General features: G+C 39.3%; 2 protein-coding genes across 2 annotated transcripts; one reads left to right on the top strand and one right to left on the bottom strand.

Annotated features, from left to right (window-relative positions):
- Positions 1-39,579: 39,579 nt before the first annotated feature.
- On the bottom strand, positions 39,580-112,121 carry LOC128046875 (probable mitochondrial glutathione transporter SLC25A40). Its single transcript, XM_052639065.1, has 12 exons — positions 112,068-112,121; positions 71,461-71,529; positions 70,023-70,143; positions 68,345-68,404; positions 66,472-66,578; positions 50,896-50,963; positions 48,853-48,977; positions 48,060-48,233; positions 46,067-46,176; positions 42,339-42,420; positions 40,032-40,112; positions 39,580-39,692 (listed from the first exon to the last, which is right to left on the bottom strand). The coding sequence occupies exons 3-12, from the start codon at positions 70,117-70,119 to the stop codon at positions 39,580-39,582; spliced, it is 1,017 nt and encodes a 338-aa protein (XP_052495025.1). The 5' UTR covers positions 70,120-70,143; positions 71,461-71,529; positions 112,068-112,121.
- A 602-nt stretch (positions 112,122-112,723) lies between these two features.
- DBF4 (DBF4 zinc finger) lies at positions 112,724-138,117 on the top strand. Its single transcript, XM_052639132.1, has 12 exons — positions 112,724-112,769; positions 113,900-114,072; positions 121,515-121,694; positions 123,955-124,005; positions 124,479-124,548; positions 124,759-124,835; positions 127,313-127,349; positions 128,191-128,236; positions 132,357-132,485; positions 132,939-133,053; positions 134,901-135,025; positions 137,139-138,117. Exons 1-12 carry the CDS (start codon positions 112,724-112,726, stop codon positions 138,115-138,117), a joined length of 2,028 nt encoding a protein of 675 aa, XP_052495092.1.
- The last annotated feature ends 6,062 nt before the right edge of the window (positions 138,118-144,179 follow it).

Raw genomic sequence — 144,179 nt, 5'->3', positions numbered from 1 at the left:
ACGTCACAAATAAATATGAAGTTTTGTACTTTTTCAAATTTGTCCTCATTCTCAGATACTTGTTTGTATCAGTGCTCACTTTGAGCTCATTCCTTCTAGCCTGAGATGAAGAGACATGCCTTTCCCTATGGGAGAACGTTTTCTCCTTTTAAAAAGTTTTATTTTGATTTTTCATCCATGTAGAAAGGTGGAATAGAAAGCGCTTACTCATATAACCATTGTCTATGACTAGTAGTTGTTAACATTTTTTACATACATTTCACCTGGAATTAGAGATTCATGATATTTTCTTGTACCTCCATTTCTGTCTCTTAAAAATTTTCCTATCAAAGATTTTCCTCTAAAACATAATACAGTGATTATCTTTAACAAAGTGAATGTTAATTTCTCAGTATCATCTAATAGTTAATATTTGAACTTTCACAATTAGCTCCCCTAAGTGTCTCTTATAATTGATTTGTTCTGTTTTCTTCTTTTTTAAAATAACATTGACATGTTGAAAATATGATTCCAATTTTCCTATAGAATGAATGCTTCACCCTCTGGACAATTTTTATTACTTTGTTCTGGTGTCATTTAACTTATTATTCCACATCTTGCTTTTCTTATATGCTAAAAAAAGTAAAAGTCTTTTAGTTATCTCCGACTCTGTTGTAAGCTCATAGACTGTAGCCCACCAGGCTCTTCTATCCATGGGATTTCTCAGGCAAGAATGCTGGAGTAGGTTGCCATTTCCTTCTCCAGAGGATCTTCCTGACCCAGGGATCAAACCCAGGTCTCCTGAAGCGTAACCAGATTCTTTACCATCTGAGCCACCAGAGAAGCCCTATGTACTGAGAATTAAGTCTAAAGATTTTAATACATGGCTGTTAAATATTTATGGTAAGAAAATTGCGTAGGGAATGCTATGTACTTCATGTCTCATCACGCCTGGAAATATCAAATGTCAATATATTCTACTTTTTTATGATACTGAGTTTGATTGCTTGGTAAAGGTGATGACAGATTGGATTCCTCCATTGTGGAAGGAGCTCTACCCCCTTGAAGATATGAGGAGTCTTGGGGCATCAGGAAATATCTTGTCTCTCCTAATAGTTATCATACCTGCTGATGATCCCTCACTCCAGGTTCTCAAAATAGCTATTTCTCTTACTTTCTCGGACACTGTTGCATCTCAGTTTCCCTCCTGTATTTTCACCAATGCTCTCTTTGACTCATTTACCTACAAACATGTAGAAAATTTCTTTAAGAAGTTATCCCTTGGCATTACAACCATCTCTAGTAACCATCATCTCTCTTGCTTTTGTCCTAAGGTCATAAAAGAATGGTCCACATGCCATCTACATTACTTGGTCTCCAAATTATTCTTAATCACACTCATTATTTCTTGCTAGACTACGGGACCACCAGGGAAGTCCTCCTCCTTGCTTTTCAACCCGTGGTAAGCTTTTGAATCTGGGAGGAAGCATCACCTTCTTTATGAAGCTTTTCTACAAAGGACAGAATGACCGATTCACTCAAGTTTGTGTCTTCTCTACTGTGTATACCATGCTGTCAAAGCATGCAGAATGTATATTGAATATCCTTTTTTTTTTTCATTTGAATTGTATTTTCGTCCTCTGTTGCCCCTTTCTCCTGCCTTCAATCTTCCCCAGCATCAGGGTCTTTTCAAATGAGTCAGCTCTTCACATCAGGTGGCCAAAGTACTGGAGTTTCAGCCTCAGCCTCAGTCCTTCCAATGAACACTTGGGACTGATCTCCTTTTGGATGGACTGGTTGGATCCCCTTGCAGTCCAAGGGACTCTCAAGAGTCTTCTCCAACACCACAGTTCAAAAACATCAATTCTTCGGCGCTCAGCTTTCTTTATAGTCCAACTCTCACATCCATACATGACCACTGGAAAAACCATAGCCTTGACTAGATGGGCCTTAGTCGGCAAAGTAATGTCTCTGCTTTTTAATATGCTCTCTAGGTTAGTCATAACTTTCCTTCAAAGGCGTAAACATCTTTTAACTTCATGCTGCAATCTCCATCTGCAGTGATTTTGGAGCCCAAAAAAATAAAGTCAGCCACTGTTTCCACATCTATTTGCCATGAAGTGATGGGACTGGATGCCATGATCTTAATTTTCTGAATGTTGAGCTTTAAGTCAATTTTTTCACTCTGCTCTTTCACCTTCATCAAGAGGCTCTTTAGTTCTTCTTCACTTTCTGCCATAAGGGTGGTGTCATCTGCCTATCTGAGGTCGTTGATAATTCTCCCAGCAACCTTGATTCCAGCTTGTGCTTCCTCCAGCCCAGTGTTTCTCATGATGTACTCTGCATAGGAGTTAAATAAGCAGGGTGACAATATACAGCCTTGACGTACTCCTTTTTCTATTTGGAACCAGTCTGTTCCATGTCCAGTTCCAACTGTTGCTTCCTGACCTGCTTACAGATTTCCCAAGAGACAGGTCAGATTATGTGGTATTCCCGTCTTTTCAGAATTTTCCACAGTTTATTGTGATCCACACAGTCAAAGGCTTTGGCATAGTCAATAAAGCAGAAATAGATGTTTTTCTGGAACTCTCTTGCTTTTTCGATGATCCAGCAGATATTGGCAATTTGATCCCTGGTTCCTCTGCCTTTTCTAAATCTAGCTTAAACATCTGGAAGCTCACATTTCACATACTGCTGAAGCCTGACTTGGAGAATTTTGAGCATTACTTTACTAGCGTGTGAGATGAGTGCAATTGTGTGGTAGTTTGAGCATTCTTTGGCATAGAGTTCCTGATAAGCTATGAACGGAGGTTTGTGACACTGTACAGGAGACAGGAATCAAGACCATCCACAAGAAAAATAAATGCAAAAGAGCAAAATGGCTGTCTGAGGAGGCCTTACAAATAGCTGTGAAAAGAAGAGAAGCAAAAAGCAAAGGATAAAAGCAAAGATATACCCATTTGAACGCAGAGTTCCAAAGAATAGCAAGGAGAGATAAGAAAGCCTTCCTCAGTGGTTAGTGCAAAGAAATAGAGGGAAACAATAGACTGGGAAAGACTAGAGCTCTCTTCAAGAAAATTAGAGATACCATTTAGTAAATATTTATATTCATGGCCCACTTACTTTTATTCCAGCCAGTGATTAGTTAGTACTTTGGGAGTGGTGATGAGGGAAATCTTGTATATCAATTATCTTTTCTTCCTCTATTGAGGAATTCGATACTTTTCCACGTTATAGCTTTTAATAGAAGGTAAATCCGCCTGCCAGTGCAGGAGATGTGAGTTCGACCCCTGGGTCAGGAAGATCCTCCCGAATGGGAGAAGTATTAATCGCTTCCCAAGTGGGCCTGTCACAGCCCCAAGCCCACTCCCCTTACTGTGTCCTCTTCTCATCAGGTTTGCATCTCAAGAGCTCACTCTTTTGTTCTTGTGGTTTGTCTGTAATTAAAGAGTTTATGCAGATCTGCTCTGGTCTTTGGGAAGCATGTATCTAACTCATTGCTTTCCCTTTCCTTCTCACTGTGGAGGCCTAATTGGTTTCCCAGGTGGTTCAGTGGTAAAGGATCCGCCTGCTGCTGCAGGAGATGTAGGTTCGATTCCTCTGTTGGGAGGATCCCCTGTAGAAAGAAATGGCCACCCACTCCCGCATTCTTGCTTAAAGAATTCCATGGACAGAGGAGCCTGGTGGGCTGGGGTTGCAAAGAGTCAAACATGACTGAGAATGCACACAGGCATGGAGGCCTAATTACATTAATACCAGTTAACATTTATGCTAGTGCTGTTAGGCAGCAGATATTTGACCCAAGCCACTTTCTGAAAGCACCAAAACATGTTTCCTCAATGGTGTCCTCAGAGGGACCTTTGGCAATCATGGTGTTTTAACCAAGAAAAATCTTGACCTGAAAAGTGGCTTCCACTCTTGGAAATCAGAGTCACAAATACTATATTTCTTACATTGAGCCATTATAGATCTCTTTAATGTTCCAGAATGTCCTGTGCATCTCATGAAGCCCTCGTATGTAAGAGAAGAAGGAAGATGAAATCAGGTGCGTTCAGGGTGGTAGGGCTGTAAATTGGTACGGCCGTGGAAAACAGTATAGAGGTTCCTCAAAAATGTAAAAGCACAACCACACTTCTACTCTTGGGTATAGATACAAAGAAAATGAAAACATTAATTTAAAAAGCTCTCTGCACCCAAGTTCTAAATAACGTTATTTACAATTGCCAAGATGTGGAACCAACTTAATTGTCCATCGACACATGGGTGAAAACGATGTGGTATACACACACACATACATACAGTGGAATACTATTCAGCCATAGAAAGAATGAAGTTATGCCTTTTGCAACAACATGAGTGGACCCAGAGTGTATTATGCTTCGTGAAATAAACCAGAGAAAGACCAACACTGTATGTTATCATATGTGTAATCTAAAAAATAAAATAAATGAATATAATAAAACAGAAACAGACTCACAAATACAGAGATCAAGAGTATTATCTGTGAGGAAAGGGAAGATAGGAGGGGCAAGATAGGGGTAGGGATTAAGAGGTATAAACCAACTGTATAAAATAAATAAGCTACAGGATGTATTGTACAGCATAAGGAATATAGCCATTATTTTATAATAAGTTTAGAGTATAATCCATTAAATTATTGAGTACCTATTGTACACCTGAAGCTAATATATTGTAAATCAACTATAGTTTAATTTTTTATAAAGTGGATAGACTGAGTCCAATATAAAGAATGTCAAAACTCAAAAAAAAAAGAAGCAAATGCCTTGCTTCTCTTAGGTTATTAGGCCAAGGTGGTTGCAATAGTAGTCTACAGCTAACAATTTAGATTTTGGATACATTTGGAAAGTAGAGTTAACCATGCATGACATCGTGCTAATTATTCCTATTGTCTGTATTTTCTCCTTTTTTAGTTTCGCTATTCAAATTGGCTCGATAGGTTGTGTATGGTGCTGGGGACTTTGGCTGCCATCATCCACGGAGCTGGACTCCCCCTCATGATGCTGGTGTTTGGAGACATGATGGATAGCTTTGCAGGTTTTGGAAATTTCGGAAACATAACTTTTTCAAACATGACTAATGAAAGTAAGTGTTGTTTGTGGTACTGATTGTTTTGAAAGCTTGATGAAAAATCATTCATTGACTCACAGTGAAGTTTGTGGAGTCCTCACCAAGTATGCATGAGTGTGTTTAGTGCTGTGGGAGATGGAAGGGTCTGGCTATAGTTCATATCTGTAATGAATTTGAGAAGATGATATTCACAATCATTAGAACATACAGTGAAAGTGCTGGTAGAGATAGATAGGAAAAGAGAGCACTCTATGAAGGCAGAAATATCCCAGGCAGTTTCAGGAAAAGGTATTGGAACCTAATCTGGTATTTGAATTTTTTTTTTTTTTTTTTTTTTTGGTATTTGAATATTAAGCATGGATTAGTTACGCAGTTCCTTGACATATTGATTATGGGTACAAGAGACAGGAATCCAAGATGATTCTAAAGTTTTTAGTCTGAGAAACAGCATAAGCTGGATGCAGTTACTATCAACTGAGATGAGGAAGATAGAGGGAGATCAGTTTTGGCAGTAAATACCAGAAATTTAATTTTGGGCATCATCACAGGTTGGGCTTTTTGAAAACATGGAAATGGAGAAATGGGGACAAGAGGAGCTGTGTGTGTGTTTAGGATGGGAGAATGACAGCTTGTTTGTATGCTGATAGAAATTATCCAAGATAGAAGAGAAAGCGATGCTTTGGAAGAGATGGAGAGATTCGTTTGAGTGCTGTCCTTGAGAAAGGAAGGAAAGTTATGCTTACTTGCTTGAAGTACAGGCATGAATAGTTCACCAACAATAATGGGTGAGAAGACAGAGTATTTGAATGTTAGTGCTCAAAGGTTGGAATACTTGGACATGAGGATTTGTAGAACTTGTCTTCTCAGTCAAATAGGAAGCAAGACATTTGGCTGATCAATAAAGGAAACCTAAATTAAGTTCTAGGAATTCCCTGGCCATCTAGTGGTTAGGACTCCACACTCTCTCTGCTGAGGGCCCAGATTTAATCCTTGGTCAGGGAACTAAAAAAATCTCCTAAATTGCATGGCATTGCCAAAAAAAAAAAAAAAAACTAAAACAAGTTTCTTAGCAGAGTGAGAAAGTGAGTGGACTGACTAGGGTGTCACACACTTTCACATCCTTGAACTTGACTGAGGAGAAACTGGCTCATAACTGTGAGCTCCCAAGTCACCTCTGGTCAAGTGTACATTGATTTCGACTAAACTGCACAAAGACTTACAGCCTGGTGCAAGTCATGGAAACCTTGAAGAGGCCTGTTTGTACACTCCAGGATTTAGTGACAGATTTTGCAGGACCTTTAAGTCTCTGATGATTGCTATGAATCCCTTCCCCCAGAAATATGCACGTAGATATGCATGCGATTTGGGGGTCTTTATGGATCCTCTGATACCTGTCTGTGGATCCTAGGAACTGTTTTTGTGTGTGTGATCCTGAAGAGCACATTCTTTACCCTGCGGCAGGACTGCTTCAAATTATGTGAATGCCAGTAATGAGTTGGGCTAGAGAATCTTACTGTGTATCTGAGCTCTGTAAAATTCTCATGTGTTTGTTAAGCCCCTTCAAACGGACCAGCCAAAAGATGTTGCACCACCTTTGAACTGGTACCTTTCCTTCATACCAATCACCAAAAGGAAATGTTTAGCTTTGTTTTTAACCAATGTGTTCATTGGTTCCCGTGCATGCTGTAATTTAGCAATATTCTTTGTTCATTGGTTCCCATGCATGCTGTAATTTAGCAATATTCTTTGGAGTTGTTACCACCTTACAATGCAAGGATCCTTCAGTGCTCTGTGGTAGCTCAGCCGACTTTATATGTACATCTGGGACCCCTATTGATCTTACTCATTTTTTAATTCAGTCCAGACACACACTGATCTAACTGTGGGAGGTGTTCCACAAGCCACGCTGTGCACCTGCATGCACTCCATGGAGGGCCGGTGCTGAACCCAGCTGTGCTAGTCAGGAAATACTGGGCTGTTAACGCACCTGCTGAAGGTTGGCCCAGTCTGGGAAGAGTGGACTATCACATGGCTCCCTGCAGCTGGCAGAGCTGAGCTCACATGGGCCACAGTAAACTCACCTTGAGCTGTGTGAATTGGTCTTTTGCAAATTTTATTTTTTAAAATGTTTTTGTGTGAGTTTATTTTTTCTAATGTTTAAAGGTTATTTTCCATTTCCAGTTATTATGAAATACTGACTGTAGTCCTGGTGCTGTACAGTACATCCCTCGTAGCCCGTCGTACACCCGGCAGTTTTGTACCTTCCCCTCCAAGCCCTCTGCTGCCCCTCCCCTGCTCTCCCCCTCTCCCCTGCTGACCACTAGTTTGTTCTTTGTGTTTGTGAGTCTGCGTCTCTTTCATTATGTTCACTAGTTTGCTGGGCTTTTTTTTTAGATTCCACATATAATTGATAATATTATACAGAATTTGTCTTTGTTTTTGACTTATTTCACTTAGCATAATGCCGTACAAGTTCACACCTGTTGTTACCAGTGACAAAATTTTGTTCTCTTTTGTGGCTCAGTAGTAATCTATTGTATATGTATATATACACCACGTCTTCTTTATCCATTTTTCTGTCAGTGGACACTTAGGTTGCTTCCATATCTTGGGCAGCTGCAAATAATGCTGCTGTGAGCATTGGGATGTGTGTTCAACTGGTCTTTTTTTTAAAACTGCATTAACATTTGCATACATTTTATCTCGATCACTGAAAAATTACTTGGCCCTTACTTTCATAAGAAAATAATCGATCTCTTTAAGTAGGAGTGCTAACCATTACTGTGTCTTGGCTTTGCCTGGTCCATATTTACATGTGAGATGGACAGTAACCTGACTTGTTCCCTAGTAGCATATATAAGTTCTCAAAATGGTCCAGCTGTGGAGACTTGCTCCTCCTCGGCATGCATCTTCGTAGATGTTCAGATCACAGAGTTTCCACCTGGGGATGTAGTTCATGTTGCATTCCTTGCCAGCCCTTCCCGTTCAGCTCCCTCTTCCAGTCTTGGGGAAATTTAGAGGAATATTTGGACGTTTTGTCTCTGTCTCTGCTACCTTCTTAAGAGATACTGTATCCAGTAGTTAAAGGGCTGGCTGTGGAGCATAGGACTGCCTGGCTCTGAAACTCCACCTTTGCCACTTTTTGGTTAAGACGATTGGGGGATTATTTTCATACTTTAATTTCCTCATCTTTGGAACAGTTAGATAGCAGTAGAACCTACTTCATAGAATGACTGTGAGAATTAAATGGATTCCTCATTTAAGGTTCACAGAGGAGGGTTTAGTCATGAAAAAGTGCTCAATAATTGTTAATATTTGTTATAATTATCAACAAGAAGCTCATGTTTCCATGTTTCTCACAAATGAACCTTTATAACTTGCAATGATACGGTTCCTTATCTCATTTCATCTTTTCAGAACTCTGTGATACTAACTCAGTTTTTAGAGTTGTTGAAAGGCATACTGCAAGTCACTCAGTACCTGTTATAAATGTGAAGCCGTCCTTTTCAGATGCATTTCCTTAGTAACTATGGACTGCTAGCCATGCCTTTCAGGGAAGGCAAGGGCCTCAAACTATGGCCCGTGGGCCATATCTGGCCTATTGCCTCTTTTTACGCCATCTGTGAGCTTAGAATGATTTTTGCATTTGTAAATCACTGGGAAAAAATGAAAGAAAAATATTTTTTGACACATTATAAAATAATTTGAAGCTGAAATTTCATTATCCACACATAAAGTTCTAGTGGAACACAGACATGCCCGCTTGTTGGCATAGTATCTATGGCTGCTTTCATGGAAGCCACAGACATTACTATGCTATTTATGGCTACTCCCTTTAGGGGACTTTAGGATGGAGGTCAGAAATGAGGCACTCTGTGCTCTGGAGAACTGCCAGAACAGGTCTTCAGATAGATGTTTCCAGGATTTGATCCTAGGAGCCCAGTTCTTGCATCTCCTCAGATCTAGAGAAACACTTATTTCCTTCATGGTGACATTAGTTTCTCTTGACTAGCAGAAAACCTTTGCAAAGGTAAGTGCTTGATTGTGTGAACTCCCCCTTTACCAAAATTGAATATATACTGTCCTTCCCTTGCCACTTCTTTGGAGCAGTTTCTCAGAGCTATCTGAGGTGCTGTCTCCCAGACTATAGCCCTCATTTTGCCTAAAATAAAACTTAGCTCACAACTCTCTCGTGCATTTTTTAAAAACTTAAAATATGTCTAATTATTCTAGAATAGTAGTAGTAGTATAGAATAGTCAGATTTTTTTTTTTGTTACTATGGGGGAGATGCTTTTTTAAAAAGTAGGTTATTTACAATGTAAACTCTATAATATTATAAAAGCAGCAAAAAATGAAAATAGATAATACCTGACCCACTCTAGGTGCTTAAGAAGTGAGATGAATAAATGAGAGACCAAATTACAAAATTTTATAGGTAAAAAAGAGCCCAGAGAATCATCTGGCCCAAACCCATAATTTTATGGATGTAGAAACCAGTGCTCAGGAAGCTGAGCCCACATGCCCAGAATGGAATTGCTTGCTAGTGGGCATTGCTGAATTCCTGGGCCAGGAATCCTGCCTTTTATTCTGGTATTTCCCCCACTCTATTGGTGGTTTCAAATTGTGCCTAAAATTGAAGCAAACGCTTCAAACCCAACTTTTCATTTGGTCTTTTCTCTCCCTACGATGCCACCCTGTGGACTTACATATTAGTGTATCAGGCAGGGCAGCCCCTAGGTACCGCTCTCCAGGCCAGGAGTGACTGTGGCTCCCAGAGTCACCTCGGTTACCTGCAATGATCCCAGCCACCCTGAGTGGCAGGCAAGTGCCAGAGGGGAGTGATCATCTAAGCAGAAGGTCCAAGTTGCTCTTGCTTGTGTCTGATGGAGCTTCCTGCACAAGATGACGGGAAAAATTGAGTCATAGCATTCTTGAGCTAGAACGGCCCTGACAGGCCATTGAAGGCAGTGATTTCCTCATGTCTGTGATCAGAGAATCCTCCTGTGTGAATGATGTCTGTCATAGAGGCTGCCTGGGGAAAGCAGCTCACAGAGAGGCTTCCTTGGTTGAGAGTGGTGGAGGGAGGACCTCTGCTAATTGTCTCTCCAACCACCTGGCAGCAGTGCTGAAGTCGCTGCATATGTTGCCGCCACATGTGTCTTTGCTCAGCCTGTGCCGAGTCATCCATTTTCTTCCCAATTCCTCTCTGTGCTTCCACTCACCCCTGCCCACTAGTATCCAGTTCTCCACACACTCTCAGGAGGAGCTTTTAAAAATTTTTTGAAAAAAATGTGTTCGGCCGTTCTGGATTTTAGTTGCAACATGCTGACTCTTTAGTTGCTGCGTGTGAGAAGTAGTTCCTTGACCAGGGATTGAACCCAGGCTTCCTGCATTGGGATTGCTGAGTCCTAGCCACTGTACCACCAGGGAAGTCCCTAAGAATGAGCTTTTACAAACATATGACGGTCACATCTATGCTCGATGGTTTTCCATAGCCTGGAATAAATACGTCTTCCATTGGCCTACCTGGCCCACCTGATCTGGCCCCCTCCTGCCTCCTCGGTCCCATTGCTCATTGCTTTCTGAGTACAACCCACCCACTGTTCCATGAATACTCTCATTTCCTCCCTGGCTAGGGGCCATGTAGAACCTGCCCCAGCTTCTCATCATTCATTTCTCTCTCAGAAAGACCTTTGTCCCCAGTCTACTCCAAAGTTACTGTAGCATCACTGCTTTATTTCCCTTTTATGAGTTATTACACTTATCTTGTTGATTTATTGATTTACTTGTTTATTCAGCTCAGTTCAGTCACACAGTCGTGTCTGACTCTTTGCGACCCCGTGGTCTATAGACTGCCAGTCTCCTCTTTCCATGGAATTCTCCAGACCAGAATACTGGAGTGGGTAGCCGTTCCCTTCTCCAGGGGATCTTCCCAACCCAGGGATCAAACACAGGTCTCCCATATTGCAGACATATTGTTCACTAACTGAGCCACTGGGGAGGCCCCATGTACACATGTACTGACATGGAAAATTGGCCACTGAATGTGAACTGTGATTCTGTCTTTTAAAATAAGCATGTACATGTATACTTGCATATAGAAAATGAAATCTGAAAAAAAATTTACACCAGAATATGAACAGTGGCTAGTGCAAGCACGCACGTGTGTGTGTGTGGAGGGAGGTGTTAGAGTTTAAATGTACCTTGTCCTAAAATGTTAACATCTGCTAATACTGCATAATGAGCTCACTGGTGTTTATTACTTTCTTCTTTGTATCTTACATTTTTAAAATAAAAACTGAAGAAATGTGGTGTTCAGTTTGAAATACTAAATGGTTTAGGGTCAAGTCTGCACTGATATTTATCAGGACAAAGCCCACAGAAAAGATTTTTCTCCATGTCATCTTGGAGTGGTATTTCATAAAACATTTTAATCCAGGGACACTAGTATCTCAACTGACAGATTCCTTCTTAATCAATGCAGCTTTCTTCTAGCAAATAAGCTTCACTGAATTTAGTGTGTGTGTGGTTGCACACAGCCAGTACTAAAGGATTTGCACAGATGCTTATAGATAATTGCAGTTAAATTAGTTCGACCTGTTTTTGTGTAAGTTGTTAAGTGACACCAGTTTGATTCATTTTGACATGCTTATCTTTTTGAAATTCCCTCATTAGTCTGTGTTGGGTCTTAGTTGCGGCATGTGGGACTTTTGGGGGCACGTGTGCTTCTCCTCTCGGGCGCGTGGGCTTCTCCTGTCGGGGCAAGTGGGCTTCTCCTGTTGGGGCGCGTGGGCTTGTCCTGTCGGGGCGCGTGGGCTTCTCCAGTCGGGGCGGCTGGGCTTCTCCTGTCGGGGCGCGTGCGCTTCTCCTGTCGGGGCGCGTGCGCTTCTCCTGTCGGGGCGCGTGCGCTTCTCCTGTCAGGGCGGCTGGGCTTCTCCTGTCGGGGCGCGTTGGCTTCCCCGGTCGGGGCGCGTGCGCTTCTCCTGTCGGGGCGGCTGGGCTTCTCCTGTCGGGGCGCGTGGGCTTCTCCTGTCGGGGGCGCGTGCGCTTCTCCGGTTGGGGCGTGCATGCTCCAGGGCGTGAGGGCTTAGTTGTCATGCACAGCATATGGGATCTTATTTCCTTGACCAGGGATTGAACCAACGTCCCCTGCATTGGAAGGCAGATTATTAATACTGGACTGTGGAGGAAGTTCTATTTATATGCATATTTTTAATGGAAAGTAAAGAAACATAACAGTGTATGTTTGTTTTGCGGTCAACTAGGTACTATAGACAGAACAGAGTATGGCAAGAAGCTGGAGAAGGAAATGACCATGTAAGTAGACATTTTTCTGCTATCGCTAAGCCTTTCTGTCTTAATCCAGTTGTAATATGGTTAAAAATTTTGCACTATTATAATAAAGATTCAAAGTTTTTAGGGGAGCAACATCATTGTTAGTTTTTTAGGAGGATACAATGTAGGTTTTTTCCTTAAAGAAAAGAATTTGCTGCATAAAACACTCTAAAGGGAAGGCTGAGCCCGGATCAGACTGATGTATGCATTGGTAAATATAGAATATCATCTGCTGGGAAATTAGAGGGGTTCAAAGTGAGCTTGTTTAAAATGCAGTTAAGGATCACATTATTTGCAATGGCTTTGTATTATTAGTTTGCTTCTTGGTTGGCTTTAGTCATGATATAATGAGATCAGTTAAAGAGGATTTTTTTAAATATAGCATCTTATTCTGAGCAATGAAACAGTGCATTCCAGAATAAATATAGTCCTTTTAACCTTAACTCACTTTGGAAGCTTTCATTAATGATTTACTTACCTTGAAGTTTGCTCTCAGAACAGCTTATAAAACATGTCCAAAGGCATGAGTTAGTGATTCAGAAGAAAATGATTGCACATTATCCTGTAAGTACTCTAGTAGGTTTGAAGAAAATGGGCATATTTGACCATATTTTGAAAGTTGAGAAGCAAACACTTCCAGATACTCTTATGGAGAGGCACTTTTTTAGTATTGATGAAAAACAGTGTCTTATAATCATCTTCAAAGTGAAAGTTTCTCAGTCATGTCCAACTCTTTGTGATCCCATGGACTGTAACCTGCCAGGCTCCTGTGTCCATTGAATTCTCCAGGCCAGAACACTGGAGTGGGTAGCTGTTAGCTTCTCCAGGAAATCTTCACAACCCAGGGATCGAACCCAGATCTCCCGCGTAGCAGGTGGATTCTTTACCATTTGAACCGCCGGGACAGCCCATAATCATCTTAGAAATGCTTAAATACAGGTATTTTTTTTCTGAGTTAACGTAGACTGGTGGCTTACAATACATTAGCTCATTTTCAAAGCACACGTTCCACTTGTTAAATGAGGCTTCTTTTTAGCTATCTCTTGTTGTATCATTAACACTTGGATAATAAATATTGAGTTATCTATTAACTAAAATTTAGTATTCTAATTCTAGCTTCCCTGATAAATACATTGTGCATTACCAGGTATGACTTGGGGAAGATACATTTACATTAGGCTGTGAGCATCAACATCAGCAGCTATCTGATTGTTACATCACCATTTTTATAGTTTTTGCATGATTCATACAAGTTGTTGGTTTGAGGGTGGCAAGTTGTGAACTTTTAAAAGTGGGAATATTGGAATCCTGTATTTTGTTTTTGAATGTTTGTTTTTACCTAAAAAGTAATTGCTTGGTGAGGCACATGAGTTGTTCGCTTTTTTCTGTATGAAGACTCAGATAAGGAAATACAAATTTGGCATTTCTAGTTGATCAAGGGTCTGGTTTTAGAAGATGCTCATTCTTTTTACCATTAGAATTTAAACTGGGGGGGCCTGCTACTTGATTCATTAAGCATTTCAGGGTAACTCATGATGGCCAGTTGGGCAGATGGTATAAAAACATTTTTTATTCTCAGTTGTCTGGCAGATTAATAACCCAAAAGGTCAGGTGACCATCTCCATCTCTTGGTTTCACTTTCTGGCAAGTTCTGTCCCTTCTTTCCATTCCCCAGTGTGCAGAAACCATCCCAAGTGTTCATCAGCTGATATAGGGATAATCCAGGTGTGCAGGATGACACTGGTAGACCTCACCTAATGCTGTGATGCTTTTAGGCACCACTCACATCTTTCACAATAACTGGCATTCTCTACATGCTAATTGGGTGCCAGGCACAGACGCAAGTGTTTTTATATATTACTGTGTTACAGTTCTTTTTCTTGGCCATGTTATGAGGCATACGAGATCTTAGTTCCCCAGTCAGGGATTGAACCCATGCCCTTGGCAATGAAAGCCCGGAATCTTAACTGCTGGACCGCCAGGGAAGTCCCACTGTGTTACAGTTCTTATGTTCATTTTGCCAGTTAGAAAACTGGGACTTCAAAAGGTGAAGTCAGCCTGTATAGCAGTTAAGAGCTGGGATTTGAGCCAAAACAGAAAGCACGCTCTTCAGCATGACATTCTACCACAGTGGCCGGGGTTGGATGCTGACCATCAGCGCTGCTTTGAAGGAGGGCAAGGTTGCCAGATGACTGAAAAGGGCAGGGCAGGTGGTCTGCTGGGGACAGTGCATTGATGAGAAAGTGGCGTGTGTGCAGCTTTCTTGTTGTTTTCCAGGTACACCTACTATTACTCTGGAATTGGTGCTGGCGTGCTTATTGCCGCTTACATCCAGGTCTCGTTCTGGTGTCTGGCCGCTGGAAGACAAGTACACAGAATCAGAAAACAGTTTTTCCATGCCATCATGCAACAGGAGATAGGCTGGTTTGACGTGCATGACGTTGGAGAACTTAACACCGGCCTCACAGAGTAAGTACCTGGGTGTGTGTTGAACTCTGACGTGTGCTTCTTATTCTTTTAAAATGGAAGTGAGGTCAGAAAATCTGAAAGTAATTCTGAAACTAAATTCCTTCTGAGTCTTGATCGTGCCTCATGCGTCTTTTGTTCCCAGAACCCTGGCAGGGCATGAAGAGGTCCCGCATGACTGGTAGTGAATGAGGGGTTGGACTTGCCAGACCCAAGACATCCTGTGGGAGTGAGCATTAGGGCGGCGACATGAAACTTGCTGGGGACGTTCCTGAGCAAAATCCTAGATGTAAACTGATTTACCCCCCACTGAGACAAACAAACACTCAACTAGAATCAGGAGAAAAGTTCTGGTGTTCATAATCCTGATGTTTATTTCTAACACTGTTCTTTCAGTGACGTCTCCAAAATTAATGAAGGAATTGGTGACAAAATCGGAATGTTCTTTCAGGCAATGGCGACATTCTTCACCGGTTTTATAATAGGATTTACAAAAGGTTGGAAGCTCACCCTTGTGATTCTGGCCATCAGTCCTGTTCTTGGCCTGTCAGCTGCTATCTGGGCAAAGGTAGGTGTGAAGCCTGTGAATCCAGGCTATTAAACTTCTCCACCCTCAAAAAACACCCCACAACTCCTCCAGTAGAGGCTGTTTTTGTCACATGGTGACCTCGACACTGACGATGACGTTAAATCTTCTGTTCAATCTTGGTGTTAAATCTTCTGTTCACAGTCAGTGGGAATAGGCAGATGTGAGCTCACTGAGTTGTCCCCACATAGACTCTGTGCTGTTATTGGGGGAGGGGAAAGATGGAGCTCTCCCATCTCCTTCTCTGCCTTCATGCAGAAGGCATGCTCGCCTCTCCGAGAGCTGTGTCCCCGGTAGACAGTTCCACGTTCACAAGTAGAGCTTCAAGTTCAGTGACTAACACGTAAGTCCCATTCAGTCACCATTATTGATGTCAGTGTTTTTGTAGATTTTATTTATTTTGTTGGCAGAACAGTTTTGTCAGCATTATAAATGGCTCTGTGTTTATACATACTTAAGTCCATTGGTGTGAAGACAGTTTTTTAAAAAGAGGTTTTTTCTAGCCCCTTATGCATGTACATGTGAGGTCTGTGGTTCCCTCTCTGTCACGAAAGCAAAGCAATGCAAATGGCCCTCCCCACCTCTGCAGGGAGGCCTTCCTCTTGAGACTGGGTGTGGTGTTCATTCTAAATTGATTTCCTGTAAGTATAGGTGGCTGTGGAGAGATTGGCCTGGTATGTAGTTTCTTAGAGAAAAAGAGAAATGAGAGACAGCGCTACACATTCACATGGCAAAAGGATGTGAAATAACGGAGGGCCAAGCAAACCCAAGCCTAACACAAAACAAATCAGGCTGTATTAAGAAATTAAAAAAATTTAACCCTGTAGGATGGATATTGTTTTGCTATTATAAACAGTAACTGCCATTTTTTAAAATATCTACTGTGTCAGGCAAATATGTATTTTTTTCTCTTTTTAAAAAAATTTGTTGAAATGCAGTTAGTTTACAGTGTTGTGTTAATTTCTGCTGCTCAGCAAAGTAATGCAGATATACATATATATACATTATTTTTCATATTCTTTTCCATTATGGTTTATCACAGGTTATTGAATACCATTTCCTGTCCTATGCAATAGGACCTTGTTACCCAGATTCCACTGTTTTTAGGTTAAAAAATCCCAGGGAATTTCAGAGTATAAAATAACAACTTATCTTAATCTTCCCCCCAAATTAGTAAATGTTAGTTACACTTTTTGCAATATTTAGCTCTTATATTTTCTACATGTGAAGTAGAAGTTTATAGAATATTACAGAATATTTTCCCCCTCATTCCATCATATTATCTTCTTCTTCAAAGGCATGAAATACATGTTCTTGTAAAGTTTAGACATCATCTCATTTAACAGAAGAAGAAATTGAAGTTCTGAGAATTCTTATTAATTTATTGTTCAGACTAACGCAATGTTTGAATGGTATTGTTGGTGGCTAAACTGCATCTCTGTTGAAATATTTGGCAAAAGCCTTTGTGTTAATTGATTTTTCTGTTTACTAGCATGTTAGGCAAGGCAGGTGGCAGATTCTTCATATCAGTATTTGCTGAAAAACTGTTCTAAAATATATTGATGTTTGTTCTGGTTAAGTTAGGGGGGAAAGCAGTAAGTTAATCTTTTAATAATTAATTGTGCATTCCTTCAGATACTATTTAATATTTTCTTTAAAAAATTTTTTTAATATAAGTTAATTTATTTTAATTGGAGGGTAATTACTTTACAATATTGTATTGGTTTTGTCATACATTGACATGGATCTGCCACTGGTGTACATGTGTTCCCTATCCTGAACCCCCCCTCCCACCTCCCTCCCCATACCATCCCTCTGGGTCATCCCAGTGCACCAGCCCCGAGCTCCCTGTATTATACATCGAACCTGGACTGGCGATTCATTTCACATATGATAATATACATGTTTCAGTGCCATTCTTCCAAATCATCCCACCCTCGCCCTCTCCCACAGAGTCCAAAAGACTTGTATACATCTGTGTCTCTTTTGCTGTCTCACATACAGGGTTATCGTTACCATCTTTCTAAATTCCATATATATGCATTAGTATACTGTATTGGTGTTTTTCTTTCTGGCTTACTTCACTCTGTATAATAGGTTCCAGTTTCATCCACCTCATTAGAACTGATTCAAATGTATTCTTTTTAATAGCTGAGTAATACTCCATTGTGTATATATACCACAGCTTTCTTATCCATTCATCTGCTGTTGGACATCTAGGTTAATTGTCTGGTTGTCAGTCTTATTAAAAAAGAAATGAGGCCCAGTGGAGGAAGCTGCTTTGTCCCTGTGATTCTGACGCAGGATACAGCATGCTTGGAGCTGGTGCACAGTGGTGACCCAGAGAGATGTTATGGGGAGGGAGGTAGGAGGGGGGTTCATGTTTGGGAACGCATATACACCCGTGCTGGATTCATGTCAATGTATGGCAAAACCTATACAGTATTGTAAAGTAAAATAAAGTAAAAATTAAAAAAAAAATCAAAATAGAAGAAACAATAAATAAATAATTAATAAATAAATAAAATTAAAAAAAAAAAGAAACTGAAATTTTCATTTGAATTTGCAAGTTTAACCTTAAATATAAATGTAATCTTTTCCACTCTCTTAATTTTTTTTGCTGCTGTTCTGATTGAGGTTCAGGATAAAACTGCATTTTACTAGGAGTTAGGCATTCGGGCTTCTCTGGTGGCTCAGATGGTAAAGAATCTACCTGCAAAGAGGGAGTTCTGGGTTCGATCCCTAGGTTGGGAAGATCCCCTGGAGTAGGGCATGGAGTAACCCACTCTGGTATTCTTGCCTGGAGAATCCCCATGGACAGAGAAGCCTGGCAGTCTACAGTCCATAGGGTTGCAAAGTTGGACACGACTGAGTGGCTAAGCACAGCACAACACAGAAAGGCATTCTTCTGTTGAAAAATCACTGAAAACAGATCTAGGCTACTTAGGATATTACTGTGAAATTCCTGGAATTTTCACTGAAGCTTAGAGACAATAAAATTATGTTTCATTAATATGAGAAACTTTTTAATTGAGGTGCAGTGAATATATTATATTACATGAGTTTCAAATGTACTATGAAAAGCCTTTAAAACTTTCCTCAGTTTCACATGGAGAAGGAAATGGCAACCCACTCCAGTATTATTGCCTGGAGAATCCTGTGGACAGAGGAGCCTGGTGGGCTGCCATCTATGGGGTCGCACAGAGTTGGACACGACTGAAGCGACTTAGCAGCAGCACTAGCAGTTTCACGTAAATGTTTGGTGGAGACAACATTGCATGTTGACTTGCTCCTATGCTTGAGCTGTGGCCCAGAAACTCAAGTGCTCTATCTCCCTTCCCCTCCAGCCACTAAGGTGAACCTTAGAGACACTGGTCTCTTTTGTGCCAGTTTTAGGGGCCCTTCCCACCTGCTCTGGACTTTACCTGCCCGCCTTGTTTCGTTCCAAGCTCCACCTGGCTTCCCACCCTTTGCCTCTCTCAACACTCTTGCTTGCCCTCTGTGTTTAATGATGGAATTTGATCTCCCAGACTGAACTTCTGGAAATCCCTGAGAGCAGTTGGCACACTGCCCCCCACCACCCCCCACTTTGTGCTTTAGCCTCAGGGTGCCCCTGCATGGTGGCTCCCTCTGACTCAGCCTCCACTCTCAAGGACCCCACTCTGTCCAGCCTGACTCATCACCCATTCTCTTGATTCTGTTCCTTCCTTTGTCCCCCAAAGGGAGTGGGGTGGGGAAATGGGCAGAGATAAGGGTTAAAAAGATGAGAGAGATGTGAGGGACAAAGGGAAAAGTATAGAAATGGAAAACTAAGAGACGGGAGATGTAGTCTGGAAGGCAGAGGACGAAAGAAGAACAGAGAGAGAGGCATAGTTTCAGTCAATCAGAAATGGGGAGAGAAAGTGGGAATTTGGAGAGAACTAAAAAAGGTGGTGAAGGACAAAGGGTTTTGGAGTATTATGACACTGATCGCTGGTTAGTTCTTGGGTGTTGTGCACTTTACTGGTATAACTACTTCCCTCTATAAGTGATAAGTGGAAGTTGCTCAGTCATGTCTGACTCTTTGTGACACCACGGGCTATTCAGTCCATGGAATTCTCCAGACCAGAATACTGGAATGGGTAGCCTTGCCCTTCTCCAGGGATCTTCCCAACCCAGGGATCAAACCAAGGTCTCCCACATTGCAGGCAGATTCTTTACCAGCTGAGCCAGCAGGGAAGCCCTCTATAGACGGTACTACATCCAAGATAGTTGGTGTGGCCACCAGGCCTTTTAGGCCTCTCTCTAATATCGTCTTCCATGCTCTGTACTGTGTGCTTAGAAATTCCACCACGTGGAATTCCCTGAGGACTCAAGGCAATGGCACCCCACTCCAGTACTCTTGCCTGGAAAATCCCATGGATGGAGGAGCCTGGTGGGCTGCAGTCCATGGGGTCGCTAGGAGTTGGACACGACTGAGCTACTTCACTTTCACTTTTCACTTTCATGCATTGGAGAAGGAAATGGCAACCCACTCCAGTGTTCTTGCCTGGAGAATCCCAGCGACAGGGGAGCCTGATGGGCTGCCGTCTGTGAACTACTATGAAACTACTCATGTAGTTTCCATTCACCCTGCTGTTTTAACCCCCCACTTTCTCCACTTTCTCTGCACTCCCCAGTTCTTCTTCACTAATTCCCCCTTGTCCTTCAAGATTCTACAATGAGTATCATCTCCATAAGCAAGACTTCCCTAAAGCACACACCCAGGCACTCCTTACGGAGAAGGCAATGGCACCCCACTCCAGTACTCTTGCCTGGAAACTCCCATGGACGGAGGAGCCTGGAAGGCTGCAGTCCATGGGGTCGCTAAGAGTCAGGCATAACTGAGCGATTTCACTTTCACTTTTCACTTTCCTGCATTGGAGAAGGAAATGGCAACCCACTCCAGTATTCTTGCCTGGAGAATCCCAGGGATGGAGGAGCCTAGTGGGCTGCCATCTATGGGGTCCCACAGAGTCGGACGCGACTGAAGCGACTTAGCAGCAGCAGCAGCAGCAGGCACTCCTTAAGTTTCTTGCCCTTCACTATTGATCTGTCTTCCAAAAGCTAACTTAAGCCTCTTAAAGGGACCTTATCCTCAAAACCCAGAATATCTGTTCCTTCTCCACTCTTTATAATTCTCCCTCTGAAATATTCTGAATGTCTTTTTAAAGGATGTATTGTGTCTGTGTGTGTAAATGACATCAACCCCTAGCTGTTTCTACTTCACTACCTCAGGAGCTCTGGAAGATCAAACAGTGTTTCTTAATGAAACCAATCTTAGTCCCTTCTGATTATATTGTAATCACTTATCCAAATAAGACACTGATTCAATGAAATTAGGATTTTTTCCACACAGATACAAAATAAATAGAATCTCAAAATTACTGTGTCAATGATTTGAATTGAAATTCTCTTTCTTCCCTAATACATTTATTTGGAACGGTTACAAAAGTACTGACCTTAAAGAAAAATCCAAAGAACATACATTGTGAAAAAAGAGAAAGTCTGTTTACAAGCTAAGTATTCTTCCCTTCTCTTTCCTCCTTTTTTTAGTTTCGATACTCTGATTGGCAGGATAAGTTATTTATGTCTTTTGGCACTATCATGGCCATAACTCATGGATCAGGTCTGCCCCTCATGATGATAGTGTTTGGAGAAATGACTGACAGATTTGTTAATACTGGAGGAAATTCCTCCCTTCCAGGTAAGTGTTTCTTTAATTGAGATATGTAGATGTATAGATGTATTCATTTATTTAATTGAGTAAAAATTAGAAATTGATTTTTCTACTCATCATCTGCTTGCTTCATGGTCTGGACATCTGGGTAGCTTCAGATATCACAGAAGGAGTTTTAAAATTCTCAGTAAAATTCCTCAAATAATCAGTTAAATTTCAACAAATAAGTGTATGCTTTTGGGCTTTAAGTATAGAACAAGGAAATTTCCGGAAAGCTTTGAGTTTCAATAAAGTAAGGAAGTCAGTCTGCTTGAGGATGGTGGACCCATAGCAGAGCATGTCTGCACAGTGTCCATTCAGTTAATGACTATTGATGAGCTCGCTTCAAGATGCAGCAGTTGGCATGGCAGTACTTCTGAGCCGTCCTCAGCTTGCAGGTCTGTTTCTGATGTTTTCTTCTTCCCCTCCCTCTCCCCCTCTCTCCTATCCTTCTTGCTAAAATTACACCTGCTTTCTGTCTCTAATATTTGGATCAACAAGGTTGACTGTTCCTTAACAGAGCACTTTACTAAAGAGTGAATGGATCCAGTATGAGAATGATGTGCTTTGAAACTCACCCAAAGGACTAAAATTACTGAAGTGCCAAAGGAGTCACATAAGTTAATGCCATCTATATGAGGAGCTATGTCAGCAGCATTGGAGTGAGGTTCCGATGGATAAAGTTATTTTCATATTAGACAGACTTAACACAGAAAGGAAGATAGGCCACACTTTCTAAGCACGACGGCTCAGTTCCTCCCTAGAGACCTGCGGGCTCTAGCTGGAGACCGAGTGGAGCCCTGCTGCTCAGATGGGGGATGTGCAGGAGACGGCTAATAAAGGGGAGGCAGCTTCCCCAGTAGAGGCACCTGAGAGGCAGTAGACTGTATTTAGATGACACTCAGGAAGTTTCCAGTGTTCACTGCTGAGAGCTACATATTTGGTTAGCATTGTAGGGCTTAGCTGTAATTACCTAAGAACATGATTGCTTGATTTATGCAATAGGATCTCTTTACATGAATATTGATGAATATTAATACCTTTTAGATGTCTAGTAGAAGCATCCTTTAAATAGTTAAAGCACACTCCTACAAAAAGAGTTTATTTATTCTCTAGTACTACTGTCTCTGAGAAGAACCTCTTTGTAACAAAAATAACAGAAATCTTTCATAGTGTGTATCACGTGCTAGGTCTTATTCTCAGTGACACATGAAGACAGCTGAGGCTTAGAGAGAATAAATAACCTCCCAAAATTACACAGTGTTAGGGCAGAATTCAGACTCAGGCCTTTCTACCGCCCATACCATGCTCATGACTGTACACATTCCACTGCCAATGTAGGTAGCTGTACATTCTCCTTTAAAAGTTGTGTCTGGGAAAGTTTTAACTGGGTTAGTTGTATTTGACCAGTGGCCAAACCTTTAACACAAATATTGTAAAGAGTAAGATAGGATAGTTTTAAAAGTCTTCAAGGAAACTGGGAATTTTTAATTTACTTTTCTTTTACTTCCAAGATTTATAGATGTATAATACACACACACAGAACAGGAGGATGCCCATATTAGAATATATCAATCAAAACTGGCTTCAATTTAGGATTTTAAAAACTCAGATGGATAAACAAAAGTTGTTACATACATACAATGGAGTGTTAAAAAGCCTTAAAAAGAAAGGAAATTTTGACACCTGATGTAACAAGGATGAATCTTGAGGACATTACACTAAGTGAAAGAAGACAAATATCATATTATTCTGCTTATAGGAGGTATCTAGAGTAGCCAAATTCATAGAAACAGAAAAGAAGATAGTGGTAGCTGGACTGGAGGATAAAGAAATGGGGGGTTGTTTAATGGGCAGAGTTTCAGTTGGGGAAGCTGAAAAGTTCTGGAGATTGATATCACCATAGTGTAAATATATTTAGCACTACTTAACTATACACTTAAAATGGTTAAGACTATAATGCATATCTTATCACAGTTAATTTTTTTTTTAATTGGATGCAATGTACTTATCCCAGGCAAGTTGACATTTGGCCCAGTTTTATTAGTCCCGTTTTTGTTTTTACTAACACCAGAGTAATTCACAGCTTCCTTATTTGGAGCAGTCTGCTTATTTTTAATGTGTTTCTAATTATGCAATTGAATTGCTTTGAAGCTGGAATGGCAGACAGGTGCCACGTACTGTGCCCAGGGCCAAGTTCAAGGTCTTTCTGGGGAATGGCACGAGCAAGTCACTTGCAGACCTGTGACTGCTGGAGTGATACACTCACCAAAGTTGCCAGCTTAGTTTCGGTGACCTCCAAATTAAATGACACTTGGTTCTCTGCAGCCACGTTTGTCATTAGGCAACTTGTCTTGGAGGATTTGGAATGAGAAGTCCCTCAAATGTTATTAATGCCAGTGTCCACTCTTTAGGTTTGTACAAATAATATTCCCATGGCTCTTTGGAGAAAACAAATTGTTACATTTCATGCTCACTCTGAATCCAGAGAGCTCCTTGATATGTTTAGGTTTGTAGAGTTTAGCCAAAGTCATGGGGGTTGAGAGATGGCAGAGTCCTCAGTGTCCATAGCTGAGCTCACTAGCTCGTCTCACCAAGATGATGTTTGTTTAGAGTCTATTCTTTAGAATTGTTGGATTCTTGGACAGCAAGACTCAATGGGAGCCAAATGAGACGAGAATGTTAGAAGAAAAAAAAAGGTTCAAATTACAAGAGGGTCTGACAGTGAGTTATTGTGAACAGAGTCCATCCTTGTCAACAGAATAAAGTCTCCGTGACAAGGTTGTTCCCTCACAATGACTCAGCTGTGCAGAAACTATGCATAAAACATTCCACATCCAAACCTTAAGAATGGAGTCCTAGGAGACAGGGTTTCTACCGAGTATTAGGAACTTGATATTTCATGCCAAGTCTGTGTGGCTGTAATAATGTAGGAGGTTGTGTGGAGAAACTGATACACCCTGCGTGCCCTTGCGTTGCCACATAGATGAAAGGAAAAGACATTTTTGAGCCCCAGGTACCTTGATTTATTACCCATATGCTAAAACTGCCTGGCCATCCAGCAATTCTGCCTTGTGCTAAGTGTTTCCATGTAATATTAATAAAAGTAGTCCTGGACTGAATCAAGGGAGGCAGGCATTGATTTACTTTGAGACTCAAAGTGACAGCTCTCCTTATTTAGTGTCTCTTTGAGTGTTCCTTAAGGTATATTTTTATTACTGAGGCCTGTACCTGAATTTGGGGCAAATTACTTAACCTCTATAATCCCTACTGTTATCACCTTTGAAAGGTAGGCTTGCTGATAGAATTAAATGAGATGACTTATGTCAAGTGTCTGGAACATAAATATTGAGGGGAAACTAGCTGTAAGAACTTGGAAATGCAACAACCACTCTTAGACTCTGTTTCCTCACCTATAAAATGTATAAATGTATGGAGTATATGTGGGCTCTCTAAAATGAAAAGGCAGCTTTAGAATTTCCCACATTTTTGATATGGGAGGCATTTAGGCAGAATAGAGAAGTTCTCCATCCTGGTATATTAAAGTCAATTGGAAGCAATTTTTAGATTATGATCTAGACTCAGCTAGAGGTTCTGATTCAGCTGGTCTTGGATGGAGCCTCAGTTCAGTTGCTCAGTCGTATCTGACTCTGCGACCCCATGGACCGCAGCACACCAGACTTCCCTGTCTATCCCCAACTCCTGGAGTGTACTCAAACTCACGACCATCAAGCCAGTGATGCCATCCAACCATCTCATCTTCTGTTGTCCCCATTGGACAACTATATTTTTTTCCACCCACCCCACATGATTCTAACAGGCAGAGAGTGCTGCAAACCACTCAACCAGATAACTGCTTGAAGACTGTTTATGAGGCTGAAGCCTAACGCGTAGCGTCTGGGAAGACCAGGTAGCAGCCTCCTCCAGATTAAATCCTGTGAGATTTCCAGATCTAGCATTCCAGATTTCATCGCATGACTCTTGAAGGAGCACATTCATACACACGTGTCACACCTTGGTCCTCTGGCAGCAGAAACTTGGTTTCCTAGGGGCTGTAGGGCTTCTAGGGTTACTCACCCAGGATTAGATTGCCATTCTTGGCCTGGGACTCTGAGAAAGGAGCAGGTCAAGTTTGTAATGGTCGTAGATTTTTATTTCCTAGGAGGGAAGATCAATTTGAGTTATAATATTGGTGATGGAGGCGAGCAAAAGTCATTTTAAGATTTCAGCTGCTTTCTAAGTTCAGGGGGGAATAGCCCTGTACGCATAATCTGCAGGTTTCCTGTGGTTTTGAACAATGATTTCTGCACATACCTCAGCTTGCATGTAGCTTGCCTGCCTCTCATTCCAAACACACTTCCAGCGTAGCTGTCGAGGGTGCCAGATTTATGAACTCAGGAAGCAAATGAGCACACAGAACTGAATGGATGAGAACCGAAGCAAAATAGAGTCTGCTTCGTCAAGGACCTAGCAGCTGATAAAGAGCTAGACTAATAAGCAGAAACAGTTCGCCATGAACATCTATAGAAAGAACAGTCCTGCGGGAGAAATCAAGCCGCCATCGGGGCTACGGGCCTGGTAATTGATCCTGACGGTAGGTTAAGTTTAAAATAAATTTCTACCTCACCTCCCTTTGGTAACACAGCACCCAGAAAATGTGACCTCAGGGCTGTCTGCACGTGATAAAGGAACAGAGCCTGGTCTCTCTCCTGGCATCGTGGCAGGGGTGTTTTCCCGACAGTGCCGTGGTAGCATTTTATCCTGTCACGCTGTGAATGCGGTCGGTGTGGGCTGGTTTCTTTTTATTTTTCACTTTGTGCTTGTTAAGTGAAAATAAGTCATTACCACATGAATCAATCAGTGTGTAGTGTCGGGTGCTGTATGAGAGTGTTAGGACTCTCAGCCTACTTACTGTAGTAACTGAGTGACTTTGGCTAAGTTACTTTATATCCCTGTGCTTCAGTTTCCTCATCTGTAAAATAGGAATTTATGATATAGCCCTACCTGTATCGTCCTATCTATGGAATTCTGAAAATTAAACCATGTAATATAGTATTCAGAACAGTGCCCAGCATATAATAAATGCTCACTGGATCCTAGCTGTTACAAAAACATGTGAACCAGAAAAGGCACAGTGACACTTTTATCAAAATTAGTTCAAAGTAAAAGACCATTTCCTTCCAGTTAATACTGCTTTAAAAATGCCAGTTTACAGGACTGCTAATAACCAAGACAAGGAATGCAGGACCCTGACGGATCACCATGATCCACTGACTTGTCTTTGAGCAACTCAGTGACCTTTCTTGTCTTTTTCTCCCTTTGCCATGAATGTAATTCAGACTTTCATTATTTATGTTGTGAGGAAGCATGTAAGGGAAACACACACATATAGTAACGTAGAATCAAAAGAAGCAAGTATCTGTAAAGTGCTTTGCACCACTAAGAAAAAAGTGCCTGTTAAATCCTGTGTTTCTATGTGGACCATTTCTTTTTTCTTCCTCTGCCTTCTGTATGCCCTTCATCAGCTCCTCTCTGCTGCTCTAGGAAGCTGTGTTGCTAAAGGCCCAAGGCCTCTGGTAGGGGGGCAGTACCTGGGGCGGGGGTCTTTACTTCCGCAACTGGACCCTCGATGCACCTAAACCGTAGGGCCCTTTACATGGGCCAGATGATAAGAGTGACTTGAGAGTGACAGGGAAAGAGAAAAAAGATTTTAAAAACCCAGCAGTGCCTTTCAAAAATGTCTTATTTTAATTTGTTTTTATTTAGTGAATTTTTCACTGGCAATGCTAAATCCAGGCAGAATTCTGGAAGAAATGACTAGGTAATTGGCTAATACTGTATATATCATATGTACTTCTTCATACTGTGCTTTTAAAAAACATTCTTTTTGAAAATAATTTCAATCTTATGTAGAGCTATAAGCGTGTACAAAGAATCCCTGTATACTCTAGCTTTTGCTAGACTCTTTATCCTATTGTTTCCATTTGTACCCCTCCCCTGCCATTTAAAGTAAGTTGCACAGGGGACTTCCCGGGTGGTCCAGTGGTTAAGACTCTGTCCTCCTAATGTGGGAGGCCTGGGTTTGACCCCTGGTCAAGGAAATAGATCCCAGGGCAGCCAAATGAATAAATATTTTTTAAAAAAGTAAGTTGCCCAGAGCATGGTCCTTTACTTATAAATACTTGATTGGTTCCAAGAACAGGGCATTCTCTTCATAACCACAGTACAGCTATCAACCTCAGTACATTTCATATTGATACAATACTTTGGTCTACCATCTGAATTCCAGTTTGGTCTGTTGATCTAATAATGTCATTTATGGCATTTTTTTCCCCTTTCTTCACCTTCTTAATAGAAATCCCAAAGCCTGTCACATAACATTTGTGTTTACTTATCAATTAATGTTGCCGACTTAAATGAGTACTGTGTGTTGCCATCGTGGCCTGAAAGGAAAATATATTTCAGAGTAATGAAATTGAATTTATATTTCTAAAGATACTAACTTCCCTCCAATTTAGTTAAGACTACACTCTGAGTTGATTTGAATTCATAACATTTTAGCATTGTTTTTAAAAATTCTTTCCACTTCTGCCAATCAGGAAGAGGGCCTTTTGTTCTTTGTGTAAACAGTATGGGAAAAACTTACACCAAGAGCCATTTTGCATGTTCAGCCTATTTATTCCTGTATTTGCAATGTGGTGAAGCTTTTCAGAACAGTGAGATATGCAAGTTTAGAATGTGAATCATGGAAGAGTCAAATTGTGTCTACAGATTATCAATATAAGTTTAAAAATGATTCATGAACACCACTGTATGTTTGCAGTTGACCACACAACTTTATTTTACCTTTGGCTGATAATTCAAGTGGATAGATTGGCCACTGTTCTATTATAATGTAAGATAAGAGAAAAAAAAATTGTATGTTATAATGTCCTACATGGTCTTTGTGATCTGTCAGTAAATTTATTACTTTCCAATTCTGAATATTTCTCTTCCAAACATACAGACTCTATTTAAAAGAAACTTTTGAATTGTTTTCCAGATATGCATATTATTATTCAGGATTAGGTCCTGGAGTTCTTGTTCCTGCCTATATACAGGTTTCATTTTGAACTTTAGCAGCTGGCTGACAGATAAAGAAAATTAGGCAAGAGTTTTTTCATGCTATTCTATGACAGGAAATAGGCTGGTCTGACATCAGTGACATCACTGAACTCAATACATGGCTAACAGAGTAAGTATATTCTTACCTACACATCCATAAAGAAATTAACTACTAGCTATAGATGATGCTGTGAAAGTGCTGCACTCAATATGCCAGCAAATGTGGAAAACTCAGCAGTGGCCACAGGACTGGAAAACGTCAGTTTTCATTCCAATCCCAAAGAAAGGCAATGCCAAAGAATGCTCAAACTACCACACAATTGCACTCATCTCACACGCTAGTAAAGTAAAAATTCTCCAAGCCAGGCTTCAGCAATACGTGAACCGTGAACTTCCAGATGTTCAAGCTCGTTTTAGAAAAGACATAGGAACCAGAGATCAAATTGCCAACATCCACTGAATCATTGAAAAAGCAAGAGAGTTCCAGAAAAACATCTATTTCTGCTTTATTGACTATGCCAAAGCCTTTGACTGTGTGGATCACAATAAACTGTGGAAAATTCTGAAAGAGATGGGAATACCAGACCACCTGACCTGCCTCTTGAGAAATCTGTATGCAGGTCAGGAAGCAACAGTTAGAACTGGACATGGAACAACATACTGGTTCCAAATAGGAAAAGGAGTACGTCAAGGCTGTATATTGTCACCCTGCTTATTTAACTTCTATGCAGAGTACATCATGAGAAACGCTGGGCTGGATGAAACACAAGTTGGAATCAAGATTGCCAGGAGAAATATCAATAACCTCAGATATGCAGATGACACCACCCCTATGGCAGAAAGTGAAGAGGAACTCAAAAGCCTCTTGATGAAAGTGAAAGAGGAGAGTGAAAAAGTTGGCTTAAAGCTCAACATTCAGAAAACGAAGATCATGGCATCTGGTCCCATCACTTCATGGGAAATAGATGGGGAAACAGTGGAAACAGTGTCAGACTTTATTTTTGGGGCTCCAAAATCACTGCAGATGGTGACTGCAGCCGTGAAATTAAAAGACGCTTACTCCTTGGAAGGAAAGTTATGACCAACCTAGACAGTATATTCAAAAGCAGAGACATTACTTTGCCAACTAAGGTCCGTCTAGTCTAGGCTATGGTTTTTCCAGTAGTCATGTATGGATGTGAGAGTTGGACTGTGAAGAAGGCTGAGCGCCGAAGAATTGATGCTTTTGAACTGTGGTATTGGAGAAGACTCTTGAGAGTTCCTTGGACTGCAAGGAGATCCAACCAGTCCATCCTGAAGGAGATCAGCCCTGGGATTTCTTTGGAAGGAATGATGCTAAAGCTGAAACTCCAGTACTTTGGCCACCTCATGCGAAGAGCTGACTCATTGGAAAAGACTCTGATGCTGGGAGGGATTGGGGGCAGGAGGAGAAGAGGATGACAGAGGATGAGATGGCTGGATCGCATCACTGACTCGATGGACGTGAGTCTGAGTGAGCTCCGGGAGTTGGTGATGGACAGGGAGGCCTGGTGTGCTGCGATTCATGGGGTCGCAGAGTCGGACACGATTGAGTGACTGAACTGAACTGTCCTTTTTGCACACTTGAGAGACCCTTTAAAAGACAGTTCCTTTTGACATCCTGGTAGTCTGTCACAGCTTCCTTGCTTTGTGGAAAACAAAATGTTCTGAGTTTCTTTGGTACATTTCATGCCCATAGTCAGGATCAGCTGCTTCTCCAAGTCCTGTTTCCTTACACTAGAAAATGATACCGGAGCACATAATCTGGGCCTTAGAGGTGCCTGTTATGACTGGACTGGTCACTGTTTCTAGCCTCTTCACTAGCGAGTTAGAAAGTTTTTTAAAGAAAAATATACCTAAAATTTATTATATTTTGTAATTCATACATAAAAAGTTTCCATGTACTTGATTTTGTATATATTTCTTATGAGGAAAATATTGGTCTCTAGTTTATAGGAACATAATTACTTGCTTTTCCTTATTATTTGTTCTAATTTCAAAGTAATATTATCTCTATTACTAAAATACAATATATAAATTTTTAATTATTTTATCTTGTGAATATATCCCAGAGTCAGAGTACTATACTTAAAGTTCATCTCAACTCTGCTAACTTCTACTTTCATAACTATCTTATTAGTTTAATTATCTATTGATCTTTTAAAATATATGCAAATTAAAATAAATTCATGTTCCTCAATATAAAAGATAACATATTATGTGCTTTGCTTTTTCCACTACATAGTATATCCTGGAAATTATAGAGATTTTTCTCATTCTCTTTTACACCTGCACATTACTCCAGTGTGTATGTCAGACTGTTAGTCTTTGCAATTACTGTTATAATGTGTATATTTTAAAAATATGTGTAATCTAAGTATATACTCTCAAAGAATTGAAAATAGGACTCAAACTGATACTTGGATGCCAGTGTTCACAGCAGAATTATTTTCAGTAGTTGATAGGTGGAAACAACCCAGATGTCCATACAGATGAGTGGAGTAACAAAATGTCATATATACACACCATGGAATGTTATTAAGCCATGGAAAAGGAATACATACCACATGCATGAGCCTTGAAAAATAATATTACGTTAAGTGAAATAAGCCAGACACAAAAGGGGAAATGCTGTATGATTCCACTTTTAAGAATGAATCTAGGACAGGCAAATTCACAGGAAGTAGATTAGAGGTTTCCAGAGACTGAGGGGAAGGCGAGAAAGGAAAGTTACTGTTTAAAGAGGTAGGGAGTTTTTGCTTGGCATGATGAACATTTTTTGAAATAGTGGTTGGTGATGGTTGCACAATAGTGTGAATGTGATTTTCACCTTACTAGCCTTTCACAACCCACTCCAGTGTTCCTGCCTGGAGAGTCCCAGGGACGGCGGAGCCTGGTGGGCTGTCATCTGTGGGGTCGCACAGAGTCAGACACGACTGAAGCGACTTAGCAGCAGCAGCCTTTCACAGCCTTAGGCCGGCCTCTTAGAGCAACTGTGTGCACACTGGGGGTTGAAACTTGTTCTGCTCCGGAGAGAACGTGATTTCCCCAGGCATGGACACAGACCTCTGCCACTCCTCCTTCAGGGACCGACTGACTTCTAGCAGGTAACCGTATCCCTGGTGCAGAGTAGATGCTGAATGTTTATTCAGTCAGTGGGCAGAGGTTCCCTAGGTCAGGCCTCCAGCTGAACTGCAGCAGTTCTGCTGCTTCTGCATCGCTTCACCTTTACCCACATGCGCATTTCCTGGTGTTTCTGTCGCCTGGGCACTTGTGTTGCTGCTGTAGTTTTTTGTTATTCTTTACTAATTGGATATGACCATATTCTCCCCCAGAAAGGTAAATTCCATATTTGTTCCAGAATATCTCAAGCTTCCATATCTAGAACCTTAAAAGAAGCACAAATAATCCCACTGTAATGTTTCTATAAGGGGTAGCATTGAAACTACTGGAAGATCAAAAGTCAACATACAGATGTTTGATTTTACAGTATGTTTGCACTGTTTTATACAGTATATATGGCAAAGGCGATGGCACCCCACTCCAGTACTCTTGCCTGGAAAATCCCATGGACGGAAAAGCCTGGTAGGTCCACAGGGTTGGAAGAGTCAGACACAACTTAGCAACCTCACTTTCACTTTTCACTTTCATGCATTGGAGAAGCAAATGGCAACCCACTCCAGTGTCCTTGCCTGGAGAATCCTAGGGATGGTGGAGCCCGGTGGGCTGCCGTCTGTGGGGTCACACAGAGTCGGACACGACTGAAGCAAGTTAGCAGCAGCAGCAGCAGCAGCAGCATACAGTATGTAGTTTAATGGTTTTAGGATCTTACTAGTATCAAGTTTCAAGAGCAATTAAATATTTGTTATCTTATCCTAATTTTCAGGTAAAGAAGATACTCCCTCGTTACTTGGCCTCTGTGGGTCTCTAACATCAGTTGCAAGTTTCAGATCTCTAACAAGCCTAAAATAGAATGACTACCTTGCAAGTCCCACAACAGAGATGACAAGTCCAGGTCTGACTCCATCCTGAAAAACTGTGTGTAAAAAACCAGAAGTTTTTATGTTGCAAGTATTCCATATATGTAAGTTTGACTGCTGGGAAAATCTTTGGAATTTTATATTGTTCTGGGACATGTCTGGAATTCTGTTGCTTATATTATTCAGTCCACTCCATGTAAACTTCTGAGTGAAAAAAAAAAAATGCTGCCATTTTTCATTTAAAAATTATATTTTTCACTGAAGTTAAAAAATAGGCTTAAAAAACTTTCAGATATCCTCCAATAATCCATTGCAAATTGTACATATTTATTATTCAGCTGATTTTCATATATTTAAATGTATCATAGTTGCCAGAGACTGAGTTCAAGGTTTTATTCTAGATATTTAAGTATTTTCTTTTGCTCTCTTATTCAATGATTACATTTTCTAAAAATGACTTATTTCATATTTCATGAACTCCTTCCCAGGTTCTGATGTTTAAATGCCTTGTCTTTGAAGTGAAGAGAAAGTTTCTCAGCTGCAGTTTCACAGGAGTTTATTCAGTTTGTCTGTAACAGTTACCATTTAGCATCAACCTAACATTCCATTCAGCATTTTATAAATTTTGTAGGACGTGCATTTAGGCAGTTACTAAATTTGTTGGGGCACAAGGAAAGTATTTTACACCATTTTAGGCCATTTAGGTAAAATGAATAACATTTTGTTTTCCAAAATTTCCTTTAAAGTTTACCAGTTTTACTGGTCAACCACTTGTAAAAGAATGAAACTAGAACACTTTCTAACACCATTCACAAAAATAAACTCAAAATGGGATTAAAGATCTAAACGTAAGACCAGAAACAATAAAACTCCTAGAGGAAAACATAGGCAAAACACTCTCCCGACATACATCACAGCAGGATCCTCTATGACCCACCTCCCAAAATATTGGAAATAAAAGCAAAAATAAACAAATGGGATCTAATTAAACTTAAAAGCTTCTGCACAACAAAGGAAACTCTAAGCAAGGTGAAAAGACAGCCTTCAGAATGGGAGAGAATAAGCAAATGAAGCAACGGACAAACAACTAATCTCAAAAATATACAAGCAACTCCTGCAGCTCAATTCCAGAAAAATAAATGACCTAATCAAAAAATGGGCCAAAGAACTAAACAGACATTTCTCCAAAGAAGACATACAGATGGCTAACAAACACATGAAAAGATGCTCAACATCACTCATTATCAGAGAGATGCAAATCAAGACCACAATGAGGTACCATTTCACACCAGTCAGAATGGCTGCGATCCAAAAGTCTACAACCAATAAATGCTGGAGAAGGTGTGGAGAAAAGGGAACCCTCTTGCAGTGTTGGTGGGAATGCAAACTAGTACAGCCACTATGGAGAACAGTGTGGAGATTCCTTAAAAAACTGGAAATAGAACTGCCTTATGACCCGGCAATCCCACTGCTGGGCATACACACCAAGGACACTAGAATTGAAAGAGACACGTGTACCCCAATGTTCATCACAGCACTGTTTATAATAGCCAGGACATGGAAGCAACCTAGATGTCCATCAGCAGATGAATGGATAAGAAAGCTGTGGTATATATAAACAATGGAGTATTACTCAGCCATCAAAAAGAATACATTTGAATCAGTTCTCATGAGGTGGATGAAACTGGAGCCGATTATACAGAGTGAAGTAAGCCAGAAAGAAAAACACCAATACAATATACTAACACATATATATGGAATTTAGAAAGATGGTAACGATAACCCTGTATGTGAGACAGCAAAAGAGACACAGATGTATAGAACAGACTTTTTGACTCTGTGGGAGAGGGAGAGGGCAGGATGATTTGGGAGAATGGCATTGAAACATGTATAATATCATATGAGAAACGAATCACCAGTCCAGGTTCGATGCAGGATACAGGATGCTTGGGGCTGGTGCACTGGGATGACCCAGAATGATGGTATGGGGAGGAAGGGGGGAGGGGGGTTCAGGAGTGGGAACTTATGTACACCCGTGGCGGATTCATGTTGATGTATGGCAAAGCCAATACAGTATTGAAAAAAGAAAGAAAAGAATTAAAAATAAATAAATAAAGTTTACCAGCTTTAAAATTGATCACATTTATGTCCCATAAATTGGAAAAACTTAAAAATGTAGAACACATGTTGAAAACAGTTTTATCAGGAAAGATATCAAGTTCATTTAAGGATTTGAGAAGCTTTAAGATTAAGGATCAGCAGGCTAATCACCACACTTAACAACATGCCTGACATCCGGTGCTGTTTTTCTCGTGTGCAAGAATGAATTGCGTCTCACGTGCTTTAACAGCTTCTGTTATTAATCATGCCAGAATCTCATTTTAAAACTGACCTTAAAAATTATTAGTTAAAAATCGGTTTTCTTAAACAGCTCTGAGATGTCTTTTAAATTTTTGCAAATTTTGAAACAATTGTACATTTGGTCCCCCCAAATTTCACCATATTGAAAGAGGAAATGTATGAAGTATATTTTCTAAAGTAATATGAGGAAAACATGGTCAGTTTTGCCAAAGATCTTTTATACATTGTTTACATGAAGAGGCTACTACAGTACTTATCTGGGACTTTGTATGCTATTTTTTATTTGTTAATAAAACATTACATTCAAACTTAGCAACTTTGACTATTGAAAGAACATTCCTCCTAAAATATTGAGAGAAAAGCAGCACTTACCACAGTCATTCTTTGTATTCGAAATGTGGGAGTGTGGTGGTTCTCTGCAATACTTGACTCTCATTATTCGGAATTGAAGATAATAAACAGTAACAAGGCTAGTCATATGTTAAGACAGTTCAAACAATGTCATTTCAGAGATAAAGAAGACCTGGAAGCCCTTAAATTATTTAGATGTATCAGAACATACTCAGAGCTTTCTTCCTTTAGCTTAAGTCTTTGGTACTTGTAGTAATGCAAATATTCTTGAGAAATGGTACCATCAATCTAGTCTTAAGTCTGTATACCTTATTGTGAATGATGTATCTACAGCAATTTGTAATTCAGCATGGGGAATGGAAGGAAGGTTAAAACAAGGTTACTGGAAACCTTGGGAGGAGCAAATGAGAGACAATTAAGGGTGGGAGGAACTTGGAAAATTTTAGGCTAGCCTTAAGCACTGTTGCTGCTGCTTTCCTAACCGACTTTAAATGCTTTCATTCATGGTCCACTCTCAAATGGCATTATCCTCCAATAATTAAAGAAAATCATTGTTACATTTTCCATACATTTTTATAATATAGAAAGGAAATACAGGATTCCATAACTGATCAAAATTTTCAGATTTGTTCTAACGTGTACCGAATCTTGTGCATCTTCACACGCTGCTGAACGCATACTGAAACATGGCATCTGAGGACAGCGACTCTTCCTCCTTTCTTGGAGCTCTTGGTGTAAAACTGATCTGCTAATGTGACTTCAGGTTTCTACACAGTTCATTCCACGCTAGTTATAGAGGTAGTCTGTTAATGTTTGCATGAGATATGTCTCTATCTTCAGTAGTGTTCATTGTTCACACACTCTGCCCTAAATAGAATGCTGAACTATATGCTACTATTTCCATGCGTATTTTGTTGCCTTGATGTACGATACTTGTTGCATGTATATTAAACATTTTGTACCATGCAGTAGTAGTCTTATTTTTTCTTTGACAAAATGTTATTTGATTCAAGGTATACACTGAATTTTTGTTTCAACAAATGTGGTAAGTGTATATTAACACCTCAAATACTAATATGAAAATGATTTTGGAGAAATCTTCATTTTGTTTCAAATTTTTATTTTCTAAAAAATGACATGCTTTAAAATTGACAACATTCACTCAAGTGGTACAGGACAGTCGTGGTTTTGGCTGAGTTGTGATTTAATTATGTAACAACCCTGTTTGTTTTCTCACATGTAAAATGGACCCACCACCATCCTCTCAGCACCTATGTGATGGCATCAGGATAAAGTCAACATTAAATAAAATTACAAGTTCTGAAGTGGTAAGTACCAAATGCAAACTACCATCAACTGTGACTGACAGGAACCTTAAACATCCAAGTAGACTAAGTTGGTGTTAAGTCCTCTTTATTAGATGTACATACAAGTTTTCAAGTGGTTAAAAATGTATCTCAAATTTACAACTTATGTAAATTCTTTGTTAAATTTCCCATTGTTGGTTAGTTTCTGGTTTTGATAAACTCATCCACTGGATTACTCTGGAAATGTCACATGACTGCTTTGAACATCAGGGCTCTTAATTTCTTTTACCTAGTCCACTTTGCTCTTTAGTAAGCAAAGCAACTTTTATTTTGCTTTAGCTTTTTTTCCCCACAGATAGGAGGGAGAAGATAAAATTATACCAATGCCATGGTGGTACCTTTTAAAAACATACTTTAGTATAAACCAAAGCTTTTGTTTTTAAAATAGGTCACCTGCTCATAAGTCCCATTTTTCATCCTGCCAGTCATTTTTCTAAAATCAGCTTCACTATACAACACTTAGTCTTAATATGTGACACATTCTGGTGTTTTCTGTTTAGGCTAACCTATGCTATCCTATTTTCTTTCAGTTAAAAAAAAAATAGGTCTTGAGAGAAAAACAAAACACAACTCTGTAACTTTTCAGAGCTGGGCTCAAAATACTTCCTTGGTTTTCTCTTGCCTTCTTGTTCCTTCTTGGCAGACCAGGCCCCCTGGACTCCTTTTCCCATCTGATCTACCATGGGGCATGTACACTCTGCTCAAGCCACTGGTGCTAAGTACCACTGCCTGATTGAAGACTCCCAGCCTCCAGGTATGTTGCCTTGGACTGCCTGTCCTAAGAACCTTTTCCTGACCAGCCTGTGCACCCCAGGCCAGGCGAGAATTCTTCAGCTTTTCCATTACTTCTTTTGTTTATTCCTAACAATCACAGCTGAAACCTTAAGACCAGTGAGAGTAACTGCAGTGTCTTACCTCCAGTGCTTTTTATGCTGCCTACCACGTAAAAGAGCTCATCTCAGTAGGTGTGGAGTGATGGATTAAAACATAACAACAGTCATTTACTTTTAAAAGTTCACTTGGACAAAAATTAAAAAGTAATACACCAAACTTTCCCGTATTCCTGGAATTTGTGCCCCAGGAGGAAAAAAAGAGGCTAGAATTAAAGGAGTCAAATGTGGCTAAATAAACATAGTGATTAGTTTTCCTAGAAATAACTTTATTTTTGAAAAGTAATATGGAATTATATGAAAAGCAGCAAGCATGTAATACCTGAAGAAGACATTTTTCTTAAAAAACTTACACATAAGAAATTAAATGTGTATGTTAGAAATTTTAACATTAACAGAATGCATTTAGAAATATTACCAAGAATACAGTTTGTAGCCAAACCTTTTTTGGTTCCTACTAGTAATGCTTTTTACCACTTAAGTATAGACAAAGCCTAAATTCAGACTTCTTTTCTTTCAGATACCTTGCATGTAATGTATGTTACAAAAACTATAGGGAGTTAGGTTTATTTAAGTTCTTTTAGTTATAATAATTTTCCACAATGCAGTCAATAGTGGGGAAGGAAAGGATGAAAGTTTCCCTTCTGTTTGTTTATAAGTGACATTAACTGAAATACATAACTGATTTTTGAGACTATTGTTCAAAACCTAAATTTTTCTGCCTTTTCCTACCAGTTACCCAAAAGAAGCACAGCAGGACAAAGGTAAATTTAAATTTAATACTGTAAAAATCAGTGTTCAAGATAAACTTCCATGTGTGTTTTATGTATGTGTGTATAGAATAGCATTAACGTAATTTTATATGAAAGTATTTAGCTAGAAGCACAGTGGTAGCTTTAAGAAAGCACAAAATATTTCAATGAAAATATATTTATATTTTTATGGATATATATGTTGCAAACTTAAGGTAAATCAACACAGGATAAAATAAACACAAAAAGCTTAAATATAAACCCTATATAGTTTATTTCTGGTGAAACATTAAATATTTTTCTACTATATTAGAAAATACATTAATTCCTACCAACACTAGAGATTTGCCATTTAAATATATATTACTCTATTTTAGGGAAAAAATGTTTCACATTTTCATAAAATACAGATAGACTGCAATAAAGTGCTTTTTCTTAGAGTATACATATCCTGAGGAAAACAAAAATATTTTAAAATATTGTTTGTCTTGAAATCATATTCTTTTTCATTCTTACATTCATAAATTAAACTTCTTAGGCATTAGCCTCCAGTGACTAAAAGCTCTTTCTTCAAGGAAATTGGCTTGGTAGTTCTTGGTCTAGCACTCTCGTGTGAGATGTGTAAAGTCAAGGGACATCTTGAACATACTCTGTCTCAGTGGTGTTAGGACAAGCGAAGAGACGTGACCTAGAGAACTTCACAGATGGTAATGCCTGATGACAAGACAGCTGAAACCAGAGGCCTTTCTTGTGCTCAAACGGCTTTCTCACTGGCCTGAATGCCACGTGCTTTACCACTGCACACCCAAGTTTGACTGAAGTGAACACTGAATACGGTCAGTGAACACTCTCTCTCACAGAAACAGTAGATAATACAGGGTCTTTAGACATCAAAAATAGCAGCATCAATATCACACAAGTTATATTTTTGGTTCATGAACATAAGATAGCCATACCTTTGATCAGAGAAATCTTAATACACATGAGGCCTTAAAACAGTAACATGGTGGGGGGCGGGAAAACACCCAAATACATGTGAATTGAAGAAAATAACTGATAGGCAATATTTGGTAAATGATGTGAATAATAATATTTAAAGACTGCTTTCCATTATCTACTTTGTTGAAACACTTAAGTATCTACGTCCATGATTTAAATGTGTATAAAAGACTTGGGAATTCTCTTAGACTCTGTACATCATTCAGCACACAATTGCAAAAATGTTCGACGACTCTGACACTCCCAACAGGATGAAGTTACACAGAAATCGATACCAAACTCTGAGATTATTGCTTTCAGTGTAGAATAATTTCTCTCTTCTTTACAAGAATGCTCAATGGTTATGATTTCTGGAATATCTTTTTCAAGCTCTCAAAAATTAGGATAAAAATTTGAAGTTAGAATGATTAAATGCAAAGTAGGGGTTTACTATTCATTTAAATTATAGATAAGAATGGTAGAAAACCACTGTAAGATAATAGCGAAAAAGGTGAAAAAAGCTCTTGTCTAAGAGTCTCCGCTTATTATTTGGTCATGGTGGTTATTTCAGGTTGAAATAGTATCTCTAATATTGCTGTCTTTGAGCATTTTGTTTCTGGAAAAAAGACTTTCCAAATTCATATGTACTGATCATAACAGCACAAGCAGGAGCAATTTTAATTAAACGAGGAATCAGTCCTAAAAAGGGAAGAGAAAAATTCAGACCAAAGTTTTCCTTACATTTTAAAATGTAATTTATTTGGTTTCATTCTGACAGTTATCAAATTAAGTGAAGTTAACATATAAAACACCGTCCCATAACTGGTGTCAAAGAACAAGCCGAACCGTTCACTCCTCACTTTAATTCCAAATTACTTCAAAAGCAACTGGTATTTAAAAATTTTAAACTTACAGCAAAGATACTTAGGAGGAAATAGTAAATGAGGAATATTTTCAAAATTTTTCTGCTGAAAAGCAATTAATTTAAAAGGAAAAGTAAACATTTTAGTCAACAGTTGGTAAAGGAAATATTTTTACCTGTAAATAATCCAGAAAATCCGTTCTTAGCAACAATGTTCTTCATGATAGTCCAGGTTGACATTTGCAAAGGCATAGAAACTAAACGTTAAAGAAACGATGCTATTATAAATTACCACTTAATTTCTAATATAGATAAATACACATAAAAGAGTGTTAATGGGCTTTGGGATATATCAGTTCATTATAATAAGAACAGATCTATTTACATAAAGAACTATTTTAAATCTTATTTTTAATAGTTGGATTCATTAAAAGAAACTTTAAAGGAACTTTTAAGGTACATAGGACCCGATGCAATCAAGGAGGAGTATACAGAAAGCCTCTCCTGAGTTGATGTTTAAGCTTGGTGGTGTGTATCCTTAATACTTTTTTCCGTATCTTAAAAATTTTTTCATAATGAAAAATTTTAAAGATATACAGGAATTTTCATGGGGTTCCCCAAGTGAAGCCATAGTAACCATTTTTCATTGTACTTTTAGTGCATATGTTAAAAAAACTCTTTTCCCCAAAGAGAAGCTTTAAGGAAAATGGCTCATTCTCCCTAGGGAGGTTCCACCTTACTAGAATCTTTCTGAATAAATGTGCTAGTCTTGAAATAAATCAATCCTGTCTCCTCTGAAAGGAAGAGTTTTCCTGTAACTAACAGTAACATCTCACTTATTTGCAACTACTCAAGTGTCTGGAACACAGTAAATAAACAGATTTATACATCTTTTGAAAACAGCAAAAATAGATGTTACTCAGATTCAAACATAAACCTCATGAATGTGCTGTACATACACAAAGATCGCTCACCTTCGTTGTACACAATGATTCTAAGCAGCTGGCTTAGCCCCCAGACTATAGACACTAAAGGTGAAAAAATATCTGCTAAAAGGTGGGCATCCTACCACGTGAGCACTGTGACAGCTGAAGATTTCAGTCTTGCCCAGCCCAGTGCGTGATAAGCCAACACTTATCACTCCTAAGTGTCTCACTAGCTTCTGAGAGCTGCGTTATGAAACTACAGTAATCAGTGTGTACAGTGACGACAACTCGGAGTCTTTAGGATTAAAGTACATTTTAGTACGTATGCCTAGGGAAAAAGGGAAAATTAGGGAAAGGGATCATTCAGTAACAGCTCTGTAGAATCTGCAACTTACTGACGAGGGGCTCATTATCTCAAAATTTCTTCTATATAAATCAGATTCTCTATGAAGATAAATGAGGCCTTGTCATTTAAGAAGCTAAACTATCTATATAAATAGTGTAAGTATAACTATAGTAATTAGAGCAACCAAACAGAAAGGATACATTTTAAAACCAAGAACAAAGTATTTATGATTGAAATTTAACTCTCTAAACACAGTCAGTGACAAAAGCTTTATACTGCAAGTTGACAACTTATACTCCTTGCTTAAATGTTTTCAAGTTTGGAAACAACTAGTAAAGAAAGGAGGCTAAGTAGCTGGGTATTTCTAATGTTATGGAGCTCAAGCTCCAAACCGATCTCCATTTTAACAGTAGGGTGAGATGAACGTAAAAGAAGACGAACAAGAAGACTTCTCAGCTGGAGGGACGCCATGGCAGAGCCCTGCCTAAAGAGCCAACGTCCAAGAGCTCTTTCTACAGGGGAAAAGCAGCTTCATACACTGTAAGCAAACACTGTGTGATTACTAATATTTCAAGCACAGACAACAATAAACACTCCTCTACTGACCGTCCAAATGATCAAATCCTAAAAATGTTATGTTTCAGAAACAAAGCCCTATTTCCAGTGGGCTTGCTACACTTTCTATAATAAAAACAATGAATATAGTAGAAGCAACTAATAGTACTTTTTTTATAAATATGGACCATTGTTAAATTCTTTATTGAGGTTGTTCAGTATTGCTTCTGTTTTATGCGTTTTCTTTGCCCAGGAGGCATGTGGGATCTTAGCTCCCCAACCAGGGATCAAACCTGCACCTTCTGCATTAAAGGGGAAGTCCTCAGGACAATTTTGTTCTAGAAGAAATTACAGGTTATAAAGAAGTAGACGGGATAACAGGCAGGGGGAAAACAAAACACATCAAAAGGGAAGCTAAAAAATAGAGAAGAAAAAAAAAGAATATGTATATGCATACTAATATAGTCTTTAAAATTTCTTAAATTTTTTGCGTAGGTTTAGAGGTTTTTCTGGGTACTCCATTCTAACAGTACATTAGTTTGAGCAACCAAGCGACAGGGGGAATCTTGTCTTCCCTATCTTAGATATTCCTAACTATCTAGAAAGAAAATATTTTTCATGGCATCTTAGACACATTTTAAATTAATTAAACTTACTTTTCTGGCTTTCATATATCCAAAGTTGTGTCTGCTTTTGTGTTTTTACCACATCAAATGGCAAAGTTACAACAGCTGCAAACTAACAAAAAATAAAATTGATTAAATTTTTCCCAAAGTATTTTATACTCTAATTAGCATCTTACTTAATAAGCATAGTAATAAAATAATAATTAAAGTGAAACCAGGGATGTTTAAGAGAAGCTCCTATTGAAGAGGACAGATAAAGTCTTATGTATTCCTCCCAAAGTTCAGGACTAAGAGAACAGTCCCCCTATATTCCTGAGGTCACACCACACTAGTTGGCAGGCAGAATTCCAATCAGACCTCTGACTGCAAAACCAGTATTCATAATTTCTGATGCTCCTGTGTGTTCCATTATTCCTTTACTACAGATGAAGGCATATGTATTTTAAAGCAGAAATTATTAATTAGCATTTAAAATTTTCCAAATGTTTTTTAAATTGTTAAAAAATTAAAGAAAACAGACTTTTGAACTTTCAGTGCCATATACATTTTCTTTATGGGTTTCAACATATTTATCAAATGTAGTTCCCAAATCATTTTTAAAAACACATTTCATGCAAATCAAAACCACAATGAGGTGCCATCTCACACTGGTCAGAATGGCTGCTATCAAAAAGTCTACAAACAATAAATGCTGGAGAGGTGCGGAGAAAAGGGAACCCTCTTACATTGTTGATGGGAATGCAAACTAGTACAGCCACTATGGAGAACAGTGTGGAGATTCCTTAAAAAACTGGAAATAGAACTGCCATACGACCCGGCAATCCCACTGCTGGGCATACACACCAAGGACACTAGAATTGAAAGAGACATGTGTACCCCATTGTTCATCACAGCACTGTTTATAATAGCCAGGACATGGAAGCAACCTAGATGTCCATCAGCAGAGGAATGGGTAAGAAAGCTGTGGTACGTATACACAATGGAATATTACTCAGCTATTAAAAAGAATGCATTTGAATCAGTTCTCATGAGGTGCATGAAACTGGAGCCTATTATAAAGAGCGAAGTAAGTCAGAAAAACACCAATACAGTATATTAATGCATATATATGGAATTTAGAAAGATGGTAGTGATGACCCTATATGCGAGACAGCAAAAGAGACAGATGTAAAGAACAGACTTTTGGACTCTGGGAGAAGGCAAGGGTGGGATGATCTGAAAGAATAGCATTGAAACATGTATATTACCATATGTGAAACAGATCACCAGTCCAGGTTCTATGCATCAGACAGGGTGCTCAGGGCTGGTGCACTGGGACGACCCTGAGGGATGGGATGGGGAGGGATGTAGGAGGGGGCTTAAGCATGGGGAACACATGTACACCCGTGGCTGATTCATGTCAATGTATGGCAAAACCACTACAATACTGTAAAGTAATTAGCCTGCAATTAAAATAATTAAAATTTTCAAATTAATCAATTTAACAGTTATTTCCATAATGCCTTAATTAAGCAAGAAAGGTTTTCTGAAAGAACAAATTCCCCTAAGAATGTCTTATATTTGATATAACAGTCATGCAAAGTAAAACAGTCTCTATTTTCTGTTTCCCAACTTACATTTGGCCAATATGCTCATAAAATGACCTTTAAAGTCATTTATTTTTATTTCACCCATCAATGTAAGGAGATTTAAGTTCTTGAAACCAGTTTCAAAGATCTCAGGTAAGATAAAATCAATGATCGTTTCTCCACAATCTAACACATATAGTTGTTCTTTAGTATCTGAGGTGCATTGGCTGCAGATACTGAAACCTGCCGAGTATCTGTCCCTTATATAAAATGTCATAGCACAGCTGGTCCTCTGTGTCTGTGGTTCCACATCTGTGGATTCAACAGCCAAGAATCGAATTGGTTCAATCTGCAGGTGCAGAACCCTTGGATAGGGGGTGCTGATGGGAGTATCAAAGGCAGCAACAATGCGGGATGAGCCTGACACTCTGCAGAATAACAGGTTTAGGCTGTTCGGTTTTCTAACAGAAAGCCTGGACGTTATCCCACTGATGTGCTTTTCCTGTTGCAGACACATTTTTATTTGTTTAACAGTTAAAAGGCAGTAATATTTTCTAAATTATTAAAGATTTTAAAAATATATTTTCTGTGTTAGGTAAGAAATAGTAAAACAACATTCTTTCGTTACTGGAAAGCTGGGACCCTAAAGCCATTCAACTTTTTCCTTTTTTTACATAACGCACTAAGTACAGAATTGGTTCTACAATTGTTATGGATCACTAAACATAAATGGTACTTGTTTTTCATTTCATGGTGGATTAAGATATAAATAAAATTTGTAAGTTACTTTTAATCACCTCACAAATAGAAATAATGAAAAGATTTTGCTGGTATTCTAACTTCTTAAATTAATACAAAGAATTTCTCTTTTGCCTCAGTATATTTATACCCCACTAATACGGGAGACCCAGGTTCGATTCCTGGGTTGGGAAGATCCCCTGGAGAAGGAAATGGCAACCCACTTGAGCGCTCTTGCCTGGAAAATCCCATGGACGGAGGAGGCTGATAGGCTACAGTCCATGGGGTCGCAAAGAGTCGGACACAACTGAGCGACTTCACTTCACTTCACTTCAGGGTTAATCTGCAGAGAAGGGAATGGTACCCCACTCCAGTACTTGTGCCTGGAAAATCCCATGGATGGAGGAGCCTGGTACGCTGCAGTCCATGGGGTAGCTAAGAGTCGGACACAACTGAGCGACTTCACTTAAGGAAATGGCAACCCACTCGAGTGTTCTTGCCTGGAGAATCCCAGGGACAGTGGAGCCTGATGGGCTGCCGTCTATGGGGTTGCACAGAGTCGGACACGACTGAAGCGACTTAGCAGCAGCAGCAGAAGCAGCAGGGTTAATCTGACATATACCAGACCCGAGAATCTTCATGTCTCAATTTTGAACACAATCTCAGGATCTTCTGTAGCCTGAGGTTAGGTTTTCTGACAGTAACTCCAGTATTTTTCTGCCAGTCTCCATGACTGCACTGTGTTCCCTCACTCTCTCTATCTGGTTCCAGTATGTCAGCACATCACTGTGTCATCACAAATTCATTCTCTAAGTATGTGGGGATAAGAAAGCTCTCTGTGTCCAAGATCATGGTGATAAGAATCTGCACAAAGGCCCACTACATGAGTTTTCATTATGTGGAGGAGTGGCCAAAGGTGAACTCCCTACTACCCAAAAACGGTCACTGGGTACTGCTCCCTTCTAATTGTAAGTTTTTTTTAAATCCTTTTAAGAGGTACTCAGCTAGAATGTTCCCAAAGAAACAGGAATTAGCAGCAAAGGATGCAATTACTTCTATTCAATCAGATGATATAGAAGAGATAACATTTATAAAATATTAACTAACAAGATCTACTGGTATTTAATGACCAAACTGCCAAATACTTTGTGTAATAAAGTACTATCTAAACTCATTATCATAACTAATGATCTAACAAGTTCAAAAGTTTCAGAAAGATATAATGTACTTATAATATAATAAAGACAGATATAAAATGCATTTTAAAATATTTAATGGGTAGTGCTGATAATTTATCTTCAAAATAGGGTAGTAAATACTTAGCACTTTGATGATACACTACCCTAAAGCTGTTCTATCTCAATGGACTTGAAATGCTACATAATATTTTGTTCTGTTTCAGTAAGACAATTATCACTATTTTGGAATATAACAACAATAGAATAAACTTACAGAACCAGACAACGCCCCTGAGGTAAAGTTGATCATAAATGTTGGTTCATATAAGCCAGATTTTGCACACAACCACTTCTTTAAGACTTCATAGTTATACCAGTACATTGCTACAAAAACAGAATAGAATGAACACATTTAGAAATGAAATGTGGACTTTATGGAAAATATTTGAAGAATATTATATATTAAAGGAAAACAGAATTCTAGTATTGACACACCTTGCTTTCTGCTTAGGCAAATACTAGGTGAAATTTGTAAAAACAGTAACCAAATTCTCAGTAATATTCTAGGAATCTTATAAACAAAACTATGCATCAGTAAAAAGTAGGACTTTAATCTCAAATCCCAACAAGAACATGAGAGGAAAGGAGAGTCACATCTCATGAACACTGATATAAAACTCCAAAAGAAGAAAAACTGAAGTATTTCATGAACTATCACACACTATGACTAAATTAGGTTATCTGATAAACACAATGATGGTAAACATAAGAAATGCTTTAGATACCGTGTATCACATTAACAGAATTGTAGAATCATCTAAAAATGATGGGAAAGCATTCAAAGGAATTTCTTAGAAACCTAGGAATAAATGGCAGCTTCTTCAACTGGATAAAGGATATTCATCACAAACTTAAAAATGAAATAGTTATAATTTACACATTATTGTCTACATAGAAAAAAGGTAGGCAGACAAATTAGAATTTATAACAGTTTTAGAAGAAGCTGAATATAAGCTAACAGACAAAAATCAACTCACAATGCAACATCCACAAACACCTGGAAAACTTTTTTTAAATAGATTTTTAAAAATAGGCACTAAAAGCTGCAGATTCTTGTACATACCCAGCAAGAGACTTAAAAAATGTTTACAGCATTGTTTATTTGTTTATTCATGTATAAACAAGAGTGAAAAAAACACAGTTGCACATATAAAACAAAACAAGGAATATTTCCAAGTAAAATAAATTGTATACCTCAAAAATAGGCAAAACTGAACACCATTGTTTAGCAATAATACATATGTGGTAAAACTACTTTTTAAAATGAAATAAATGATAAAAATTCAGGTAAGAGGTTACCACTGAGGATGTGACAGTGGAGGTGGACATACGTGGTTTCATGATTTTAAAAACTGCAGTGTTCTAATTCATATACAGGGGTGGTGATGTCACAGGTGTGTATCAGTGCACTTGGTAATTTATATCCTTATTACTTTTTATGTGTAAAACATCAAATCAAAGAATGAAAAAGTATTGGTCTAGGAATCCATGGTGTTTCTAAAAAGCATAGCTGAACACAAAAGTTGAAGAAAAATACTAATGGAAAGGGAAAGATACAGGACTGTGAACAGGAGTCCAAGCAAAGGATTAAATCAAAGAGAGAAAGAATGTGGAATGTTAATACAACGATTCTCAATAATTCTTTCTTCCAGGTTTTAAATGGAAACATCAGTTTCCAAGAGAAGTACTACTGAAGTATGCACATTCTATAAGTTGTTAATTTTCTATTTCTTCATGATTTTCTCCCTCTTCATAATTCAATGATTAGCACAATCTTGAATCTGATTTATAATAGTCCCTATAAGACATTCACTCAAGTGGGGGAGAATTTTAATAACTGAATAAAGTAGGAGTCAATATAATTCACAGGTGGTCTTAAATGTTATGATATTTTGATTCGTAGTACTTTACATATGTTACTAATTATGACTTCTTTACAATAATTTTAAAGGTAGCTTGCATTACCTAAATATGAGTACTCACCAACTGATATTTAAAAAGAAAGAAAACACAAAGAGAAAAGAAAACCAGGCTTGAAACAGAAACCGTCCATTAAATACTCATCAAGATCTGAGAGAGCCACACTGAACGAGGTGTGCGTGATCACCTAAGACAGTAGCTTACATTTAGCCTTAAAGAGTCTAGAATTTCCTTCATTTAAAAGTAGTACATACAAAGCTACTTAAAATGTAGCAGATAAGTCCTACCTGAGAATGGTACATCTCTAAGAATGGTAGGAGCCCAGCCCCTCCAGAGGGAAATCCAACCATCTTCAGATACTTTCTTGCTGACAAATCGATGCAGTTCCTCATAAGAAAACTTCTTAGATTGCATCTTGGTTCTGATCAATTCCAGTGGACTTATTACAGTCACTGCGCCAACTGGTACAAAAGAAGCGAATACAACAAAAGCAAGCCATGCAGTACGAAAACATGCGTGCAGAAATGAGTATTTCATGCATTTTTATATTTTAAAATTTTATTCTGAAATATCTGCAAACTGTGTCTAGTATCTCATGATGGCAACATACTGGCTCAGATTTTTTTCCTTGATAAAGGTATTTCACATACCTTACTCTTTCAAGAGCAGGTCCCCAGCCATTATACATCAACCAGGACTATTATAAACTTCACTTCCACTACACAGAGAAAAATGCCCTTCTGATTAAACTCTGAATCTCAGAGTATATAAAGAAAATGATGAAAGATTCTGGCATTAATTAGACTCTGTTATTATCCTAAAATCTAGTATCTAAGGTCTACAATCTCACATCTGAGACTCTGTCCAAGAATTAACGGGATAGGCTGATCCCGTCTGGTTCTGACGGCAGTCACCACACAATGTGACCGCTAGAGCATAGGTGTCAGCATAGGAGGACAAACTATGATGCAAAATAAACCGTCACCAATACTCTGCTTGAAATTCTCCACGAATGTAAACATTTTAAAGCAAGCTTTAAGTAGAAATCAGAATTGAAAATATTCTGAATTTATTACTTACGTCTGGCCATGATTCCAGCAACGATTGGTATGCGGCTTTCATTTTCTCCTAATTTAGATCTCAGAAGAGCAGTTAATTGATCATAGCAGGTAAAATAAATAACTGTGGCAGGAACTGCCATCACTCTGTTAGAACAAACGAAAAGATTGGTCCAACACTACCAAAAGGCAGGAATATGTTCTTACGTTATTATGAAGCACAAGATACAGTCATAGTGCATAGGTGCTCAGTCATGTCAGACTCTCTGAGACCCCATGGACTGCAGCCCGCCACGCTCCTCTGTCCATGGGATTTCCCAGGCAAATATACCAGAGTGGGTTGACATTTCCTTCTCCAGGGGCTCTTCCTGACCCAGGTATCAAACCCACATCTCTTGTGTCTCCTGCACTGGCAGGTGGGTTCTTTACCAACTGCACCACCTGGGAAGTACAAAATGAAGATCCTTCTATTTTACAGAAGCTGAAAACCACAACAAATCAGCTATGAGATCAGTTTTTCTTTAAGAATTAGCAGTGTTTAACTTAGACAACAAAAAGATGTAAAGTAGGTTTCTGCTCTCCAGAGATTTGTAATGTAGTAGAGAAGGGAAGTTTAGAGCACCCAGTCAGGTCAAAAATATGAAAAGACAAATAAGTCGTCTTGACTTATTCTGTGTCTGGTCTTCATTCCCAACTACATATATTACGGTAACATGAAAATCACTAAAGTAAAAAATCCTGTAAAAATTACTTGTAAAAAAGTACAAGCACAATTATAAAATACTTTTGAACTGTGGACCATGTCATACCTGGTTATAACTGAAAATAATGTCACCAGAATTATACATACTCAAAGCAAATTCCAATGACATTCTTTCAAATGGAAATATCAACAGGGAGTTATTAATTAAACACAAAGTTGAAGGTACTATCATGTCATAAAGATTTAACACAACAAGAAACCGGTCTCTGTTACTGGTCTAACCAAAGGACTATCACAGACCACACATGGCAACGCCTAACACTCGACAGTGAAGTGTGGTGATGAGAACTTAGGAACAGGACTGACTGCTGCTCCTGGATCTATCACCAACCTTACAACCTTAGGCACTGTTTAGAGTATGTGCTTCAAAACTGACTAATGTGCTCCATAACAAGATAAATCAGAAAGAAACAAGGCAGAGACATGCAAGGTATTAATTGGAATTTTTACATTCAGCCTTACTAGCTTGTCATGTGAATTCACGTAATAGCTAGTTAGTACAGAATTTCATTATCTGGAAAAGAAGTATAAATAGCACAATACCTCTCATTATTTTAGTAAAATAAAAACTCAAATGAACACTAATTTCTTAAATTTCTGAACATGGAAAAATAAAGTATGCTTGTGCCCCAAATCTAGTATCTTCAGGAGGGTCTATTTGTCTACTTGACCTAGGGTCATCTTCAAGGAATTTAGCCCTCGAAATACTCCCTGTAACAAGGCTTTTCTGTATGTCTAGAGCACTAAACTAGCTTGCCTGCATTGATTTGTGCAAATGATGTGAGTTTTGGTAAACATCTACCGCTTTTTGTGGGGCTGGAGTTTCAGTAACCACAGCCAGTCATGAACACAGCATGCTGTATCATCAGCCCCCAGTGCAAACCCTAGACTCAGATTCAAGTGCCAGTAAGGCTGAACCCCTGCACTGGCCGCAGCGGCCCGGGGCTGGGAGAGGCAGCATGCGCCCTGCATGTCACAAGCGGGGTCTTGGGAGGACTCCACCTGGCCAGCTCCTGTTGGGCCTCTTCCCTCACTGATTCCGCTTCACGCCTCTCCCCTCACTGATTCCACTTCATGCCTTTTGCGGTAATAAACCACAGACATTAGTATACATCAGTATACATCCTGTGAGTGCTTCTAGCAAATCATTAAATGTGGGGTACTTGTGAGAGTCACAAAACAATGCTCTAGAAAATGAAAAGTTCTGATATTAAAAATGCATGATGTTGTCCCACCATACTGATAAGGCAAAACAAAACCACCACCATCACTAAGTAAGAAAAATACTAAATTTCAACTTACAACGTAGGAGGAAGGCCACTCCATAGGGATTTAATGCCCTCATTTCGAATGATTTTCAAAAAAGCATCCTAAAATTGTAATAGAAAAAAAGTGGTCAAAATAAACAAGAAAGCTTATAATGATAATTGCTATTTGATTCTTTTAAGCATTTATTTCTAAAATAAAAGCTTCCCAGATTTATATATGCCCATTCTTTAAAAAGGAAAAAAAAAGAATTTTTCTCAACTTCTAAACACAAATAATGCATTTCTAAATGACAGTTCCTGCTTACAAAATAAACCTATATTACTCAGCTTGGGACTGTTCTACTTAGGGCTGAAGCAATGTTTTTTGAAGATTATAAAAAAAGGAAGTGGAGGGATGGCAGAAAGTTAGAATAACTCTCCTCTCAAATTATGAAATCTGAGAGAACATTATTTAAACCCAGTATTTGAAACCTCTCAGGAAGAACAAAAAGCAAGTAGAAGCTAGAGGGAACCTTACTGTTAAAAGTCAAAGTGCCATGAATGAGGTTTGCACATTTACAGCTTTTTGCCGATGGGAGCTGCAAGGAACAGTACATTTACTTGCTTGAGATAGCAAACACCAGAGTTCAGGCTCGTGGACTAATCAGAAAGTTAGAAGGGAAATCCTAGGAAAAGAGGCTACAGAGGACATGTTGTTGTTGCTGTTTTAGTCGCTCAGTCATGTCTGACTCTGCCACCCCACGGATTGTAGCCCTCCAGGCTCCTCTGTCCATGGAATTCTCCAGGCAAGAACACTGGAGTGAGTTGCCATTTTCTTCTCCAGAGGACCTAAGCCCTTGAATTTAGAGACAAAGTCAGCCCCAAGATGTGGCTCACCACTCAATTGTGCAGCCCCAGGAGAAGACAACAAAAACAAACCAGACACCCCGTGGATGGCAGACGGGGTGGGAATTTCAGCTGCAGCCCCCACAGTGGTGCCTGAGTGTGAAGTCTGAATCTGGCCAAAGTTAACTGCCTTTTAGAACAGAACGGACTCTTGGGAAGAATATAAAAGAACCCAGAGTCTTTACAAAGCATTCTTCATAATGTTCACTATCCAATCAAAATTCATTAGACATAAAAAGAAACAAACGAAGCAGTAGTCACCAGAAACCAGCACTGAGATGATTAACATGAGGCTATCTGAAGATAAGAACTCCAAAACACCTATTATAAACATGTGCAAGGGTTACAAAGATGATCGGTCCATAGTACATGGACAAATTTGGAATTCAGCAAGGAAATAATTACTGTTAAAACTGACAAGTGAAAATTCTGAACCTGAAATGAAAAATTAACTAAGTGGGCTTAACAGCAGAAAGGAGACAGCAAGGAGTCACTGAAGACAAATCTAAAATTAAATCGGAAGAAAGAAGAGGAAACGAATGAAGAAAAATGTGAACTTCTCCGTGGTCCAGTGGTTAAGACTCTATGCTGTCAATGCTGAGGGTCCAGTTCAATCCCTGGTCAGGGACTGTGATCCAGCAACCCATGTGGCATGGCCAAATTAAAAAAAAACACAAAACTTTGGAAAAATGATCAGAGACTCAGAGATCTGAGGGTACAAAAATGATCAGAGGCCCAGAGACCTGAGGGGAAATATCAAGCACTAGTTTATGTGGAGTCATAGACAAAAGGAAAGAAAACAGAATAGGAAATTACCTGATGCAATGATAAGCAAAAACCTCCCTGAATTAGTGAAACATATCAATTGACAGGGTCCCAAAATATCACAAAAAAAAAGAGAAAAAAGTGAATAAAAAACAAAACAAAAAACAGTAGAGGAAAATGACAAAATACATATAGGGAATCCAGTTCAGTTACTCAGTCATGTCCGACTCTTTGTGACCCCATGAATCGCAGCACGTCAGGCCTCCTGTCCATCACCAACTCCCAGAGTTCACCCAAACTCATGTCCATCGCGTCGGTGATGCCATCCAGCCATCTCATCCTCTGTCGTCCCCTTCTCCTCCTGCCCCCAATTCTTCCCAGCATCAGGGTCTTTTCCAATGAGTCAGCTCTTTGCATGCGGTGGCCAAAGTAATGGAGTTTCAGCTTCAGCATCAGTCCTTCCAATGAACACCCAGGACTGATCTTCCTTGAAGTCCTTCTTGAAGGAACCCTCAAGAGTTTTCTCCAACACCACAGTTCAAAAGCATCAATTCTTTGGCGCTCAGCTTCCTTCACAGTCCAACTCTCACATCCATACATGACTACTGGAAAAACCATAGCCTTGACTAGACGGACCTTTGGTGGCAGAGTAATGTCTCTGCTTTTGAATATGCTATCTAGGATGGTCATAACTTTCCTTCCAAGGAGTAAGCATCTTTTAATTTCATGGCTGCAATCACCATCCGCAGTGATTTTGGAGCCCCCAAAAATAATGTCTGACATTGTTTCCACTGTTTCCCCATCTATCTGCCAAGAAGTGATGGAAACAGATGCTATGATCTTAGTTTTCTGAATGTTGAGCTTTAAGCCAACTTTTTTACTCTCCTCTTTCACTTTCATCAAAAGGCTTTTTAGTTCCTCTTCACTTTCTGCCATAAGGGTAGTGTCATCTGCATATCTGAGGTTATTGATATTTCTCCTGGCAATCTTGATTCCAGCTTGTGCTTCTTTCAGCCCAGCGTTTCTCACGATGTACTCTGCACAGAAGTTAAATAAGCAGGGTGACAATATACAGCCTTGACGGACTCCTTTTCCTATTTGGAACCAGTCTGTTGTTCCATGTCTAGTTCTAACTGTTGCTTCCTGACCTGCACATAGGTTTCTCAAGAGGCAGGTCAGGTGGTCTGGTATTCCCATCTCTTTCAGCATTTTCCACAGTTTATTGTAATCCACACAGTCAAAGGCTTTGGCATACTCAGTAAAGCAGAAATAGATGTTTTTTCTGGAACTCTCTTGCTTTTTTGATGATTCAGCAGATGTTGGCAATTTGATCTCTGGTTCCTCTGCCTTTTCTAAAACCAGCTTGAACATCTGGAAGTTCACGGTTCATGTACTGCTGAAGCCTGGCTTGCAGAATTTTAAGCATTACTTTACTAGCATGTGAGATGAATACAACTGTGTGGTAGTTTGAGCATTCTTTGGCATTGCTTTTCTTTGGGATTGGAATGAAAACTGACTTTTCCAGTCCTGTGGCCACTGCTGAGTTTTCCAAATTTGCTGGCATATTGAGTGTAGCACTTTCACAACATCATCTTTCAAGATTTGAAATAGCTCAACTGGAATTCCATCACCTCCACTAGCTTTGTTCATAGCGATGCTTCCTCAGGCCCACTTGACTTCACATTCCAGGATGTCTGGCTCTAGGTGAGTGGCAGAGATTTTAAAATTATCAGACTGGGGATTTTCAGTAACAATGATGAATATCAGTAGTATCAGAGGACTAGTAGTGGAGACCCGACAGTAATAAGGCCGCCTCACCAGAGGCAACGGAAATCACCGGAGGAGTCAGAAATTCCACTCCCACTGTCTTAGTCTGTTAAGGCTGCTGTAACAAAACATGACAGAGTGGGTAGCTCTGGAACATCATTAATTTATTTCTCAGTTCTCAAAGCCAGAAGTCCAAGATCCAGGTTCTGCTAAGGTCAAATGAGGGCCCTGTTCTGGATTTCACACTTCTCATTGTGTCGTCACAAGGCAGAGGGGCGAGGAAGCTCTGCAGCCTCTCTTCTAAGGGCGTTAATCTCATTCATGAGGTCTCTGCCCTCATGACCTAATCAACTCCCAAAGGCTCCACGTCCTAAAACGACTGCATCAGGCATTAGGATTTCAACAATGAATTCTGGAGGGAACACAAACACTCAGACCACACCGTCCCACAGTGAAAGCCCCCGACTCCCACTCTGTGTGTCAGTGGAGGCTGACATGGAAGGAACATGGACTTCCAGCTCTACCAGCCTAATAACAAGGTGGCGCCCTCTTCCTCTGAGCTGACAGTGTCAAAAGGGCCAACTGGCATATTTAAATGAGATTCAGAGCCTCATAATACTCAAAATTTCCTGGTTCCAATTTTTTTAAAAAAATCACTTGTCATTTAAAGAAGCAGGAAGAGGAAATTCCCTGGTGGTCCAGTGGTTAGAAACTGGCACTCTCATTGCCAGGGTGCCAGGTTCGATCCCCGGTTGGGGAACTAAGATCCTGCAAACCACTTGGTGCAGACAATAAATAAATAAACAAGAAGGAAGATGTCAAACTGAATGAAAGGAGACAATAAACAGACACCAAAAGTAAGACTGACAGGATTATCTGACAAAGGTTCTAGAGCAATCAACACAGAAATCACTGACTGATCACTTACAAGATGTCTGAAACAAATGAAACATTAGAACAGCTCAGCAAAGGAATATATACACAAAAACCTATATATCAAAACGGAATTTCACAACTGATACCACGGAAATACAAAGGATCAAAACAGATTAATGACTATATGCCAGTAAAATGGATGACCAGGAAAAAAATGGAAAAATTCCTAAACCAGAAAGAAATATAAAATATGAATAAATGAATTACCAGAAATGAAATTAAATCACTAATGTAACAACTTCCAATAGACAAAAGTCCATGACCAGATGGCTTCACAGGTGAATTCTAACAAATACTTGGAGAAAAGTTAATGCCCATCCTTCTGAAACTATTCCAAAAAACTGTACAGGAAGAAACACTTCCAAACTCATTCTATGAGGCCAGCATCACCCTGATACCAAAAGCAGGCAAAGATGTCACACACAAAAAGAAAGTGGCAGGCCAGCATCACTGATGACACATATGCAAAAATCCTCAACAAAATCTTAGCAAACCAAATTTAATTATAAGATAAACAATGATCAAAAGGGGTCACACACCAGGATCAAGTGAGATTTATCCCAGGGATGAAAGAACAATTCAGTATCAATAAATCAATCAATGGCACACCATATTAACAGACTGAAGAATAAAACCATGCGATGCGGACTTCCCTGGTGGCTCAGTGGTAAAAAATCTGCCTGCCAATGCGGGAAACACGAGCGTGATCCCTGATCAGGAAGCTCCCACATGCCAAGAAGGTCTATTAAGCCTGTGCTCTAGAGCCCAAGAGCCACCACTACTGAGCCCATGAGCCGCAACTCCTGAAGCCTGTGCCACCTAGAGCCTGTGCTCCACAAGAGAAGTCCCCGAAATGAGAAGCCCGCACACCACCAACTACAGAGTAGCCACCACTCCCTGCAACTAGATGGAAAACAAAAGCCTGCATAGCAACGAAGACCCAGCAGAGCCAAAAATAAAGTTTACAAATGAATAAATACATAAAATAAAATAATTCAGCTAAAAATAAATGCATATGATCATCTCAATAGGTGCAGAAAAAGCTTTTTACACAATTCAACATTCTTTCATGATAAAAACCCTCAACAAAGTGGGTCTATGGTTACAGAGGGAACATACCTCAACACACTGTAAGCCACAGACAAGAAGCCCACAGCTAACATCACAGTCAACAGTGCAAAGCTGAAAGCACCTCTGCTAAGATCAGGAACAAGACAAGGATACACCTACTCTCATCACTCAACATGGTTTATTCAACATAGTTTTCAAAGTCCTAGCCACAGAAGAGAAGAAAAATATGCAAGGAATCCAAATTGGAAAGGAGGAAGTAAAACTGTCACCATTTACAGATGACATGATATTAAACGCAGTAAATCCTGAAGATGCTAGCAGAAAACTATTAGAGCTCCTCATGAGTTCAATAAAGTTGCAAGATGCTAAATTAATATACAGAAATCCACTGCATTTCTAAACACTAAAAACTATCAACAAGGAAAACTATGGCAATTATCCCATTCACAATCATATCAGAAGGAATGAAATACCTAGGAATAAATCTAACTAAACAAGGTGGTAAAATATTAATACTGAATTATTATAAGTTATAATTATAATAATGCTGAATTATTATATTATATTATAATCAGAAAATTATAAGACTAGAAATTGAGGGTTACTCAAACATGTTTTTTGATTGGAAGAATAATGTTAAAATGACTGTACTACACAAGGCAATCTATAGATTCAATACAATTCCTATCAAAATGACAATGGCATTTTTTACTGAACTAGAACAAATATATTCTAAAATTTGTATGGAAACACAAAAGATCTTGCATTGCCAAAACAATCTTGAGAAAGAAAAACAAAACTAGAGCTTATCATTATCGCTGATTCCAAACCACATTATAAAACTGCAGGCATCAAAACAGACCTCTAAGGTGGCAGAGTTGAAGGACATGCGCTCATCTTCTGCGAGAACTCCAAAATTCCAACTAGCTGCTGAGCAACCACTGAAAGGAGAATATTGGATCCCACCAAAAAATGATACCCCACATCCAGGGGTAAAGGAGAAGCCCCAACAAGATGGTGAAGTGAAGTCGCTTAGTCGTGTCCAACTCTTTGCAACGCCATGGACACTAGGCTCCTCCGTCCATGGGATTTTCTAGGCAAGAGTACTGGAGTGGGTTGCCATTTCCTTTTCCAGGGATCGAACCCAGGTCTCCCACATTGTAGACAGACGCTTTCCGTCTGAGCCACCACTTGATCTTAGCCAGATGGTAGGAGGGGAGAAATCACATTTAGAATCAATCCCTATACCCACCAGAGACGCTTGGAGGGCTCAAACGAAACCTTGTGTACATCAGGACCCAGAGACCCCACAGGAGACTGAGCCACGCCTGCCTTTGACTGTTTGAGTGTCTCCTGCGGAGGCATGGGTCAACAGTGGCCTGTTGGGGGGACAGGGGCTCTGGCTGCAGCAGACCTGGGAGGCACAGCATGTGGCCTAAGGCCTCTTGGAAGAGGCTGCCATTAGCCCAACGATATAGCCACCGAGCAGATGACCCACAAACTGGAGAACAGTTATAGCAAAGAAGTTCTCGCACTGCTGCCAAAGTTCTAAGGCCCAAAGCAGATTTCTCAACCTGGGGATCCAGCAAAGGGACTGAGAATCCCCAGGGAACTTGACTTTGAAGGCCAGTGGGATTTGATTACAGAACTTCCACAGGACTGGGGACCAGACTCTTGGAGGGTACAACAAAAACTTGTGCACACCAGGACCCAGGAGAAAGGAGCAGTAACCCCATAAGAGAGTGAGCCAAACTTGCCTAGGAGCGTCCCAGAGTGTCCAGCAGAGGCATGGGTCAACAATGACCTGCTGTGGGGTCATGGCACTGAAACACAGTCCCACCCATCAGCAGAAAATTGGATTAAAGATTTACTGACCCACCCATCACAGCAAGATTCAGATTCACCCACAGCCAGTCCCTCCCATCAGAAACCTTCCACAAGCCTCTTACCTCTGTCCATCAGAGGGCAGACAGACTGAAAACCACAATCACAGAAAACTAACCAAACTGATCACATGGATCACAGCCTTCTCTAACCTAATGATACTATGAGCCATGCCACGTAAGACCACCCAAGATGGACAGGTCATGGTGGAGAGTTCTGGCAAAACATGGTCCACTGGGGAAGAGAATGGCAAACCACTTAAATATTCTTGCCTTCAGAACCCCATGAACAGCATGAAAAGGCAAAAAGATATGACACTGAAAGATGAACTCCCCAGGTTGGTAGGTGCCCAGTTGTGACTGAAGAAGAGTGGGGAAATAGCTCCAGAAAGAACGAAGAGGCAGAGCCAAAGCAAAAACAATGCCCAGTTGCAGATGTGACTGGTGATGGAGGTAAAGTCCGATGCTGTAAAGAACAATACTGCATAGGAACCTGAAGGGTTAGGTCCATGAATCAGGGTAAATTGGAAGTGGTCAAACAGAAGATGGCAAGAGTGAACACTGACATTTTAGGAATCAGTGAACTAAAATGGACTAGAGTAGGCAAATTTAATTCAGATGACCATTATATCTACTGCTGTGGGCAAGAATCCCTTAGAAGAAATGGAGTAGCCCTCACACTCAGAAAAAAAAAAAACTCTGAAATGAAGTACTTGGGTGCAATCTCAAAAACGACAGAATGATCTCATTTTGTTTCCAAGGCAAAGCATTCAATATCACAGTGATCCAAGTCTATACCCCAACGACCAATGCCAAAGAAGCTGAGGTTGAATGGTTCTGTGAACACCCACAAGGCCTTCTAGAACTAACACCAAAAAAAGATGTCCTTTTCATCAAAGGGGACTGGAATGAAAAAGTAGGTAGTTAAGAGGTACCTGGAGTAACAGCCAAGTTTGGCCTTGGAGTACAAAATGAAGCAGGGCAAAGGCTAACAGAGTTTTGCCAAGAGAACACACTGGTCATAGCAAACACTCACTTCCAACAACATAAGGGACTACTCTACACATGGACATGACCAGATGGTCATTACCGAAATCAGACTGATTATATTCTTTGCAGCCAAAGATGGAGAAGCTCTATACAGTCAGCAAAAACAAGACTGGGAGCTGATTGTGGCTCATATCATGAACTCCTTATTGCAAAATACAGACTTAAATTGAAGAAAGTAGGGAAAACCACTAGACCATTCAGAAATGACATAAATCAAATCCCTTATGATTATACAGTAGAAGTGACAGATAGATTCAAGGGATTAGATCTGATAGAGTACCTGAAGAACTATGGATGGAGGTTGTAACACTGTATAGGAGGTGGCAAGCAAAATCATCCCCAAGAAAAAGAATGCAAAAGGCAAAATGGTTGTCTGAGGAGGCCTTACAAATAGCTGAGAAAAGAACAGAAGCTAAAGGCGAAGGAGAAAAGGAAAGATATACCCATGTGAATGCAGAGTTCCAAAGAGCAAGGGGAGATAAAAGAGCCTTCCTAAGTGATCAGTGCAAAGAAATAGAGGAAAACAATAGAATGGGAAAGACTAGAGATCCCTTCCAAGAAAATTAGAAACATCAAGGAAATATTTCATGCAAAGATGGGCACAATAAAGGACAGAAACGGTATGGACCTAAAAGAAGCAGAAGAGATTAAGAAGAGGTGGAAAGAATACACAGAAGAACTGTACAAAAAAGATGTTAATAACCCAGATAACCACGACAGTGTGATCACTCACCTAGAGCCAGACATCCTGGAATGTGAAATCAAGTGGGCCTTAGGAAGCATCGCTATGAACAAAGCTAGTGGAGGTGATGGAATTCCAGTTGAGCTATTTCAAATCCTAAAAGATGATGCTATGAAAGTGCTGCACTCAATATGCCAGCAAATTTGGAAAACAAAGCAGTGGCCACAGGACTGGAAAAGTCAGTTTTCATTCTAATACCAAAGAAAGGCAATGCCAAAGAATGGTGAAACTACCACACAATTGCACTCATCTCACATGCTAGTAAAGTAATGCTCAAAATTCTCCAAGCCAGGCTTCAGCAATATGTGAACCGTGAACTTCTAGATGTTCAAGCTGGTTTTAGAAAAGGAAGAGGAAGCAGAGATCAAATTGCCAACAACTACTGGCAAGTGTTGAAAAAAGCAAGAGAAATTCCAGAAAAACATCTACTTCTGCTTCATTGACTATGCTAAATCCTTTGACTGTGTTCACTTCAGTTCAGTCGCTCAGTCACGTCTGACTCTTTGCAACCCCACGCCAGGCCTCCCTGTCCATCACCAACTCCCAGAGTTTACTCAAACCCATGTCCATTGAGTCAGTGATGCCATCCAATCATCTCATCCACTGACTGTGTAGATCACAACAAACTCTGGAAAATTCTTAAAGAGATGGGAATACCAGACCACCTCAACTGCCTCCTGAGAAATCTGTATGCAGGTCAAGAAGCAACAGTTAGAACTGGACATGGAAGAATGGACTTGTTCAAAATTGGGAAAGGAGTACATTAAGGCTGCATATCATCACCCTGCTTATTTAACTTATATTCAGAGTACATCATGAGCAATGCCAGGCTGGATGAAGCACAAGCCGGAATCAAGATTGCCAGGAGAAATATCAATAACCTCAGAAATGCGGATGACACTATCCTTGTGGCAGAAAGCAAAGAGGAACTAAAGAGCCACTAAAGTGAAAGAGGAGAGTGAAAAAGTTGGCTTAAAACTCAACTTTCAAAAGACTAAGATCATAGCATCTGTTCCCATCACTTCATAGCAAATAGATGGGGCAACAGTGGAAACAGTGAGACTTTAGTTTCCTGGGTTCCAAAACCACTGCAGATGGTGACTGCAGCCATGAAATGAAAAGATGCTTGCTCCTTGGAAGAAAAGTCATGACCAATCTAGATAGCAGATTAAAAAGCAGAGACATTACTTTGCCAACCAATCTCTGTATAGTCAAAGCTATGGTTTTTCAGTAGTTGTCTATGGATGTGAGAACTGGATCATAAAGAAAGCTGAGTGCCGAAGAATTGATGCTTTTGAACTGTGGTGTTGGAGAAGACTCTTGAGAGTCTCTTGGACTGCAAGGAGGTCAATCCAGTCCATCCTAAAGGAAATCAATCCTGAATATTCACTGGAAGGACTGAAGCTGAAGCTCCAACACTCTGACCACCTGATGCAAAGAACTGACTCACTGGAACAGACCCTGACTCTGGGAAAGATTGAAGGCAGAAGGAGAAGGGGACAAGAGAGGATGAGATGGTTGGATGGCATCACCGACTCAATGGATATGAATTTGAGCAAGCTCCGGGAGATGGTGAAGGACAAGGAAGCCTGGTGTGCTGCAGTCCAGGGGGTTGAAAAGAGTCAGATACAACTGAGCGACTGAACATCAACAACAAATGTGTACAATGGATAGCTAGCAGGAACCTGCTATAAACCACAGGAAGCTGAGCTCTGTGATGACCTAAATGGGTGGGAAAGAGGTGAGGAGGAGGGAAGTCCAGGAGGGTTAGGATATATGTACACATATAGCTGATTCACTTTATTGTACACAAGAAACTACACAACATTGTAAAGCAGTTATAATCCAATACTTTGGCCATGTGATGCAAAGAACTGGCTCATTGGAAAAGACTGATGGTGGGAAAGATTGAAAGCCAGAGGAGAAGGGGATTACAGAGGATGAGATGGCTGAATGGCATCACCAACTCGATGGACATAAGTTTGAGCAAGCTCCAGGAGTAGGTGATGGACAGGGAAGCCTGGCATGATGCAGTCCATGGGGTGGCAAAGAGCTGGACACGACTGAGAGACTGAACTGACTAACTGAATCACAACAATATGGTACTGGCCGGAAACAGCCACAGATCAACAGAACAGAATAGAGAGCTCAGAAATGAACCCACAACTATATAAGCAATTAATCTATGATAAAAGGGGCAAGAATACACTGTGTGGACAAGACTGCCCCTTCAATAAACAGTGTTGGGAAAACTGGACAGCTACATGTAGAAGGATCAAATTGGACTACTCTCTCACACCAGGTACAAAAATAAATTCAAAATACATTAAAGGCTTATATCTAAGACATGAAACCAAAAAACTTACAGAAGAAAGCACAGGCAGTAAACTAGAGTGCCACAACAAGAGAATTTGTGGCAATGAGACACCTGAGCATCACAACTACAAAGTAGCCCCCGTACAAGCTCGCTGCAACCAGAGAAAGCCCTCGTGCAGCAACAAAGACCCAGCAGCACCCACAAAAACAAACGTTAAACTTCCGAAACACTTTATATGGAAAGACAAAGGAACTTTAGAAATAGCTAAAACAACTTCCGAAAAGAAAAATAAGAATAAAGCAGAAGGAATCTACTGATTTCAGGACTTACTCTACAGCTACACTAATTAAGACCGTGTGGTACTGACATAGGTAATAGATAAATGTTACAGGATAAACAACCTAGAAATAGATTCACACAATATGCCCAAATGATTTCTGACAAAGTGCAAAAGCATCTTAATGGAGGAACAATACCTTTTGAACAAACACAATTGGACAACCATAGGGTAAAATAAACAAAAAAGAACAAACTTCAACCTCAAATCTATAGATTATAAAAGAATGACTCAAAATGGATCAAGGACTTTAAAAACAGGAGAAAATCTTCAGATCTAAGAGTAAATAAAGAGTTCTTAGATTTGACACCAAAACCATGATCTATAAAGTAAAAACTAACTGGACTTCATCAAAATTAAAAACTTTTACTCCATGGAAGACTTTGCTTAAGAGGATAAAGGGGGAAGGTAGAGAGTGGGAAAAAATATTTAGTAATTTAGTAACTACATATTCAACAAAGGACTAGTATCTAGATAATACAAGGAGTACTCAAAACTTAACAGTAAAAATATAAACAATTCAATTAGAAAATGGGCAAATGATATGAAGAGTCATTTCACTGAAAAGGATAAACTGATGGTAATAAACATATGAACAGATTTTCAACATCAGTAGCCACTACAGAAAATGTAAATTAAAACCACAATAAGGTATTACTACACACTTATCAGAACTGCTAAAATGAAAATAGTAACAACACCAAATGCTAGTGAGGATGTGGAGAAGTTAGAACAGTCATACACTGCCACTAGGAATGTAAAATGATACTATCAGTCTAGTAAACAGGTTGGCAGTTTCTTAAACCATGAACAGGCAACTACCATATGACCCAGAAACTCATGGATATTTACTCCAGAGAAATGAAAACTTACCATGATATTATAATTAAGAAAATATATACATTTTGGTCTTAATCCATGGATCCTGGCACACAGCTCCAAAATTCCTATAATTTCCTAACTGACATAGAGCAAAGGTATAAAAACGGTATGAATTTAACAGAAGCAGAAGATATGAAGAAGAGGTGGCAAGAAAACACAGAAGAATTATACAAAAAACATCTTAATGACCTGGATAACCACAATGGTGTGGTCACTCACCTAGAGCCAGACACTGGAGTGTGAAGCCAAGTGGGCCTTAGGAGGCATTACTATAAACAAACCTAGTGGAGGTGAAGGATTTCCAGCTGAGCTACTTCAAATCCTTAAAGATGATTCTGTTCAAGTGTTCCATTCAATATGCCAGCAAATTGAGAAAACTAAGCAGTAGCCATAGGACTGCAAAAGGTCAGTTTTCATTCCAATCCCATTAAAGAACAATGCCAAAGAATGTTCCAACTACCACACAACTGAGCTCATTTTACATGCTAGCAAGGTAATGCTCAAAAGTCTTCAAGCTAGGCTTCAACAGTGTGTGAACCAAGAACTTCCAGATGTACAAGCTGGATTAAAATAGTCAGAGGAAGCAGAGATCAAATTGCCAACATCCTTTGGATCATAGAAAAAGCAAGGGAATTTCTGAAAAAAATATCTACTTCTGCTTTCTTGACTATGCCAAAGCTTTTTACTGTGTGGATCACAAAAAACTGTGGAAAATTCTTCAAGAGATGGGAACACCACACCACCTGACTTGCTTCCTGAGAAATCTGGAGGTCAAGAAGCAACAGTTAGAACCGGACATGGAACAACAGACTGGTTCCAAATCGGGAAAGGAGTACGTCCACACTGTGTATTGTCACCTTGCTTATTTAACTTATATGCAGATTACATCATGAGAAGTGTTAGCCTGGATGAAGCACAAGCTGGAATCAAAATTGCAGGAGAAATATCAATAACCTCAGATATGTAGATGACACCACCCTTATGACAGAAAGCAAAGAACTAAAGAGCCTCTTGATGAAAGTGAAAGAGGAGAGTGAAAAAGTTGGCTTAAAACTCAACATTCAGAAAACTAACATCACAGCATCTGGTCCCATCACTTCATGGCAAATAGATGGGGAACAGTGGAAAAAGTGACAGCCTTTATTTTTTGGGCTCCAAAATCACTGCAGATGGTGACTGCAGCCATGAAATTAAAAGACGCTTGCTCCTTGGAAGAAAAGCTATGACAAACCCAGACAGCATATTAAAAAGCAGAAACATCACTTTGCTGACAAAGGTCAATATAGTCAAAGCTACAGTTTTTCCATAGTCATCTACAGATGTCAGAGTTGGACCATAGAGAAGCCTAAGTGCTAAAGAATTGATGCTTTCAAGCTATGGTGCTGGAGAAGACTCTTGAGAGTCCTTTGGACAGCAAGGAGATCAAACCAGTCAATCCTAAAGGAAGTCACCACAATATTCATTGAAAGGACTGATGCTGAAGCTCTAATAGTTCAGCCCCCTGATGCAAGGAGCCAATTCACTGGAAAAGACCATGATGCTGGAAAAGATTGAGGGCAAGAGAAGGTGGCAATAGAGGATTAGATAGTTGGATGGCATCATCGACTCAAAGGACATGAGTTTGAGCAAACTCAGGGAGATGGTGAAGGACAGGGGAGCCTGGTGTCCTACAGTACATGGGGTTGCAAAGTCAGACACAACTGAGTGACTGAACAGCAAGGAATGCTGCCTCCATTAAAATCTCTGAAGAAAGGCATTTGGAGGCTTCCAGGCTGGTGAGCATAGGGAGGTGCTGGGAGAATGACAGGCCTGGAGAGGACGCAGAAGCTCCATGCCTCCCCTAAGTCCTGCCCTGTGCACCTCTTCTATCTAGCTCTTCCTGAGTTGTGTCCCTTCATAATAAACTAGTAATCTCTTAAGTAAATTTCCTTCCTGAGTTCTGCAAGCTGTTCTAGCAAATTACTGAACCCAAGGAAAGGATCGTGGGGACTTCTGTCTTTTGACTTGCAGCCGGTCAGTCAGAAGCATGGGTGACAGCCTGACCTTGAGAGTGGTGTCTGAAATGGGACAGTCCTGTGGGAGCTGACAACTAACTTCAGGTAGATGGTGTCAGAATTGAGTTAAACTGCAGAACACCACTGGTCTGAACTAGAGGACTGCTTGGTAGGGGGAAAAATACCACTAATCTGTTCAGAAGAATCCTGAGTGTTTAGAGAGAAAAACAGCGAGTAGTTTTTTCTTGTACGTTGACACCAAAACCTGTGAATGAACGTATGCAGCAGTCTTATTCAGAGTCAAAAACTGGATATCACTTGAAACAAACTATGGTATATCCATACCATGTAATACTAGTGAGTAGTAATAAAAAGGAGCAAACCTGATACATTAAACAACTTGATGAATCTTTAGACAATTAAAATAAGTCAGAAGTACCAATCCCAAAATGTCCTATTACAATTCCATTTATAGAACATTCTTAAGATGACAAAATTATATAAACTGGAGAACAGGCTAGTGGTTGGTAGGAGTTAAGAAGTGGGTGTGACTACAGAAGGGAAACAGGAAGGATCCCTGGATGATAGAATTGTTCTGTATCTTCACTGTATCAGTGTCAACATCCTGATGGTCATATTGTACTCCTCCTGTTACATGTTAGCAACCGGGAGAGGGCACACAGGGTCTGTCTCTGAATATTTTCTTAAAATTATATACGATCTACAAGCATTTCAAAATTTTAAAAGTCTACTCCTTTTTTCCCCATATATAAGAAAGCATAAACAGATGAACATAAAGTTAACAAAGAATTAAAAGTAAAAAAAGTCCTTCCCCTCTCCTGCTTCAATGTCTACCTTTTAACTGTGTGCTAACTACATGATGGACTTTTTACTCTCTCGCAACTGCTGAATCTTTCATATAGAAGAATAAACATAAGAATAAAAAACATGCTGTGATTATAAATAATGTAATCTCTTTACCAATGTTCCCTGGAAACGTCCTGGCTTCTTATACCATGCTTTGTTGCCTTCCTCTTCACAGACACACAGATGATCCATAAGTCCGTTACTATATAGAAAACATTTTCCTAACAAAGAAGATTACAATGGTCAACAATTATTTCACACAAGTGTATTATTTTTACAGATGATCAAAATAAAAATACCAGGAGCAGGATGAACAAGACACAATTTTGTCTTCACCTTTTGGGATGAAACAAACAATCTGATTTGTTTAATGACAGCACTGGGCTCTAAACTCACAGTGGTGAAAAGCAATTGAATAAGTTACTGGATTCTGTGTGCAGGTCTATAGTCAAAAAATGTACACAGAAAAAAATTCTCTTCAGTTATCTGAGGGAATGGAGAGGAAAGATAAGAGGAAAACCTCTTTTGAAAAGACAGTACGGGTGTGCGTCTTCTCTATCTGATCAGAACTCTGTGGCATGTAAGGGAAATTCTGACCAAAATGCATTATGAAACAATGCATATCTGAATCTTAAAAGAGCTCATTACAAGGAAAAAATCATATTAACTACATGAGGTGATGGATGCTGGCTAAACTTATTGTGGTAATCATTTTTCAATATATACATACATGAAATAATTATACTGTACTCCTAAAACTAACACTATGTTCTGTATCAATTACATCTCAACTGAAAAAAGTAGATTAGGAAAATATGTTTTTCATAATCTCAACCCATGCAAATAAAGCTATGTTCTGTCCCTTCCTCTGTATTTTTACTGCTTAATCTAGACACTGGCCAGCTCCCTCCTAATTGACTACAACTTTTTCTAATAATGATTCCTTCCCATTATTGGATTCATTCTTGCTCCCATAACTGTCTTCCCCACTTAACCATATATAATTCTGTCAGTTTCATAATACACTGATCTACCTTCAATATACAGGAAACTACTCTGCTTTTCATCCTTTCCTACAATCCACCTATTCTTTCATCTACCTGAATACCTGTTGTTCATTCTGTCTCCCTGATACACATTCAGCAGAGTGGAATTTATGTACGAGCTTTTTTACAGTCTGTTTTCTGCTATTTAAACACATTTGAAATGACATTATCTTTATAAAAACGGCAAAATATGGATCAAGGAGTTGTTATTTTGCCTATCTAATAAAAACATATAACTAGTCTTCTCAAAGTCCACATAAGCTCGAATGTCCAGCAATTAACCAAGCTGCTTGATAAAATATTGAATTTCCTATTACTATTCAAGCAACAATTTGATGCCTATTGGAGGAATGCTGTAGGATGGGCACAGCTCTTGGGCTAAAGTAGGAAGCTAGATTCAAGGCCCCTTATAAGTAAAATTCTGTTCTTACTAGTGAGGCATACACTGAAATACAAAATTGTCCTCTTCATTTGCTAGTAGGTTCATCAAAGTGTTACGTGTGTTACATATATGCACACGTATACACACAGCCTGTTGACTCTTGAACAACAGGAGTCTAACTGGGAGGGTCTACTTATACAGATGGTTTTCAATAGTAAATACCACAGTGTTATACAATCTGCAGTTGGCTAAATCCAAGGATGAGGAACTACACAAACAGGAATTATGGACACTGAGGGCCAACTGTAAATTATAGGCAGATTTTCAGCTACACCAATGGTGGGCAACATTAACCTCCTCATTCTTCAAGGGTCAGCTGTACTTGTTTTCTGCCTAGACTTCATCAGGTATAACTAAGAAATGAGGAAAATGTTTCCGCATGAAGATAAAGGCATCAGTTTTCAAAAACTGGCAAAAAGAGAATTTTTTTTTTTTTTAAATGAATGCAGTGACATTTAAAAACCTAACATAACATTTTCAGGATAAGCTGAACACATACCTTTGGGGAATGGGTTGTTTTGGGCTTGGAGTCGAATTTTAACAACATCAAAGGGTGTCACTATGAAGATACATAAAATTTCAATTAACAAGTGATATCTGTAATTTGCACAGATGTTTGTCCAAAGAAAATACACCACATGATACCTATATAATGGTTAAAACTATTTATCATAAAGTGGTTTTAAGTGTTAACATTCTAATTTTTTGCACTTGAATTTTGTTTAAAGAGGACCAACGAGAAAATGTAGTTACTTCTTTCACAGGTACTAAACTCTCATTTCAGAGAAGGCAATAGCACCCCACTCCAGTACTCTTGCCTGGAAGATCCCATGGATGGAGAAGCCTGGTAGGCTACAGTCCATGGAGTCGCTAAGAGTCGGACATGACTGAGCAACTTCACTTTCACTTTTCACTTTCATTCATTGGGGAAGGAAATGGCAACCCACTCCAGTGTTCTTGCCCGGAAAATCCCAGGGATGGGAAGCCTGGTGGGCTGCCGTCTATGGGGTCGCAGAGTCGGAGACCACTGAAGCAACTCAGCAACAGCAGCAAACTCTCATTTATACTATTTCTACAGCTATAATTCCATTAACATTAAAGCTAAAATACTAGTATTTGTAAGAAAATGTTATCTAAGATAAAAGTGAATGTTCCAAAAGACCACTTAAATATCTAAAGATAACTATGTATTACAAGTAATCAATAATCCAATAATATAAGTCTCCCTATATTAAAGTCTCCCTCTGTTAAATTCACCTGCATCAAATAAAAACCACAGGTATTGAAAATTTGAGTAAGCTAGCCATAACTCATTCTTGCTATCATATTGTGTTACTCTATATGGGAACAGTGCAGCAAAGGAAAATGGGCATTATGGTCTGAAGTAAAATACTATATTCTAAAGCAATTAGTTTATATTTGTTCTAACTATCTTGGGCTTCCTGGTGGCTCAGACAGTAATGAATCTGCCTGCAATGTAGGAGACCTGGGTTCAACCCCAGGCTCAGGAAGATCCCATGGAAAAGAAAATGGCAACTCACTCCAATATTCCTGCCTGGAGAATTCCATCGACAGAGAAGCCTGGTGGACTACACTCCATGGGATCACAAAGAGTCAGACACGACTGAGAGACGAACACCTGCTATCTTATTTAAATAAACTAGCCAACTGGTTCAAATGTTAAACTGGCACCTACTGTGTCATTTGGCTGTGTCTATAAGAAATTCATTTAAAGACAGAGAAATGTAGTCCAGAGAAATTTAAGCAATTCACTAAAAGCAAAGTAAATGATCATCTGAATTTGTTGGTACTGTAAGTTATCCAACTTCTATGTTTTTCATTATGCTCATATTTAACCCCATATTTTCACTATTTTAAAAAGGATAACAGTCATAAAAGTTTGATATTGACAGAGACCTCAAAGAACTTCAGATCTAAGCCCCTAAATTTAGAGAGGGAAAATTAAGTTCAAAGAGAATAAAGACAATCCCGAAGTACATTCATCCTGAGAACGGCAAAGCAAAGACTAAAATGCTAGTCTCTCAATTCTCTGTCCAGGGCTCTTTCCTGTTATCATGATGAAGCATGAATGATAATATCATCAGTATTTCAGAGTAAAACTCAAGTGGGATCAATAATTCATTCAGATACATAATCTACATCCAGCATTATTGTACCCATCAGTGATGTCAGTATAGCTCCAGTGCAAGAGGCGAACATTTGCTGAAGCGGCGTCACTGTTGTAATTGGTGGTCCCTCTGATTCAGGATCCATATCCTTAACTAACAACAGCAAAATCTGTTAAAGAAAAGCAAGATGTAAAATAAAAATGTAACAGAAGATGCCCTCAAAACTAACTGCTAAAAGTTAAATAAACTATAAAAACTAAAACCAGTATTACTATCAAAGCACATGTTGACCAGCAGAAGTATACACATAAGTTCTATACGCAAAGGCACAACACGGTTGTCATTAATAGAACATGTTCTCGGATGTTCCAAAAGCGTAATGTACTTCAGCTAAGCTATGTGAGCAGCATCACATTTGCAAGACAAATCAATAGAGCATTAAGAAAACAGAATCTGGCCATGGAACAGAATGAAAGCAGCTGACCAATAAGACTCAAAATCAGAATTCGGTCTCGTAAGAACCACTCAGATACTTGAATCTAGTAGAGTTATCAGCAAATATAGCACTATGTTTATTGCACTGCAAACACTGCTGCAAAAGTACAAAATAAACCAAAAGCATAACCTTCGTAAAGAGCATTATTTAGAAATAAGATAGTGAGAAAAGCAACATATACTCTTTCTGAAAAACTCAACACAAGAGTATAAAAATCACTTATAAACTTATTAAAAAAATAACCACGGGCAACATACAGTATCATCTTTCCAAAGGTCTATGTACACAAAAACGTAAATATGGAGGCAGATTACATCTAACCAAATATGTACAAACATTCAAGTATCTATACATGCATCTTTTTTGAAAGACAAAATAGATTAACACCATTCATAGCTTTTAGTAGCCAACTTTGATGCTTAAAAAGATACATGTATTAATAAATACAGATTGACATTATCATTTTTAATGCTTTCATGGTATTCAATTATATTTATTTCGCCTCTTAGATATTCAGGTTATTGCCAATTTATTAATTCTTTAATTTCATAAACTCTCATATAAATAAATATCTTTATACATACATCTTGTTGTAGTGTCTTTACAATTACTATAGGAGAAAAAGTAAGATTGCTGGGCTAAACTAAAAACCTGAGAAAAATTACCAGTGCTTTCCAGAAAGACTGGACCAATTTATATTTCTATGGAAATATATGAGTTACTGTTAGCCCATAAATTCACCAACACTCTCTCATACTACATATCATTTACTTTTTCTGACCCATTTGAAAGTAGACTGCATACATCATACCCCCTTCATCCTAAACACCTCAGAATACTTTCATATAATTGAGGTCCAATTACCAAATTTAGAAAACAATACTGACAGTATTCTAAAGTTCATTTTCCAATTCTGTCAATTATCCCAATTACAACCTTTATAAAAAAGAATGCTTCTATTGTTTCTTTAGGCTTTTATTATTTACCTACCTGATTTAAGTCTTTTCCTCAACTCTATGTTCCAATATTTTATTGTTTGTAACATCAGTATCTGAAAATCTGTAGTGAAAAAAGAAAGAAACTGTCTTATCTTTTCACACAGGAAACGGATAGCAAACCTAAAGGAAAGGAGTATATAAAAAAACTAAAACATAAATCAACTAATATTTATTAACTATTATTATGAAATATTTTATTAAGTACTTTGCAGAATATGAAGAGCACTCCAGAAATATTATCATTAGAGTTATAAAAGTATTATCACACAAAAATCTTCATATTATCCCAGCAAATATACTCTACTTGAAAAGCAGACAATTCTAAACCTGAACATACTGACCCATCTTAGTATCAACAGGAGTTGAACAACCAGATTTTGTGACACTTGGAGGAAATTCAGACTAAAGTAACATGGTAAACATGTGTATGTTGCCACAACACAGGAGAAGGTAACACTCTGGTCTACAGGACTAAGGTCTTAGCTTCTTCAAGTGAAAGTATGGTGGGAAAAAAGGTGGCAGGGAGGCACACTGTTCTAGAATAAAGGAATCCACTCAAATGCATCCTGGTTTAAATAAGAGAATTTTAAAAAGCCAGTTTGAAAGTAACTAAAAAAATCTGAATGTGGGTTGCATATCAGATATTTTTAAAGTATTCTTGATTTTGTTTGGTGGATAATGTTATTGTGCGTACATAAGAGGTCTTTTGGAATGATTTTGTTTGCTGCCTACTGTACAATATTACGGACTTCTATCTATAGTTCTGCAGGCACTCTGTTTATTAGATCTGATCTCTTGAATCTATTTGTCAAATTTCCTCTTCTTCAACAAACTATGCAAAGAAATAGAGGAAAACAACAGAAAGGGAAAGATTAGAGATCTCTTCAAGAAAATCAGAAATATAAAGGAACATTTCATCCAAAGATGGGCACAATAAAAGATAGAAATGGTAAAGGCCTAATAGAAGCAGAAGAGATCAAGAAGAGATGTACAGAAGAACTGTACAAAAAAGGTCTCAATGACCCAGATAACCACGATGGTGTGATCATTCACCCAGAGCCAGACACTGTAGAGTGTGAAGTCAAGTGGGCCTCAGGAAGTAATGCTATCAATAAGGCTAGTGGAGGTGACGGAATTCCAACAAAGCTATTTAAAATCCTAAAAGATGATGCTATCAAAGTGCTGCACTCAATATGTCAGCAAATTTGGAAAACACAGCAGTGGCCATAGGACTGGAAAAGGTTGATCCGCATCCCAATTCCCAAGAAGGGTAGTACTAAAGAATGTTCAAACCACTGGACAATTACACTCATCTCCCATGTTACTAAGGTTACGCTCAAACTCCTCAAAGTTAGACTAGCATCACGTGAACTGAAAACTTCCAGGCATGCAAGCTGGATTTAGAAAAGGCAGAGGAACCAGAGACCAAATTGCCAACATTTTCTGGATCATAGAGAAAGCAAGGGAATTCCAGAAAAACATCTACCTCTGTTTCATTGACTATGCTAAAGTCTTTGACTGTGTGGACCGTAACCAACTGTGGAAAGCTCTTAAAGAGAAGGGAATACAAGACCATCTTATCTGTCTCCTGAGAAACCTGCATGTGGGTCAAGATGCAACAGTGAGAACTCTGTATGGAACAACTGACTGGTTCAGGATTGAGAAAGGAGTACAACAAGGCTGTTGTTTACTGTCATCCTGTTTATTTAACTTATACGCAGAGCACATCATGAGAAATGCCAGGCTGGGTGAGTTACAAGCTGGAATCAAGATTACCAGGAGAAATATCAACAACCTCAGATATGCAGATGATACCACTCTAATGAGAGAAAGCAAAGAAGAACTTAAGAACCTCTTCATGAGGGTGAAAGAGGAGAGTGAAAAAGCCAGCTTACAACTAAATATTGAAAAAAAAACTAAGATCATGGCATCTGGTTCAATCACTTCATGGTAAACAGAAGGGGAAAAGGTGGAAGCAGTGACAGATTTCCTCTTCTTGGGCTCTATAATCACTGCAGATGCTGCCTGCAGCTGTGAAATTAGAAGACAACTGCTTCTTGGCAGAAAAGCTATCACAAACCTGTGTTAAAAAGCAAAGACATCACTTTGCAGACAAAGGTCCGTATAGTCAAAGCTATGGTCTTTCCAATAGTCACATATGGTTGTGAAAACTGGACCATAAAGAAGGCAGAGCATTGAAGAATTGATGCTTTTGAACTGTGGTGCTGGAGAAGACTCTTGAGAGTCCCTTGCAGAGCAAGGTCAAATCAGTCAATCCTAAAGGAAATCAACCCTGAATATTCATTGGAAAGAATGATGTTGAAGCTCCAATACTTTGGCCATCTGATGCGAAGAGCCGACTCATTGGAAAAGACCCTGATGCTGGGAAGAACTGAGGGCAGGAGAAGAGGGAGACAGAGGATGAGATAGTTGAATGGACGATGGACTGACTCAGTGGATGGACGCAGTGGACATGAGTTTAAGTACGCTCCTGGAGATAATGAAGGACAGGGAAGCCTGGCATGCTGCAGTCCATGGGCTTGCAAAGCTGGACATGACGGAGCGACTGAACAAGAGAATCAAGTGATAACCTTGGGATTTTGATTTCATCTGCTTGATGATTAGTCTCGCTCAGTGTCTTTTCACACACTGTTGGTCATTTGTACATCATCTTTGAAAAATGTCTATTAAGGTCTTCTATCCATTTTTAAATCAAATTATTTGGTTTTTAAGCTGTAGGTGCTTCATAAATATTTTGGATACTAGACCCTTAATAGATGTATTGTTTGTAAATATTTTTCTCCCATTCTATAGACTGTCCTTTTACTATAGTTTACTGCCTTTGGTGTATAGAAACTTTTCAGTTTAATATACTTTCATTTTTATTGTTGTTTCTCATGTCACATCCAAGAAATCACTGCCAAGATAAATGCTATGAAGCTGCTATCCTGTTTTCTTCTAGGAGTTTTTATATTTGGGGCCTCATGCTTAAATCTTAATCCATTCTGAGTTGATTTTGTATATGGTATAAGAAAAAGGTCAAAGTTCTTAATGTAGCCAAATTTATTGATCTTTTCCTTTACAGATAACACTTTTTTGTGCTTTCCTTAAACAATCTTTCCCTACTCAGATGTCCAAAACATATTCATCTATATTTCTCCCTAAAAGTTTTAAACTTTTGCTATCACCAAATTTTAAGTCCTTAATCCATGACTGAGTGACAAAACTTTCACCTTCAATCCATGCAGAAGTATTTTAATAGCATGTGAAGCAGTGATCCAATTTCACCTTTTTCCATGTTAAAACAGATAACCACTTTACCCAGCTCCAAATATTAAATCCCTCTGGGACTTCCCCAGTGGTCCAGTGGTTAAGACTTTGTCTTCCAATCCAGGGGGTACAGGTTCAATCCCTGGTCAGGAAGCAAGGATCCCCTAGGCCTCAGGGCCAAAACACGGAAAGATAAAAGCAACACTGTAACAGACTCCAAAAAGACTTTAAAAATAGTCCATGTCAAAAAATATATATATTAAAAAAAATATTAAATCCCTCCTTTCTCCTTTAAACTGACATACTACTTGGCCAAAACTAAGTTTCATTTCGGTATGGAATTGCTTCTGGTCTCTCTATTCTATTTGCCAACTTATGCATCCTTAAACTGTAGCACACTCTATTATTATTACGTCCTAAGAAGCCCTCCTGTTTGGTAGGGTAAGTCTACCATCCCTGTTCCTCTTCTTCACAAGTGTCATGCTTCTCTTGGCCCAATGGTCCCTTCAGAGTTTAAAACCCATCTTACCACGTTCCTTGAAAAACCTCTTTGGGATTTTAACTCAAATTGGATTGAATCTACAGATAAAACTGGTGAGGATTTTAACTGTGAATACAGTCTATTCTTTCATTTCAGTTCAGTTCAGTCGCTCAGTCGTGTCCGACTCTTTGTGACCCCATGGACTACAGCACGCCAGGCTCCCCTGTCCATCACCAACTCCCAGAGTTTACTCAAACTCATGTCCATCGAGTTGGATGCCATCCAACCATCTCATCCTCGGTCATCCCCTTCTCTTCTCACCTTCAATCTTTCCCAGCATCAGGGTCTTTTCCAATGAGTCAGTTCTTCCCATCAGGTGGCCAAAGTATTGGAGCTTCATCTTCAGCATCAGTCCTTCCAGTGAATATTCAGGACTGATTTCCTTCAGGATTAACTGGTTTGATCTTGCAGTTCAAGGGACTCTCAAGAGTTTTCTCCAACACCACAGATCAAAAGCATCAGTTTTTCGGCGCTCATCTTTCTTCATAGTCCAACTCTCACATCCATAGACAATTACTGGAAAAACCATAGCTTTGACTAGACAGAACTTTCTTTCATTTATTCCGATCTTAATGTTGTTCTGAGAAGTTTTAAAATTTGTGCTATAGCGATATTGCATATTTGTGGCAGACCTAGTTCTAGGTACCTGATAATCTCTACTACTAACATAAAACAGTGTCTTCCTTTTAATCACATGTTCTCTGTGCAGTTGGGCTTCCCTGATAGCTCATTTAGTAAAGAACCCACCTTCAATGCAGGAGACCCCGGTTCGATTCCTGGGTTAGGAAGATCTGCTGGAGAAGGGATAGGCTACCCACTCCAGTATTCTTGGGCTTCCCTTGTGGCTCAGCTGGTAAAGAATCCGCCCGCAATGCAGGAGACCTGGGTTCAATCCCTGGGTTGCAAAGAACCCCTGGAGAAGGGAAAGGCTACCCACTCCAGTATTCTGGTCTGGAGAATTCCATGGACTGTAGTCCATGGGGTCGTAAAGAGTGGGACATGACTGAGTGACTTTCACTTGCTCTATGCAATTAGAACATGCAACTGATTTTTTTGTCTATTAAGCATGTACCCAGCCAATCTTGCTAAAAAAGAAATCCTTTATTATTTTTAACTGTTGACTTATAGACTCTCATGAGTTTTTTATGTAAATGTGTATGCTATGCTGTGTTCAGTGGCTCAATCATGTCTGACTCTTTGCAACTCCATAGACTATACCCTGGTTCCTCTGTCAATGGAATTGTCCAGGCAAGAATACTGGAGTGGGTTGCCATTTCCTCCTCCAGGCAATCTTCCCAACCCCAAGGGGTGAAACTGCACCTCTTGCATCGGCAGGCAGGTTCTTTACCAGTGTGCCATGTGGGAAGTCCATCAACGTGCATAATTGTCTGCAAACAATGACTGATTTCCATCATTCCTAATCATCATGCTACCATCTTAATTTCCTTTTTGCATAGCTAAAATGTCTAATACAGTATTAGATAAATAGAGAAAATGAGTATATTTGTTCCATTTCTGAATTTTAAAAGAATTCTTCTAAGGTTACCCATGAGAATGATGTTTGCTCTAGACTTTTTATCCATTTATTTTTAAACGGACATTCTTCACCACATTAAGGAATTTTCTTTCCAATCCTAATTTGCTATAAAGACTTTCTTTTTCTTTCATTCTTTTTTCTATTCCAGTTTTACTAATGTAAAACTGATATAAAATTCATAAGATTATTATAGTGACTTGATATATATGTATATGCTGTGAAAAAGTACCTTCTATCTAATCAATCAGCACATCCATCACCTCACATATTTAGCGATACTTGTTTTAGTGGAAAACATTTAAGTTCTACTTTCTTAGCACATGTCAGTTATACAACACAGTATTATTAATTATAGTCACCATATTTTACATGAGATCTTCAATCTGTATTTCTCTTATAGCTGGAAAATTTCGCCATTTACTAACCTCTCCCTATTTCCTCCACACCCTGGCCCCTGACAACCACTTTTCTACTCTGTTTCTGATTTTTTTAAGAGTCCACACACAAGAGGTACTATGCAGTATTTGGGTTTTTCTGTCTGGCTTATTTCACTGGGCATAATGTCAAGGTCCATCAGTGATGTCACAAATGGCAGTATTGCTTCTCCTGGCTGAGTAACATTCTATTTATCTATATCACATCTTATCTTCTCTCTTCACAATTTTTTGATTGTGAAGATTAATTGACATACAATGAACTGCATATAAGTAAAGCTTACAACATGAGTTTTGACCACCTGTGAAACTATCACTCATCAACAAAATGAGCATACCTGGCAGGCCCATTAGTGTCCTTCTGCTCCTTTGCCAGTGCTACTTCCCAGCTCCCATGCCTGCACCGATGCAGCTGTGAGCTGCTGTCACTACAGTTTAGTTAGAATTTCTGAAAATTCCACATGAATGGAATCACACAACATGTATTAATTTTCTTTTGGCATCTTTCATTTACCATAAGTGTTCTGACACTCATTTATGTATTGATACTTACTTCCTTTCTATTACTAAGTAGTATCCCACTGTATAAATATACTACAATTTTTTTATTCATTCCCCGGCTAATAAAAATTTAGGTTGCTTCAAGTTGGGGACTAGTACAAATAAAGGGGCTATGAATTATTCACATATAAATCTTAAATAAATAAGTAGAAATAAAATGGCTAAATCAAACAGCAAATGCATGCTTAAATTCTTAGGAAACTGCAAACGTATTTTCCAAAGCAGTTTTATCATTTTATATTCCCACCAACATGTAAGTTCTGGTTGCTCCATATCCTTAAAACACTTGGTACAGTTATTTTTAAAAACTCTAATCATTTGAATAGCTGAGTAGTGATATCCCAATGTAGTAGTACTTTGCATTTTCCCAAGGAATAATGATGTTGTGCATCTTTTCAAAATATGCATAATTTTATTATTTGTTGAATAGTTGGAAAATTTCACGTATTTTTTTGGTGATGAAAAGGCTATGAATACTTCGTACATAAACAATCGCCAACCTTATCACAAAAAAGTAATAGCATATACTAAGCCAAAGAAAGTCTTCCCTGATGGCTCAGACAATAAAAAATCTGCCTGCAATGCACGAGACCCAGGTTTGATCCCTGGGTTGGGAAGATCCCCAGAAGGGAATGGCTACCCACTCCAATATTCTTGTCTGGAGAATTCCATGGACGGAGAGACTGGAGGGCTACAGTTCATAGGGTTGCAAACAGTTGGACACAACTGAGAGACCAACACACACAAGCCAAAGAAGAGAAATCCTTACTGAGTTTTATAATTTTTGGCCACTTGAGTCACTACTTGTAACATAAGAGATACAATACTCTTCACCATATACATGGGTTTCTCGTAGCCACAAGTATTCAATTCCACAAATCACTATAAATTTTAAATGCATAAATACTCCATTTGGTAGTGGCTACTTCCATGGGGAGTTTTAAACAGGCTATCTAACATTCATCCTTTAGATGGTCCGCAAGTATTAAACTACTCTTCTGCTACTGGGAAAAACAGACACACAATTTACCAAACAATTTACCACAATAAGCCTCATTCTAGTCATGAGACAGGTCTCAATGAATTTAACAGGATTTAAATAATATAACATATGTTCTCTGACAAACTAGAAAAGAATAACAGAAAGCCAGCTGGAAGTCCCTAAATAATGGGAAGCTGAAGAACACCCCTCTAAACATCTCATGGATCAGAGTAAAAATTAAAAAGCATTCTTACACTTAATGATGAAGTGATATCGAGCACATGATAAGAATGTAATTACCACTACCCCTACTTAATGTTTTATTAAAGTTCCTAGCCATCTGGATAAGCAAAAAGTACATATAAACTTAATAAAGAAAAAAAAATCAGTATTTCCAGATGACATAATTGTGAACACAGAAAACTTAAACTCATCATAGAATTATTAATATTAATAAGTTAGCAATGTTGCTAGCTATAAAAATCAATATGCTAGGCTTCCTTGGTGGCTCAGTGGTAGAGAATCTGCCTGCCAATGCAGGAGAGACAGGTTCAATCCCTGGTCCAGGAAGATCCCACATGTTGCAAGGCAAGCCTGCATGCCACAACTACTGAGCCTGTGCTCTAGAGCCCGGGAGCTGCAACTCCTGAGGCCACCTGCCACAAGTCCTGAAGCCTAAACACTCCAGAGCCTGTGCTCCACGAGAGAAGCCACCACAATGAGAGGCCCATGTACCCCACAACTAGAGAGTAGCCCCTGCTCATCGCAACTAGAGAAAAGCCTGTGCAGCAACAAAGACCCAGCACGGCCAAATAAATAAACGTTATTTTTAAAATTATCAAAAATCATTTCTATATACCTGTAATTCACAGAAAATGAAATTTAAAATAAACAGCATGTACAGGGGCATGGAAGAATTTCATGTACTCTGGGGATAAGTTCCACAAAATATTCTCAAGACATCTGTTTAAAAAACATAAAATTTCACCAACTGAAAGGTCTTTCTGGGCGGAGTCCAGATGACAGAGCAGGGGGATGCTGAATTCACATCTTCTCACACCCCGGACACCTACCAGGGCTGCTGAGAGGCCTTGGACGCCTAAGGGACGGGAGGAATTCCCAAGCGACTGGGTAGGATGATGAGGAGAAAGGGGGAAAAGAAAAGTAGAGGTGGGATGGGAGAAGAAACCCTGAGGGGCAGCAGGAGGATGAGAGGGGTCACCACTCAGAGGGGCCCGCCCAAGGAACTAGGATTAGCAGGGATGCGAAGGGAGTTTGGGAGATAGTGGATCAGAGGGGAATGTGCCCAGCATCTCACCCACCCACTCAGCCACTGGCAAGCCTGCTGGGGTCTCGGACCCACCTTCTGGGGTCCCCTCCAGCCTAGAGGGTCCTGAGCCCCCACCCCCGCCAAGGGCCTTTTCTAGCTGCTGGGGTCTTCAGCCTAAGCACCTTCCTCCTCCCCTAGGGCCTTTTCTGGCTTTTTCTGCTGTTGTAGTTTTGTTTTACTTTGTTGTTGTCTTATTTTCATTTCTCCTAAAATATCAATTTTTTTTAAAATTTTTTATTCTTTCTTACTGTTTTTCTCCTTTTTCTTTGTTGCCTTTTCTTTATGGCATATAGGGGTCTCCCTTCCCTGGCCAGGGGTTGGGCCTGAGCTCCCATGGTGGGAGCACCAAGCCCAAACCACTAGACCAACAGAGAATCTAGGATCCCAGGGAATGTTAATTGGTGTGAGTTATCCCAGAGGGATACTCATCTCGGCATCAAGACTCAGCTCCATCCAACCGCATGCCAACTCCAGTGCTGGACACTGGAGGTCAAACAACAAGTGCAGGTCAAACAACCAGCAAGGAAAAAACAAAGCCCCATCCATCCAAAAAAAAAAAAAAAATGAGATGACAAAACAATATGGGACAGATGAAGGAGCAAGGTAAAAACTTACAAGATCAAATAAATGAAGAGTAAATAGGCAATCTACCCAAAAAAGAATTCAGAGTATTGATAATAAAGACAACCTTAAACCTCAAAAGCAGAAGGGAGGCACAGATCAAGAAAACAGAAGAAATGTTTACCAAAGACCTAGAAGAACTAAAGAACAAACAGTGGTGAACAACACAACAACCAAAAGAGAAAATACGCTAGAAGGAATTAATAACTGAAGCACAACTGAAGCAGAGAAAATGAATGAGTGAGTTGGAAGACTAAATGGTGGAAATAATTGTTGAAGAGCAGAATAAAGAAAAAAAATGAAAAGAAAGGAGGCGAGTCTCAGAGACCTCTGGGACAACATTAAATGCACCAATATTCAAATTACAGGGATCCCAGAAGAAGAGAAAGATAAAGAGTCTGAGAAAATATTTGAAGAGACTATAGTCAAAAATTTCCCTAACACAGGAAAGGAAATAGTCAACTAAGTCCAGGAAGCACAGAGTATCATATAGGGTTAAACCCAAGGAGAAACATGCTGAGACACATATTAATCAAACTAACAAAAATTAAATTCAAAGAAAAAAAAATATTAAAAGCAGCAAGGGAAAAGCAACAAATAACACACAAGGGAATCCCCATAAGGTTATCAACTGATTCTTCAACAGAAACTTGCAGGCCAGAAGGGAGTGGTGGAATATATTAAAAGTGATGAAAGAGGAAAGCCTACAACCAAGATTACTCTATCCAGCAAGGGTTTCATTCAAATTTAATAGAGAAATCAAAACCTTTACAGTCAAGCGAAACTTAACAGAATTCAGCACCAGCAAACCAGTTTAATAACAAATGCTAAAGGATCTTCTCTAAGAAGAAGAAAACTTCTCTAGGAAGAAGAAAAATAACCACAAAAACAAAGCCAAAACAGTTAAGAAAATGGTAATAGGAACATACGTATTGCTAAGTACCTTGAATGTAAATAGAACGATTGCTCCAACCAAAAGACGCAGACTGGCTGAAGAGATATAAAAACAAAACCTATATATATCCTGTCTATAAGAGACCCACTTTAGACCTTGGGACACATATAAACTGAAAATGAGGAGACAAAAAAATATTCCATGCAAATGGAAATCAAAAGTTGGAGTGGCAATACTCATACCAGATAACTAGACCTTAAAACAAAGGTTGTTTCAAGAGATAAGGAGGGTCACTACATAATGATCAAGGAATCAATACAAGGAATCAATTACATAATGATCAAGGAATCAATTACAAATATACATGCACCCAACATAGGAGCGCCGCAATACATAAGGCATATACTAACAGTCACAGAAGGGGAAATACAACAACACAACAATAGTGGGGAATCTTCACACGCCACTTATACCAATGGACAAACCATGCAGTCAGAAAATAAATAAGGAAACACAAGCTTTAAATGGCACAACAAACCAGTCAGGCTTAACTGATACTTACAGGACATTCTACCCAAAAGTGGCAAAACACACTTTCTTCTCAAGTGCATACAGAACACTCTCCAGAAGAGATCACATCTTCATCCACAAATCAAGTCTTGGTAAATTTAAGAAAACTGAAATCATATCAAGCATCTCTTTTAACCACAATGCTGAGATTAGAAATCAATTATAAGAAAAAAAAACCTGCAAACAAACAAACAAACAAACAAACACATGGAGGCTAAGATCTATACTACTAAATGACCAAGAGATCACTAAAAGAAATATCAAAGAGGAAATCAAAAAAACATAGAAACAAATGACAGTGAAAAACACAACTTAAAATCTACAGAACAAAGGAAAAGCAGTCCTAATGGAAATTTGTAGCAACTCAATCTCATCTCAAGTAACAAGGAAAATCTCCAACAAACAATTGGGTGCTTCCCTGGTGGCCCCATTGGCAAAGAATCTGCCTACAGTGCAGGAGACCTGGGTTCGATTCCTGGGTTGGAAGATCCCCTGGTGAAGGGCATGGCAACCCACTCCAGTGTTCTTGCCCGGAGAAGCCCGGCAGGCTACAGTCCATGCGGTCGGAAAGAGACACCACTGAGCGACTAACACTTTCACTTTCAACGTTACAACTGAAGCAACTAGACAAAGAAGGGGAAAACCGCTGAAGTTAGCAGAAGGAATAGGTCATAAAGACCAAAGCAGAAATAAATGAAATAGAAATAAAGATCAATAAAACTAAAAGTTGGTTCTTTGGGAAGATAAAGTTGATAAACATTTAGCCAAGGTCATCAAGAAAAAAAGGATAGGATTCAAATCAATAAACTCAGAAATGAAAAAGCAGAAATTACAACTCATGCCATGAAATACATAAGGGACTACTATAAGCAACTATATGCCAATAAAATGGACAACCTGAAATAAATGTACAAATTTTTAGTAAAGTACTATCTTCCAAGGCTGAACCTGGAAGAAATAGAAAACATAAACAGATCAATCCATAAGTAATGAAGTTGAAGCTGTAATTAAAAATCATCCAACAAATAAAAGTCCAGAACAGATGGCTACACAAGCAAATTCTGTTAAATATTTAGGGAGGAGCTAAATACCTATCCTTCCTATACTTCTCGAACACCTCCCAAAAAAACTGCAGAGGGAAGAACACTCCCAAACTGATTCTATGAGGCCACCATCACCCTGATACCAAAACCTGACAAAGATATCACAAAAAAAGAGAAAACTAAAGACCAGTATTGCTGACGAATACAGACACAAAGCTCCTCCACGAAATCCTACCAAACAGAATCCAACAACACATTAAACGGATTATATGCCATGATGAAGTGGGATTTATCCTAAAGCAAAGATTCTTCAATATATGCAAAATCCATGTGATATACCAGACTAACAAACTGAAGAATAAAATCCACACGATCATCTCAACAGATTCAGAAAGCATCTGTCAAAATTCAGCACCCATTTACCATAAAAACTCTCCAGGAAATGGGCACAGAGGAACCTACCTCAATACCATAAAGGCCATACTGACAAACCCACAGCACAGATCATTCTCAGTGGTGAAAAATCAAAAGCATTTCCTCTAAAATTAGGAATAGGACAAGGATATCCACTCTCGCCACTTTCATTCAACATGGTTTTGGAAATCCTAGCCACGGCCATCATAGAAGAAAGAGAAATAAAAGGAATATAAATTGGAAAAGAAGAACTCAAACTGTCACCTTTTGCAGATGACATGACACTATACAAAGAAAATTCTAAAGATGCCATGCCCTCCTCCAGGGGATCTTCCCAACCCAGGGATCCAACCCAGGTCTCCTGCATTGCAGGCAGATTCTTTACCATCTGAGCCAGCAGGGAAGCAGTCAGTAAGTATGGTAAAGCAGTCACTGATCGAATTCAGGACACCCTACCCCCAAAAACGATACCCATTGAATATTTCAAGCTGAAAAAGTCTGAGAAAATAGCAGAAACAAGAATGTCCCTCTTAACTTCCCTGCCCTGTCCTTCTCTCCTGAAATAAAACCATAGCACCTTCATGTCAGAGGTGCCCTCCCTACATCTCTTTCTCTTATTAATCTGCTAGTGTCAGTTTAACGTTCAGATCCAGCCAAGGACCATAAGAGAGTTGAGGAAAACCTTTTCCTCCCCTTCCACTATTCTTCTACATAGTTTTCTTGTTTCCTGGTTTTCATTTTTTTTTCCAAATGAACCTAAAATAATTCTGTCCACAAAATTTTTAAGATTCCTATTCATATATGCATAGGGTATGTATCTGGAAGAGATTACAACTTGTAACCATAGTTTCCTCTATAGAAGGAAGTAATTTGGAACTTCATACAACTGAACTTCTAACTTGTGCGTATATTACTTTTAAAAAAGTAAAAATCTCTTTTGAGTTTTCTTATTTAAAAAAAAAAGATGCCATTGGAAAACTACTAGAGCCGATCAATGAGTTTGGTTGCAGGATACAAAATTAATGCACAGAAATTCTTGCATTCCGATACACTAATAATGAAAGATCACAAAGAGAAATTAAGGAAACAATCCCAATTATCACTGCAACAAAAAGAATAAAACACCTATGGAGCCTCTGCTGCGTTCAGTAGTGAAGAATCCACCTACCAATTCAGGGGCTGCTGTTGCTGCTGCTAAGTCGCTTCAGTCGTGTCCGACTCTGTGAGACCCTGTAGACGGCAGCCCACCAGGCTCCTCCGTCCCTGGGACTCTCCAGGCAAGAACGCTGGAGTGGGTTGCCATTTCCTTCTCCAATGCACGCATGCATGCTAAGTCGCTTCAGTTGTGTCCAACTCTGTGCAACCCTATGGACAGCAGCCCTCCAGGCTCCTCCATCCACAGGATTCTCCAGTTAAGGATGCTGGAATGGGTCGCCATTGCCTTCTACCAATTGAGGGGATATGGGTTCAATCCCTGTTTATGGGATCCCATAAACAACATAAACAACATAATCTAGGATCATACATAGTAATAATCAATCAAAAGACACAGACTGGCTGGGTAGATAAAAAAACAAGACCCGAATATATGCTGTCTACAAGAGACCCACTTCAGACCTAGGGACACTTACAGACTGAAAGTAAGGGGATGGGAGAAAGGTATACTATGCAAATGGAAATCAAAAGAAAGCTGGGGTAGCAATACTCATATCAGACAAAACAGACTTTAAAACAAAGACTATTATAAGAAACTAAGGACACTACATAATGATTAGGTATTTGAGGCAAGAATATATAACAATCACAAATATACATATACACCCAACACAGGAACATCTCAACATGTAAAGCAAAAACTAACAACCATAAAGGGAGAAATCAACAGTAACAAGGTAACAGTGGGGGACTTTAACACCACACTTACACCAATGGACAGATAATGGAGACAGAAAATAAATAAGGAAACACAAGCTTTAAATGACATAACAGACCAGACAGATTTAATTGCTATTTATAGGACATTCCGTCCAAAAACAGCAGGCTACACATTCATCTCAAGTGTACACAGAACATTCTCTAAGACTGACCACATGCTGGGCCACAAGGCGAGCCTTGGTAAATGTAAGAAAAATGAAATCATATCAAGCATCTTTTCTGATCACAACATTATGAAATCAGAAATAAACTATAAGAAAATATCTATAAAAACACAAACACGTGGTGGCTAAATAATATGTTACTGAACAACCAATGGATCACTGGAAAAATAAAAAAGGAAATCAAAAAATACCTAGAGATCAATGAAAATGAAAGCACAACAGTAAAAAACCTGTGCGATGCTGCCCAAGAAGGTCTAAGCGGGACGTTTATAATGGTACAATTCTACCTCAAGAAACAAGGAAAAAATCTCAAATAAACCACCTCACCTTACACCTACAGATAACAACTTAGTGTAACCTAATGAAGCTATGAGACATGCCGTGTAGGGCCACCCAAGATGGACAGGTCATGGTGGAGAATTCTGACAAAACATAGTCCATGGGAGAAGGGAATGGCAAACCATTTTAGCATTCTTGTCTTGAGAACCCCATGAACAGTATGAAAAGGCAAAAAGATAGAACACTGAAAGATGAACCCACCCTCCCAGCTCAGTAGGTGTCCAATATGCTACTGAAGTAGAGAAATAGGTCCAGAAGGAATGAAGAGGCTGAGCCAAAGTGGAAACAACACCAGCTGTGGATGTGTCTGCTGGTGAAAGTCAAGTCTAATGCTGTAAAGAACCACACTGCATAGGAACCAGAAAGGCTAGGTCTCTAAATCAAGGTAAACTGGATATAGCCAAACAGGACATGGCAAGAGTGGACACTGACATTTTAGGAATCAGTGAACTAACATGGAGGGGAAAGGGCCAGTTTAACTCAGAGGACCATTATATCTACTACTGTGGGCAAGAATCCCTTAGAAGAAATGGAGTAGCCCTCACAGTCAACAAGAGAGTCCAAAATGCAGTACTTGGGTGCAATCTCAAAAATGACAGAATGACCTCGGTTAGTTTCCAAGGCAAACCATTCAGTATCACAGTAATCCAACTCCAACCACTAAGGCTAAAGAAGCTGAACGGTTCTATGAAGACCTACAAGACCTTCTAGAACTAACACCAAAAAGATGTCCTTTTCATCATAGGGGACTGGAATGCAAAAGGAGGAAGTCAAGAGATCCCTGGAGTAACAGGCAAGTTTGGCTTTGGCGTACAAAATAAAGCAGGGCACAAGCTAACCGAGTTTTGCCAAGAGAACACACTGGTCGTAGCAAACAGCCTTTTCCAACAATCCAAGAGACAACTCTACACATGGACATCACCAGATGGTCAATGCTGAAATTAGATTGATTATATCCTTTGCAGCTGAAGATGGAGAAGCTCTGCACAGCAATGGGAGCTGACTGTGGCTCAGATAATGAACTCCTTATTGCCAAATTCAGACTTAAACTGAGAAAACTAGGGAAAACCACAAGGCCATTCAAGAGTGACCTAAATCAAATCCTTTATGATTACACAGTGGAAGTGACAAATAGATTCAAGGAATTAGATTTGATAGAGTGCCTGAAGAACTATGGACAGAGGTTCGTAACACTGTAAAGGAGGTGGTGATCAAAACCATCCCCAAGAAAAAGAAATGCAAAAATGCAAAATGGTTGTCTGAGGAGGGCTTACAAATAGCTGAGAAAAGAAGAGAAGCGGAAGACAAAAGGAGAAAAGGAAAGATAAATCCATCTGAATGCAGAGTTCCAAAGGACAGCAAGAAGAGATAATAAAGTCTTAATCGAACAGTGCAAAGAAAGAGAGGGAAATAACAGAATGGGAAAGACTAGAGATCTCTTCAGGAAACTTAGAGATACCAAGGGAACATTTCATGCAAAGATAGGCACACTAAAGGACAGAAACGGAATGGACCTAACAGAAGCAGAGAGATTAAGAAGAGGTGGCAAGAATACACAGAAGAACTAAAAAAGGTCTTAATGACCTGTACTACCACGATGGTGTGATCACTCACCTAGAGCCAGACATCCTTAACTGTGAAGTCAAATGGGCCTTAGGAAGAATTACTATGAACAAAGCTAGTGGAGGCGATGGAACTCCAGCTGAGCTACTTCACGTCCTAAAGGATGATGCTGTTAAAGTGCTGCACACTATATGCCAACAAATGTGGAAACTCAGCAGTGGTCACAGGACTGGAAAAGGTCAGTTTTCCTTCCAATCCCAAAGAACGACAATGCCAAAGAATGTTCAAACTACTGCACAACTGCACTCATTTCATATGCTAGCAAGGTAATGCTCAAATCCTTCAAGCTAGGCTTCAACAGTATGTGAACCGAGAACTTCTAGATGTACAAGCTGGATTTAGAAAAGGTAGAGGAACCAGAGATCAAATTGCCAACATTCACTGGGTCATAGAAAAAGCAAGGGAATTCCAGAAAAACAACTATTTCTGCTTCATTGAGTACACGAAAGTTTTGACTGTGTGGATCACAAGAAACTCTGGAAAATTCTGAAAGAGATGGGAATACCAGACCACCTATCTGCCTCCTAAGAAACCTGTATGCAGGTCAAGAAGCAACATTTAGAACCAGACATGGAACATACGACTGGTTCAAAATTGGGAAAGGAATATGTCAAGGCTGTATATTGTCATCCTGCTTATTTAACTTATATGCAGAGTACATCATGGTAAATGCCAGGCTAGATGAATGTCAAGGTGGAATCAAGATTGCAAGGAGAAATATCGATAATCTCAGATAGGCAGTTGACACCACTCTAATGGCAGAAAGTGAAGAGGAACTAAAAAGCCTCTTGATGAAGGTGAAAAAGGAGAGTGAAAAAGCTGGCTTAAAACTCAACATTCACAAAACTGAGATCATGGCATCTGGTCCCATCACTTCTTGGCAAATAGAAGGGGGAAAAATGGAAACAGCAACAGACTATGTTCTTGAGTTCCAAAATTATTGCAGACAGTGACTTCAGCCATGAAATTAAGACACTTGCTCCTTGGAAGACAAGCTATGACAAACCTAGGCAATTTATTAAAAAGCAGAGACATCATTTTGCCAACAAAGGTCTGTATAGTCAAGGCTATGGTTTTTCCAGTAGTCATGTATGAATGTGAGCATTGGACCATAAAGAAAGCTGAGTGCTGAAGAATTGATGCTTTTGAACTGCGGTGTTAGAGAAAGACTCTTGAGAGTCCCTTGAACAGCAATGAAATCAAACCAGTCAATCCTAAAGGAAATCAGCCTTGATTCATTCATTCGACTGATGGTAAAATTCCAATATTTTGGCCATCTGATGCAAAGAGTTGACCTACTGGAAAAAGACCCTGATGCTGGGAAAGATTGAAGGCAGGAGGAGACTATGACAGAGGATGAGATGGTTGGATAGCATCACCATTTCAATGGACGTGAGTTTGAGCAAACTCTGGGAGATACTGAAGGACTAGGAAGCCTGGCATGGTGCTGTCCGTGGGGTTGCAAAGAGTGGGACATGACTGAGTGTCTTAATAATAACAACAAATACACCTAAAACAACTAGAGAAAGAAGAATAAAACCTAAAGTTAGTATAAGGAAAGAAATCATAAATATCAGAGCAGAAATAAATGGAATAGAGACAAAGAAAACAACTGGAAAGACCAAAGAAACTAAAAGCAGGTTCTTTGAAAAGATAAATCAAACTAATAAACCTTGTATCAGACTCATCAAGAAAAAAAGGGAGAGGATTCAAATCAATAAAATTAGAAACAAATTACAGCTGGTTCATGTTGATATATGGCAGAAACCAACACAATATTATAAAGCAATTATCCTCCAGTCAAAAATAAATTAATTTTTTTAAAAAGATATGTAAAAGGAGAAGTTACAACTGACTCCACAGAAATACAAAGGATCATAAGAGACTACTAGGAGCAACTAACTGTGTGCTAATCAAATGGACAACCTGGAAGAAATGGACAAATTCTTACAAAGGTACAGTTTCCCGAAACTGAACCAGAAAGAGACAGAAAATATGAACAGACCAATCAAGCACTGAAATTGAAATCCTGATTAAAAACCTCCCAACAAACAAAAGTCCAGAACCTGATGGTTTCACAGGCAAATCCTATCAAACATTTAGAGAAGAGTTAACACCTATCCTTCTGAAACTATTCCCAAAAATTGCAGAGGAAGAAAAACTTCCAAGCTCACTCTATGAGACCACCATCACCCTGATACCAAAACCAGACAAAGATACAACAAAAAAAGAAAATTACATGCCAATATCACTGATGAACATAGATGCAAAAACCCTCAATAAAATACTAGTGAGCCTTATCCTACAATATATTAAAAAGATCATACACCATGATTGAGTGGCATTCTTCCCAGGGATACAAAGATTTTTCAGTATCCACAAATCAATCAGTGTGATACACCACATCAACAAACTGAAGAATAAAAACTGTATGATCATCTTAACAGATGCAGAAAAGCTTTTAACAAAATTCGGCACCTATTTATGATTAAAAAAACTCTCCAGAATGTGGGCATACCTCAACTTAATAAAGGCTGCTGCTGCTGCTAAGTCGCTTCAGTCGTGTCTGACTCTGTGTAACCCCATAGACAGCAGCCCACCAGGCTCCCCAATCCCTGGGATTCTCCAGGCATGAACACCGGAGTGGGTTGCCATTTCCTTCTCCAATGCATGAAAGTGAAAAGCGAAAGTGAGGTCACTCAGTCGTGCCAGACTCTTAGTGACCCCATGGACTGCAGCCTACCAGGCTCCTCCGTCCATGGGATTTTCCGGGCAAGAGTACTGGATTGGGGTGCCATTGCCTTCTCCCATAATAAAGGCAGTATGTGACAAACCGACAGCTAACATCATTCTCAATGGTGAAATGCTATGAGCATTTCCTCTAAAATAGGAACAAGACTAGGATGTCTACTCCTGCCACTTTTATTCAACGAAGTTTTGGAAGTCCTACCTTCAGCAATCAGAGAAGAAAAAGAAGTAAAGGGAATCCAGTTGGAAAAGAAGTTAAACTGTCACTGTTTGCAGGTGACATGATACTATACATAAAGGACAGTAAAAGTGCTACCAGAAAACCACTAGAACTCATCGATGGACTAGGCAAAACTACAGATTACAAAATTAACACACAGAAATCTGTTGCATTTCTATACACCGACCACAGAAGATCAGAAAGAGAAAGCCAAAAAAACAATTCCATTAATCACTGCATCAAAAAAAAAAAACTAGGAATAAACCTACCTAAGGAGACAAAAGACCTGTATTCCAAAAACTCTTAAGAAGCTGATCAAAAAAATTCACAAACAGATGGAAAGACATGCAGTGTTCACAGATAGGAAGAATCAGTATTGTCAAAATGACTCTATTACCCAAAGCAATCTAAAGAGTCAATACAACCCATATCAAATTACCAACCAATAGCATTTTTCACAGAACTAGAACAAAAAAAAATCTCAAAATTTGTACGGGAACACAAAAGTCCCTGAAAAGCTAAAGCAATCTTGAGAAATTAACTTCAGACTATACTACAAAGCTACAGTCATGAAAACAGCACAGTACTGGCACAAAAATAGAAATACAGATCAATGGAATAGGATAGAAAACCTAGAAATAAACCCATGCACCTATGAACAATTACTCTACGACAAAGGAGACAAGACTACACAATGCTGCAAAGACAGTCTCTTCAACAAATGGTGCTGCGAAAACTAGACAGCTACATGTTAAAACATGGAATTAGATCATTCTTTGACACCATACACAAAAATAAGCTCAAAGTGGATTAAAGACCTAAATGTGAGACTGCACACTATTAAACTCCTAGAGGAAAACATAAGCAGAACACCATGACATAAACAGCGGCAATATCTTTGTGGATCCATCTTCCAGAATAATGGAAATAAAAACAAAACTAAACAAATGGGACCTAATTAAACTTAAAAGCTTTCACACAATGAAGGAAACTATAAGCAAGGTGAAAAGACCACCCTCAGAATGGGACAAAACAATACCAAATGAAACAACTGACAATTTCCAAAATACACAAGCAGCTCAATACCAGAAAAACAAATAACCCAACCAAAAAGTGGAGGAAAGATCTAAACAGACATTTCTCCAAAGACATAGAGATAGCTAATAAACACAAGAAAAGATACTCAACATCACTTGTTATTAGAGAAATGCAAATCAAAACCTCAATAAAGTATCATTTCACACCCTGTCAGAATGGCCACCATCAAAAAGTCTACAAACAATAAATTCTGGAGAGGGTGTGGAGAAAAGGGAACCCTCTTACACTGTTGGTGGGAATGCAAACTGGTACAGTCACTATGGAAAACAGTGTACAGATTCCTTAAAAAACTAGGAATAGAACTGCCTTATGTTGGGAGAATGGCATTGTAACATGTATACTATCATGTAAGAATCGAATCGCCAGTCTAGGTCCGACGCAGGATACAGCATGCTTGGGGCTGGTGCACGGTGATGACCCAGAGAGATGTTATGGGGAGGGAGGTGGGAGGGGGGTTCATGTTTGGGAACGCACGTACACCCGTGGTGGATTCATGTCAATGTATGGCAAAACCAATACAGTATCGTCAAGTAAAATAAAGTAAAAATAAAAATTAAAAAAAAAAAAAAAAGAATGTAAATATGCACTCTGACAGACTAAAAAGAGATTTTAATCTATGGAGAATAAAGGACCAGTAATAAGACCTAAAAAAAAAAGAACTGCCTTATGACCCAGCAATCCCACTGCTGGGCATACACACCGAGAAAATCAGAATTGAAAGAGACACATGTACCCCAATGTTCAGTGCAGCACTATTTACAATAGCCAGGACATAGAAGCAACCTAGACGTCCACCTAGATGTCCACTGGCAGATGGACGGATAAGAAAGTAGTGGTACATATACTCAATAGAATATTACTCAGCTATGAAAAGGAACGCATTTGAGTCAGTTCTAATGAGGTGCATGAACCTGGAGCCTATTGTGCAGAGTGAACTAACTCATAAAGTGAAAGACAAATACTGTATAGTTACACAACACACACACACACACACACACACACATATGGAATTTAGAAAGATGGTATCGAAGACCCTAAGTGCAAAGGAGACACAGGCATAAAGAACAGACTTTGACTCAGTGGGAGAAGGCGAGGGTGGGATGATTCGAGAGAACAGAAATGAAACATGTACATCACCATGTGTAAAACAGATGACCAGTGAAAGTTCAATGCGTGAAGAAGGGCACCTAAAGCCAGTGCTCTAGGACAACCCAGAGGGACAGGGCGGGGGATTCAGGATGGGGGCGCACATGTATACCTGTGGCCAATTCATGCTGATGTATGGCAAAAACCATCACATTATTGTAAAGCAATTATCCTCCAATTAAAATTAATTAATTTTCAAAAAAAAACTTTTGCACAGCAATGGAAACAATAAGCAAAATGAACAGAGCACAGACTGGGAGAAAATATTTGCAAACGATGTGACCGACAAGGTATTAGTCTCCAAAATTTACAAACAGCTCATGATGCTTAACAGCATCAAAACAAACAACCCCATGAACAAATGGGCAGAAGATCTAAATAGACAGTCCTCCAAAGACAGACAGATAGCCAAGAGGCACATAAAAAATGTTCAACCTCACTAATTATTAGGGAAATGCACATCAAAACTACAATGAGATATCACATTATACCAACCACAATGGCTATCATCAAAAAATCCACAACAAATGCTGGAGAGGGTGTGGAGAGGTTATTGATATTTCTCCTGGCAATCTTGATTCCAGCTTGTGCTTCTTCCAGCCAGCGTTTCTCATGATGGACTCTGCATAGAAGTTAAATAAGCAGGGTGACAACAGACAGCCTTGACGGACTCCTTTTCTTATTTGGAACCAGTCTGTTGTTCCATGTCCGGTTCTAACTGTTGCTTCCTGACCTGCATATAGGTTTCTCAAGAGGCAGGTCAGGTGGTCTGGTATTCCCATCTCTTTCAGAATTTCCCACAGTTTATTGTGATCCACACACTCAAAGGCTTTGGCATAGTCAATAAAGCAGAAATAGATGTTTTTCTGGAACTCTCTTGCTTTTTCCATGATTCAGAGGATGTTGGCAATTTGATCTCTGGTTCCTCTGCCTTTTCTAAAACCAGCTTGAACATCTGGAAGTTCTCGGTTCATGTATTGCTGAAGCCTGGCTTGGAGAATTTTGAGCATTACTTTACTAGCGTGTGAGACGAGTGCAACTGTGTGGTAGTTTGAGCATTCTTTGGTATTGCCTTTCTTAGGGATTGGAATGAAAACTGACCTTTTCCAGTCCTGTGGCCACTGGTGAGTCTTCCAAATTTGCTGGCATGTTGAGTGCAGCACTTTCCCAGCATCATCTTTTAGGATTGGAAATAGCTTAACTACTCAGTCATTAAAAAGAACAAAATAATGTCATTTGCAGCAATATAGAGGGACCTAGAGACTGACACACAGAGTGAAGTAATTAAGTCACACAGAGAAGCAGAAACATATTATGGCATCCCTTATATGTGGAATCTAAAAAGAAATGATATAAATGAACTTACAAGACAGAAAAAAGACTCACAGATTTAGAGATAAAACTTATGGTTACCAGGAGAGGAAGGATGTGCGAGAGGGATAGTTAAGGAGTTTGGGATGGATACGTACACACTGCTGTATTTAAAACAAGTAACCGAAGATCAACTACTGTATAACACATGAACGCTGCCCAATGTCATGTGGCAGCCTGGATGGGAGTGGGGTTGGGAGACAATGGATAGCTGTATCTTTATGGCTAAGTCCCTTTGCTGTTTACCTGAAACTATGGCAACATTGTTAATGGGCTGTGTGTGTTAACTGTTAAGCAGTTGCTCAGTCATGTCCAACTCTTGGCAACCCCATGGACTGTAGCCCACCAGACTCCTCTGTCCATTGAATTTTCCAGGCAAGAATACTGGAGCGGGTTGCCATTTCCTACTCCAGGTGATCTTTCAAATCTGGGCATCAACCCATGTCTCCTGAGTCTCCTGCATTAGCGGGCAGATTCTGTACCATCGTGCCACCAGGGAAGCCCCATTAATTGGCTATATCCCAATACAAAATTAAAAGTTAAACAAAAAAAACAACTACAATGAGGTATCACCTCACACCAGTCAGAATGGCCATCATCAAAAAAAAACCTCTACAAACAATAAATGCTGGGGAGTGTGTAGAAATGGGAACCCTCTTGCATTGTTGGTGGGAAGGTAAACTGATACAGCCACTATGAAGAACAGTATGGAGGCGTCGTAAAACACCAAAAATAAAACTATCATATGACCCAATAATCCCATTACTGGGAAAATCACAATGGAAAAAAACACCTGTACCCCAGTGTTCATTACAGCACTATCTACAATGGCCAGGACAAGGAAGCAACCTAAATGTCAAGATATGGTACATATAAACAATGGAACATTTATTACTCAGCCATAAAAAGGAATAGTATTGGGCCACTTGTAAACACGTGGATGGATCTGGAGCCTGTCATACAGAGCGAAGTGAGAAAGAGAAAAATAAATGTCATATATTAGCACATATATGTGGAATCTAGAACAACAGAACAGATGAACTTATTTGTAGGGCAGGAATAAGTCATACAGAACAGACATGTGGACACAAAGGGGCACTGGGAGGGTGGGATGACTAGATTAGGATTGGCATATATACTCTATCATCAGTAAAACAGATAGATACCTAGTGGGAACCTGGTATAGAGCACAGGGAACTCAGCTTGGTGCTCTGTGACGACCTAGATGGGTGGGATGAGAGGAGCGATGGGAGAGAAGTCCAAGAGAAAGGAGTTACATGTACAGCTGATTCACTTAGTTGTACAGGAGAAACTAATGCAACACTGTAAAGCAAATTATACTCCAATACAAAAACAATACAACAAAACATTGCTGAAGGGAAAAAAAAATACAGGTCTTTATAATTCAAAAAGATACATGCAGCCCTATGTTCAGAGCAGCACTATTTACAATAGTCAAAACACGGAAACACCCTAAGTGTCCACTGGAAAACGAATGGGTAAAGATGTGGTACACAAATATTGTGGAATATCTCTTGTTGTTTTTAGTCTCTAAGTTCTGTCTGACTCTTTGCAACCCCATGGACTGTAGCCCGCCAGGCTCCTCTGCCTATGGGATTTCCCAGGCAAGAATACAGCAGTGGGTTGCCATTTCCTTCTCCAGGAGATCTTCCCAACCCAGAGATCAAACCCGAGACTCCTGCATTGGCAGGCAGATTCTTTACTGCTGAGCCACCAGGGAAGGCCACAATGGAATATTACTCAGTACTCAGCCATAAAAAGGAATGAAATTTGGGTCATTTGCACTGGGTCATTTCCAGAGATGTAGATGGACCTAGAGTCTGTAACACACAGTGAAGTAAGCCAGAAAGAGAAAAACAAGTATCATATATTAACACATGTATGTGGAATCTGGGGCTTCCCAGGTGCCGCTAGTGGTAAAGAACTCACCTACCAATGCAGGACACATAACAGACATGGGTTAGATTCCCAGGTCGGGGAAGATCACCTGGAGGAGGGCATAGCAACCCACTCCAATATTTTTGACTGGAGAATCCCATGGATAGAGGAGCCAGGGAGGCTACAGTCCACAGGGTCACAAAGAGTCAGACACGACTGAAGCAACTTAGCATGTGCGCACATGTGGAATCTAACAAAGAATGATACAGATGGACCTGTTTGCAGGGCAGGAATAGAGACGCGGACATGAGAAGAGACATGTGCACATGGGGAGCAGGGGAGGACAGGACAGACTGGGAGATCAGGACTGACGCATATATACTACCATGCGTAACACAGATGGCGAGGGGGAACCTGCTGTATGGCACAGAAAGCACAGCTTGGTGCTCTGTGATGACCTAGGTGGGTAAAACGGGAGGCTGGAAGGGAGGGCCAGGAGGGAGGGGATGTATGTGTACACACAGTGATTCACTTCATTGTACAGAGATGTTAACACAACCTTGTATGTCAATTACACTCCAATAATAATAAAACACTTCAAAAAGAAAAATGCAAGTTTTTATAATTCAAAAAGATACATGCACCCTTATGTTCATAGCAGCACTACTCACAACAGTCAAAACATGGAAGCAACCTAAATGTCCATCAATAGATGAATGGATAAACATGATGTGGTACATACAGACAATGGACTACACCTCAGCCATAAAAAAGAATGAAATAATGCCATTTGCAATAACCTGGATGGACCCAGAGATGATCATTACCAAGTAAAGTAAGTCAAAAAATAAAGGCAAATACCACATGATGTAACTTATATGCAGAATCTAAAATACGGCACAAATGGACCTATCTAGAAAACAAAAATGAACTCAGAGACACAGAGAACAGTCTTCTGGTTGCCAAGGGGAGGCAAGTACTGGGAATCAGGGACTAACAGGCGTACCCTATTATATATAGGGCGCATGAACAGCAAGGTCCTACTATATAGTTACATTCACCATCTTGCCGTAAACCATAATGGAAAAGAGTATTTTAAAACATGTCTATATGTACATAAGAGAATCACTTTCCTTTAGAGCAGAGATTGGCAAAACACTGTAAGTCAACTATATTTCAATTTAAAAAATAAAATTAAAACAAAATTAAATGTCTTAATAGAAAAAAATACCACTTTATGGACTGAAATAATAAATGCTATAACTATATCAAATCTTCCAAACTGGTTCTAAATTTACAGGAATCCTAACAAAAATTCTCAATTTTTTAAAAATTGTGTATTTGATAAAATACTTCCCAAAACCTATATTGAAGTAAAATGGCAAGAGTTGCCATAAATTGTGAAATGCATCTAAAGCAGTGCTTACATGGAAATTTATGGCATTATATGCTTCTATTAAAAAAAAATCTAAAAAACAAGGATCTAAGCACTTGCTTTAAGAAACCACAAAAAGAAGCGCAAATTAGAACCAAAAAAGGCAGAAAGAAACAATTCAACCAAAAACGGAAATGAATCATTCACAAGAGGTTCAACAGCTTATATGAGAGAACAGACAAAAGAATCAGTAAACCTGAAGATCAACTGAGATCATTCAATCTGAGGAACAAAGAGAAAAATAATGAAGAAAAATGAAGAGTCTAAGAGACCTAGGTGACATTATCAAGCATATCAGCCTACACATAATGAGAGTCCCAGAAGACAGAAAGGAACAAAAAGAACAGAGGCCAAAAGCTTCCAAACTTTGATTAACAGAAGGGTGGGAGGGGAGAAGAGAAGGAGAAAAAGAAACTACACATTCCAGAGTCTCAACAAACTCCTGGCAGGATAAGCTCAGGAACAGCCACACTAAAAACATTATAATTAAACTGCCAAAAGCCAAACACAAAGAGAATCCTGAAAACAGGGAGAGGAGCAATTCATTACATTAAAAGGATCTTCAATGATTACAGGCTGATTTCACATCTAAAACCTGGAGGCCAGAAGGCAGTATACATTCCCAGATAATCTGATAGATTTTGTCTCTAGTGATCTTGTCCTACAAGAAATACTACGGGGCATCCATTCAGGTTAAAATGAAACACACCACTACATAGTAACTAGAACTCATATGATGAAGCAAAAAGCACCAGCAAAGGTAACAACATAGATAAATATAAAAGACAACTGGTCTTCCAGCTCAAGATGGCAGAGTAGATGGATGTGTGCTTATCTCCTCCGGCAAAAAGCACCAAAACTGCAATTACCTGTTGAACAACAATCGACAGGAGGACATTGGAACCCACAAAAAAACATACCCCACGTCCAAAGACAAAGAAGAAGCTGCAGCAAGACCGTAGGAGGGACGCAATCACAATAAAATCAAATCCCATACCTGCCAGGTGGGTGACCCACAGACTGGAGAACAATAATACCAAAGAAGTTCTCCCAGCATTATGAAGGTTCTGAATCCTAGCCTGGGGATCCAACAGAGGGACTGAGAATCCCCAGGGAATCTGGCCTTGAGGGCCAGCGGCATTTGATCACAAGCCTTCCAGAGGACTGAGGGAACCAGACACTCCAGTCTTGGAGGGCACAAACAAAATTTTGTGTGCATCAAGACAGAGAACAGATCGGAGGGGCAGTGACACCACAGGAGACTGAACGAAAACTACCTGCTAGTGTTGGAGGGGCTCCTGTGGAGGCGTGGGTTGGCAGGGGCTCACCACAGGGGCAGGGTCACCAGAAGGTCCCCCTTAGCATAAACCCTCTTGGAGTTCACCGTTAATCCTATCATAAAGCTTTCGGACCCCAGGGCAGGTCACCTCAGGCCAAAGAGCGACCAGGGAGGGCGTGCAACCTCCCCCCGCCCCCCATCAACAGATAACTGGATTAAAGCTTTACTGAGACTCTGCCCCTAGAGCAATACCCAGTTTTCCCCATCACCAGTCCCTCCCATCAGGAAGCTTACACAAGCCTCTTAGCCTCATCCATCAGAGGGCAGACAAAAGAAGAACATAGAATCAGAGAGTCTTAAGGTGGCTAAAACAAAAACCATACTACAGAAAGTTAATCACAAAGAAAAAGCAGAAAGTTATGTCCCAGATGAAGGGACAAAGATAAAATCCCAGAAAAACAACTAAATGAAGTGAAGATAGGCAACCTTCCAGAAGAAGAATTCAGAATAATGACAGTGAAGATGTCCCAGAATCGTGGGAAAAGAATGGAGGCAGAGAATGAGAAGATGCAGGAAAGGTTTACCGAAGACCTCCAAGAACTAAAGAACAAACAAACAGAAATAAACAATACACTAGAAGGAATCAACAGCAGAATAACTGAGGCAGAAGAACGGACAAATGACCCGAGGACAGAATGGTAGAAATCACTGCCACAGAACAGAATACAGAAAAAAGAATGAAAAGAAATGAAAAGAGCCTAAGAGACCTCTGGGACAACATTAAACACACCAACATTCTCCTTATATGGGTCCCAGAAGAAGAGAGAAAGGACCTGAGAAAATATTTCAAGAGATAATAGCTGAAAACTTCCCAAACATGGGAAAGGAAATAGTCAACCAAGTCCAGGAAGCACAGAGAGTCCCAGGCAGGATAAACCCTAGGAGGAGCACACTGAGACACATAGTAATCAAACTGACAAAAATTAAAGACAGATAAAATATTAAAAGCAACAAGAGAAAAGTGACAAATAAAATACAAGGAAACTCCCATCAGGCTATCAGCTGATTTCTCAATGGTAACTCTACAAGCCAGAAGGGAATGGCATAATATATTTAAAGTGATGAGAGGGAAGAACCTACAACCAAGAATACTCTACCCAGCAAGACTCTCCTTCAGATTTGATGGAGAACTCAAAAGCTTTCCAGACAAGCAAAAGTTTAGCACCACCAAAATTTAGCACCACCAAACCAGCTTTACAACAAATGCTAAAGGAACTTCTCTACACAAAACACAAGAGAAGAAAAAGACCTACAGAAAATAAACCCCCCAAAATTAAGAAAATGCAATTGGGTCATACATATTGATAATTACCTTAAATGAAAATGGACTAATAAATGCACCAACCAAAAGACACAGACTGGGTGGATGAAAACATGTGCGTGTATGCACTTCCACTTGTCATATCACTCTGCTTGACCCCCCCCCAAAATTGTATGCAATTATTTTATATTGTTAAGTTAATCATGTTCTCATGATGGCTTCCAATTACAATTATCTTTTTTTTTTTTTGGTCTGGCTATTGATTGTGAAAACTGATAAACATCTTTTACTCTTGTGATTATGTAACTCTTACTAACTTAATTGTATCATGACTGGTTAACAGAAAAGTAGAACTCTATATCACCAAAACTAGGATCTAATAGAAAAACTTGTAATCCCTTTTTAAAATCCAGATGCAGACGAGAATGTTCTTGAGATTTTTTGAAAAATACAAATGTATTTGTATACAAATACCTAAGTATTGCCTTTTTTCCTCCAGAGTGCCAATGTGTTTCTAATGAGCAGTGATGCTTAAAAACAAGATCTTTTACTTTTATCTAGTTTATTTCCTTTTTTCTATTTCATATTCAGTGCTCCCATTTCATTTATGTTCTCCAATTTCTCCATCTCTTCTTGCATACATATATATATGCATAATATATATATTTTAGAAAACCTATGAACTTCTGCCTAACTAAAATAATTATGACATTTTGAATCCACCTGTTTCACTTAGTATAACTAGAATGCTAGATTTCTAATTAAAAAATAGATATGAAACAAGCAGCAAAGGTTGACTGCATAGCACAGGGAACTAGAGTCAATATCTTGTAATAACATATGATGGAAAATAATTTCAAAAATAATATATATGTGTACTTGTATAACTGAATCACCTTGCTGTGCATCTGAAACACTGTAAGTCAATATACTTCAATAAAATATATATTTTTTAAAAAGACAACTGGATAAAGCAACAAAATAAATCTTTGATGATGAGGATACAATACATAAAGACGTAACTTGTATGAGAGCAACAACACACAGGGAGGTGTTAGGGGACGTAGCCATATACTACTGAAATTAAAAAGACACTAATCTCATTGTTATAAATTAAAATACTAATTAGTAATTAAAAGTAATGTCTCTAAAAGTAATGTCTTCTGCTATGAAGACCTACAGGATCTTCTAGAACTAACACCCAAAAAAATTGTCCTTTTTATTATAGGGGACTGGAATGCAAAAGTAGGAAGTCAAGAAACACCTGGAGTAACCGGAAAATTTGGCCTTGGAGTACAGAATAAAGCTGGGCAAAGGCTAGTAGAGTTTTGCCAAGAGAATGCGCTGGTCATAGCAAATACCCTCTTCCAACAACACAAGAGAAGACTCTACACATGGACTTCACCAGATGGTCAACACCAAAATCAGATTGATTATATTCTTTGCAGCCAAAGTTGGAGAAGCTCTATTTAGTCAGCAAAAACAAGACCAGGAGCTGACTGTGGCTCAGATCATGAACTCCTTATTGCCAAATTCAGACTGAAATTGAGAAAGTGGAGAAAACCACTAGACCATCCAGGTATGACCTAAATCAAATCGCTTATGAGTATACAGTAGAAGTGAGAAATAGATTTAAGGGACTAGATCTGATAGAGTGCCTGATGAACTATGGACGGAGGTTCCTGACATTCTACAGCAGACAGGGATCAAGACCATCCCCAAGAAAAAGAAATGCAAAAAAGCAAAATGGCTCTCTGAGGAGGACTTACAAATAGCTGTGAAAAGAAGGGAATCAAAAAGCAAAGGAGAAAAGGAAAGATATACCCATCTGAATGCAGAGTTCCAAAAAATAGCAAAGAGAGATAAGAAAGCCTTCCCCAGCACTCAATGCAAAGAAGTAGAGGAAAACAACAGAATGGGAAAGACTAGAGATCTCTTCAAGAAAATTAGAGATACCAAGGGAACATTTCATGCAAAGACGGGCTCGATAAAGGACAGAAATGACATGGACCTAACAGAAGCTGAAGATATTAAGAACAGGTGGCAAGAATACACAGAAGAACTATACAAAAAAGATCTTCATGACCAAGATAATCACAATGGTGTGATCTCACCTAGAGCCAGACATCCTGGAATGTGAAGTCAAGGAGGCCTTAGGAAGCATCACTACGAACAAAGCTAGTGGAGGTGATGGAATTCCAGTCGAGCTATTTCAAATCCTGAAAGATGATGCTGTCAAAGTGCTGCACTCAATATGCCAGCAAATGTGGAAAACTCAACAGTGGCCACAGGACTGGAAAAGGTCAGTTTTCATTCTAATCCCAAAGAAACACAATCCCAAAGAATGCTCAAACTACCACACAACTGCACTCATCTCACACACTAGTAAAGTGATGCTTAAAATTATCCAAGCCAAGCTTCAGCAGTATGTGAACCATGAACTTCCAGATGTTCAAGCTGGTTTTAGAAAAGGCAGAGGAACCAGGGATCAAATTGCCAACATCTGCTGGATCATGGAAAAATCAAAAGAGTTCCAGAAAAACATCTATTTCTGCTTTATTGACTATGCCAAAGCCTTTGACTGTCTGGATCACAATAAACTGTGGAAAATTCTGAAAGAGATGGGAATGCCTGACCTGCCCCTTGGGAAACCTGTATCCAGGTCAGGAAGCAACAGTTAGAACCAGACATGGAACAACAGACTGGTTCCAAATAAGAAAAGGAGTACATCAAGGTTGTATATTGTCACCCTGCTTATTTAACTTATATGCAGAGTACATCATGAGAAACTCTGGGCTGGAAGAAGCACAAACTGGAATCAAGATTGCTGGGAGAAATATCAATAACCTCAGATATGCAAATGACACCACCCTTATGGCAGAAAGTGAAGAGGAGCTAAAAAGTGAAAGATGAGAGTGAAAAAGTTGGCTTAAAGCTCAACATTCAGAAAACAAAGATCATGGCATCTGGTCCCATCACTTAATGGAAAATAGATAGGGAAACAGTAGAAACAGTGGCTGACTTTATTTTTCTGGGCTCCAAAATCACTGCAGATGTTAACTGCAGCCATGAAATTAAAAGACGCTTACTCTTTGGAAGGAAAGTTATGAAGCAGAGACATTACTTTGTCAACAAAGGTCGGTCTAGTTAAGTCTATGGTTTTTCCAGTGGTCATGTATGGATGTGAGAGTTGGACTATAAAGAAAGCTGAGCGCTGAAGAAATAATGCTTTTGAACTGTGGTACTGGAGAAGACTCTTGAGAGTCCCTTGGACTGCAACGAGATGCAGCCAGTCCATTCTAAAGGAGATCAGTCCTGGGTGTTCATTGGAAGGACTGATGTTGAAGCTGAAACTTCAATACTTTGGCTACCTGATGGGAAGAGCTGACTTATTTGAAAAGACTCTGATGCCGGGAAAGATCGAGGGCAGGAGGAGAATGGGACAACAGAGGATGAGATGGTTGGATGGCATCACCGACTCAATGGACTGGGTTTGGGTGAACTCCAGGAGTTGGTGATGGACGGGGAGGCCTGGCATGCTGCAGTTCATGGGGTCGCAAAGAGTCAGACACGACTGAGTGACTGAACTGAACTGAAATGTAAAACGGATTAAACAATCCAAGAAAAGGGCAAAGACTGGCAGAATTTTAAAAAAAAAGACAAACTCTACCTAGCTATAAGAGACCTATTTTAGATTCAAACATAAACATAAACTGATAATAAAATAATAAAACATAAGTATAGGCAACATAAGGAGAAGGCAATGGCACCCCACTCCAGTACTCTTGCCTGGAAAATCCCATGGATGGAGGAGCCTGGTAGGCTGCAGTCTATGGGGTCGCTGAGGGTTGGACACGACTGAGTGACTTCACTTTCACTTTTCACTTTTCACTTTCATGCATTGGAGCAGGAAATGGCAACCCACTCCAGTGTTCTTGCCTGGAGAATCCCAGGGACGGGGGAGCCTGGTAGGCTGCCGTCTCTGGGGTCGCACAGAGTTGGACACGACTGAAGCGACACAGCAGCAGCAGCAGCAGCATAGGCAACATAAACATAAAAGTCTGCATTGTGTGTGATGTGTGAAGTCGCTCAGTCGTGTCCGACTCTTTGTGACCCCATGGACTGTAGCCACCAGGCTCCTCTTTCCATGGGATTCTCCAGGCTAGAATACTGGAGTGGATTACCATTTCCTCTCCAGGAGATCTTCCCAACCCAGGGATTGAACCCAGGTTTCCTGCATTGCAGGCAGACACTTTATCCTCTGAGCCACCAGGGAAGCCCAGAGTCTGCATTAATGGATCTTTAATTAGTAATTCCTCTTTTTCTTCCCTCTAATGACTTAAAATACAATTATACAAAACAATAACTGTGTTAATCACTGTCATGCATAGCATTATTTACAACATACAATATCATTAATGTTGCATATTTACTTATATACAATATATGCTTTCCTATATATAAACATCATATATTTATACTTATGTTACATACTTGTAATAGACACATTTAAATGCACATTATATGTGCTTATATATATCACATACATTATATATAACAGCAACAATATGTCATTTACAAGGGGGCTGGAGGAATGGAGTTATATAGGAGAAAAGTTTTTACATACCATTAAAACCAAGTTGGTATTAATCTTAAATACACTTAAAAACTAAATGTGAATTGCAATCCTCAAGAAATAAACTAAAAACATAACTAAAATATATATAGAAAAAATGAGAATGCAATCAAAACATTACACCAGAACATCTAACACAAAAGGTGGTGAATGAATCGAGAAACGAAAATGTATGACATACAGAAAAAAAGAGCAAAGTGGCAATGTGAGCCTTCTATTTTGAATAATTTCATTAAAGACAAATGGATTAAATTCTCTAAGCGACTGGAAGAGTCAATATAAAAAGTGATCTAACTACATGCTGTCTACAAGAAACTCATTTTAGAACCAAATACACAAATGGGTTAAGAATGAAAAAGTAAAAATATATTCTATGAAAACTGTAACCAAAGGAGAGCCAGAGTGCCAATACTAATACCAGACAATAACTTTAAAACAAAAATAGTTACAACATCAAAGAAGAATGATATAAAAAGGTCAATCCAGCAAGATTTTAAAAAATTATAAACATATATACAACAGAGCCCCAAATTATACAAAGCAAAATCTGACAGAAGACAACAATAGTTGGAAGCTTCAATATTCCATTTTCAATGATAAACAGAACTAGACAAAAGATTAATAAGGAACTAGAAAATTAAATAGTACAAACCAACTAGACCTAACAGACATACATAGACTACTCCACCAAACAAGAGCAAAATATGTTCTTCAAGTGAACATGGAATATTCTTCATGACAGCCAGGGTACAAAATAAGGTTCCATTAAGTTTAAAAAGACTAAAAATTATACAAAGCATCTTCTTTGATCACAGGAGGAAAAAAATAGAAATCAATAACAATAGGAAATTTGGAAATTTAAAGCTGTTGAATGAAACAATACACTCTTAATTAACCAACAAGTCAAAGAAGCCATTACAAGGTAAATTACAAAATACCTTGAGAGAAATTAAAATGAAAACACAACATACCAACACTTAAGGAATGCAACAAATGCAGTGCTAAGAGTACCAAGAGGAGGGAAATTTATAGTTGTACAGGCCTACATTAAAAAAATAAAGATCCCAAATCTCTATTCAAAACTGAACTTCTCCTTTACAGAACCCAAGAAAAAAGTTAACTAATCACAAAACAAGAAGAGGAAAGGAATATTACAGATTAGAATGTAAATAGAGTAGAAAAACTACGGAGAAAACTCAATGAAACCAAAAATTGGTTCTTTAAAAAAGAAGAAGTGAAATGTTTGTTAGTCACTCAATCATGTCCAACTCTTTGCGATCCCATGGACTGTAGTCCACCAGGGTCCTCTGTTCAGTGAGACTTTTCAGGCAAGAATACTGGAGTGGTTTGCCATTCCCTTCTCCAAGGGATCTTCCTGACCCAGGAATAGAACCCAGGTCTCTCTCACTGCAGGCAGATTCTTTGCCATCTGAGCCACCATGGAAGATCTCTTTAAAAAAAGATCACCAAAATTAACTTTTGGCTAAACTGACCAAGAAAAATAAGAAGACTAGAATTGGTAAAATCAGGCATGAAAGTAGGTATTACCAAAAGCTTTACAGAAAGAGAAATTATTACACGAGATGAACAAGTAGAGTTGGACCATAGAGAAGGCTGAGCACCAAAGAATTGATGGTTTAAAATAATGGTCTGGAGAAGACTCTTCGGAGTCCCTTGGACAACAAGGAGATCAAACCAGTCAATTCTAAGGGAAATCAACCCTGAATATTCATTAGAAAGGGACTGATGCTGAAGCTGAAGCTCCAATACTCTGGCCACCTGATGCAAAGAGCCAACTCAATGGAAAAGACCCTGATGCCGGGAAAGACTGAGGGCAGGAGAAGGGGGTGACTAAGGATGAGAAATGGTTGGATGGCATCATCGACTGAGAGACACGAGTGTAGGGAACAAGGTATAAAGAAGGTTGAGAAGTGCTTGCAAACGAGACTCTCAACCAGGGCTGAACATTCTTGCAAACGAGATGTTCAGCTAAGAATCCTGTTTGTTCCCATGGGAAAAGAACATTTCTTGCACACAAGGATGTTTCTCTGATTCCTCAAAAGGAACAGACCCTGGGACAAAACGGATTCTAAGTTGATAAGGAAGTTCCCCAAAACAAAGTCTTAGCTGCAGTAAATAAGTCAAGGTAAAGGTTATCTCGCCCTGCGCCTGCGCACTGTATAGTCTCTGAATCATAGTGCTTGGCAGCTTGCCCTGTAGGTTGTTGTGCAAGGGATATAAAATAAAGCAGCTGTAAGAAGCAAGGGTTAAAATATAAAGATTCAAACCACTCTGCAGTGTTGGTATTTCATTCCGTCCCCAGCACACGAGTCTGAGCAAACTGCGGGCGCTAGTGAAGGGCACGGAAGCCTAATGCGCTGTGATCCATGGGGCTGCAAAGACTCAAACATGGGCTGAGCAACTGAACAAAAACCTGTCAACAAATCACTTGAAATAAACAAATTCCTAGAGACACACAAAGTACCAAAAGTTACTGAAGAAAGGTACCACTTTCTAAATCATTCTATAAAACAAATATTACTCTTTAACACCAAAGTCAGAAAAAGAGATCACCTGAAAACTACATAATATATATATATGAAAACAGGAGGGAAGGGGGCAGGACATAACCCTTAAAGGAGGACATATCGATGATATGACAGAAACAGGTCAGAACCAAGATGGCAGAAGAATCCACTTTCAGTAGACCTTGAACAGTAGCACACACTCATTGTAATACATTAACATGCTAAATGACATGGGCGCCTATGTCAGTTCCCTGGCCTATGGGCACCATGACAGTTCCCAGGCCAACCATAAAAGGATAAAAAGTGGGCAGTGGTCCAATTCCTAGAAATCTCTGATTCCTAGAATTCTCCTGGAACAGTCGGAATAATCCTCCCACTTATTAGCCTATGAAGTTACTCAGCCCATTAAAAATTAATGCCCTCATTTTTTTGGCCACTCTCATCTTTTGACATGGGATCTCATTCTGTCTACAGAATGTGTATCTCTCTAAATAAATCCCCTTCATACCTATTACTTTGTCACTCACTGAAGTCTTTGACTGTGTGGTTCACAAGAAACTGTGGAAAATTCTGAAAGAGATGGGAATACCAGACTACCTGAACTGCCTCTTGAGAAATCTTTATGCAGGTCAGGAAGCAACAGTTAGAACTGGACATCGAACAACAGACTGGTTCCAAATAGGAAAAGGAGTACATCAAAGCTGTATATTGTCATCCTGCTTATTTAACTTGTATGCAGAGTACATCATGAGAAACGCTGGACTGGAAGAAACACAAGCTGGAATCAAAATTGCCGGGAGAAATATCAATAACCTCAGATATGCAGATGACACCACCCTTATGGCAAAAAGTGAAGAGGAACTAAAAAGCCTCTTGATGAAAGTAAAAGAGGAGAGTGAAAAAGTTGGCTTAAAGCTCAACATTCAGAAAACAAAGATCATGGTATCCGGTCCCATCACTTCATGGGAAATAGATAGGGAAACAGTGGAAACAGTGTCAGAGTTTATTTTGGGGGGCACCAAAATCACTGCAGATGGTGACTGCGGCCATGAAATTAAAAGACACTTACTCCTTGGAAGGAAAGTTATGACCAACCTAGATAGCATATTCAAAAGCAGAGACATTACTTTGCCGACTAAGGTCCATCTAGTCAAGGCTATGGTTTTTCCAGTAGTCATGTATGGATGTGAGAGTTGGACTACAAAGAAAGCTGAGCACCGAAGAATTGATGCTTTTGAACTGTGGTGCTGGATAAGACTCTTGAGAGTCCCTTGGACTGCAAGGAGATCCAACCAGTCCATTCTGAAGGAGGTCAACCCTGGGATTTCTTTGGAAGGAATGATGCTAAAGCTGAAACTCCAGTACTTTGGACACCTCATGCGAAGAGTTGACTCACTGGAAAAGACTCTGATGCTGGGAGGGACTGGGGACAGGAGAAGGGGACAACAGAGGATGAGATGGCTGGATGGCATCACTAATTCAACAGACGTGAATCTGAGTGAACCCCGGGAGTTGGTGATGGACAGGGAGGCCTGGCGTGCTACAAAGAGTCGGACACGACTGAGCGACTGAACTGAACTGAAGGTTAATATTTACCTAAGGTCATAAAACTACCTAGAACAGCATCAGTACTGAATAAAACTCATTTTCTCCTGATTCACTGCCAAATGTTCATTTAATTGGACCATGATTCTGCTCATGTTCTCCAGCTTTGCTTAACAGAACTCTTCAATCAACTTTCCACAAGGAATGCTGCCTCCATATCTCTTTTCTTGCATTCATACCTTTCACCTGAAGCACATCTCAAGAAATACGTTAACATAAACCTTATTTTTTTTACCAGTAACTCCGATTATATACATGATGGTAAAGAGGTGTCTATGTTTACAAGCCATAGATATATGACTACATCCTTCTTCCACTGGCTACCAAAAGATCTGAGCTCCAATAATAATTTTTTAAAATTGTCTTTGGGTTACAGATCAGAAAATTTCTAACACTATGCAGCAAAACAAACTTTCTGCTTATTCACAGCTTGACATTATCACCTGCAGCGCAGTCAAGGGTGTGTCTCAAAGCCTAGGGTGCTGCTACTGTCCTTCCTCATTATAGCAAATAAGAAAGATACCTCAGCTTTCACTGCAACATAAAATGGCCTTCCTATTTTTGTGTTCTTCAACAGAAACATATTTAAATCTTCTCCATATCCCCTAAGAGCTTCCCAGATGGCTCTGACAGTAAAGAATCTGTCTACAATGCAGGAGACCTAAGTTCAGTCAATGGGCTAGAAGATCCCCTGGAGGAAGTAATGGCAACCCACTCCAGTATTCTTGCCTGGAGAATTCCATGAATAGAGGTACAGTCCAGGGGGTCACAAAGAGTCAGACATGACTGAGCGACTAAAACTTTGACTTTCATATCCCCAAACCTTCCAAAGACCCTATCTTCCCTTCCTATCACTATAATTTCCTACAATGACACAGTTTTTGCAAAGAGTATACTCAATCCACCTCCACTTCAAGCCCATCATTTTCATCTAGTACTGTATTTAACTCAGCTATCTCCTGAAATTCTCACTAAGGCACCAAGGACATCTTAGACACCAGAATCAAAGGCCCGTTTTCAAGACTTAGCTTTTCAGAACCCGTGAAGTTGGAGAGGCTGATATAGAATAAAGTTCACCAGGATGACAGCACTTACTTAGCTCTTACTCTGTGCCAGTTCAGTTCAGTTCAGTCACTCAGTTGTGTCCGACTCTTTGCGACCCCATGAATCGCAGCACGCCAGGCCTCCCTGTCCATCACCAACTCCCAGAGTTCACTCAAACTCACGTCCATCGAGTCCGTGATGCCATCCAGCCATCTTATCCTCTGTCATCCCCTTCTCCTCCTGCCCCTAATCCCTCCCAGCACCAGAGTCTTTTCCAATGAGTCAACTCTTTGCATGAGGTGGCCAAAGTACTGGAGTTTCAGCTTTAGCATCATTCCTTCCAAAGAACACCCAGGACTGATCTCCTTTAGGATGGTTGGATCTCCTTGCAGTCCAAGGGACTCTCAAGAGTCTTCTCCAACACCACACTTCAAAAGCATCAGTTCTTCAGTGCTCAGCTTTCTTCACAGTCCAACTCTCACATCCATACATGACTACTGGAAAAACCATAGCCTTGACTGCTGCTGCTGCTGCTGCTAAGTCGCTTCAGTCGTGTCTGACTCTGTGCGACCCCATAGACAGAAGCCCACCAGGCTTCCCCGTCCCTGGGATTCTCCAGGCAAGAACACTGGAGTGGGTTGCCATTTCCTGCTCCAGTGCATGAAAGTGAAAAGTGAAAGCTCTGATAACCTCCTAGGCATCACCCCATGACTGAGAATCAGTGCTTGGGCTGTAAGTCTCTCAAACTATCTTCTCTTTATTCGACATGGCCACCATTCTCTCCCAGACATCCCTCCTGCTGCTGCTGGCTGCTGCTGCTAAGTCACTTCAGTCGTGCCCGACTCTGTGTGACCCCATAGATGGAAGCCCACTAGGCTCCCCTGTCCCTGGGATTCTCCAGGCAAGAACACTGGAGTGGGTTGCCATTTCCTGCTCCAGTGCATGAAAGTGAAAAGTGAAAGTGAAGTTGCTCAGTCGTGTCCGAGTCTTAGCGACCCCTTGGACTGCAGCCTACCAGGCTCCTCCAGCCATGGGATTTTCCAGGCAAGAGTACTGGAGTGGGGTGCCATTGCCTTCTCCGCATCTCCTGAACTCCAGACAAATGTTACCAACGACCTAACAAAAATGGATCCTTTAGTATCTCCCCAGACCCTTCAAACTAAGGCCATTCACAGCAAAACTCTTATTTCCCTTAGCAAAGCTGAACCATCATCCCTCTGTGTCCTCCATTTTGGCTAAAGGTATTTACAATATCCCCTTTTCTACAATTTAAGGTACCTATTTGTGGAACCGCGGTACTGGCATTAACTTCCCTGAGCTTTTTCATAACAAGTTAAACATCAACCACCAAACAATGAGTGATTACCATAGCCAGGTGGTAAGGAATGCATAGTACAAGATTTAACTCTTTTACTCCTTAAGAAGTTTACAGGCAGAAACATACCAAAATCCTTTTGTGTGTGTGTGCAGTGTTTTCTCACAAGGCGAAACTGACTTAGTTTTCAAAGCATCCCAACGGAATCCTTACTACAAATCCCACTTTACGAGATGTAAAAAACTGAGATTCAAAAGGAGTTAGTAATTTAACCAAATTTTTACAAACGGATCTGTGGAAGGTCCAGACCCAAAAACCTAGACTTGAGATTTCAAATCTCCTTTCCAGTTACTGTTGAAATAACCTTCTCAGTAAAACGAAATCAAGTGTAGGTACAAGAGGTCAATAGAGTAGCGCACGCAAATACCAAAAAGCACAAGGCGCCCAGGACGCGCTCCAGGCCGGGGGCTTCCTGGCCCAACCCTCGCTCCGACGCCTCCCAGCAGCTCTGTCCCGTGAAATGTCTCTGCGGCCTGCCTCCAGATGGCCCGGTGACCGCGGGAAAACCGCACTCGGGGCGCGGAGAACAGAGCCTGCAGCAGCCAACCCGCCCCGCCACAATCTGAGTCCGGGCTCGGCCGCAACCGCTGCGTCCCCAGCAGCCGGAACAGTCGACCCGCGGGGAACAAGCGTACCTGGTGGAGAAAGCAACTGGAGGGCTGGCGGTCCGGGCAACCTTAGAAAGCCGGAATGACCCCGGTGGCGAGCTGGGCCGGCCGGCGGCGCTAACTGCCTTCACTCTGTTCGGTCAATTCGGAACCACAAAGACTCTTCAGGGTAGCGAAGGGACGCGAGGCGGCGGGCACCGAGCGCGGACCTGAAGCCGAGAAAAGGCATCGCAGAGGAGGAGCCGGCGGGGCATAGAGACACCGCCCGTGGGGGCGGGGCGCAGGCGCGAGGGGCGGGACGCGCAGGGCGAGGAGGCGGGCACTAAGGGACTGCGCGCGCGGCGCGAGGGGCGGGCACGTGGGGGCGAGCGCGAGGCGGGGCGCGCGACGTGAGAGGGGGCGGGGCGCACGTATCGGCGCCGCGGCCGCGTGACGCGTTTTCAAATCTTCAACCGCCGCAGCCCACTCGTTTTTGCTTTTCCTCTTCCTTCTCCGCGCCCTGGGGCCGGATTCGGCCCCGGAAACCAAGTCGGCGGGTGCGGCATCTCTACTGCGTGGGTGTGGTGGCCCGCGGAAGGGGAGAGGCGACCGGCGGGTCAACGGGCCTCGAGGAAGCCGAGTTTCCGCGGCGGCCCGGGGCGACACTCTCTCCCGACCCAGCATGTAGGTGCCGGGCGGCTGCCATGAACTCCGGAGCCATGAGGATCCACAGCAAAGGACATTTTCAGGGTAGGAAGCCCTTCCTCCGTTTGCAGTCCCTTTAATCCTTTCCTCCTCTCCTGGTTCCATTGTTGATTCTAAAGAGTTCTCGCCCTGGGTCTCTCTGCTTTTCTGCCTGACACGTGCGTCCTGCTCTGTGGCCTGAAGGAGGCACGGTTCGGGGAGCAGAGGGTTCTCGGCCCCTGGAGCTCTCCCGGCTCCAGCTTCGGCCCCAAATTCCTCGTCGTATGGCGGGTTATAAAACGAGAAGACTGTGCGCACCCGGGAACCCGCCGGGGCTCCCACAGATGCTGCGACCCTTGGAGGCTGCAGATCGAGCCTCGATTTAAAAGCAGATGTGTTCAGGGCTTTTCGCTTCCTGATTAAATTGTGGATTTTTGGTCTTATGAAGTTGAAGCAAAGTATTTTATTTCAAACACACCTTTGCTGTTTTCAACATTATAAACAGAAACAAAAGCAAACCTTCGTTTTCAGGCACTTGTTAAGTAGTCCGGCCTCCAAGTGTTTCTTCTTAATACACAGTGTGTGTGTGTTTATGTACAGTGTGTGTACGTGGTCTCCTACTATAAACAGATTTGAGTTCTTTAATTTTTAAGCAGTTGTTTGTAGCTCAGATCTGTTTTCAAAAGAAAGAATGAAATGAATGGTGATTTGGTTCTTCAAGTCGACCGTTTAGTCTTTTCAATATACATTGACTCTACGTGAAACTTACCCTTGAGCAGTCAGGAACCTTTGAGGATTAGGTCAGTACCAGTTTTGAGTGTTCAACAGAATGCCAGAAGCTCAGTAAGTATTTGTTGAGTAAATACTCCATGGAGTTTACATCCTATGAAAACTTGGAAATTGGTTTCATAAAGTTCCATGCTTTAACGCATAAAACAGGATTAAATGCATGAATATTTCCTGAATATCAGCTCCTATGAACAATAAACGTTTTGTGACATAACAGTATCTGTTTAAAGACTATTTTGTCATTATCCTAAGTGACACTACAGAGGAAATAAAATGTTAATGCTGAATTAGTAGGATTATATTTTTCCCTCTGTGATATGATTATTACATAAACAAATTATTTTTTAAACAGTAAAAATTTTCTGTCTGCATAAAGCATGATCTAATTCTAATTTTTTAAACAACAGGTGGAATCCAAGTTAAAAACGAAAAAAACCGACCATCTTTGAAATCTCTGAAAACTGATAACAAACCAGAAAAATCCAAATATAAACCTCTCTGGGGTAAAGTATTTTACATTGACTTACCTTCTGTCACCATATCTGAAAAACTGCAAAAGGACATTAAGGATCTGGGAGGGGTAAGTCAAATCCATGGACTTTGATCAAAAAGAAAAACTTTCTAATTTATAATCATTTAAAATTTTCCTTTTGGAAAAAAAAAAGGTATAACCATATAGCCCCAGGGGCTTCCCTGATGACTCAAAAGATAAAAAATCTGCCTGAAATGCAGGAGACCCATGTTCTATCCCTGGATAGGGGAGATCCTCTGGAGAAGGGAATGGCTACCCACTCCAGTATTCTTGCCTGGAGAATTCCATGGCCAGAGGAGTCTGGAGGGCTATACAGTTGAGGGTCACAACGAATTGGACACAACTGAGCAACAAACACTTTCACTGTTTACCAAGTTTAAATTTTTTATCATCTGTTTATCATTAATGCAAAGTCATGTAGCTTCAGAAACCTGACAGAACTTTCAGATTTCTGTCTGGTGTAAAGTTCACAGTGTGAGAAATGAGACAGCTTGTCCTGGAGGAACTGCTGACTGCCTTTTCATTGTAATGTTGGCATGTCCTTCAGGTGGCAGGAGCTCTTTGATTGTGATTATTAGGAAGTTAAATATAAATAAGATGGTATTTACAGAACAAGGGAAACCTGTTTAAACCACAAAGATGTAAAATTTCTTTTGACTGATACAGTCTCAAAAGAATGAATGTCACTAAGGTACCACTTTTGGATAATGAATATGGGAAATGTGCTTCTTTTCTACATTATACATTTGAGTAGTAGAAAATTTGGATAAAATTACAAGAATTTTTTTAGAAGTAAGGGTAATACTGGATAAATTTTGTCAAGGTTAAGATTTAATTTCCTGATTCTTCCTGTTTCAGAGATTTCTGCTGTACTTTGAGTTTGTCTTGGTTAGCATTTTTTAATAATATGAGTAAATTCTGCCATAATGAGGATAAAAACTTGCAGAACATATAAGAGGTTTTTTGGAACTATTTAATCTGTCTTTGAAAAGCAATTCTACTGTTTTGCTGTTTTCTTAAAACATTGTCACACACTTGTCATAGTAGTAGCATGTTATCAGAATAACCATATGACTGCATTCCTAAAGGTTATGTTTTGTAACCTAGCACCTTTGCATAAAGGATCCTTGCATTTTAAATAGTAAGTACTCAAGTGTTCAGAGAAGTTAAGTGACTGGCTCAGGGTAGAATCAGCCTAATTTCCAGACTCACATGCTATTGCACCATTCTGTTCCTCTAGAATCCATGGCTACAGTGGAGAAACTCATTAACCCTGCTGATGTAAATCAGTAATTTTAGATTTATGTTTTTAGCAGTGGAGCTCTTCAAACAAAATCATGTTCAGAAGTCCAATGTATAAAGCCACTGCTCTAGCTAAAAGAACAGTACAGAAGCTCTCATCCCTATAGCAGTTCCTGAGCCACTTGCAAGAACCAAATTTTGAATTAACTTATACATTAGATAATAGTTGAGAGTTGGTTTTATCAAATTTTCATCCTAAAATGGTTTGAACTAGGCCAATGAAATGAAGAGTGTATTTCCCCAGAGCTGTGGATTTTGAACTGAATTTGATTATTCTTTAATTTTTCTTAAAAACTCTTAAATTCTGATCTTCCCAACACACTACGATTTCTGTCCCTGGCACAGTACTGTTTCTATCACTGAAAAAGACTGTTAAGATCTCAAATGTGAACTATAAAGAAACGTTGACTTCCATACACTTAAGTTTTAAGATTCAACTCTAAGAAATAGTTCCATAGATATTCCTTGAAAGGATTATGCTTACTATTAATTTTCATTATTACCTAAATCCTTTATCCATTTGTAATTTATCCTGCCTCAGGCTATTAACAGTGTTAGTCTGTTTTAAAATGGTCTATGCATTTTTTTCTCTCATCTTAATGAAAATATCTGGTTCAGTTGCTCAGTCACGTCCAATTCTTTGTGACCCCATGGACTGCAGCATGCCAGGCGTCCCTGTCCATTACCAACTCCCAGAGCTTGCTTAGACCCATGTTCATTGAGTCAGTGAAAACATCTAAATACACTTTTTATTTGGAGAATACACTTCTGACGATTAAACACTGAGAGCACATCAGGAAAGTCTGACATAATGGGAAAATATCTTGAATAGTGGAAAGGAAGGCTGCTATTGCAAAACCAACCATGTAAAGCCCATGTCTAAACACTGGACTAAAATAAGAGAGTTGGGAAAGAAAAGAGATTTAGGGTCAGATACCTTACCATCTCATGGACTTGAGGATAAAGTACTTGTTTTTGATGTTCAGTGTAACCTTTGAGTCATTAGAAAATAAATTGTGAGTTTGTACTTTTAAAGACCTAGATTCAACAATAGCTAATAAAGACAAAACTAAGTTAATGGTACAGGACCCAGTATTAAGTATTTTGGTAGATTCAAAAATGAATCTGATACCTAGTCCACCTGCAATTTCTAATCAAGTAGAGATGGCATTGTTACAATTAATTGTTATATAACAGAATGTTAAAAGGGAAAGATTATTTCCAACTGAGGAACCTTGGAGGCCATTGTACGGACACAATTTAAACTCAGCTTTGAAGATTGATTATGATTTGAGCATATGGAAATTCATTCAGAAATTATTCCACCAGTGTTTCCCATATGGTAGCACTATTTAAGATGATAGGGATGCAAAAATTAGGTATAGTCTAATCTTCTAGGAATTCTCAGCCTATAGGAATATCAGACGCCTAAATAAATAAGTTGCAGTATAACATTGTCAGTGCTTTATCAGAAATTATGTAGAAATTGCCATTAGAATACAGAAATGGAAATTATTAACTCTGCCTTTTACAATTTATAGCAATGATAAAGTTCGAGCTGAATCTTGAAAGACTAATAGGAATATACCAGGGAGAATGAACAAACTAAATAGAAGAAAGAGCATACATAAAATATATGTATGTGTGGTTTGAGCAGCTGTTAATAATAGAGTATGACTTGATCTTGGGATTTAGATGGGGGAAACAGCAAGAAACAATGTTACATTGGGACCAGACTATGAAAGATACTTTGTTCACTACTAAAGAGTTACAAGAGGTGTAGGAAATGGAAAACCAAAGGAAATGTGGGTACTATCATAATGAGTCGGACAGGACTGAGCTTCCCTTTCACTTTTTACTTTCATGCATTGGAGAAGGAACTGGCAACCTACTTGAGTGTTCTTGCCTGGAGAATCCCAGGGACAGGGAAGCCTGGTGGGCTGCCGTCTATGGGGTCACACAGAGTCGGACACGACTGAAGTGACTTAGCAGCAGCAGCAGCATGACAGACATACAAACCAATGCAATAGAAGAGAGAAACTAGAAATCCTCTCATATAGTCACCTGATTTTCATCAAGGTTGCCAAGACCATTCAATGGGGAAAGGCTAATCTTTTCAACTTATGATGCTAGGAAAACTGAATATCAACATGCAGAAGAATAAAGTTGTACCCTTACTGTACATTATACGATGTAGTTAATTAAAAATGGATCAAGACCTAAAACGTAAGAGCTAAAACCCATAGAGGAAAGTATTGGGGAAAATCTTCATGATACTAGATTTGGCATTGATTCCTTGACTATCATACCAAAAACACAGACAACAAATGAAAAAAACAGACAAATTCGACTTAATAAAAATGAGGTTTTGTGCATCAGAGGACTACTGTCAAGAGAGTAAAAAAGACAGCCCACATAATGAGATAAAAAAATTTTGCAATTTTTTTCTGTTTGTAAAATCTGTTGATGGATTAATATCCAAACTATAAATAATTCCTACAATTCAACAAAAATCAACCCAGTTAAAAACTGACCAAGGACTTGAGTAGACCTTTCTCTAGAGAAGATATGTATGAATAGCTAATAAGCACAAGAAAAGATGTGCTACATCACTGCTCAGTGCAGTTCAGTCGCTCAGTCGTGTCTGACTCTTCGCGACCCCATGAATCGCAGCACGCCAGGCCTCCCTGTCCATCACCAACTCCTGGAGTTCACTCAGACTCACGTCCATCGAGTCTGTGATGCCATCCAGCCATCTCATCCTCTGTAGTCCCCTTCTTCTCCTGCCCCCAGTCCCTCCCAGCATCACAGTCTTTTCCAGTGTGTCAACTCTTCGCACGAGGTGGCCAAAGTACTGGAGTTTCAGCTTTAGCATCATTCCTTCCAGAGAAATCCCAGGGCTGATCTCTTTCAGAATGGACTGGTTGGATCTCCTTGCAGTCCAAGGGACTCTCAAGAGTCTTCTCCAACACCACAGTTAAAAAGCATTAATTCTTTGGTGCTCAGCTTTCTTCACAGTCCAACTCTCACATCCATACATGACCACAGGAAAAACCATAGTCTTAACTAGACGGACCTTTGTTGGCAAAGTAATGTCTCTGCTTTTGAATATGCTATCTAGGTTGGTCATAACTTTCCTTCCAAGGAGTAAGCGTCTTTTAATTTCATGGCTGCAGTCACCATCTGTATTGATTTTGGAGCCCAAAAAAATAAAGGAAAATGCAAATCAAGACCCCAGTAAGACAAACATAGAAAACCAACTTAAAATTAAACAACAAGTTCCTATTGTATAGCACAGGAACTATATTCAATATTTTGTAATATACTATAATAGAAAAGAATTTTATGAAAAAGAAGATATATATGAATGTGTAACTGAATCACTTTGCTGTACACCACACACTAACACAACATTGTAAATTAACTATATGTCAGTCAAAAGAAGCAATGTGTTACCACCTCACATCCATTAGGACAGCCACTGTCAACATAGGTGTCAGTGAGGATGTAGAGAAACTGGAACCCTTGTGCACTGTTAGTCAGATTTAAAATGGTGCAACTACTATGGAAAACATGTTGTTTCCTCAAAATGATAAAGAAAGGAATTATCATTATGATGAAGCAGTTCCACTTCTGGATATATATGCAAAAGAACTGAAAGCATCTTGAAGAGATAATTTATATACCCATGTCCAGAACAGCATTACTCACAGTAACCAAAAGGTGGGGGGGGGGGGGGGGACAAATATTAATAAGCAGATGAATGCATAAATGTGGTTTATACATACAGTTCAGTCGCTTAGTCGTGTCTGACTCTTTGTGACCTCATGGACTGCAGCATGCCAGGCTTCTCTGTTCATCACCAACTCCTGGAGCTTACTCAAACTCATGTCCATTGAGTCTGTGATGCCATCCAACCATCTCATCCTCTATCGTCCCCTTCTCCTGCCTTCAATCTTTAACAGCATCAGGGTCTTTTCAAATGAGTCAGTTCTTCGCATCAGGTGGCCAAAGTATTGGAGTTTCAGCTTCAGCATCAGTCCTTCCAATGAATATTCAGGACTGATTTCCTTTAGGATGGGCTAGTTGGATCTCCTTGCAGTCCAAGGGACTCTCAAGAGTCTTCTCCAACACCACAGCTCAAAAGCATCAATTCTTTTCGTGCTCAGCTTTCTTTATAGTCCCACTCTCGCATCCATACACGACTACTGGAAAAACCATAGCTTTAACTAGATGGACCTTTGTTGGCAAAGTAATGTCTCTTCTTTTTAATATGCTGTCTAGGTCATAGCTTTTATTCCAAGGAGCAAGTGTCTTTTCATTTCTTGGCTACAGTCACCATCTGCAGTGATTTTGGAGGCCAAAAAAGTAGTCTGTCACTGTTTCTGATGTTTCCCCATCTATTGGCCATGAAGTGATGGGACCAGATGCCATGATCTTCGTTTTCTGAATGTTGGGTTTTAAGCCAACTTTTTCACTGTACTCTTTCACTTTCATCAAGAGGCTCTTCAGTTCTTCTTCGCTTTCTGCCTTAAGAGTGGTGTCATCTGCATGTCTGAGGTTATTGATATTTCTCCTGGCAATCTTGATTCCAGCTTGTGTTTCTTCCAGTCCAGAGTTTCTCATGATGTACTCTGCATATACGTTAAATAAGCAGGGTGACAATATACAGCCTTGACGTACTCCTTTTCCTATTTGGAACCAGTCTGTTGTTCCATGTCCGGTTCTAACTGTTGCTTCTTGACCTGCATACAGATTTCTCAAGAGGCAGGTCAGGTGGTCTGGTATTCCCATCTCTTGAAGAATTTTCCACAGTTTATTGTGATCCACACAGTCAAAGACTTTGGCATAGTCAATAAAGCAGAAATAGATGTTTTTCTGGAACTCTCTTGCTTTTTTTATAATCCAAAGGATGCTGGCAATTTGATCTCTGGTTCCTCTGCCTTTTCTAAATCCAGCTGGAACAGACGGAAGTTCTCTGTTCACGTACTGTTAAAAGGCTAGCTTGGAGAATTTTGAGCGTTACTTTGCTAGCATGTGAGATGAGTGCAGTTGTTTAGTCGTTTGAACATTCTTTGGCATTCCCTTTCTTTGGGATTAGAATGAAAACTGACCTTTTCCAGTCCTGTGGCCCCTGCTGAGTTTTCCAAATTTGCTGGCATATTGAGTGCAGCACTTTCACAGCATCATCTTTCAGGATTTGAAATAGCTCAACTGGATTTCCATCACCTCCACTAGCTTTGTTGGTAGTGATGCTTCCTAAGGCCCACTTGATTTCACATTCCAGGATGTCTGGCTCTAGGTGAGTGATCACACCATTGTGTTTGGAATATTATTTAACATTGAGAAGGAATGGAATTCTGTTCCATGCTACATCATGGGCAAACCTTGAAAACACTGTTACATGAAATAAATAAGACCCAAAAAGATAACCACACGATTCCACTTATATGAACTACCTAGAATTGTCAAGAGACTTCCTTCATGGCTTAGCAGTGAATCCATCTGCAATGCAGGAGATCCGGGTTTGATCCCTGGGTGGGGGAGATCCCTTGGAGAAGGAAATGGCAACCCACTCCAGTATTCTTGGCTGGGAAATCCCATGGACAGAGAAGTCTGGCTGACTACAGTCCATGGGGTCATAAAAGAGTTGGATACAACTTAGTGATTAACCAATGACTGAATTGTCAGATTCACAGAAATAGGAAGTAGAGATTAAAAGAGATAAAAAAGGCTGGTGGGAGGGGGAAATGGGGAATTACTGTTTAATGGGTACAGTTTCAGCTTACAATGATGATCAAGTTCCAGAAACAGATAGTTCAGTTCACTTGCTCAGTTGTGACCGACTCCTTTCAACCCCATGGACTGCAGCACACCAGACTTCCCTGTCCATCACCAACTCCCAGAGTTCACTCAGACTCACATCCATTGAGTCCGTGATGCCATCCAGCCATCTCATCCTCTGTCATCCCCTTCTCCCGCCTTCAGTCTTTCCCAGCATCAGGGTCTTTTCCAATGAGTTATTAGAACTCTGCTTGTACTTTCTCAGGACTCAAGGCTTAGAATAATACAGCATAGAAATTTAGAAAATATTGAAAATGTTTCAGATTGACATTTCCTATTGTGCCTAGCATATGAAACAGTTAATGGTTTATATGAGTTCCTTAAAAATATTTTTTTTCCTTTAGCGAGTTGAAGAATTTCTCAGCAAAGATATCAGTTATCTTATTTCAAATAAAAAAGAAGCTAAATTTGCACAAACCTTGGGACGAATCTCTCCTATACCAAGTCCAGAATCTGTGAATACTGCGGAAACCACATCACCTCATCCCAGCCATGATGGAAGTTCATTTAAGTCTCCAGATACAGTAAGTCTCTGAAATATGCTTTGAGACTCTGAAAGGCTATGAATGAGTGAGTGAAAGTTGCTCAGTTGTGTCCGACTCATTGCCACCCCATGGACTCTACAGTCCGTGGAATTCTCCAGGCCAGAATACTGGAATGAATGGCCTTTCCCTTCTCCAGGGGAACTTCCCAACCCAGGGATCGAACCTAGGTCTCCTGCATTACAGGTGGATTCTCTACCAGCTGAGCATAAGGGAAGCCCAAGAATACTGGAGTGGGTAGCCTATCCCTTCTCTAGCAGATCTTCCCTACCCAGGAATCGAACCCGGGTCTACAGCCTTGCAGGTGGATTCTTTACCAATTGAGCTATGAGGAAAGCCCCTGAAAGTCTATAGGATGTTATAATTAAGAGTGGGCTGACAGCAGAGTTCACCTAGGTAGAATAATATCTACATTAAGTGTATCTACATTAAATGTGGCTTTCCAGTTGTCAATAAGGCTGCTGTTGTATATAGAATGGTGATTTTTTCCTCCTAATAATACTTATACATAGTCTTACTCCAGGGGGCTTCCCATGTGGTGCAGTGGTAAAGAATCTGCCAGCCAATGCAGGAGACACGGGTTCAAGCCCTGGGTTGGGAAGATCCCCTAGAGGAGGAAATGGCAACCTACTCCAGTATTCTTGCCTGGGAAATTCCATGGACAGAGGAGCCTGGCGGGCTACATACAATACATGGGGTGGCAGAGTTGGACATGACTGAGTGAGCACAATCATACTCTGATTCCTAAAATACATCCTTGCATTTAGTGATGACTTATGTTTAGAGTAATTTACAACTAAAAGATGACAGCAGGTCATTTTTAAAAGAAGGAATAGACACCTCTTGTTTGTTTCAGAGCATGGTAAACAAACAGTAGCCCAGGGGCCAAATCCAGCCTGCTGCCTGTTTTTTTTACAGCATGCGAGCTAAGCATGGAGTTTACATTTTCAAATGGTTGGGGGGACATTCAAAAAGAATACTTTGTGACAAGTGGCAGTTATATGAAATTCAAATTTCGTTGTTCATAAATAAAAGTTTTATTGGAATACAGACATACCCATTCGTATAGGTATTGACTGAGTGCTTTACTGCTATAAAGGTAGAGTGGGGTAGTTGCAACAGAGACTATATGGCCTGCAGAGCCATATGAACATGTACTGTCTGGCCCTTTAAAGAAAAAGTTTGCCAACCCCTGGTCTAGATTTACTGACGTCACTTCAGTTCAGTCACTCAGTCGTGTCTGACTTTTTTGTGACCCCGTGGGCTGCAGCATGCCAGGCTTCTCTGCGCATCACCAACTCCTGGAGTTTACTCAAACTCATGTCCATCCAGTCAGTGATGTCATCCAACCATCTCATCCTCTGTCATCCCCTTCTCCTCCTCCTGCCTTCAGTCACATCACTACCACTCAGTTGCCAGTAAGTTGTAAGATACAGTGAAGGGTAAATTAAATTGATTTAATTGGTTATGAAAAGCAAAAGAGATTGGAAAAATACTGTTTATCTCATTTTAAAATTGAAATTAATTAAATAATTTTAAATATCGTCCCCATCTTACCTCATGTAGCCATTTGGGAAGCAGGGACACCTGGAGGCAGGGAAGAGAAATCACTTGGGAAAAAAGAGACAAATATATAGGAAAAAAAAATCAAAGAGGAAGAGGCCTAGGAAGCCTCATACATTCTTTCAGTTCATGCTTTTTTTGAGGAACAAGGTTGTACAGCAGTGACTAGTTCCAAATTAGTTCCTGCTGATAGCATTTCAACTAATTTTCCTAATGTCTTATTTAAAACTGAAACTGTGTAAGAACCAGTATATCCAGTCTACTCATATCATTAGGTCTTCAGTTAAACTAGAAATTAAAAATGTAAGCTTACATTTAATTACAGGCCGAATCTCAAATCAGTCTATTTTATTTTTACGTTGAATAACGTTTACTACAGAACTGACCTTGGATCACATTCAGCTGAGTTCAGTTGCTCTACTTAAAAAAGAAGAAACAAACTTTCTCATCAGAAATCTAATTGCAAACAAAGACCCTAAGGAGATCAGTTTTTACCATATTTACACTGATGGTTATTAAGACTTGTGTAAATAAAGTATATGTATTTAAGCTCATATTTATATTAAAAATTTATTTTTAAATTTTATCTACTTGCTTTGCTCATTTTGTCTTTTTAAAATTTTTTCCAGTAGGCACTATGTATAACTATATGTTTGGTTGTTCTTTGGTCTTTCTATAGGTGTGTTTGAGCAGAGGAAAATTGTTAGTTGAAAAAGCTATCAAGGACCATGTAAGTAGGGATTTTAAAAATTCACAGTGTTCTGTTACTTCACTGAAGTGTAAAATAGAGATGTTCCTGAAATCTTCTTTTCCTCATTTTTAAAAGAAAAAGCCTAAATATCAGCATGTGTCTTGTTTATAAGAACAGAATCTGCTTTTCATGAAGAAACACCTCCATCATGTGGCCTTTTAAAGTATTACTGGACACTTCTGAAGCTTGTGGCATTTTGTGATTTAAAACAAAATAATTTCTTGAAACTATTAACTGTAAGGCTACAAGGTACATTAATTGTCAAGAATATCAGAGTGTATTAATGGTTTTAGAAATTCCAGAAGGAAAAACTGATGTCTTCATTGTTATTGTAATTGTGTAGGGTCTGTTCTGAATAACCATAAGTGACATTAAACTTCAATAATATTTTTAATTTAGCTCATTTAAAATAGTAATTTCCTAGAAAATTTATCAAACTTTTTTTTTAACAGGACTTTATTCCTTCAAACAGTATATTATCTAATGCCTTATCATGGGGAGTAAAAATTCTTCATATTGATGGTAAGGATTTTATTACTGTTTTTGAGAGTATTTTCTATAAGTGTCTGTCTGTCTCTTGCTTCCTAATTTTAGATAGTGAGAGTTTTAATAGCAAGACATACCTGTAACATTAATTCTTTCATCTAAATTTAGTACAATTTTAAGAAAGTAGCAGTGTTTAACTCCAAAGGCAAAAATGCTAATCTTAAACCCTTCTTTCTTTTAAAAAAGACATTAGATATTACATTGAACAAAGGAAAAAGGAATTGTATTTACTCAAGAAATCAAGCACTTCTGTAAGAGATGTGGTATGTTATTTTCCTTAATTTTTAAACTAATTTGAGAAAATGATTAAGCTTGGTTTTTAGTTATGTATCTGTAAACTTTTTTGCGAAGTGGAAAATATTACTGCCAGAATATCCTAGGGATAATCATGTATACTATATGCATGATTCTGTTATCTGAATAAATTATTGCATATCACTTTAGGATTTACTTATATGGTGAAAGTTGTTTCAGGGATGGTGGCATAGTTTTATTTTCTTCTTTGATGGCTGCTGCTGCTAAGTCACTTCAGTCTGACTCTGTGCGACCCCATAGATGGCAGCCCACCAAGCTTCCCCGTCCCTGGGATTCTCCAGGCAAGAACACTGGAGTGGGTTGCCTTTTCCTCTTTGATGGCTACTGGAGCCAAAAGAACAGATATTTTTGTTCATTCTGAAGGAAAACACCATGCCTGACATATTGCATGAGAAGCTCCTAATGTGCATAATATACTCCTTTCAGGAACACAAATAAGGAGGCTTACTGATCAAGTTCTCTAATTTCTGTCATATAGTATGACTGTCTGGGCTAACCTCAAAATATTTGTTAAACAAGTGTGTTGGGCATTAATGTCTGTTAGACCTAATGCTCTACATCTTCTGTTTCTTCCCTTTTTACTAGCTTCCTTGACAAAGCCTCTGTATAGAATCATGCCTTCATGATCCTTTAAAACAAACCTCTTCTGTCCTTTAAAACAAATACAATAAAACCTTCCTTGACCTCACATCCCTACCTACTATTTAATCTTTATATCATCCAGACATTTGACATTTCCACTTTTACACTTCCCATTTGCTTTTCAACATGGATGGTACAAAACTGCTGACCAATTTGGCATTTTAGGTGTGCACTTTTAAAAAACCAGTCATATTGGTTCTCTATGCTACTGTTCACTTCCTCCTTGAACTTATTTTCATCTGGAACTTCTCTCATCCCTTTGCTTTCTCATAGTTCTCATATCTCAGAACATTCTTTGTGGTCTGGTTTTTCTTCACTCAATCGTTAAATGAATCTAAATGTTAAAGAAGTTTTACAGAAGAATGTATATAAAGACATGAAGCCATATGTAAGGTGGCATGTTTGGGAAATTTTCTGTAGTATAATACAACCTGATCTTTGAGTATGAAAGTGATAAGAAATGAGGCTAGAAAGGTTAGTAGGTTTAGATAGGTCTTTGTACGCTACATAGAGTTAGATTTTATTTTTAAGAGTTTGGAACATTACTGAGAAATAACTAATAGAAGAGGAAGCTGGTTGGATAGGTATTTTGGAAGGATCCTGTGATAGCCAATTAACGATATTTCCTTGCAAGACTGATCATTTTACTCTCATAGTTATACCTTTTCCAAAAATGCAGTAGAGTTGGAAATCATACAGTATGTAGCCTTTTCAGATTGGCTTCTTCACTTACTAATAGGCATTTAAAGTTCCTCCATATTGTTTTGTTACTTGATAGCTCATTTCCTTTTGTGGCTGAGTATTCCACTGTCTGGATGTGCCACAATTTACCCATTTACCTTCTGAAAGACATCTTGGTTGCTTTCAAGTTTGGCTGCCTGTGGCACCTTTACAGCTGCAGTTTCTTAACTGGGGTCCACTCTCATGTCAAAACTGGGGGGAAAAAGAGGAAATAATACAGGGATTCCCTTTGTACTCTTTGGACAGCAGGAGCCTCTTTCCTGGCTCTTTGTAGCCAAAAAGATGAGGTTTGTATAGGAGTTACAGCCACTGACTCTGCTATTGCTGCCAATCTCAGGACTAGAGATTCATTCTTCAAGAAGCATTGCAAGAGAAAAGAGGGTAGGAGAATAGAAAATATATCCCTTATCCCCTTAAAGATAATTTTGACTTCCTTCTGCAGTATACCTACTTTTGTTTACTTTTAGTCCTCAAGTAGTAGTTCATTGAATTTTGTACAGTTTTTATTGTCATCACTTCATATGGGAGTGACCATATAGAATATATTCCATCTTGACTAGAATCAACAGGCTAATAAATTTTTTAATAATTCTTTGATGAGTTTATCATCACAAAGGTTTTGCTGAATAAGGGCATAAAAATAATTAACATGACTATTTTTAGATGATTCTGTTAACCATGCTTTTTCTTTATTGGTTGATTTCTTTTTGTGAATATAAAAACAATTATAGCTAAAATGCAAGGTATGTGTTGGGTGTACTGTAAAAGTAAGCTTGGGTTACTAAGTTCCATACTAGTGGTTAAGATCTTTAATTCTTGAATGATCTTTGTTTCCTTTCACTTCTTTGGTTGAATTAATTTTTAAAAGCAGCTTTTTCTCGTTTTTTTTTCCCCCCATGAAACTACAGTAATCAGCCTTCCTTTGTATAGTTCTTTTTCTATATGTTTTTTTAATTTTAAGGATATTGAACAGTTGCAGTACCCGTTTTCCCTTTTCAAGCCCAGTGTTTTCACTATAGATTTATATTTCCCCCCACTCCAGGGGAAGAGAGTAGGTGTTGGCACTCAGAAAACAAAAAGTAAGTATTTTGATTTTCTTAAGTGTGCATGTTTTGCTAGAAAATAGAACAAACATAAAACATCTACTGAAAAATCATGTAACCAACCCTTTAAATGACTTATTCAGTGGTTCGTAGCCTTTTCCCCATGGCTGTCTGGTGAAGCCTGTGGGCTTTTGTTAGAATAATTTTTTGTAGCCTACCAGGCTCCTCTGTCCATGGGATTTTCCAGGCAATAGTACTAGAGTGGATTGCCATTTCTTTCTCCACATTATATTACTAAGAAAATAAATTATATTGAAATTCAGTTATCAGAATATTTTTCAGTATACAATAGTTACATACTTGTTTTTATTACACATTAAAAAGTTCTACCAGATATTATAATTGCTACTGTAATTTGGTTTTTAAATGATGACTGTAAATGATGCTTTGAAATATTTGTAGTAACTAATATGATGGAAATGTTTCAACTGGTATCAAAATTAGAAGCACTGCTAATACTACTGTGGTCCTCTTGGTTATGTGCAAAATTGAAGGAAATGTTGAATTTAGGTTAGAGACTAGTGAACATGAAATTCAAATTTTCCTTTTTTAAGCTCAAAATTCTCCTGAATTCTACTTATAGATCCTTTGAGGGATCCATTCAGTTTAAGAATTTCAGAATATAGACAGAGAGTTTGTTATTTTGGAAATGGATTTATAATTATAAGATACCTTACCTGAAGCTGAAAATTTCAAACTGAAGTGAAATGGGTAATGAATACTTAGTTGGATTATTTTAGCCTGAGAAGTTTTGTTAAAAAATAAAAAAAATTCTGGATTTGTAAATACCTAATATCATACTTTATATATTCCCAAGCAGGTAGACTCAAAAAGCCTTTTGTAAAGGTGGAAGATATGAGCCAGTAAGTATCTTGAATTCAATCTGTATGATTTAAAAGGAGAAAATATTTGAATAAAGGAGAAAATATAATTAAGCTATTTCCACTAATACTCTTAGGTCCCTTTATGTTAGATCTACATGATACTAATATGCATGTGGCACAGTTTCAAAAAGTAGCATTAGGGCAGCAATGGAGCAGACACAGAGAGCCGACCTGTGGACACGGTAGGAGAGGAGGGAGAAAGGGAGATCTATGGAGAGAGTGACAGGAATTTACAGTACCATATGTAAAACAGATAGCCAGTGGGAATTTGCTGTATGACTCAGGGAACTCAAACAGGGCCTCTGAGACAGGCTGAAGGGTGGGGCTGGGAAGGAGGTCCAGAAGGAAGGGGACATGGGTGTACCTATGGCTGATTCTTGTTGATGTATGACAGAAAACCACAAAATTTGGTAAAGCAATTATCCTTCAATTTAAAATCTTTTAAAAAGCATTAATTACTTTGTGCTTGAGGACTGAATTTAGTTTCAGTAGGTTTTAGATAATAATTACTTAAAAATATAGTTTAGAGCAACCATGAGACCATCTCATTTTTCAGTACTTCAAATAACCCTTCTCTGGCTGAATGTAATACCATATGATTTAGAACTATTACTTAAAGATTGCATTTACATTTTTGAAAAAGAAATTATTAGTTACTACTTGGAAATATAAAATCTGACTATAACATGTAAAGTTGATAGTTTTCTTAAACTCATTCTGAACCTCTGTAATATAATCTTAATTAAGACTACAGACATAAGTAAATTAATTCGGCATGGGAGAATTAGATTTCTCTTAACATTCTACTGCTCATTTAGACACATGTGATTAATTCTCTTGGGTACTCACTGAGGTGACAAAGATACATTGAACACTTTTTATTAAATGTGCTTGCTGTGACAGAAAAGTACAATTTAAAATTAGGCCTAGAGAAGCATCAGTAAGTAGAAAGACAGCCCATGTTCATGGATTGGAAGACTTCTTATTTTTAAGATGTCAGAACTACCCAAAGTGATCTACAGATGTAGTGCGGTCCCTATCAAAATCCCAATGACTGTTACAGAAAGAGAAAAATCCATCCTAAAATTCATATGGAATCTCAAGGGACCCTGAACACCCAAAGTAATTTTGAAAATGAAGAACAGAGTTGGAGGTCTATACTTCCTGATGTCAAACTTACTACAAAGCTGTAGTAATCAAAACAGTTAGGTACTGACATACAGACAGATGTATGAACCAATGGAATAGAAGAAAGAGCCCAAGAGCAAATCTTTATATGATCAAATGATTGTGGACTAGGGTGCTGAGAGCATTCAGTAGGGAAAGGACAGTCTTTAATAAATGGCATCGAGAATACTAGATAGCAACATGCAGAGAAGAATGAAGTTGAACCCTTACTTTATGCAATAGATAATATTAACTCAAAATGAATCAGAGACCTAAAACTATAAAGCTTTTGGGTAAAAAACCATCAGTAAGCTTTATGACATTGGAATTGGTGCTCATTTCTTGGATATGACACTAAAAGCAGAAGCAAAAAGAACTAAATTTCACTACATCAAAATTACAAATTTCTGTGCCCAAAGAACCTAACACGATGAGAAGCCAACCTATGGAAAAGCCGAAGAAAGTTGCAAATAATGTATCTAATAAGATGTTAATATAAAGAACAATAGAAAGTCAAATGTCCCAGTTGAAAAATGGGCAAAGTTCATACATTGATTCAAAGATATACAAATTACCAACAGGCATATGAAAAGTTGTTCAACATTACTAATCGTTAGAGAAATGCAAATCAAAACCACAGTAAGAAATTGGTGAAGTTGCTTCGTTGTGTCCGACTCTTTGTGACCCCATGGGCTGTAGACCACCAGGCTCCTCTGTCCATGGGATTTTCCAGGCAAGAATACTGGAGTGGGTTGCCATTTCCTTCTCCAAAGAAATCTATTGCCTCACATCTGTTAGGATGGCTACTGTTTTAAAAAGAAAAAACAAGTACTGGTGAAGATGCGGAGATACTGGAACTCTTGTGCACTATTGGTAGGATTATAAAATGGTGTAACCACTAAGGAAAACCATATAGAGACTTCTCAAAAATTCTGAACTGTATGATCCATGAATTCCACTTCCGAGTATATATATCCAAAAGAAACACACAGTTTTGAAGAAGTACTTATACATGCATGTTCAGCGCTACACTATTCACAATAGCCAAGAGGCAGAAGCCACCAAATTTATTCATCAACAGATGAATGGATAATATGGTGTGTGTATGTATATATATATATATATATACACAATGGAATATTGCTGTGCTTAGCCTTGCTTAGTCATGTCTGACTCTTTGCAGCCCCATGGACTGTGGCCCACCAGGCTCTGCTGTCCATGGAAATCTCCAGGCAAGAATACTGGAGTAGGTTGCCATTCCCTTTTCCAGTGGATCTTCCCAACCCAGAGATCAAACCCAGGTCTCCCGCATTGCAGGCAGATTCTTTACCATCCGAGCCACCAGGGAACCCCTCAATGGAATATTATTCACCTTTAAAAAGGAATGAAATTTTGATACATACCACAATATGGATAAACTCTGAAGACATTGTGCTTAATGAAATAAGAGGAAATTACTGCATGATTCTACCTAATGAGATAACCTAAGCAATGGCACCCCACTCCAGTACTCTTGCCTGGAAAATCCCATGGCTGGAGGAGCCTGGTAGACTGCAGTCCATGGGGTCACTGAGAGTCTGACACAACTGAGGGACTTCACTTTCACTTTTCACTTTCATGCATTGGAGAAGGAAATGGCAACCCACTCCAGTGTTCTTGCCTGGAGAATCCCAGGGTCGGGGGAGCCTGGTGGGCTGCCGTTTATGGGGTTGCACAGAGTCGGACATGACTGAAGCGACTTAGTAGTAGTAGTAGTGTAGTCAGATTCATAGAGACAAAGTAGAATAGAATGGTGCTTGTCAAGGGCTGGTGGAGAAGGGAGAATGAAGAGTTACTTATTTTATATATGGATACAAAGTTTCAGTTTTGAAAGGTGAGGAAAGCTCTAGATATGAACAGGTGTTAATCTGAAAACATTGTGAATATATTTAATACAACTGAATTGTGTCCTTAAGAATAGTAAATAGTTGGAATCAAGATTGCTGGGAGAAGTATCAATAACCTCAGATATTCAGATGACACCACCCTTATGGCAGAAAGTGAAGAGGAACTAAAAAGCCTCTTGATGAAAGTAAAAGAGGAGAGTGAAAAAGTTGGCTTAAAGCTCAACATTCAGAAAACGAAGATCATGGCATCTGGTCCCATCACTTCATGGGAAATAGATGGGGAAACAGTGGAAACAGTGTCAGACTTTATTTTTTGGGGCTCCAAAATCACTGCAGATGGTGCCTGCGGCCATGAAATTAAAAGACACTTACTCCTTGGAAGGAAGGAAAGTTATGACCAACCTAGATAGTATATTCAAAAGCAGAGACATTACTTTGCCGACTAAGGTCCATCTAGTCAAGGCTATGGTTTTTCCAGTAGTCATGTATGGATGTGAGAGTTGGACTGTGAAGAAGGCTGAGCGCCGAAGAATTGATGCTTTTGAACTGTGGTGTTGGAGAAGACTTGAGAGTCCCTTGGACTGCAAGGAGATCCAGTCAGTCCATTCTAGAGGAGATCAGTCCTGGGTGTTCTTTGGAAGGAATGATGCTAAAGCTGAAACTCCAGTACTTTGGACACCTCATGCGAAGAGTTGACACATTGGAAAAGACTCTGATGCTGGGAGGGATTGGGGGCAGGAGGAGAAGGGGACGACAGAAGATGAGATGGCTGGATGGCATCACAGACTTGATGGACGTGAGTCTGAGTGAACTCCAGGAGTTGTTGAACGACAGGGAGGCCTGGTGTGCTGCAGTTCATGGGGTCGCAAGGAGTCAAACACGACTGAGCGACTGAAATGAACTGAACTGAAAGGTAGTAAATTTCAACTGATTTCTATTGTTTGTTTCAGACTTCAGATGAATTATATGATTTTAAAATATAAGACTTAAAGCATGTTTTCTTTCATCATAAAGATTCTCATGTGTTTGGTTTTTTACTCTTTTAGGCTTTATAGGCCATTTTATCTTCAGCTGACCAATATGCCTTTTATAAACTGTTCTATTCAGAAGCCCTCCAGCCCATTTGATGTAGAGAAGCCATGTAGCACTCAAAAGCAAACTCAAGTTAAACTAAGGTTGGTTTTACCTTCAAACAGTTTTTTATCTTTTTAATAAATAACTTTAAATAATTCATTTAATGCTGTGGAGGGGGGTGGTATGTGAGTGATCACTATTAAGGTTTCTCCTTTGGATATTTTAATGCCCCTTTGCTAGATTTAAAGTCTGAATTTTTTTCACTGTGTCACATTTAGACACTTTAGATTGGAGTTTGAGAGGAGAAGCTAAAAAATATTTATAAATAATTAAAATACATTGTTTCTCTTCAGTGATGAGGTAATTCTCCTGAATAATCATTAATTCTCATTTTGCTGTTTAATTTCTTAAAAAGAAAAATGGTTAGAAGTATTTGTTTATATAAATCTCTGCAGATTATAGCAGATGCTGTTTAAAGTCTAGGACTGTAAATTTTGTTTTTTTAAGTATTCCCTGTGTTCAGTAGTTAATCTTTTACCATGTATTTCTATCAGGATCCAAACAGATGGTGATAAATGTGGTGGAATTCCAGTTCAATTCCAGTTAAAAGAGAAGAAGAAAAAGGGATACTGTGAATGTTGCTTGCAGAAATATGAAGATCTTGACATTGTAAATATGATTTTGTATTTAGGGGGTTGATGTTTCTAAAACTATGAATAATATTTGCTGTATAAATTTTAGCTTATTCTTTTGATTGTGGTTGGTAGCTTCGTAATTATGAAGTAGCATATACTTAATTTTAAGAACCCCAAGTGGGGAAGTATATATTGAAAAGTCATTTTTATCCAGTCAACAAATATTTATTGAGCGGTTACTGTGTACCAGTCACTGCTCTGAGTGAAAAGCATCATACGAAAGAGACCAATTCCTGATCCTCATGAAGATTACATTCAGTGGAAGGGGAGAAAGAGAGGTAACCATAGGATAAAAGAATAGTGAAGTATAGAGAGAGAACATTAGATCAGTGCTATGAGAAAGCAGGAATAGAAGATGTTGCTGTTTTATTTAGAGTAAACAAGGAATTCCTAATAAGGTGATCTTTGAGTAGAGACCTGTGTGACTTCGAGGGGACAGACTTGTGAATATTGAAATGAGCAGTGCAGAAGTGGTAAAGAAAACTGATGGGATCAAAAAACAGATGTTGGTGGACTAAACAATGGTAGTAGAAGTGATCAGACATGGTGAGACTGTGGATGCAATTTAAGCTGGGGCCAGGAAGGCTTGCGAATTGGTCGGATGTTGGGAGAGAGAGGAGATGACGGGCCATGGCTGTGAGGTGCAGCATTTCAGTCCTTAGCAATTTACAAATGGGCAAGAGATTACTGATGGGAGGATGAGAAGAAAGTGGAGACTTTTTTTGCAATAGCAGAAAGAGAAATAGTTGAAAATGTATGTGGGATGAAGAGAAGGTGGGAACAATTACAATTTGTAAACTGATAAAAAAAAGCAAAATAGCTTTGGATACAGGCTAGCCCAGGTTTGAATCCTGACTTCCTGCCTATGTGACTTTAGACAATACCTGGCACTGTGCTTGTTAAATATTAGCTGTTATTGTTTGAATGTTAATTTTTAAAATAATAGGTAGGTCTGTTTTGGTACTTGGTTTTGGTAGAAGATAGTGGGAAAGTTGAGAAAAAGTACTTGAAATATCTGATTCATAAACTACCTCTCTCTTCAGACTCTAAATTCAAGTTTGTTTTATAACGGAAGTTTGTGTCACATTTTTGTGTTCAGTTTATTTAATAAAGGAGGAAAACAGTTTTAAATTATTTTTAATCAGAAGCTGAACTTTCTCAAAAATATTTTGTCTAAGTTTTATCTCAATACACTGAACTTGCTGACTTTGTTCTTGACCACCCTTAAAATGAAGAAGACTGTCTCGGTACTCTCTGTCATAAGTACTGGGTAATTGAGATCATTATTTGCTTATCTCAAAAATGTTGTTTTTATTCCCAGCATTAGTTGTACTTTTTTTTTAATTTATCTTCTAGATTCTTCTTTTGGGTTCTTATATGTTAAATAACATTTCATGTATTTAATATTTTATAAGGTTTACCTGACTTACTACTTGGTGGTAATTATATAAGGATAAAATAATGTAGTAAAGAGAAGTCTTTCCAAAAATATTAGCATACTCTAAATGCTCAGTATTTCTGTTTTTCTTCAGCTTTATTTCATTTTCTGATGTAACTCCCTCATTTTCAGTTCCCTTAAAACCACAAATTCATTAGTACTTGATTCTTCTCATTGGAAAATGGAAGACTGAAAACCAAAGTAGTTTTAGTGGTTTCTGAGAAAATAACTTTTATTCTACTTATTTTAAGTTCTGATAAAGGATATTTCTTTGGAGTAGTTACTAGAAACTTAATTTTAAGGGCAAGAAGATACTAGAAAACCTAAACAAAAAAGCATCTATTACTTTAAAATATAATTATTATATACTTTTTTTGTTTTAGCATCTTCTGAGTGAGCAACACAGAAACTTTGCACAGAGTAATCACTATCAAGTTGTTGATGACATTGTATCTAAGTTAGTTTTTGACTTTGTGGAATACGAAAGGGACACGCCTAAAAAGAAAAGGTAATTTATCAACCTAAGTTTTAAGACTATCAGACTATTAAACTAAAAATAAATCCAAAGTTTTCTGTTCTTAGAAGGATTATAATTTCAGGATATAAATATGGTTAATAACTTATTATTTGCACCACCAAAAGTGCTTACCTTAGATTACTTTTAAGGCTCTCTTCTTAACATAGTCGAAAAGAGGAGTTGGCAAAAAATACAAAGAATTGTTTTAGGCTTTGTGAACTACAAGATAGCTATTGCAGCTACTCAGCTTTGCCTCTATACAATGAAAGCAGCCACAGATAGTCAGTAAATGGGTGTGGCCATGTCCCAATAAAACTTTTATTTGAAAAATAGATGGCACACTAGATAGATTTGGCCCCCCATCTAGACCATCTCCTTGGACTCAAAAAGTAGAACTTTTTGTTATTCTTAAGGAGTTTTAAGAAATTCTTCTACTTCTGTTAAATCTTCTTTATACTTTTACTAGATATTTCTGCTCTGCTTGCTGATAAAAGTTGTGTCAGTACCTTTAATAAACATTAAGTGTGAATACAGTGCTGTTCAATATACAGTAACTGTACATGACAAACTAAGCCTCATTAGGATTATACCAATAAATCTAAAATTTTTTAAAATGCTTTCATGTGGATACACCCTAGAATTGGTAATAATGCAATAGGTTATTTAGTCCTTATATCTGGTTTTAGACCAATCATAAAGGCATAAAGACTACTAAACATCATATTTCTGTAACATTCAGAATGATTGCTCATGACTGATTTAATAAAATATTTGGGGAGGAAGCATATCTTCAACTATTAAAACGTATATAGGCTACGGTAAGAATGTGGAATTTCCTAAAAACTCATTCTGCAGCAAAATCCTACACTAGTACTTATACATAAACTGGTTATTCCTTAATCAGTATCCTATTACCTGCACAGTTTTTATCTCTACAGGCAAGTCACCTAAACATCTCTGGACTTTCAAAGGAGAGAGTGGTGTTGGACTAGTGTTTTTATATTTTATATCCTCCATTTGTTCAAGAGGAGTCTTAAGTGAAAGTATCAACAAAATAAGTAGAAAAGGAACCATTCTGGTTTTGAAGGGGCAGTTGGAATTCTGTATTTTTCATTATCTATAACATGTATAACATAAAACATAATTAGTGAGCTGTTGTAACCACATGGCTCAGTGGTAAAGAATCTACCTGCCAATGCAGGAGACATAGGTTCAAGCCCTGGATTGGGAAGATCCCCTGGAGGAGGAAATGGCAACCTACTCCAGTACTCTTGCCTAGGAAATCCCATAAACAGAGGAGCCTGGCGGGCTACAGTCCATGGGGTCACAAAGGGTAGGATATGACTTAGTGACTGAGCACGCACACACAGTACAAACTAGCATCTCAAGAATAGTAAGAGGCTCTTTGAAGAGGCTTCCCTGGTGGCTCAGACAGTAAAGCATCTTCCTGCAATGCGGGAGACCCAGGTTCAATCCTTGGTCTATGAAGACCCCCTGGAGAAGGAAATGGCAACCCACTCCAGTACTCTTGCCTGGAAAATTCCGTGGACAGAGGAGCCTTGTAGGCTACAGTCCATGGGGTCGCAAAGAGTTGGACATGACTGAGCGACTTCACTCCCTCATGAAGAAGAGAGTTTCAGGTCAAATATGTGTATGAAACTTAAGGACTACTAATTTGTCATGTTTAGAAGTATGTTACAAGGTTTCTGGTTCATTATAATATAGAATTGTTATATTTAAATATAAATAAAATATAGAAGTTAAGAAAATTTTCAAGATAATAAAAAAATTAGGAGCAGACCCAGATCCCTTCACTATCATCTTTCTTTGATTTATATTGTCAAAGCAGTTTTAAATACCAAGTTCAAGATACTGCTTGCCTGTGGTAGAAAGTGGAAGAATGTGGATAAGGAGTGGCACACTAGAGTTTTCAGCTATATCTGTGAAGTTTCATTACTTCAAAACATCTAAAGCAAATTTGGCTAAAGGTTAAGAGTTCTATATTTTTGTAATGTTTTCTTAAATAAGTTTCATAAACAGGTTTAAAAGATACTCAGAGTTTTGATAGCAATTATTTTAATTTTTTCTTTTTTTTTCTTTGAAGAATAAAATACAGTGTTGGATCCCTTTCTCCTATTATTGCAAATGTTGTGAAAAGGTCTGGAACTAAAGAGCTGGAATTGCTGCATAATTCTCAGAAAGACTCCAGGGAAAATGTACTTATGAGGGAGCAGGGTTTCCTGTATAAAGAACCTGTTCAGGAACCTGAACAAAAGTCTGTGTCTTCTTCAGAACATACCCTCCACCATTCTAGTGAACTGAGAGAACTTGATGATAAAACATCTCATAAATGTTCCATGTTAAATCCAGCTGAAAGTAACATAAAACAAAATTTTACACCTCTGCCTCCATGTAAAAATAAACAAGAATGCATTCTTGATGTTTCTGAACACAAATTAATTTTAAATGAAAGTGACTTAGAAGTGAAGGTAGATCACTGTCCCTGTAGGCCACAGACATCTGTACAAGTTTCTAATTTCAATACAGATGATAGTGCATCTCAACGGAAACAAAAGTCAGATACTGTGCTTTTTCCAGCAAAGGGTCTGAAAGAAAAGGACCTTTATTCGGTATTTCATCGTAATCCTGATCTGTTAGCAATAAACAGTTCACAGGAGCACCTAACAATTTGGGCAGAAATTCCATCTGAAAGCCCTCCTGAGGAACCCAACACGTGTGACATGAAGAGTATGGATAGTTTGCCTTCTGGTAAAATCTGTCGGAAAGTGAAAATACCATTAGGAAGAAATAAAAAAGAAAACCTGGAACCAAATGTGGAGTTAGATAAGAAAAGAACTGAATTTCTTACAACACAAGAAGAAAACAGAATTTGTAGCTCACCAGTACAATCTCTACTGGATTTATTTCAGACTAGTGAAGAGAAATCAGAATTTTTGGGTTTCACAAGCTATACTGAAAAGAATAATATATGTGATGTTTTAGATATTTGGGAAGAGGAAAATTCAAATCTGTTAACAATGTTTTTCTCTTCCCCTTCAACTTCTACATTTACTGGCTTTTAGATTTAAAATAAATGCCTTTCAGAAGCAGTGAAGATCATATTCTTGACTTCTTTATAAATATATATAAAAATTCTTAGTTTGGGGACTCGGGGTTTGCCAGTTTTGTTTACAGAACCAAATGTAAATATTAACAATAAAGGTGATTTTACATTTTTCTATAGAATCGCATACCTATTTTTTAAAAGTTATGGAATAAACTTGTGACTCTTTACATACTGTGTTCATAATTGTTTTCTAAGAATTTTTATGAATAGTAAATTTGCTTTATATCAGTGAAAACTAATTTCAAGTGAAATTTAGAGAATATGAAAATTCAGCATTATAAATTAGGTACACTGGTTTTATGTATTGTCTATTAAAATAGATTTCCATAATATTTCTTTTAAAAACCTCATTTTCACACAAAACAAACAAATGTAGTTCAGTGTCTTGAGTTCTAGAAATCATTACCACCAGAAACATTGACACCTGAAGGTGAGCTTGGTGGACCATGCTGGGGTGCTGGCACTGAGGAGTTATTTGTAGCTCATTAGAAGCTATGAGGAAAAATACCAGGCTAGCTTATGAAATGAAATAATCTTTCTTACCTTTGGAAGTACTTTCTTCCAAAATTAATTCTTTCATCCCTAGTTTGGGGGACTCTCCAGGTGGTCTGGTGGCTGAGACTCCATACACCAATGCAGGGGGCCTGGGTTCCATCCCTGGTCAGGGAACTAGATCCCACATGCTGCAACTAAGGATCCCAAATCCCACAACCAAGACCTAGCACAAATATTTTGTAGAAAATAGTAGTTTTTAAAAATCCCTAGTTTGGTATCAAGAAATGAGAAAAGGGGTGACAATGAATTGTAGATAAGTTTCGAAACAAAGACTGCCTTTGATCAGTAGGCAATTCAATAATTTAGAGAAATTCAAATATAAGGAAAATTTCAACACCAGTAGACAGTTAATAAAAATTGGTAAACAGGATAGAAAATTCCATTTGTTAAGTATGAGGGTTTTTACAGAGACATGTTTTCACTAGTGAACTCATAACAATGGACAAATACCCATTTTCAGAATGCTCTCATATTTCAAAAAGTTTGTTCTCATTGTTAACCATGTTTGAAGGGCTAAATTGGGGTTTTTTTTCCCAATAACTCTTTGAGGCCCCCCAGAGACCATATTAGTTGCCCCTAATAGTAATCCCATACTCTACTCTTCTCTGTATTAGTACATTTAAACTATAAAAGCTGAGAGCCTTAAAGGCAACTCATCACAGGTTGGGTTCCCACAGGAAGTAAACTCTAGTTTAGCATACAGGTGGTTTTCTAAGGAGTGCCTCTGGACATAACTGACCCCACAGGAATCTTCAAGGTTCCTAGGTGAAGCTGACTGGTACATCAGTAAATGTTCAATAACCAAGGAGGTTCTGCAGCTGGGAATTCCTGAAGGAGCTGACAGTGTCTACTGCCTTGTACTCACCAACAGGGGTGCACGTTCTTTATTAAAGAGGCATCAGGGTCAATTACTCCTACCGGGATGGTGCCTCCTTGTCTGCTGGTCTCTTCATATAAGGAACCCAAAGGGGCCAAGTGATAACTGCAGCTTATAGCTCAACAGGAATTACTCAGATGGGAAGCACAAATTCCAAGAGGAACACTGGTAAGTAGGGCCACTCCTGCTTCTGCCTATTGGTTCCCACACCCATGTATTCTTTTATCATACATAGCACCATATAAATCTTTGGAACTTAAAGTATATACTATATCCTAGATGATATCCCATCCTCAAAAATACCACCTCCATGCTGCTAAGCTAATGCTACAGCTGTGCCTTTAACAGGCTTCCTGGGTGGTTCAGCAGTAAAGAATCTGCCTACCAATGCAGGAGACGTGGGTTCAGTCCCTGGGTTGGGAGGATCCCCTGGAGGAGGAAATGGCAATTCACTCCAATGTCCTTGCCTGGAGAATCCCATAGACAGAGGAGCCTGGTGGGCCACAGTCCACAGGGTCGGAAAAGAGTCGGACACGACTGAAGAAACTGAGTACATACGTCTTTAACAGGCCATTCCAATATTCCTATCATTGGGGAAACTTCTGGTGATTGGATATGAATTAAGACCACAGACAACCTGACAATGGGCTCACTACCATACCTCAGCTATTAAGTCAGTCCCCTCCTGTAACATGAAAATATGTAAGATGCCATGCCAATAAATCAAATCCTCAAATTGCGATGGTGTAAACAAGAAAGACAAACTCATACCTGGAATATATCTGCTACTGTGTCTAGCGTAATCAAGTTGCCATCAAGTGCCAGCTTGGTCTCTTCAAGGTGCTGTAGCAGGAGCTCACTGTTAGTCTGTTTCTGACAAGTTGAACTTCAAGCTGAAGCAGAAACGCTAGATCAACTTAAATGAATAGAAGTCCATATTATTGAGCCCAGTCGTGGCTTTCATCCCTGCCCCCATAGCCCTTCTGCTCATAAACCCACTGTGCCAGCACTGGGGTGATACTAACGTGTGATATGAAGATGCTCACACTTCACACCCACTCCCATATGCCACATGCTTCTACCCCTTTCACTTGATCTTCCAATCTTTGTCTCCACAAACCCCTTAATAGCCAGCCAAATCATTTTTCACTGCCCGAGAGTCCACATATATTCTAAACTCATGCCATTTCTCTTTCCACACACAGGGGTAGACTAGGTCACCACTTGAATCTCTGCCCATTGGAAAGATTTTCCCTGTGTTTGACTTTAAATGCCATCTATTTTCAGCTTGCACCCACAGAAGCAGCTAGTCCATGAACCAAGTCTGGGTTTTTCCTCCTTTTTACAACTGGTCGTAAAGGATGGCCCATACACCTATAGGTGTGACCTGAGAGACATACAGCAGTGATGGATGCCATGGGGTCCATGCTGCCTGCTCATGCAATTCCCAGAAGCCCTCAGGTCCTGCTCTTGCTCAACCCTGGATGGACCAGTCCCATCTTACCATGGATTACTGCACACCTGCTTCAAGTTATGACTCGATGGGTCTGAAAGAATCCCAACTCAAGAGTGCCAGTTGTAACCACATGAAGATTTTGCCCCATGCTCAGGTACTTCGTCTCTCATACATCATCTCATAAAATGAACTATTTTCATTTTTCATACAATATGTAATTCTCCACTGAAGATGGCATGGCCTTACTCTAAAACCCAAGGCCTCAGTTGTGATTTCCTATTGGTGCTTGCCATAAACTCCAGCTTTCCTTCAACTGAAGTCTCTAGAACCTTTGAACCTGCCAGGCTATATGACTGCAGAGCCCTTTTCTGCTCACAGCTGGCACCCTTTCATGCCATTGTGTGGAAGCACCTAAATATATTCCAGTGGGAATACACTGCCTCTAAGATCCGAAGAGGCCTACCTAGACATCATACTTCCTTCTTCATGTTTGGGAAGTTCAGGGTGCAATCATTTGTCCTTTACTTTGGAAGCCACATCCTGGAATCCCTCTGACCAATGGAACTCTAAAAATGTTACTGACGTGAGGAGGCCCCTTAATCTTAGGTTCTCTCTCCTAGGATCTCTCTCCTACTCTTTAGGGGGCATGTGTGTCTCATCAGTGTCCAATGTGCTAGCAACTTCTTGCTCATAGGGTCTAATAAATACATTATCATTGATATAATGTATTAAAGTGATGTTCTCTGCGGCATCCTCTTCAAATTACAGGATGACAAAGGACAAAAAAGTTTAAACAGCTATGAGGTAAAATCACAAAGGTATACTATAATCTTTTCCCTGTGAATACACACAGTTTCTGATCTTTTACTTTCCTAACAGGGATAGAAAGTATGCATCTACCCAACCAATGTCTGCCCGCCATGGACTCGAGACTATGTTCATTTGCAAAGGAAAGGATACCACGTGTGGCACTTCAACTGCAGCTGAGCCTGTGACTTAGTGCAGTTGCAGTCTACGATTGCCTTTCTCAGCCCAGACGACGGGAATCAATTAGCCTTTAGGTACTTAATACCTCCTCCATCACCACCACCCCCTCCACCCCTACCCCATGGTAAGATATCATTTTTGAATTATTATTTGCCTGAGTGATAGAGGCAGTTTTGGAAATTCCTACTTACTTGGGTTTTTTTTTTTTTTCTTCTCTTGTCTCCTCCATTATAATGATTCTTATATATTATAGGTCGGGGACAAAATGTGAGGGATTTTATGAAGTACTGAGTATTCTCTAATAAAACATTCAGAGGCTAAACAAATGACATTGCAGAGCTGACCCACTGCGAGCCAAACCTTGGCCAGGACTCCATTTATTAGCTGGTTGGCACATCCCCGCATTATACGAGGTACTCTGGATCCCAGCTATCAATGTCAATTCAGACGCTGTGTCCAACAAATATTAGGCTATTCTTACCTTTATCCCCAGTGCAATTACTCAAGCACCTCGAGGCACGTCCCTTGGGGGAGGGGCTAGGGGAATCATCACCACGTGTACTTAACGTGTGCCGCAGGGTCCTTCTCCTGGGAACAGGACTGGGGTCTTTTCAGTCCATTTCTTCAGTCAGTGGTTTCTGGGTTGAAAAACTGACTCAAGTTTGGAAACAGAACATGAGAGCATGGCTTTATCAACTACTCTCAGCCTCCCAAGGTGAATTTATTTTAATGATATATATGGAGTAAATTCCTTGGTTGTTATCCATCTGTTTTTGCTCCTAAAGGAACTGTGTTCTCCGAACCAACTCCACAACTTTCTAAGGATCAGGCCTTCTCTGGCTGCCTCTTTAACCTTGCCAAGTATTATTATAATTATGTGCACCTGGCATCCATATATGTGAAAGGTTTCATTCAAATATATAAAATTATAGATAGATATGTAGAACAGGCAAGATGTGGCCAGAAGCACACTACTTCAACAACAGTCAAAGGAGATGAATATGATACACCACATAAAATGAAAGTTAAAAACTGTATGATCATCTCGACCGATCCATGAAAAGCACTGAACAAAATTCAAAATCCATTCATAATAAAAACTGTCAACAAACTGGGCACAGAGAGAATGTTTCTCAATATAAGAAAGGTCATATATGACAAGCCCACAGCTAGCATCATACTCAATGGTAAGAAACAACGTTCTTCCTCTGAGATCAGGAACAAAACAATGATGCCCACTTGTGACACTTTCATTAAACATAGTATTAGACGTTCTAGCCAGAGCAATTAGTGAACAAAAAGACATAAAAGGCATCCAAATCAGACAGGAAGAAGTAAAACTGTCTCTATTTGTAGGTGACGTGATATTATATACATAGCAAACCCTAAGAATTCACCCCCAAAACTGTTAAAACTGATAAATTCAGCAAAGTTGAAACATGTCTTTGAAGAGCTCCAAGTGAGGTCCTGAGCCAGTTCTACTTAGCTGAGGGTTCTAAAGAATGCTCAAGAGTTCTGTAATAAAGCCTTGCCTTTCTCCAATCTATCAAGGACAAGGAGCAATATCTGTAGTTCCTTGATCATTACATAGTTCTTCCAAGTTGGGGAAACCCCAGCCATATTTTACCCAGGGGAAGTTGTAGAGCAGACAGGAGTGCCTCAAGTAAGTCACCCTCGGTGTCTTATTAAAAAGTTCCGGGCTTAGAACTAGTACTTCAGGGATTCCTTCCAAGTTCTATCTCTTTCTGACTCTGAACCCACTAGCTATATCTGGCTGGGCAGACATAAACACAGGAGTTAAGATAATAATTCTGAGAGATGTAACCCAGAGAATTTTTTTTTTTTTTTTTTTTTTTTTTTTGCTATGGTGTAGGGATATCTCACTGGCCTCTACCAATGCCTAGGATAAATATTCTACACCAATTCCCAGCCAAAAACTTTCTGATTCGAAAGTTAATATCTCAGGAATCTTAATACCTACCAAAAAAAAAAAAAAGGAGCTGGAAGACTCAGCATCATTAGACAGGAACAAAGTTCATTCTAAATGAACAAAAGCAGCATTTCTGTTTAAATACCAGTCTCAAGTAACACTATTAATAGTACTTAGTACTTATATAGAGCTTCCTATGTACCAGGCATTATT

The sequence above is a fragment of the Budorcas taxicolor genome, chromosome 4 (assembly GCF_023091745.1).
Source record: "Budorcas taxicolor isolate Tak-1 chromosome 4, Takin1.1, whole genome shotgun sequence".
NCBI classification, from domain to species: domain Eukaryota; kingdom Metazoa; phylum Chordata; class Mammalia; order Artiodactyla; family Bovidae; genus Budorcas; species Budorcas taxicolor.
The sequence above is the reverse complement of the archived record's forward strand: the minus strand, read 5'-3'. Positions and strand labels throughout refer to the sequence as shown.

Bases quoted from the DNA above. Each gene is read 5' to 3' on its own strand.
- DBF4 (XM_052639132.1), top strand. From the start codon at position 112,724: ATGAACTCCGGAGCCATGAGGATCCACAGCAAAGGACATTTTCAGG. The intron at 128,237-132,356 runs GTAAGTATCTTG...TTACTCTTTTAG, and splicing joins AAGGTGGAAGATATGAGCCA to GCTTTATAGGCCATTTTATC. The intron at 133,054-134,900 runs GTAAATATGATT...TTTTTGTTTTAG, and splicing joins AATATGAAGATCTTGACATT to CATCTTCTGAGTGAGCAACA.
- LOC128046875 (XM_052639065.1), bottom strand. From the start codon at position 70,119: ATGGATCCTGAATCAGAGGGACCACCAATTACAACAGTGACGCCGCTT. The intron at 66,579-68,344 runs GTATGTGTTCAG...CTTCTTTGTTAG, and splicing joins AAACAACCCATTCCCCAAAG to GAAAATGTTTTCTATATAGT. The intron at 42,421-46,066 runs GTAAGTTTATTC...ATTTTTTGTTAG, and splicing joins CAGGGGCGTTGTCTGGTTCT to TTTGCAGCTGTTGTAACTTT.